The following is a 144,179-nucleotide window of genomic DNA, read 5'->3' as shown; positions in this document are numbered from 1 at the left end:
AGCAACTGATTGAAAGTGATCTGTAAATTGCACGACATGCACCTACCCCCCCCCCCCCCCCCCCCCCCCCCCCCCCCCCCCCCCCCCCCCCCCACAACATACACACACATAATGGAGGCAATTATGTAGACTTGGTAACATTGAAGGAGGGTCTCAGACGTAAGATATTAATTGTTTTCCCAGTTTTTTCAGCATTTTACATGAAAGTTAAAACTTCAGTTGTCCAGAAATCTATTGAAAATATCAAGTATTGTCAGAATTCAAGTGTTGATATTTGCTGCAAGTATATATAAGTAGGTGAGGAAAGGAAATCATTTCAATGTTCTCCAATTGTACTGAGGTTGGTTATTCCCTAACTTTATACAAAATTCAGGGCGACAATTGTTGTCCGAGTCAGCATGGATTTACGGAGGGGAAATCATGCTTGACTAATCTTCTGGAATTATTTGAGGATGTAACTAGGAAAATGGACAAGGGAGAACCAGTGGATGTAGTATACCTGGACTTTCAGAAAGCATTTGATAAGGTCCCACACAGGAGATTAGTGGACAAAGCTTGGCAGACAGGAAACAAAGAGTAGGGATTAACGGGTCCCTTTCAGAATGGCAGGCAGTGACTAGTGGGGTACCGCAAGGATCAGTGCTGGGACTGCAGCTATTCAGCCATGATCATATTGAATGGTGGTGCAGGCTCGAAGGGCCAAATGGCCTACTCCTGCACCTATTTTCTATGTTTCTATGTTTCTATTTACAATATACATCAATTATTTAGATGAAGATATTCAAAGTAACATTAGCAAATTTGCAAATGACACAAAGCTGGGTGGCAGTGTGAACTGTGGGGAGGATGCTATGAGGATGCAGGGTGACTTGGACAAGTTGGGTGAGTGGGCGGATGCATGGCAGATGCGATTTAATGTGAACAAATGTGATGTTATCCACTTTGGTGACAAAAACAGAAAGGTAGATTATTATCTGAATGGTGTCAAGTTGGGAAAAGGGGAAGTACAAAGAGATCGGGGGTTCCTTGTTTATCACTCACTGAAAGTAAGCATGCAGGTACAGGGTCTCAGTGAGGCCACACCTGGAGTATTGTGTGCAGTTTTGGTCTCCAAATTTGAGGAAGGACATTCTTGCTATTGAGGGAGTGCAGCGTAGGTTTACAAGGTTAATTTCTGGGACGGCGAGACTGTCATATGTTGATAGAATGGAGCGGCTGGGCTTGTATACTCTGGAATTTAGAATTATGAGAGGGGATTTAAGATTATTAAGGGATTAGACACGCTAGAGGCAGGAAACATGTCCCCGATGTTGAGGGAGTCCAGGACCAGGGGCCACAGTTTAAGAATAAGGGATAGGCCATTTAGAACAGGGATGGGGAAAAACTTTTTCACAAAATATTTTACAGCTTTTTCAGTTGTGAATCTGTGGAATTCTCTGCCTCAGAAGGCAGTGGAGGCCAAGTCACTGGATGCTTTCAAGAGAGAGCTAGATAGAGCTCTTAAAGATAGCAGAGTCAGGGGATATGGTGAGAAGGCAGGAACGGGGTACTGAATGTGGATGATCAGCCACGACCACAGTGAATGGCGGTGCTGGCTCGAAGGGCCGAATGGCCTACTCCTGCAACTAATATCTATTGTCTATTGTCTATAGTTAGCGCACCATTGATGCCTTTGGTGACAGTCGTTTGCTGATCAATTATTTACACCGGTATAATGCAGGCATAGTGAGCCTTGCTTCCCCGATTACGAAAAGGTTCATTATTAGCTCATATCAAGATTTGATATGAGTTGGATTCTCTTGGGGAGCCAGGGCCAATAGCACAGTGCTTTGAAGTCAATCCTGGGTACACACGGGAAATTTCCTAATTTCCCACATAGTCAGTCAGCACCAGCTAATCAGCTCAAAAAGTTTCACATTCTGATGATTGTAAAGTGACTAACATAACCGTGGTGCTTTAAGCAGCTTAATATAAGCATACTTAAATATATATATACTATATACTATATATTATACTATACTATAGTTTAATATCACTTGTTATATATCCCTTTGAAACCATTTTGTTAGATACAGTGGATGACCATTCGGAAATGATAATTTAATAAAAGAAATTGAGGTTAAAGAAAGTAAAGCTACTTTTAACCAATCTGATAGAATTTTCCAAACACATTACTGTTGGCAGAGACAGGGAGAATACAATTGAAAATATATCCTTCAGGCAATGTTTGAGAATGTTCTGCATCCATGGATAGAAGGTTAACTCTGGAAATTCAGTGGGTGTAGGAGTCTGATGGAGATGAGTGAGTGGGCATCTGGATGTCAGGATGTCTATGCTCATTTTTAATTGATGACCTCCTTGTCATTGACTCCCTATATGTAGCCTATCGACTAAATCCAAACTCTTCATAATTAAAAATGTTTTTTGAGTTTTTGCTCAGGTAGAAGGAGTTTCAAGATCCAAGGTTTTTGCTCATAAAACCTTGGATCTTGAAACAGGTTTCTCATCCTTGACATTGTCCTGATGGTGTTTACGATGTTTCATTTTCACTGTCCTTGTTTTATTAGGTTACGTGTAAAGTAAAGTAACTTTGACAAATATTTTGTATCATGGTAATTCTATGTGAATTCAACATTACTAATTTGTTCCAGTATTCTCTCTCCATTGTTATAAAACCTGGTATTCTGTTCATCTTTCTGCAGCTTTATCAATGTGCATCTGGATTTTCAGAAAATTATAGCCCCAATTTTAATTGAACTCAATGGAGCGTTAAATTGCGCTGGTGTAAAACGTGCACCCTACCCAGACCTGCCCTGGGGCTGGTGAGATTAAAATTATGACTTAACTCTCTTAATTCATCTACATCCCCTGGTATCTTTCCATTAAGTGTACAGTGCCATCCTCTTTGTTTCATTCCAAAAATATATTCCTTAACATTTCTCCATTTAAAATTCCATATGTGCCTGCTTGTTCCTGTGTCGTCCTGAAGTTCTTTACCAATCTCTTTACGGTATGTCAGAGGTCATACATTAATAGCACCAGCAGATTTTAACTTTAAGTCCTGTACACAACAGCCCCTTGACAATTACAGTACATATACCAAAACCAAAAATGGTAGCAACATTGACTGTTAAAGTGCATCACTTCTGACTTTTCTCCAACCTAAGTATGCATTAGCCGTGGTTCAGTCGGAACATGCTCACATCTGATTCAGAATAATGTTGCCTGATGTTCGACTTCAAAGCTGATATTCAGTGCAGGACTACTGGTGGTAAGTTTAGTTTAGTTTATTGTCACGTGTACCAAGGTACTGTGAAAAGCTTTTGTTGCGTGCTATCCAGTCAGCGGAAAGACAATAAATGACTACAATCGAGCCATTTACAGTGCATGATAAAGGACAATGATGGTCAAAAATGCACAGCGGTTATTTGCATACATTATTGCAACAGTGCTTCTTAAACTTCTGACCTTCACTAGCAAGGACAAGGGCAACTGGTTCAGGATTTCAACTGAAGTTGTATTTTACAAGTTGTACACTTTTCTGACTCGGACAAAATTGCCATGTATTTAATGTCACAGGGTCTAAATAGCAGAACTCCCTCCAAATCGATTGTGGGAATATCTTTACCTGAAGGACAGCAGTAATCTAACAAGGTGGCTCACCATCACCTTCTCAAGGTTGCCAGTGATGTCCCATAGACAATAGACAATAGGTGCAGGAGTAGGCCATTTGGCTCTTCGAGCCAGCACCGCCATTCAATGTAATCATGGCTGATCATCCCAATCTCCAATAAAGTAATATCTATCTATCTATCTATCTATCTATCTATCTATCTATCTATCTATCTATCTATCTATCTATCTATCTATCTATCTATCTATCCCACGTTCCTGCCTTCTCCACATACCCCCTAACTCCGCTATCTTTAAGAGCCCTATCTAGCTCTCTCTTGAAAGTATCCAGAGAACCAGCCTCCACCGCCCTCTGAGGCAGAGAATTCCACAGACTCACCACTCTCTGTGAGAAAAAGTGTTTCCACGTCTCTGTTCTAAAGGGCTTACCCCTTATGCTTAAACTGTGGCCCCTGGTTCTGGACCCCCCCAACATCGGAAACATGTTTCCTGCCTCTATCGTGTCCAAACCCTTAATAATCTTATATGTTTCAATAAGATCCCCTCTCATCCTAACTCCAGAGTATACAAGCCCAGCCACTCCATTCTCTCAGCAGATGACAGTCCTGCCATCCTGGGAATTAACCTTGTAAATTTATGCTGCACTCCCTCAATAGCAAGAATGTCCTTTCTCAAATTAGGGTTCCAAAACTGCACACAATACTCCACGTGTGGTCTCACTGACATGGATAGAAAATTGGTTGGCAGACAGGAAACAATGAGTAGGGATTAACGGGTCCCTTTCAGAATGGCAGGCAGTGACTATTGGGGTACCGTAAGGCTCGGTGCTGGGACCGCACTCGACCCCCAATACCATGCGCCCTAATTTTGCCCACTAATCTCCTATGTGGGACATTATCAAATGCTTTCTGAAAGTCCAGGTACACTACATCCACGGCTTTCCTTTGTCCATTTTCCCAGTTACACCCTCAAACAATTGCAGAAGATTAGTCAAGCATGATTTCCCCTTCGTCAATCCATGCTGACTCGGACCAATCCTGTTACTGCTATCCAAATGCGCTGCTATTTCATATTTTATAACTGACTCCAGCATTCACGAAAAGTGAATAAAATTTAGTTTCAGTTTAGTTCAGTTTCGTTCAGTTGTATTTATTGTCACGTGGCAAGGTACAGGGAAAGTGTTTTTGTTGCATGCTATCCAGACAGCAGAAAGACAATACATGATTACAATCAAGTCATCCACAGTGTATGCATACATGATAAAGGAATAATGTTTAGTGCAAGGTAAAGCCAGAAAAATCCGATCAAGGATAGTCCGATGGTCACCAATGAGGTAATAATAGTTCAGGTTGTGATAAGATCATTCCGTTGCCTGATAACAGCTGGGAAGAAACTAACCCTGCATCTGGAGATATGTGTTTTCACAACGATACCTTTTTTGCTTGATGGGAGAGGCGAGAAGAGGGAGTGGCCAGGATGTGGTATTGGTATTGGTTTATTATTATTGCACATGCACTGAGATACAGTGAAAAACGTTTTGCCATGTCCTCCGGGCAAACCGTACTATATCCAGGTGCATCAATTTGGAGTGGGGACGCCGTTGAGTATGGCTGTCTTGCCTGCAGCTGTTTGTCCTTTCACCCTTTTTTTAATTTTTAGTGTGTAAAAGTTTTTGGTTTGGAGGTCTACTCTTTTTATGTGGGGGATAGGAAAACTGTATTTCTCAGTCCCTACCTGGTCGGAGAGGCGCTTTCCTCCGAGCCGCATCTTCGCCCCTTCACCGCGGCCTACCAATGGGACTGGAGCGGCGTTTCCTGCGTGGACCGGCCAGAACCTCAGCTTCGGCGGCGGCACAGCGCTGAAGCACCATCACGGAACGGGCGATGCCTTACCCGGGTCGCTGTGTGATAGGCTCTGGAGTGCTGAGACCGCCGACTCCTACATCGTGGAGCTGTGGTCACAGAGATCCAGCTGCGGGCGGCGCTGGGTTTAAACACCGCAGAGCCTGGGATCTCTCGCCGAGATCACCAGTGTTGGAGCTACGATCAGCACAGCCTGTGGACTTTGGGAGCCGCGGTCTCCGGGGAGGAAGCGGCCTTTCCAGACACTCCAAGCCGCTGAGAGTGTTCTCCCGACGCTGGAGCTCCATTATCCAGGGAGAGGGCCTGTAACATCACGTCGCCATCGCGGCGACTGCAGAGGCCACAATAGGCCTGACCATGGGTGAACAAGAGGAAGAGGACTGGACTTTGTTGCCTTCCATCACAGTGGGAACCATTGTGGGGTGATGTTCTTATGTTCAATGTTAAATTCTTTAATGTTGTGTTTTATTTTTATTGGTGTGCTGCAAATGGCAACTCAAATTTCACTGCACCAATTGGTGTATGCGACAATAAATGTCCTTTGTCGTTTGTCCAGATATTTCAAAAGGGAAAATAAATAGAGTGTAGAATAAAATGTTACAGCTTTCTGACAGCTACATGGAAGATGCAGAGTTTTAAAAAAGTGCAAGGGCCATACAAGGTAGATTGAAAAATTGGAACTTCATCCCTAGCAAATGTAAGGATCATCCAAGGGTCTGATTAGAGTGGGGACGAGGCTGTTCTTAAGTCTGGTGGTATGATCTTTCAAGCCTTTGTATCGTCTGCCTGGCAGGAAAGTGTAGACAAGAGAATGACTGGGGTGTGAGTGGTCCTTCATTATATTGGCTGCTTTCATGAGCATGAGGTATAGATGGAGAAAATGGGGTGAGGGAGGGGGGGGGGGGGTTGCTAGTTTGCATAATGGACTGGACTTGCGTTCATGATGTTCTGCAATTCCTTGTGGTCATGGGCAGAGCTATTGCCATAGCAAGCTGCGATGCATCCAGGCGGTATATTTTCCATGGTATATTTGTTCCCTAACCAACCTCATCAAGGATTATTCGATCTTTATCTCTATTTGACCTGACTACTTTTATCAAATCGTTATCATGTCCTTATTTGCAGAAGCTCACATTGTGAGAGACTGGCTGCCACGTTTCTTACACTACAGCGGGGACTACACTTTGAAAGCATTGCTTGAAAAGCACCTAATTCTTGTGTTGGATGAGAAGGCAGTCAGAGAAGATGCATTCAAATTTTCCACAATAAAAACACGAAAACAACCAATGAACAATTAAGACTAATTAGCAAAAGTCTCCATAATAGGATAATTCGATTATTTGTCATAACTTTGCCTATCATGCTGCCTCATCTAAACTTGAAGGTTTAACATAACAAGGACCTAAAAAAATATTAAAAGTATATGACTAAACTCCCATTCGTCCATCTTGCTTTAAGGGTTTGTTTGGTTTGGATTTTGTCCCTAATCCCCTTTCCCTATACTTCACAATCAAGAGAGGCAACTGAACCAAGTCCATTCAAAACTGGACTACCCCAGGGATCTATTGACCTTCTCTCAAACTCCTGAAACTGCTGCCACATCTTCCCATCCACAACCAGCCACCATGGTTGTTGCTTCCTCCAGGTTGACACAACAGTCAATCAAACTGGCTTTGAGCTGGGAGTCCACTTTTTAAAAAATGCGAATAATTGGAGAGACAAGCCTATAATAATGTATATTAATGATGTGAACAAGGGGATTGAAGGCTTTGTGGCAAAGGTTGCGGATTATATGAAAATAGGTGGAGAGGCAGGTGGTGTAGAGAAAGCAGGGACTCTGCAGAATGACTTGGACAGGTTGGGAGAGTGGCAATGATATGGCAGATGGAATATAGTGTAGCAAAGTGTGGAGTCATGCATTTTAGAAGTAGGAATAAAGGTGTAGACTATTTTCTAAATGGGGTGAGAATCTAGAAATTGGAGTTGCAAAGGGACTTGGGAGTGCTGCTGCAACTTTCCAAAAGTTTAATCTGCAAGTCGAATCAGTAGTAAAGAAAGCAAACTCAATACTGGCATTTATTTCGAGGGGGCTTGTACACAAAAACAGGGATATAATGTTGAGGCTATTTTTAACGCAGAGATAGATAGATTCTTGATTAGAAACATAGAAACATAGAAAATAGGTGCAGGAGTAGGCCATTCGGCCCTTCGAGCCTGCACCGCCATTCAATATGATCGTGGCTGATCATCCAACTCAGTATCCTTTACCTGCCTTCTCTCCATACCCCCTGATCCCTTTAGCCACAAGGGCCACATCTAACTCCCTCTTAAATATAGCCAATGAACTGGCCTCAACTACCTTCTGTGGCAGGGAATTCCAGAGATTCATCACTCTCTGTGTGAAAAATGTTTTCCTCATCTCGGTCCTAAAAGATTTCCCCCTTATCCTTAAACTGTGACCCCTTGTTCTGGACTTCCCCCACATCGGGAACAATCTTCCTGCATCTAGCCTGTCCAACCCCTTAAGAATTTTGTAAGTTTCTATAAGGACCCCCCTTAATCTTCTAAATTCTAGTGAGTACAAGCCGTGTCTATCCAGTCTTTCTTCATATGAAACACCTGCCATCCCAGGAATCAGTCTGGTGAACCTTCTCTGTACTCCCTCTATGGCAAGAATGGCTTTCCTCAGATTAGGAGACCAAAACTGTATGCAATACTCCAGGTGTGGTTTCACCAAGACCCTGTACAACTGCAGTAGAACCTCCCTGCTCCTATACTCAAATCCTTTTGCTATGAATGCTAACATACCATTTGCTTTCTTCACTGCCTGCTGCACCTGCATGCCTACCTTCAATGACTGGTGTACCATGACACCCAGGTCTCATTGCATCTCCCCCTTTCCTAATCGGCCACCATTCAGATAATAGTCTACTTTCCTATTTTTGCCACCAAAGTGGATAACCTCACATTTATCCACATTATACTGCATCTGCCATGCATTTGCCCACTCATCCAGCCTATCCAAGTCACCTTGCAGCCTCCTAGCATCCTCCTCACAGCTAACACTGCCCCCCAGCTTCGTGTCATCCGCAAACTTGGAGATATTGCATTCAATTCCCTCGTCCAAATCATTAATATATATTCTAAATAGCTGGGGTCCCAGCACTGAGCCTTACGGTACCCCACTAGTCACTGCCTGCCATTGTGACAAGGACCCATTTACTCCTACTCTTTGCTTCCTATCTGCCAGCCAGTTCTCTGTCCACATCAATACTGAACCCCCAATACCATGTGCTTTAAGTTTGTATACTAATCTCTTATGTGGGACCTTGTCGAAAGCCTTCTGAAAGTCCAGATATAACACATCCACTGGTTCTCCCTTATCCACTCTACTAGTTACATCCTCGAAAAATTCTATAAGATTCGTCAGACATGATTTACCTTTTGTAAATCCATGCTGACTTTGTCCAATGATTTCACCACTTTCCAAATGTGCTGCTATCCCATCTTTAATAGCTGATTCTAGCAGTTTCCCCACTACCGGTGTTAGACTAACTGGTCTGTAATTCCCCGTTTTCTTTCTCCCTCCCTTTTTAAAAAGTGGGGTTACATTAGCTACCCTCCAATCCTCAGGAACTACTCCAGAATCTAAAGAGTTTTGAAAAATTATCACTAATGCATCCACTATTTCTGGGGCTACTTCCTTAAGTACTCTGGGATGCAGCCTATCTGGCCCTGGGGATTTATCGGCCTTTAATCCATTCAATTTACCTAACACCACTTCCCGGCTAACCTGGATTTCACTCAGTTCCTCCATCTCATTTGACCCCCGGTCCCCTGCTATTTCTGGCAGATTATTTATGTCTTCCTTAGTGAAGACAGAACCAAAGTAATTATTCAATTGGTCTGCCATGTCCTTGTTCCCCATGATCAATTTGCCTGTTTCTGACTGCAAGGGACCTACATTTGTTTTAACTAATCTTTTTCTCTTCACATATCTATAAAAACTTTTGCAGTCAGTTTTTATTTTCCCTGCCAGTTTTCTTTCATAATCTATTTTCCCTTTCCTAATTAAGCCCTTTGTCCTCCTCTGCTGGACTCTGAATTTCTCCCAGTCCTCTGGTGGGGTGCTTTTTCTGGCTAATTTGTATGCTTCATCTTTTGTTTTGATACTATCCCTGATTTCCCTTGTTATCCATGGATGCACAACCTTCCCTGATTTATTCTTTTGCCAAACTGGGATGAACAATTGTTGTAGCTCATCCATGCAGTCTTTAAATGCATATCCACCGTCAACCCCTTAAGAATCAACTGCCAGTACAGGTGTCAGAGGTTATGGGGAGAAGGTAGAAGAATGTGGTTAGGAGAGAGAGATATTTCAGCTATGATAAAATGGCAGAGTAGACTTGATGGGCAGAATGGCCTAATTCTACTATTTCATATGACCCTATGACCTTATATGTCTGTTGGTATAATATTAACACTCTTTGAGTAGTAATGCATCTTATCTTGCATACCGTTTGAATATTTGATTAAAGATCTCTTATAGTAAATAATCATCGATGGAAAATAGATATTTTAATTCAAAATAAATATATTGTATCGGCACAAAAAAAGAGTGGCAGAAAGACGAAACAATATTCAGGCCAAATAATTTTGAAGTATTTAACTCACAATTACAACAATATTTAATATTGCTGATGAATTATTTTGAATTTATGCCGAGCTTCATCACTTTGAAGAGGCACTAAGGCACCACAAGTAAACTCTCCAATGTTTCAGCAAACTATATTTGTATAATATTTATTTCACGTGTATTGAAGAAAATGACTCCCACAATCTCTGTAAATCTTGGTTCTTGAGACAATGCCATTTGTTTTTTAAGTACAATCACAATTGCGGTCATCTTGCAGAGGCAAAAATCCCTCGAGGTACAATGAGGGACATTCCCAGAGCCGCAAGAAACTGCAGGTGCTGGAATCTTGAGCAACACACAAAGTGCTGGAGGAACTCAGTTTGAAGAAGCATACCGACCCGAATCGTTGCCTGTCCATTCTCTCCACAGATGCTGCCTGACCCACTGAATTCCTCCACTACTTTGTGTATTTCCCAGATAGTCTACTGTAATTGCCTTCATTAGTGGGTAAAATTCATCAGAATATACTGTATCTGGAAAAGTCAAGAGAGTTTAATTATCATATGTCCCAGATAGAACAATGACATTTTTACTTGCTGCAGCCCAACAGAATATGTAATCATAATAAATAATATAACAAAAACTCCGAAAAAATGAACAAATAATAAATGCAATAATAATAATAATAATAATTAGCCATAGATAAGTCCCCAAACCATAGCACTAGGGGCAGCATGGTGGCGCTGCGGTGGAGTTGCTGCCTTACAGTGCTAGAGACCCAGGTTTGATCCTGACTACGGGTGCTTGTCTATATGGAGTTTGTACGTTCTCCCCTTGACCTGCGTGGGTTTCCTCCCAGATCTCCGTTTCCTCCCACACTAAAGACGTACAGGTTTGTACGTTAATTGGCGGGGTATAAATGTAAATTTTCCCTGGTGTGTAGGGTGATGTTAATGTGTGGGAATTGTTGGTTGGTGTGGACACGGTGGGCCAAAGGGCTTGTTTCCGCACTGTATCTCTAAACTAAGCTAAAGATAACACCAGAGGATTCAAAATATTAGATCAAAACAAAAGTCTTACAACTCTTCCAAAAAGTACAGTAAATCCAAGGATTGGGTAAAAAAAATCAGAATTCAGCAATGGAGAGCAAAGAAATTAATTAGGAAAAGAAATGTAGAATATAAAGTAATCTGGAGAGAAATATATAAACAGCATTTTAAAGCTTCTAAAGATGTACAAAAAGGACAGTCACTGGCAAAAGATGATTTAGATTGCTTAAAGACTATACAGGATAAATGATATTGAGAAATAAAAAAGAAATGGCAGTGATTAAAATATTTCTGTGTCTGTCTTCAGGGAAGAAGACACAGAAAACATCCCAGAGATAACCAAATATGAGTATGAACAAAGAGCTGAAAGAAATTGTCCTTAGTGAGAAAATTAGTATTGTTGAAATTAATGGGTCTGAAAGATAAGCCCCAGGATCTAGTGATCTGCTTCCTAAGATTTTGAAAGTGTTGGTTATGGAGTTAATAGATGCGATGTTTATAATCTTCCAAAATTTAATGTATTCTTGAAAAGTTCCCACTGTGTTATCAAGCAAATATAGCCCTGCTACTTGAGAATGGAGTGAGAGGGAAAACAGGTAACTACAGATCACGTCGCGGACATCAGTAGTAGGGTTTTTTTTAGAATCTGCCAGTAAAGACACTTAACAATGGGAATAATAATGGGATTGGGGAGAGTCAATGTAGATTGATGAATGAAAAATAATTTGTGACAAATCTGTTAGAGATTCTTGAGGATGTGAATAACAAAACAGATAAGGTGAAATGATGAATGTTGTTCATTTATTCTATCAGAAAGGCTTAAACCAGGTGCCACAAAAGAGATGATGAAACAAAATTAGAGCACATGAGATGGGAGATAATTTACCAGTATGATCTGGAATTGATTATCATGCAAAAAATAAAGAGTAACAATAAATGGGGTTTTATTTAGTCATAGTCATACAGCATGGAAACAGGCCCTTCAGTCCAACTTACCCACGCCGGCCAAGATGCCCCATCTACACTAGTCCCACCTGCCTGCGTTTGGCCCATATCTTTCTAAACCTTTCCTATCATACACCTGTCCAAATGTCTTTTAAATGTTGTGATAGTACCTGAGTCGGAAGTTGGTTCGCTGCAAGAATCAGAGTTGGGGTCCTATCTGTTCACAATCACAATCTACAATCAATTGGATGTGAAGATCTGATGGCAGAATATAAAACATGGAACAGGACAGCACAAGAACAGGCCCTTTGGCCCACAATGTTTGTGCTGAACATGATGCCTAGCTGAACTGATGATACTGAACTTGATGGTAATGTGAACAGTGAGAAGGTTTGGTTGAAACATAGGGAGATTAAATGAATCGACAATGATACAACAAATGGAATAACAAAACAAATAAATTATGAGGGCATCATTTTTGTAAAAAAATATAGTAAAGCTGTTTGTTTTTTAATGGTAAGAGATTGAAAGGTGTTGATGCTCAAAGAATTTGGTCATCCTTCTACACACATAACTGAATAAGTAGGAAGGCAAATGTTATGTTAGCTTTAGAAAAAAGGGGATTTGAGTGTATAGTAAAGAAATCATTAAAATTATATCGGGCCTCATTGGGACTATACCTGGAATGTTGTGTCTAGATCTCATCTTCCTTACTAAGGGAATAAATAATTCCAAAGAAGGTTCAACAGAATGATTCCTGAGATGCGTTTTGTTCTTGCGAGGAGTGATTAAGAAGATAGGGCCTCTACACCATGAAGTTTAGAAGAATGGGAGGTGACCTCAATCACATAAACATCTTTCATTCAACTGGATAGAATAGATGCTGAGACATTTTCCAAGATGGGGTATCCAAAACAAAGGTCATCATTTCAAAGTAAGGATTCAGCCATTTATGATTGAAATTCAAAGATTTGTTTTGCTCAGAAGTTAGTCTTTAGAATTTACTATCCAAGATCAACATCAAGGCTCAAGTGGTGAGTATATATTCAAGAAAGGGACTGAATTATTTTCAAAGTAAGAGAAACTAGGAAGTTGTAATTAGTGCAGAAAAGTACAAGAACATAAAAAAAACCACAAGATGGCCACTCTGCCCCTCTAGCCTGTTCCACCATTCCATATGATCGTAGCAGATCTATCACTGTCCTCATCATCGCTTCTGGGCCATTTCCCAATGCCCCACAATTTATTTCAATAAATGATCTACTTCCTCTTTATTCCATGACAGCGCAGAGGCACGGTGGTAGAGTTATTACCTCACAGCGCCAGACCTGGGTTTGAACCTGCCTACAGGAACTGCCTGTACGGAGTTTGCATATTCTCCTTGTAACCGTATGGGTTGTCTCTGAGTGCTTCAGGTTTTTTCCTTCATTCCAAAGACATGCAGGTTTGTAGGTTAATTGGCTGCTGTATTTTGTCCCTAGTGTGCAGGATATAACTAGTGTATGGGTGATTGTTGGTCGGCGTGGACATGTTGGGCCAAAGGGCCTGTTTCCATGCTGTATCTCTAAAGCAAACTAAACTAAACTAAACTAAACTAAAGTAAAGTAAACCTGCAATGATCCAGCCTCCTCCAACCTTCAAGGATAGAGAATTCCAGAGATTCACCACCCTCTGTGAGAATACGTTCCAACACGCAGTTATAAATAAGTACCTTTTAATCTTGCAATAAATCTCCTTGTTCAAGATTTTCCCAATATTGAAAACATTTTGACATCTACTTTGTCGTGTCATACAGGGGATTATACGTTTCAATAAGATTATCCCTCATTCTTCTCAACTTTGAAAAATATTGATCTTATCTCTTTACCATCACGTGATAGGCGACAGATAGCACAATTCTGGCGACCGGAAGGTAGCCGGTTCAAATCGTCCCAGAACCTAGTTAGTGACTGCCTCCAATGCCTGTAATGGAATGTAATTACGGCGGCAGGCGCGGGCACACCGCGACGCCCTGTGTCTCCCTTTCAAGGGAGATGCTAAAAATGCATTTCGTTGTCTCTGTACTGTACACTGACAATGACAATAAATTGAATCATTTCATTTCATCATTTCATTTCATTTCATAGGACAATCTTCTCGTCCCAGGACCTAGTTAGTGACTGCCTCCAATGCTGGTCACTTACTAGTCACTCCTTTCTCAAATGTGGACCAAATGTAGGTTGAAGGGCTGTGGCCTAATTTTGCTTCCATTTTTTTATGTGCTTGGTCATAAGATCATAAGATCATAGGTGATAGGAGCAGAATTAGACCATTCGGCCCATTAAGTCTACTCTGCCAGTCGGTCATGGCTGATCTAATTCTCCCTCCTAACCTTATTCACCTGCCTTCTCCCCATAACCCCTGACACCCATATTAGATATGGCTGTATTAGATAAAAAATACCCTTAAATAAAAATGAGATAAAAATACCCAGCAAAATATATGTCAACATCAGTGCTTATTCTGCAATATCCATACTGGGTCAGATTTTAGGCAATATTGCTTTAACCATTCATAAAAAAGAGGTGTAGTCGTGCAATAAAGACATTTCAAGGGATCTTATGGTATGAATAGACTGGTTTTATGAATGGACTAGGCAGAAATAAAAATAAATTTGTTAACTAAAACGCAACATTTTTCATCCATGAGCAGACATATGTCATTGGACAGAGTAATTTAAAGGAGATTAACCAGATCTAATTAAAACACTTTGACATAATGGTTTACATTAGGAGGTTGTAATTAAGCACATAGGGATAAAGTTTCTACTTTGAGTGCCGTTTCTACAAAGAGTGCTTTAAATTGTGCTGGTTTTCTGAAGTGAAGTTATGATTTAATTTTCTGAATGTATTGATTTACAAAATCGCAATTAAGCAGTATCTTATAATGCAAAAAAAAAAGCATTTAAATATTCATTTATATATTTTGGAATTGCAACCATTTTTGTGGATGTAGAGAAAATTTGGTTTAACACAATAACTAAAGATTTTAACGAAATGACTGGTCCACCATCTGAACAATTTGACTTTAAATGAAACTGAATTATTAATACACCTATTATTTTTTTCTCATTTAAAAGCATAAACATAAGGGCTATTCCAATTGTCTGCTAATGACTAATTCCACTGGCAGAAAGTTGCCACACTCATTACTTCTATATCGGAAACTGTGGAAACTGAGCTACATTCAGCAAAGCGTATGCTTCATTTTTTATACTGCTGTGGCTAAATGCTAGCAAAACATGCACAGACTACCTATTAGCAACTGGAGGCCACAAGATCTGCAGATAATGGATTTCTTCAGGTGACCTGATTTTGTCGTTTGATTCGTACTGCATGGAAATAGGCCCTTCAGCCAAAACATGTTGGCATTCTGGGCTACTCCCATTTGCCTGAATTCGATGAATATCCCACATGTAGAAGTTAGTATATATTCTTGATCAGTTGGAGAACTCCATATATTTAATTTGGAATATTAAAATTACTTCATATAAATTGTTGTTTACCATCTCGTCGACTTGATTTAATGTCAACCAGATTTTCCAATGTCACTTAAGCTTGTACAAGATAAAATATATATGAAGACTCATGAAACAGCAGATTCTGGAATCTTGAGCAAAACACAAAGAGCTGGAGGAACTCAGCAGTTTGGGCAGCATCTTTAAGGGAATGGACAGATTAATCAAGACTCTTCTTCAATCTGAATTTGTCAGTCGTCCGATTCCCTCCACAGAAACTATATATGAAATTGTTCTATCATAATCTCACGTAAGGGACATATCAAATGGAAATATTGTATTCAAACCCAATAGGTGAGCCTAAGCTAAATAAAACATTCACACAATGGGATCCTCCCAGGAATGAACTGGATTTTAGTTTAGTTTTAGTTTAGAGATACAGTGCAGAAACAGGCCCTTTGGTCCACTGAGTACGCACTGACCAGCGGTACCCCCGGCACATTAACACCACCCTACACACACTAGGGACAATTTTTACATTTTATACCAAGCCAATTAACCTACAAACCTGTATGCCTTTGGAGTGTGGAAGGAAACCAAAGATCTCAGAGAAAACCCACGCATGTCACGGGGAGAACGTACAAACTCCATACAGACGAGCACCTGTAGTCAGCATCAAACCTTGGTCTGTGCTGTTGTAAGGCAATATTTCTACGCCACCATGCCGCCCGTTTCTCAACAACATTTTCTAGTTATTTAGTGTCTTTAATATAGCAAAATGTCTCAATGTACCTTATGAACCTTATCAAACAAACATAATAGAGCCTCAAAAGGAACAGGGCAGATGAGCAAAATCTTGGTCTTACAGAAGAATTTTAAGAGAATCTTAAGTAGGGAAAGAGATGTAGGGAGGAAGAGGAGTTTAGGGAGGGAATTTCAGAGCTTAGGGCCTTGGTAAGAGCCAATTATATTAGACAGAATTAGAAGAGCTTAAATTATGTGCTTAAGTCTCAAGAGTCAGCCTTGAACATGCAATTTTCTGATTCAAAGGTTAGGCTGCCAATAGGCCAAGGTTAATGCCATATTTAGATGAAGAGGGGATAGGGATATTTGGCACCACTCTCTATTCCCCTTGCATGTAATATGCAATTCTGCTGTGAATTCGACACAGCAGAGGCACTGGAGTCGATTTTACCAAATACATTGAACAGGGAACAACAGGCTTTTTTAATCAGCTGAAATGCAGTAGCCGCTCAGTGGGACAGGCAGCATCTCCGGACAGTAGGAACGAGTGATGTTTTGGGTGAGACCCTTCTTCAGGCTGGTCAGCTATCTGTTTTATAATGCATCATACTTTACACATCATTGATTTCACTAGAGATCAAAACAAGTAGGTATAAAATAGGAAACTTGTCGGGAATATTGAGAATTATAAGGAAGATGAGTAGGTTATAATTTGGTTAATCCTAGAGCTCATATATTGGGGAACATGATGGGAAGAATGACCAAGAATGTAGTAAGAATAGCTAAAGCTGAACCATTCTGCTGAAAAGCAGACATTCTTATCAGTAGGGAGGAGGATAGTACTTTGCAGTTCTGTCTTGGTTCTCATCTGTTGCAATCTTGAGATTACAGTGTTCTTTATCACTGTGTTTAGCAGGCAAGTCTTCCAAAGGTTAAGACAATAGACAATAGACAATAGGTGCAGGAGTAGGCCATTCGGCCCTTCGAGGCGGCACCGTTAACAAACGATCTCTTTAATGACGGGACCTCATTTAGCGAGTGCATCACAGGGACATTGACATTTATGGTATCTATGTGATAGACATGCGGGAGAGAGATTTTTAAAGCAAAGAGAAATGTAAGGTTAAAGTTAACTCTGGGGAAAAACAAAGATGGAAGGTTACAGAGACATTAACTAATGATTTAATTCAACTCCACAAGTAACAATTGCGTCATCATGATATAAAAATCTTGTAGTTACTGTGGCTTGTTAAGCAGTTTGGGCTTGCTCACACTGTTTCCCAATGTACATCGCTAAGGCCTTTAATAAACCCTCATGTTCGATAGACTCACCACTGATCTATGAGTTGTTTTATTTTGTGTCTATGCTTACCTGAGTAAAGTCAGATATAGGTTACGGGTATAGTACAAAATTCCCTCCTCCAGAAACGGATTGAGTTCAGGATAATAAGAACCTTTAAATTAAACTTATCAGCGCAAAAATGTCTTACTTTTACTCTTAGGAAATAATTTTACCTGTGATTATTTTCAAAACTAATTCAAATATATAGCTTGAAGTACATATTCCAAGTATGATCTCTAGACCATTCAATTCTGAAGAATCTGAATAAATGCTTTCTCCTGAAGAACTCAGAATTAAAAAAAAATCAATAATTTAATCTTCTGTTTTGTTTAATTACCCAAACAGTGGACAATGTAATGGATTACTGTTTGAAATGATTGTTATAGAGCCAGCAAAAATAGGGAAATGAAAACTAAGTGAATAATTTAAGTGATAGATGGAAAGTTGAGCTATACTTTTCTGTTCTCCACCTGTCCCAGTTTCAAAGTGCTCAGATATATTAAAGTGGAATATTAGGCTACCCTACTTCCACCCTTGTCGTTGGCCCCACGGAAGCATTGAAGTGGGGAAGGGGATGGCGGGTACTCCATTTTTCTGGATGCCCCGGGTGATCTTGGGGACATCAAGTATGAAAATCTATTTTTGAAAGATTGATTGAAAGCTATATCATGGCTAACAGACCCTTTGACAGATATCCTTATGTGGGAAAACAAACCAGTCCAGATCTTAACTTAAATGTTACTATCACAATGTGTAAGAAGCAATAAGACATGTACATGGATAGGGCAAGTTTAGAGGGATATGGGCCGAATGCAGGCAAGTGGGACTAGTGTAGATGGAACATGTTGGTCGGTGTGGGTAAGCTGTGCCGAAGGGCCTGTTTCTACACTGTACCACTCTATGGCTCAAGAACAGTTGTTCATGTCTGGGACAATGCTGTCCATGTTCTCCTCAATGCTCCAGAAGAAGTAATGTAATCCCATGTGTTCTGCCAAAGAAACCACGCTAGAGGCAGAACAATGTCTCACTCCCAAGAGTAGCTGACCTGACTGAAATGAAACAACCTGCATATGATGATCTCCATCTTCCATTCCAGAAAATAAAAGTGTAAAGCAATTGAATTTGGAGCCATGTGTGGTTATTTGCAATTTTGAGGAGTGCCGTGATTGTTTTTCACCTAACAAGCACTCAATTATCTACTAGCTCTGTATGAAAATTACAAACATTGCATAAATAAGAGAAAATAGCTGTTGTCTCCATTTAAAAAAAATAGCATGGAAGATTATTGAAGACATACACTGTAGAAATGAGTTAAAACACCATCATGGCTATTGGGGAATTTAAGTTTAGATATTTAAAGTTACCTGAAATTTGAAACGAATGCTAGTATCAGTAAAGGTGACGATGAAAGGACTGGATTTCCATCAGAATCCATTTAGTTTTCTGGTAACCAGGGAAGGATCCCTGCTGTTACTATCCAGTTGAAACTATATGTGACAATATTTCATACAAGGGTGGTGGGTGTATGGAATAAGCTGCCAGAGGAAATAATTGAAATCGGGTATAACCTCACGTTTAAGAAACAGTTAGACAGGTACATAGATAGTACAGGTTTGGAGGGATATGGGCCAAATGCAGGCAGGTGGGACTAGTGTGGCTTGGACATATAGGCAGGTGTGGGCAAGATGGACCAAAAGGCCTGGCTCCTCGTTGTATGACTGTGACTCTCCATGATGTCTCTGGGATTATACCAATGTAGGGCAATATATGTGACTAGGGCTATGCAAAACTTTCTGTAATGGGGCGATCAGAATTGCACAATATAGTCCAAATGCGACAACCAAAGTTTCATAAAGTTGTAGTATGACTTCCTGATTATGGACTAGAACCCTATGGTCCATCTGTGTATCAATGCTGCTGAAGGATACATCAATGCTGTAGTAGGTACTATAGCAACATTTAAAAGAGATTTGGATAGGTACATGGGTAGGAAAGGTTTAGAGGGAGATAACTAAACGTGGACAGGTGGGACTAGTGTAGATAAGGCATCTTGGTCGGCATGGACAAGCTGGGCCAAAATGCCTGTTTCCATGCTGCATGACTATGGCTCTATGTAGTTTATTCTTATCTGTTATCTGAGATGGGCGTGGAAGCCATTCAGTTCAGGGACTATAAAGAATAAACAATAAATGTTACTTATTCTAACAATAAATAAATGCCAATAATGCCCATTTTCTGTGAAGAAATAAATTAACAAGGGAAACTATGTTCACTTTCCAGTGAGAGCATAATAACCAAAATGAAAACAAAAGACACAATTGACTTGTTAAAAATGACCCAGTAAGCAGAAAATATATTTAATTTACCAACTGGTTAATTAAGAAAATTCATGAGAGGAGGGATTCAATCTGATCCTTTCATGATAATCCTCTGACCACTGACCTTGCAAATAGTGTAAGGTTCCATATTGGCCAAATAATAACCCACTGGGACCAATTTGCAAGTTAAGTAATTTCACTGAAGTGTGTGAGGTTTTGAATTAATAACAGGCTGCAAACAGTAAGATGGTTGTGCAGAATGTCTGATTCATTAAATTGTTGTTAGAATCATACAATCCCAAATTTGAAGATGGGCTTCTTCAGTATTATTTTAATTTTAATGCATGATTTGGGGTATTTAAAATTAACAGAAAATCTATTCTACCTACAGATACATTTTTTTGTAAAAAGGCACTACAGATGCTTGTTTATACCGAAGATAGACACAAAGTGCTGGAATCAGCAGCATCTCTGGAGCTAAAGGATGGGTGATGTTTTGGGTCAGGACCCTTCTTCAGACACATTTTTATTAGCCTAAATATTATTTCACAGTCAATGACAGGATCCTCACCAGCATTGTTCTACACAGGTATTTCAGATTACAATAATTAGGAAGTCATGTTGCAGCTTTACAACACTTTGTTTAGGCCACATTTGGAGTATACAGTGCAGTACTGGTAGTTTGGAAGTTGGTAGGCTTTGGAAGTTGGTTTATCAAGATGCTGCCTGGATTATAGGGTATTAGTTATAAGGAGAGGTTGGATAAACCTGGATTGTTTCCAGTGCTGGAGGCTGAAGGTTGATCTGATAGAAGTTAATAAAATGTTGAGAGGCATTGGTAGACCAGCCAATCAGAACCTATTTCCCAGGAAATGTTAAATATTAAGGGCATAATTTTGAAGTGGCACGGGAAAAGTTTAACAGAGATGTGTGGGGGCAAGCTTATTTTACACAGAGAGTGGTAGGTGCCTGCAATGCTCTGCCAGTGATAGTAGTGGAATTAGAATCAATAGTGGCATTTAAGATACTTTTATCTAGGCATATGGATATGCAGGGAATGGAGGCAGCTAAGGTTAGTTTAATTTGGCATTTTGTTTGACACAAATACCATGCTTTACTGTTCTATGTTCCATTTAAAGGACATAAGATTATTATTATAATTAAAACAATTCAATCAGGGTTTTGTTTACGAAAAAGAAGATTCAAATTAATAGTAATTTGAACTTTCTATAGCAATCTATTCTGTTATTTATAAATGAATGTTGTATACATTCCTTCAAAATGTCATACCTTTCTCAGAATAACATTTTCCCACAAAGATTATGAAAAGAGCTGCTGGCAAAAGCAAGGGTAAGGAATGCAGTGACCAGGGCAGTGTAGGAGGAAGTTAGGTAGGAAAGTGGAAGTGCTAAATGTTCATTGTGAAATCCAGAGGATGATGGGTTTTATTCACTTGCTTTTTGCTCAGTTCAGTTTTCCCACAGATCTTTATGCATTTCTGAGACACTGCTTCTTTTAATAGTCATGACAGACCACGTGTTGAAAGGTTAAAGGGGAGTTCAACCTTCATTGTAATCATGGGAGAGTCAATGGGGCGTTTACTGTGAAGGTCAATGACTGCTTGTATTTAACTTGCACAAAGACCACCTGTTTGCTTTTTAATTTAATGTTCATCAGTAGTGCCTTATCATAAATCAAGCTGTTATAATTATTTTCAAGTTTATTTTTTCTGAAATATATTACACGGCAAGGATTTCCAATAGGTAAGATTTGTTGTTATTGTGGTAGTACATGAGTACATGTTATCAATAGGATTGTAAACCTTTAATATTGTTGATTAAAAAAATCTTTAAGTTTCTGCACAATTAATTTTAAGGTAATTATCTCAATAAGGTAAAAGTCTTTGCTTGCAATCTTTATATATGCAAGCAAACAGTATTCTGTATACAGAATTATTCTATAAACAAATAATAAATATAAATAATGGAAATATTCAGCAGGTCAGGCAGTAAATATGAAGAGAGGGGGAGAGGTAACATTAACCTTTCAAGCTGATGATCTTTCAACAGTGGTAGGGAAAATTGGAAATTAGAAACTTTTTCAACTGCAGGGAAGGCGAGGGATATAATTTTAAAAAAGAATGTCTGATAGGATAAAAATGAAAAAGATTGGATGACGCATATTTCTAATCCTTCAATATTCAATTTTCTACTATTCATCAACCATTTTGCTGTGTTGAGAAATTAGTTTATGTCTTAACAATCTTGAAAATGTCTGTAAACAATGATCATCTCACATAAACCGGTTGAACAAGAGTAAAGACGTTGTTATTGAGGATTATGTGCCAAGTTCTGACTTTAGTGCTTACTTGCTGCTGCAGATTGAGCACACTTTATTTGAAGAGTGGTGGGGGGGGGCTTTCTGGAGCGCTAGTATGGTTGTTATGGGCTGAAGGGACTGGTTTCCAGATGCTAGTGTGGACATTGTGGGCCAAATGGATTCTTGGGCTCAGTCACTCAACCCTGTTGTGCTGGCAGCTCACTCACTCACGGTTGGTGGGCTGGCAGTTGACTCACGGCTATTCCTTGAATTTCAATTTCAAGCAGGGTGCAAGGCCACCAAATTCAAGTGTGGTTTCTTACCACTTCAAGCAGGGTGCAAGGTCACTAAAGACAGCGAGTCGTGACCTCTCCCTCCTCCATCTTGCGAGACTGAGCCACGCCCACACTTCTGGGTTTTATAGTCCCTACCCCCTCCCACCAGAAGGGGCGTGGCCTTCATGGCGTGATTGACAGGAGAGAGAATTTCAACATTTTTTAAATACTAAAAACTCTTTTATTTTTCTTCGATGGGAAAAATCCTCTTGTCCTGCACAGCGGAGGGGGACTCTCAGTAAGATGGCCAAACATCACAACCGTAGGTAGCAGCTTTTTTTTCTAAAAATCAATATATAGAACAACAGGAAGTGGTCAAGATTAGACTTTTAGTAATATAGATATGAAATTTATCTTCAGGTATCCCGGCATCCCCTCTCTCTCTATCCCTCCCCCACCCAAGTCGCACTAGCTTCTCGTATTCACCCAACAAACAGCTAACAAAGGCCTGTTTCCTTTATGTTTAAGAAGGAACTGCAGATGCTGGAAAATCGAAGGTAGACAAAAATGCTGGAGAAACTCAGCGGGTGAGGCAGCATCATCCATAGTTAGGTAAGGAATTGTTCATGGGGACATGTTGAAGGGGGATAGAGACATAGGGTGCAATTTGATGGTGGGGAGGGTTGGTCAGAAGGTTGAGGCAAGGAGGATAATTGGACAAATCTTCAAAGCTTGGGCCAAGATTGGAGGTATTTGTTCCTGGTGGGGTTAGGTGGGGAGGTGTGTTGTGTCGGCCAGAGGCATTAACAAAGCACATTAAGGGAACTTAAAAGAAGTGGGGCTCCATTGCTTGGCTGGCACATGTTCGTGCAGGTTCCCTTTACATCACTCACTAGCACTGTGAAGATCTGCAGGAACAAGGAACAGCAGGTGCTGGTTTACAAAAGAAGACCAAAAACTGCTGGAGTAACTCAGAGAGTCTGAGGTACTGTCGCAATATTTAAGAAACATTTAGACAGATACATGGATAGGGTAGGTTTAGTGAGATATGGCCCAAATGTAGGCAAGTGGGACTAATGTAGATGGTGCATGTTGGTTGGCGTGGGCAAATTTGGCCTAAGGGCCTGTTTCCATTCCGTGTGACTCTATGACTCAATGAGAAGAAAGAAGTCTGAAGAATGTTCCCAATACGAAGCATCAGCTATCCTTGTTCTCCAAAGATGCTGCTTGATCCGTTGACTTTGTGTCCTCGTTTCTGTGACTGGTCTGAAGAAGTTGTGGGCGAAGCAAGCATGAATGAACATTATGGAAATGTGTTCCATGAATGCATTGTACACCACCAGTTGCCACACAGTGTGTCCAGGCACCTCAGGGCCTATCCTGTCAATAACAGGAACTGGAAATAAAATCACAGACACCACATAATGTAGTAAGTCCCCAGTTTTGATTTGTTTTAGGTTTCACTGAAATTGATTTATATAACCCACATAAAATGGCACCACACAGTTCAATTTCAATGCCAGACTGGTTTAGTTTAGTTTAGAGATACAGAGCGGAAACAGGCCCTTTGGCCAACCGAGTCTGCACCTACCAGCGATCTCTGCACATTAACATTATTCTACACACTAGGGAGAATTTACATTTAGACAAGCCAATTAACCTCCAAACCTGTATGTTTCATGGAAAACCAGCACAGGTCATGGGGAGAACATACAAACTCCGTACAAACTCTGTACTACAAGCATTCGTAGTCAGGGTCGATCCCAGTTTGCTGGGCCACCGTGCCGCCACCGTTTACTCGTACTTAATAACATTTCCTCTACGTTTAATAAGGCAATGTTTCCACTTCATCTGAATTTTGTAAGCAAAATTCTCATTAATCAAGTCATTTCCTAATGGGATTGAATTTTTTGGCATATCCATTAATTCTGACCAAATTCTTTAAAACAGAGAATCAGATGCTGCCGATATTTGTCTTCAGATAGCTGATTTCTGTCTTGTTATAATTTGGACCCATCATTAAGATCAGCTAGACTCAGTGGTATCATGGTTGGTAGTAACCGGAGGCTTCAATCAAGGTCTGAATAAGATAACTGGCTGCAAAGCAAGTTCAGGCAACATAATTGGTGATAATGCAACCCTTCCTGAATGCTTTCTGTGCTCGCTTCGAACAGAAGGCAGGGCGGTGACACTTGAGACACCAGTGGGCCTCTCCCCAGAGTGACTGTAGCAGAGATTAGATCGGCCTTCCTCTGGGTAAACTCACGAAAAGCAATTGGACCATATGGAGTTCCTGGGCGTGTTCTTAGTAGCTGTGTGGACCAACTAGCATGAGTATCCGCGGACATCTTTAATCTCACATCACAGATGATCAGACATGGTCCACCAATACCATCTCCCTAGTCAAGAAAGCTCAGCAACGCCTCCACTTCCTTCGACGGATGAGGAGAGCCGACCTCCCCCCTTCTGCCCTCACCACTTTTTACAGGGGTGCCATTGAGAGCATTCTTACCAGCAATCTCTCAGTCTGGTATGGCAGTTGCTCTGCTGCTGACCAGAAGGCCCTACAGAGAGTGGTGAGGACAGCGGAGAAGATCACCAGATCACCCCAACCTGCAATCCAGGACGTATACCCATCTCGCTGTCGCTAAAGAGCAAGCAATATCATCAAAGACACCACCCACCCAGCACACAAACTGTTCACCCTCCTACCATCTGGCAAGCGCTACCGCAGCATGCGGAGCAAAACCACCAGATTCAAAAACAGCTTTTACCCTCAGGCCATCAGATTACTCAACACACTCAAGAAAATTCCATGAACATTTAACTTTAACTCAATGTCTGCAGTATGCTATTTGCACTTTTCTATATTGCACCTTTATTATTGCACTTTAATAACATACCTCAAAATTTTACTACAGTCTGGCACACTGTGAATATTTTAAATAATGTATATTGTCTATCTTATTGGTATATTGTCTGTCTGTGTTATAAATATTACTTGCACATTTGGAGTATGGGGAAACGCAATTTCAATCCAATTTATTTGAATTGACAATAAAGTTTACTTTGAACTTTGAACATCTTTAATCTCTTCCTACTGAAGTACCCACCATAATTCCAGTGCCAAGGAAAAGCAAGACCTCATGCCTACACGACTAAAGTCAAGTGGCCTTTACATCCACCATCATGACATATTCTGAGAGGCGAGTTATGGAATGCATTAAATCCAGTCTACACAGCGGCCTTGACCCACTGCAGTTCGCCTGCCACCACAATAGGTCCACGGACAATGCCATTGCCCTAGCCCTACACTCATCCTAGAACACCCGGAGAAGAGAGGTTCACGTCAGATTCCTATTCATAGACTACAGCTCTGCCTTTAATACCATTATCCCATCCAAGCTTATCACCAAATTGCGGGACTAGGGGTGAGCATCACCTCTGCAACTGGATCCTCGACTTCCTGACCCACAGACCCCAATCAGTGGGATTTGGGGACAAATAATCATCTGCGATAATCCTCAACACAGATGCAAGGATGCGTTCTCAGCCCCCTTCTTTACTATTTGTGCAGCCATGTACATATCTAATTCAATGTTCAAATTTGCAGACAAAATGTTGCTAATTGCTGCAGAGGCCAGCATTAATTGCCCATTGCTTTGGAGTAGGTAGGGAACAACGGCAATCTTTCTGGTAATCGTACTTCCATAGTGCTATTGGTCAGGAAGTTCCAGGATTTAAACCTGCCAATGATAAAGGACTGATGATGAGTTTCCAAGTCAGGAGAGAGTGAGACCTGTGAGGAGAACCTACTGTTTGTAGTGTTTGCCCTTTCTGCCTTTGGCCTCTTGGTGGCAGAGGACACCTATTCGGGAGGTTCTGTTGGAGTGAGGTGGTAAATAACCACAGTGTATTCTTCAATAGACCTCTGCTGCTAAACTTGCCATCACCTGGCCACCCCTTAAATCTGTCTGATCTCCTGGTGGGAAGCAGAATGAGAAGTTGTTAACATGCCTGTGCCATTTGTACTTCCAGGACGATCATGGTTCTGTCCTCTCTAGGTTTCAAATATATTATCATGGAGTCATATAGTCAGAGTCATAGAGTGATACAGCATGGAAACAGTCATAAATCATAGTCATACATCTGTACAGCATGAAACAGGCCCCATAGCAGAAGTGGGGCTGGAGACTGGAAGTATCCTGAGCTAATTCTGCAACCACCATCATCTATTGCGACAAGTGATGGCGTCCACTGATTGTCGCCGGAAGCTTGCGTCCTTTTCAGGATGGACGATGACATTTGTAAAAGGATTGACACGAAAAGAAGAAGAAGCATGAAATAGACCTTCCGGCTCAACTCGTCCACGCCAACAAGGTTTAGTTTATTTTATTTTATTGTCACACATACCAAGGTGCCGTGAAATGCTTTTTGTTCTGTGTTGCCCAGTCAGCGGAAAAACTATACGTAATTACCATCGAGCTGTTCACGGTGTACAGATTGAGGATAAAGGAAATAATGTGTAGTGCAAGATAAAGTTCAGTAAAGTCCAATTAAAGATAGTCCAAGGGTCTCCAAATGAGTTAGAAAGTAACTCAGGACCCCATTCAAGCATGTTTTAATGCCGCCCCATGCTCTCTATAAATATTAGGAAAACATGGGAATTACTTAGTAATTTAGAAAAGTCAGCAACTTTTATTATTTTAATAAAGAAAGAAAGTGAAGAATGGCACATTATCATCTTAACTATTTAATATATTTTTCCTTTAAATTGTTATAACATTCTTATTTTTAAAAACAGTCTGAAAAAGGGTTAATTCCAAGTGTTTTCTAGGGTAATTTGGCACAGAGGCCAAAAATATGATACTTTCCTTTGTGTAAACAATTAATTTCCAATTGAAATGAGATGGCACTTTATTAACAAAGTAATAAATACACATATCACTCTTTGTCTCTGTGATTATTGTAACTGAGCCTCTCAGAGACAACAAAATGTTCCTGCAGAACCCTACAGGTTATTACATTTACAGAATAATTTTGTTAAAATGTTTATGAATTAAGTGTTTGTTTTAAATTAATACATTGGATGCACATTGCAATTACTGCTGCTGTTATTTAATGCCAAAGTGTGCTGAATATTTCTTGTTGCTAATTATGAATTGTAATTTTCAGTTTTGCAATGAAGAAACACTCCAAAATATTTAGGCATAAGCAGTACTTGCAATTCGAATGCTTTCTTTAATTACACGGTTCTATTTCCAAATGAGACTAATGTTTGTCAATCAAATTTGTTTCAAGTATCTGATGATGTGACCTTCAGTCTTTCATAACATATTCCCTGGTGGCATGCCTTCTCCTGTGCTCAGAATGCTAGCAAGGGGCACCAATAATATTTGCCAACATGAAAATAACTGCTAGTCGTGACTCTTGCCTGCGTAATGAGGACAGCAAGAAATGAATTTGACCATTCTCGACGTATTTGCATAGACAAATTGTTTGTCCAGCCATTTTTGTTTCTCTCTAGTGAGTTGGGCCTTTTAGTCGAAACAAAGGGAATTCAGTCTCTCTGGAATCCACAGCAGACAAGAGCTTGTTAAAAAGCATCCTTTGCCAGGAATTTCAGATTATTACTCTTGAATTACTAAATTGCCATAGAAAACATTTTATTTGATATTCCAACACACCAGGATTCCGAAACGCTAATGTTCAAAAGTAAGAAACCATTATTGTTAGGAGACATTTGTTGTGCTGTAACAGGGTTGGCATTGTATTTCATGAACTGTCTATGAGCATAGAGAGTTTTTGGTCAGCCATTACAACTTTAGGAGTCAATTTGCTGCTGGGCCTGGCCTGGCTGGCCATTTGTGGGTCATGACTGTGGGCAGTCGAGGGCTCTACCTAGGGAGACTGCATGCACCTCTTTCAGGTTTATGCCTTACCCGGGTGTCTCTGGAGAGGAGTTTTACAGTGTCCACGAGCAACATGGCTGCTTTCTCGGCGTGCTGGGCAAAACAGGGGGCTTCCGTGCATCTTAGATTAAAGTTACAACATTTTGGTTTGTATATTCTTTAATTTAGATTGACTAGAGAATAAATCTAGTAATTAGATGTCATTTTTTAAACCTGTAAATTAACTTATTTTTGTAAAAAAACAATGTTAGGAGCATCTTAAGAAATTAAAAGCCAGACACATTAGGCTGCGTTAGGGTGCAATTATTTTAATAATGTTTAATTTCAAATAAGTTAATGTTCTGTTCTTTTTTTATATTTGCTAAAAAAATATATAGAGCACCCCATTGAGGAATGAACAGTTACATTTTGACCAATTTCCGTTCATAATTTTGTAGATTTTCCTCAAACATCTTTAGTAAATAATTAGTTTGGTGCAATTTTAACAATTCTGCAAATAGTGTAATACATTGTACAAGTATTATTATTGTAGATTGGTCATTAAACGGAGTAAATATAAGCAGGTAACAGGTATGGGCCAAATGTAGGCAGGTGGGATTAGTGTGGATGGGACATTTTGGTTGGTATGGACGAGTAGAGCCAAGAGTCTGTTTTCATGCTCTACGACTATGACTAACAGATGAACCTGCTCTCAACTAAGCTGAGAAAAAATGTTAGATCCCAAATGCTTCCCCTGGTGGGAAACGTGCAAAATTCATAATTAATTTTTTGACATAATTCAATAAATATATGGAAATTAGCTAATTCTGTGCTTAGTTCTAAATAATATGTCCATTAAAAGGAGACTTAAAACCACATACATAATGAAACAAATAGTGGTTTCTGCAATGATAATGAAATTGACACATTGGAAGTAATGAACTTGATCTCATCAAATTTATTAAGCTTTAAGACATACAATTAGTTGCCGAAGAAATTTGATGACATGAATCATCCTTTAAATCAGTGTAGTTATTGGTCGCCAGAGACCTGGGTTCTATCCTGACTACGAGTGCTGTCTGAACAGCATATATACGTTCTCGCGGTGACCACGTAGGCCTTCTCTGGGTGCTCCAGTTTCCTCCCACATTCCAAAGATGTAAAGGTTTATAGGTTAACTGGCTTGTTATAATTGTAAATTGTTCCTAATGTTTGTAGGATGGTGTAAGTGTACGGGGATTGCTGGTTGGCACAGATTCAGTGGGCTGAAGGGCCTGTTTCCATGATGTATCTCTAAACTAAACCAAACTATAATGTTTTGTGTATTTTATTCATACAATTGTATTATAAACTTAAGGAAAACTTGCTTAAAAGACTACCGACAATTTTAATCTTGTGGATGCGAAGTAAGTGACTTATAAGGTGCATTTTGCTGCCTTCAAAGTGTCCCAAATCATTTCTTGACTAAATTATAATTTTAGAAGTGCATAATCCCCATATGTCCAAGCATCGTTGTGAACAATGTTTCTCAATGGGTCGACTGGGCTTGATTTCGCTGGAATTTAGAAGGATGAGAGGGTATCTTATAGAAACATATAAAATTCTTAGATTGGACAGGGTAGATGCAGAAAAATGTTCCCTATGTTGGGGTCATCCAGAACCAGGGGACACAGTTTAAGAATAAGGGGTAGGCCATTTAGGACTGAGATGAGGGAAAACCTTTTCACCCAGAGAGTTGTTAACCTGTAGAATTCTTTGCCGCAGAATGCAGTGGAGGCCAATTCACTGGATGTTTTCAAGAGAGAGTTAATTTAGCTCTTAGGGCTAAGGGAATCGAGGGATATGGAGAGAAAGCAGGAACGGGGTATTGATTTTGGATGATCAGCCATGATCATATTGAATAGCGGTGCTGGCTCGAAGGACCAAATGGCCTACTCCTGTACCTATTTTCTATATTTCTATGTTAATATTCAAACTGGAAATCCTTGACTGAAGTTTAATTATATTCAATGACAAGTGTGCAACCATCCAAAAAAAGCTCACACTTAGAAATTCAGATTACATGATTTGGTTATGATTTTAAAAAGCCAGGGCTGTAATCACAACAATTATGTTGGTTGACAGGATTAAAACTAATGATAAGATTGGTGCCTTTTCTGACACTCAAACCTCATTGGAATACAATCACTCTACTACTAAAAAGCAATCGAACATTAGTAATATTAATTATTATTTTATCATTGAGCATAGAAGTGGAACAAATAGAAAGAAATATCTGGAAATTTTGAAATGCTAACATTTCTCATTAAAAAAAAATGCATGTTGTTTTCAGTTTCAAAACATATTCAAAACTTAGTTGCTTTAGGATAAGGTGATTTAAACATAGATTTTGAATTGACATTTAAGTTTATAAACATTTTAAGGTAAAGTTTAAAATTTCAAAACAGAGAAGTAAGTCAAATGCTGTAATTTTTTTTAAAGTTCCATATATTTATCACTGGTAGACAAAAATGCTGGAGAAAGTCAGCGGGTGAGGCAGCATCTATGGAGCGAAGGAATAGATGACATTTCAGGCCCGAGACATTTCTTCAGACTGAAGAAGGGTCTCGACCCGAAACGTCACTTATTCCTTCACTCCATAGATGCTGCCTCACCCGCTAAGGAAGGAAGTTGCGTATATCATATAGGAGAGCTAAAATTAGGCAAGGATTAAAAAGTATTATTATTGCCATCAGTTTATTATTGGCACGTACTTCTTCTTATCAAGTCCACACACAAGATCAGAAGTTGTTCAGCCAGAGCTGAACACACTTCTCGGCATCTGCATACAATGGTGTCTGTCTTGCGCTTCTTGTGCTTCTTGTGTGTGGTGGTGGAAAGATTGGTGAAAAGTGGGCCGCGATTCCTTTTCTGCGCAAATTACTCCAGTTTTTTTGTGTGTCCTTGACCCCGTTGTCATGTACTGAGATACAGTGAAAAGCTTTGTTCATGTGCTATCCAGTCAAATCATCCTATGTGTCAAGCTATAATCTAGTATAACAGGTACTGTAAAGAGAATACCAGAGTGCAGAATATAATATTACAGCAGTATAACGTTACAACTTTAAACTGAGCCACACTGATCTCATTGGCCTCCAGGTTGCCAGGACGCGAGACTCTGAACTACAGGGAGAGGTTGAGCAGGCTGGAACTCTATTCTTTGGAGTGCAGGAGGATGAGGGGCGATCTTATAGAGGTGTTTAAAATCATGAGAGCAATAGATTGAGTAGATGCACAGTCTCTTGCCCAGAATAGGTGAATCAAGGGCCAGGGCCAGGTTTAACATGAAGGGGAAAATATTTAAAAGGAATCTGAAGGGTAACTTTTTCACACAAAGGGTAGTGGGTATACGGAACGAGCTGCCGGAGGAGGCAATTGAGACAGCGACAATCATAACATTTGAAGGTTAAGAAACAGTTAGACAGGTACTGGTTGTCATGGATAGAATAGGTTTGGAGTATCTCTAAAGATATGGTTCACTAAACCAAATGCAGGTAGGTAGTACTAGAGTAGCTGGGTATTACATGTTGGCCGGTTCGGGCGAGTTGAGCTGAACACACTACTCGAACCTGTTTGTCTTGCGCTTCTTCTGTAGGGTGACTCTTTCCTTGACCCCGTTGTCATTCTGATGTCTTTGTTTGTGCTATCTTCTCCTGGTGAATACAGGTACTGCAAAGTACTTGTTAATATTAGTACCAACTCACCTACATGCTCTGACTCCAAGCATTAATTAATTAATGAGATCTTATAGGTGTGCTCCGGTTTCCTCCCAAAAAGATCAGAAGTTTGTCATGGAACGTGGAGGGCCAAAGGGCCTGTTTCTGCGCTGTATCTCTAAAGTCTCTCAACGAGTTCACTATAAAATTATGAGAAGGCATAAATAGGTGGTAGAAGACAGTCAGCGACCATTTTTCCCAGGATGGGTTTGGAATATCAAATACTAGAGGGGGACATGTGCTTTGAAGAACCTGTTTTCACTCTGAGCCATTATTCTATGGGTGAATACAAAGTTTTAACGGAGATGTGCGGGGCAAGTTTTTATTTTACACAGAGGGCGGTGAATGCCTGTAACGAGCTGCCTGGGATGGTGGTTGAGGCAGATATGATTAGTGCCACTTAAGAGACTTTTGGAGAGGCATATGGATATTCCGGGAATGGAGGGATATGAATATTGTGCAGACAGATGAGAGTCAGTCTTGGCACCATGTTCAGCACAGACATTGTGGGCCGAGGGGCCTGTTCTTAAACTGCACTGTTCTATAGTCTATGTTCTATAAAAAGCCTTGGGATTTTCTTGAATCCAACTCGCCAATGCCATTTTATAGCCCTTTTCGGCTCTTCTAATTGCCTGCTTGAGTTCTTTCCTGCTTGCTTTATATACCTCAGAGGCCCATTTATATTTCTAAACCTTATATATGCTTTCTTTTCCTTTTTGACCATCCTATATTTTTCACAAATCCATATTTTCGTGCGACTTCACATGTGACATCTATTTGTATCCCTGTTCTTCCTTACCCTTCAACGTTAAAAACTGCCAGATTTCCCTTTTTTGAGCCAAATGATTGATCTCATGGACTACTGAATTCTAGCTGCAACAGTGTTGTCTTCTCATGTAATCCACGAGGGACCTTCTGCAATTTAATGCTCCCCACCTCATGTCTAATTATCCAATGTATAATCTTATCATCAACAAGTTTCACTGCATGGCTCTCCATTATGCAATCATTAACAAAGTAGTCAATAAGGATGACCCAAACACAAAGTAATTATTCCATTCCAATTCAAGTACAAAAAATTGATGGGCTGAAACATATTTACCTTTAACTGAAGGTTCTGAGAGTATTACTGATAAGATGTTCCTTACAGTTCAGTGTGTTCCTGATTTGCAGCATAAAAGTACAGAGCATGCCAGATATCAGAGCACCTGATCCCTCTCCACTGCATTGGACTTTGAGGGGGTTGGTGAGTTGGTGAGTGATTGGCGCGGTACAAAACCCTGAGCTGAGGGGTGAGATACCCTTTTTACCTCGCCATACACCTCTAGCACTGCCCTATTTATTTAGGATCAGCAATAAATACAAGTTTTGCCTGCAAAGCTGCATTCATTTGTACAGGGCTACCAGTTTAATGGAAAGGGGTGGGAGATTGCAACCTTCACGTGGTCCGCCCTGTTTCGACGAATGCAATCAACCTGGCATGCACAATCAATTAAGATCAAATAGAACAAGTTGTCCTACAACTGTAGGCTGTGCACGCCATACGCAAGAAGAAGAAGTTTAATGGAAAAGGCCAGTAACGATATCAAATGGTAGAATTAGATACAATCACTTATGTTTAAGAGACATTTAAACAGTGCTTAATTAAGCAAGGCATAAAAGGATGTGGATCTAATGCAGGTAAATGAGTTTAGTTCAGATGGGCAAAAAAGTTGGCATGGATGTGGTGGGCCGAAGGTCCTGTTTCTGTGTTGCATTACTCTATGACACTATGTGCGGCTTAAAATGTTTATTTTAATTGATGCTAACAATTTGATTATATTAATATTGATATTAATAATAACATTTTAGGTTAATTTTCATCAGTTAAGTGTGATAAAATATAATTATTTTAACTTTTATTTTTGTTCATGGTTGTGGGTTGCAGGCTATCCAATCTATCTGCTCAACTCTATCTTTTATAATCAAACACCATAGAAGGTGAACTGTGTATTTCATTCTATGAACTTTAATTTCAGTTGGCAATATCCATTGCTGGATAATTCATTGACTCTCAAGCCTCTCAAGCAGAGGTTGCAGGGTCTAGCTAGGTACTAGTTCAGATGCAAATTCAAACACACAACCAATGGGAATCTGTTTGGAGGGTGGCAGATTAAGAGACTCAAGAGTTTGTTAAGTGTTTAAGATTAAGAGTTTGTTCGAAACTGCTTGGAGCCGTTGTAGATGCAATTACTGTTAAAACACAAAGTACTTGTGCTAAAACACCAGGCTAAGCGCTCAACCAAGAAAACCAAACCCAATGCCAAAGTAGTATCTAAACTGCTACACACACATATGCTATAGGACAATAACTTAACTCTATATTCAGTTACAAGGTATCTACATGTTTACAAACATACAAGCTAAATGTTTAACCAAGAAACCCAATCCCAGTGCTGCATGAGAATCTAAGATGCCTTTATACAGTTAAACTATGGGACAACAGAAACATAAATCACTGGAGACTGCATGAAAATCTAGTGAATTGCTAGGTGTTGAGTTTAGTTTAGTTTATTGTCGTTTGTACCAAGGTACAATTAAAAGCTTTTTTGTTGCGTGCTAACCAGTCAGCAGAAAGACAGTACATGATTAGGCATAATTGCACACTAGCACACAAAGAGAGTCGCCTGGGTTGGGCGTCACCTTACATTGCACAGGATTTTGCAGTCTCTTCTGAGTAAACCTAAAGGGGTCTCTGGAAGTCCATCTCACAGAAGATTTAAGAATATTACAAAGGCTGGAAAATTTTAGCCTGAAAGAAAGATTTACTGGGCTGGGTTTGTTTGCTTTGTAAGGAAGTAGAAATGTATTCATACTATACAAAGTGGTGAACCCAATATGGTATGATAGGAAGGAGCCACTGAGTAGTGTGGTCAAGGTTAGAAATGCCAATTTGAAGTAACTGGAGAATTAAGGAAGTGTTTGGTAAAATAAAGGGCTTGTCCCACTGGGGCGTCATTTGCACGTCACGCAGGTGGGGCGCAAAGATTTTGTGAATCCCACAATCATGGAATGCCGTGCGCGACCGCGCGTCACTGCCTTCGTCACCACACGTAATGCACGGCATGAGCGCGTAATGCACGCCATCATGACACGTAAATTATGTTGCGTAAATGACACGCAAATGACGCCCAAGAGGGACAGGCCCTTAAGTCACCAAGTTCTTGTTGAAGATTTGAAACACTGTAACTGTGGTACAGGTCTGATTGAGCATATAAAGCACCAGGCTGGACTTAATAGCCTGGCACTATAGCACATTTAGTTTATGTGTTATAATCTAAAAGGCTACAAATCAAGAACTGAGAAGTGGGAGTAATATTACTAACTTGACTTTGGCGGCATGGGCCAGCCTTCTGCTATGAATTTCCACAATACATTCTTACATGTTTCTCTCCGTCTGCTATTTTAGCTACTTTTTCAAAGTAATCTCTGCAAATGAAAACTAGAGTAGTGGATGGAGAGAAACATTTGTGCAAGCATTGTGGCAATATTAGTTAATATTGACGACACTATTCAATGAAGTGACTCCTTCACATTCACATCTTATAGATCTCATCACTTTGTCACCTGTCTTCCTCTGACCCCAACCCCCACCTTTGTCGTGTGTTCGCCATCCCCTCTGACCTCCCCCTTTCTGATCTGGAACGGTCTGTCCTCAGCAGAGGCCTCACCTTTGTTCCCCTCCGTCCACACCTCAACGAGTTCCGGGTCCGCCATGATGCCTCCATCTCCGTGTCTTTTTCTATGGGAAGAAGTCCTCACCACCCAGTGATGACATCTTCTCCCGTCTCCACCGGACCCCCTCCTCCTGGACTCCCCCGGATGGCCCTCTACCTTCTTTAGACCTTTTCATTTCCAACTGCTGGCGGGACATCAACCGCCTCCACTTTACCACTCCCCTGACTTATTCTAACCTCTCCCCCCCCCCCCCGAACGCACTGCTCTCCGCTCACTCTGCAGCAACCTCAATTTGACAATCAAACCCGCTGAGGCCAGGCGACAACTCTCAGACACCTCCTCCTACTTATCATTGGACCATGACCCCACAGACGAGCACCTGACCTTAATATCACACACCATTTCTGATTTTATTACTTCCGACTCTCTGCCCCCTAAAGGGCCTGTCCCACTGTACGAAGTAATTCAAGAGATCTCCCGAGTTTCACCTGATTCGAACTCGGAGAATTACGGTAATAGCCGATCGTAGGTATTCGGGGCTCTCGTGGACATTTTTCAACATGTTGAAAAAACTTCATGTTCTTACCGCGTTTCCCGAGTACCTGCCGTTAGCGTTACGAGCCGCTAAGAGACGTCCCGAGCCCCGATGTACCCGCTACGTACATTCTACATACTTACCACGAGTTTGATTTTTTTTTAAACTCCGGAGAGCTCTTGGGTAAACTTGTATAGTGGGACAGCCCCTTAAAGCCTCCAACCTTATCATTCCCCAACTCCGCTGGTCCGATTTTATCTTCCCCCAATCCAAGGCGTAGCTATGTGCACTCACATGGGTCCCAGCTATGCCTGCCTCTTTGTAGGGTATGTCGAACAATCAATGTTCCAGGCGCACACTGGTCCAATCCCCAAACTCTACCTCCGCTACATTGACAACTGCATTGGTGCTACCTCCTGCACCCATACAGAACTCACTGACTTCAACTTCACAACTAATTTTCATCCTGCACACAAATTCACTTGGACCATCTCCGACATCTCCCTACCGTTACGGGATCTCACCGTCTCCATCACAGGAGACAGACTATTGGCCGACGTGTTCTACAAACCTACTGACTCCCATAGCTATCTAGGCTACACTTCTTCCCACCCTGCTTCCTGTAAAGACTCTATCCCCTACTCCCAATTCCTCTGTCCACGCCGCATCTGCTCCCAGGATGAGGTTTTCCATACATTGGAGTCCTGATTCTTTATGAAACAGGGGTTCCCCTCTTCCATTATACATGAGGCTCTCACCAGGGTCTCCTCGATATCCCGCAGCTCCGCTCTTGCTCCCCCTTCCACCCCATCAGCCATCGCATACAGCATATAATCCTCCAACACTTTTGCCACCTCCAACGGGATCCCACTACTGGCCACATCTTCCCATCTCCACCCCTTTCTGCTTTCCGCAGAGACTGTTCCCTCCACAACTCCCTGGTCAACTCGTCATTCCCACCCAAACCATCCTCTCCCCAGGTACATTCCCCTGCAACCGCAGGAGATGTAATACCTGTCCCTTTACCTCCCCTCTCGACTACATCCAAGGACCCTGACAATCTTTTCAGGTGAGGCAGAGGTTCACTTGCACCTCCTCCAACCTCATGTACTGTATCCGCTGTTCCTGGTCAACTTCTGTACATCGGCGAGACCAAGCGCAGGCTCGGCGATCGTTTCGCTGAACACCTCCGCTCAGTCCGCCTTAACCTACCTGATCTCCCTGTTGCTCAGCACTTTAACTCCCCCTCCCATTCTCAATCTGACCTTTCTGTCCTGGGCCTCCTCCATTGTCATAGTGAGGCCCAGTGCAAATTGGAGGATCAACACCTCATATTTTGCTTGAGTAGCTTACACCCTAGCGGTATGAACATTGACATCTCTAACTTCAAATAGCCCTTGCTTTTACTCTCTCTCCATTTCCTTCCCTTTTCCAGTTCTCCCACCAGTCTCTGTCTCTGACTACATTCTATCTCTGTCCCACGCACTCCCCTGACATCAGTCTGAAGAAGGGACTCGACCCGAAACTTCACCCATTCCTTCTCTCCAGAGATGCTGCCTGTCCCGCTGAGTTACTCCAGTTTTTTGTGCCTACCAGCCCAACAAATCTTTCCTTCAGGCTAAAATGCTCTAGCCTTGGTAATATTTTAAAATTTTCTCTGTACAACTTCAGTGGGGTGGGACTAGGGTTGCCAACTTTCTCATTCCCAAATAAGGGACAAAAGGTCAAAATACCAGACAAATTCCCGATGGCAAAAGTACAGACGGCCTTTGTCGAGTCACCGCTGACGGGCTTAAACCATTTATTTTTTGTTTCCCATTGCTTGTTACAGCTGCACAGTCTTTTCTTTTTTGCAGGTTTATCCATATTTGCATATGCCAAATCGACCGAACAACACCAGGCGATACTGAAACTTTTTATTTTGGCAGGATTGGCAAAATATAGCGCACAACTGATGCGCATAAGTGGGCATGAGTGGATGACAGGTAAATCACTCATACGTGGCATCGACAGCACATGCAACACACGCGCAAGCTGTTGTATCAGATCTAGGATCTGTCTGTAAGTGTGCTCTCTGGTGATTACAGAGTACAGATGCTCAACTTACGATGCATCGACTTACGACATTTTGACTTTACGATGTTGCAAAAGCGATACACATTCAGTAGAAACATTACTTCAAATTTTGAATTTTTATCTTTTCGACCAGGCGTGCAACTGATGCACGTAAAGTGCCAGGACGTCAATCAAGTCATCAAGTCCGGGGCAATTCGTTGACTGACGTGGCCGTGGCTGGGTGAATGATGAGTTGGCCAGGGTGCTGAACTGCACACAAAGCCCAGTCGGCGGGCCAGCTGAGGAGTTTTGGTCCGGGCCGCGTGACGTCGCTCACAAAGTCCGGCGCCCAGGCCAAAACCTCTCAGCTGGCCCGTGGGCTGGGCTTTGTGTTCTGCTGCACGGAAAGTCCAGCACCCCATCCAACTCATAAACTGATGATTGGCCATGAGAAGGAGGGGTGGAGGTGTTGGCGGTAAGCGAAGGTCGGACAGCTGGCCGATGGGACCACGGGCGAGGCGCTGCTGCTGCACTCCATGGGCTGCACTATGTCGGGACGTGTGAGGCGGGCCCGAACGCGGAGCTCCGACCCGATAGTCCCCTCGACCCTAGTAGTAGCAGTCAAATACGGGACAAGGGCTGTCCCGTATGGGACAAACCAATTGAGCCCAATATACGGGATGTCCTGGCTAATACGGGACCATTGGCAACCCTAGGTGGGACGTGTTGATGGGACACGTTGGCCGGTGTGGGCCAAAGGACCTGTTTCCACACTGTAAGACTCTATCATGCTATTCAATTTTTTTTGTAATGTGATATCAAGTATTATATATTTGTATAATATTGTTTTCACTTCCCCAGTTCAGACAAAGCATTAACTTTCGTTTTAGTCTTTCACGTTGACAGTTTCGAGGTTTCGAGTGTGCATTTTCTGGTTAATCGTCTTCTTTTGTCTACATGTAGAAAACAGGATTTGAATTATCTCTTTTAAAAAAATAAGATTGTCCAAAAAAATCGCAAAATGACTTTCTTACAATATGTATTTGAGGAACGATTAGGCTGCATGGTAACTTCCACTTTCAGACCTCTCGGTGCGGTACAAGACTTCAACTCCCAGCACCCTCCGCACATGTTGCGCCGAAGCCCCGGATGCCGGTGACATGTTTACATCTGGAAGGGAGTAGCGGAGAACTGTAAGTGGTTGAACGAAACATGGATACAGTTTTCTCAGTACACATATCATTCGCTTTGCGAGTAGGGGCATAGCATGCCAACAGGTACTAACATTTATTTGGAATGAGAAGGTGGGAATGGTTGTTATTGGAAGATGCCTCATGCATTCAGCTCACCAACCCTCCCCCTCCTTCCTCCCCGGGTGATCAGAGAGGTGGCCCATATCATTTGGCCCATAGGGTGCTGGCGGCAGGCGGAGTGGGAGATGTTTGTGACCCGCGTTTGTAACGCCGCTTTCCATTTCTAGAACGTTTTCAGATGTCGCCGGGTTCCAATTCTGGATTGTTTGCAACGCCGTGTTCGATTTGGTGATTGTGGGAACAGTCGACGCGTTCCATTCTGGAGCGTTGCAAACAATCGCGTCGCTCCAATTCTAGAATGCTGCAACAATTCGCCGCCTCCCTGTTCTAAATTGTTTGCAGCAGTCGCCGCCTGTCCAGAGGGCAGGCCGGGAGTCCCAGCGCCGTTTGATCTACCAACCTTCACCTTCAGAAACGTCAGGCCGTACACCGGCCGTGCGTGGTCAGCATAATCTTTGGTCACGGCCGTGCAATTACATTCCATCGTCTTAACTAGAGATCTTTATTCTTAACTAGAAGTCGATTAGGAAGAAACCTCCCCATTAACTTTGGAAAAGACCCATCAATTTCAAGGACCAATCCACCACTAACCCGGCCTCAAAGTGAAAGTCACGCGTGATTACAATTTATAAACATCTTCAAGGATGCATTTGTACTTGCCACTTTAACGTTAGAAACAGTTTTACTTCTCATTTGCACGCAGTTGAGAGCAAAGATTGGTTGAGAGTGTCTGAGGACGTTCCTGATCCCTGGGTTTGATTTGTTACTGGAGAATAACTTAATGCATAATTTCAACATAGTGATGACAAACGGTAGTAATTTAAAAATTAGTCTTTATTGTTATTTTCCCATTCCTTATTAACTTTTATTGTTTTAAACTTTCTTGTAAATTAATGTATTTAATTGACATCAGTCTAAAGGCATTTGGTATTTTATTACAATGTAAATTTGCAGAGTTACACCCCCCACGAGTTCAGAATTGATACGGTTGCTGGCAACTGCATGCTTCCAGCGTTAGAACACATGTTCAATGTCTCCTGGTTTATATTAAGCTCACCGTGTTTTGTTTTGGGTCATTTATAAAATTTAATGGTCCACGATTTTCCCATTGGAATATTACTCCAGTAAATTAACGTTAGCCCTTTCTTTGTTGTAGATGTGTGACTTAATTAATTGTTGACACATCTCTTGCTTTATTGGTGGTGGATATTACTTTGTTTTTGTGCCTGGTGAAATGTAATATATTAGTGGGATTTGAATGTTTTACAATTATGTTCCTGTCATCCATCTGTTTAACTTGTTCAAGTCCCCTTGAATACAATCTAATTTCAGATCATGATGGGCTTCAAACTGAATTCATTTGTCAAAATAGAAATGACACACTGAAACATGAGAACGATTATGGAAACAATCTAGAAATTGTTAAATTACGATAAATAGTACCAGAGAAGTCTAGAAAATGATACTAGTAGACTTACTACTAAAATGTTCTTCTAGTACGATATGTTTTTAAGTTCAGTTTGGGAAGAAGTAAGAATTCTCAATGGCAACTTTATAGGACCTTTGTGAGGTTGCATTAGGAGTATTGTGTGCAGCTCTGGTTGCCCCATTAGGAAGGATGTGATGCTTTGGAAAGGGTGCAGAGAAGGTTTACCAGTATGGTTACTGGATCAGGGGGTATTACCTGCGGGGAGAGGTTGGACAGGATGTGGATTGTTTTCTCTAGGATGTCGGAGGTTGTAGGGACATCTGATAGAAGAATATACAATTACGAGGCATAAATAGGGTTGACAATTGGTATCTTTTCCCCATGATGGAAAGATCAAATACCAGCGGGCTTAGCTTTAAGTTGAGAGGGGCAGAGTTTAAGGAGATGTGCAGGACAAGTGTTTTTAATCCGCAGTAATTCCTCAAGTAGGCATGCAGTGCATCAGGGATGTACGTTAGCGGACAAATCTGAACAGTGTTTCTTATGTGTTTCTTGAAACTCCTCCAGGTATACATTTCATACAATTGTCAAAGTATATAGCAAAGAAAACAACCAGCTTTCATTATGAAATTATCATTATCAGCTTTCTATTATGTCACGCTTCACAGAAAAATGCTGTTTGGGTTCATCCTACTTCTCAGCTCCTGATCCATAACCACATTAGGTTTGGACATTTTTTTTCCTTCTGCCCCATTTCGAAGAATGATACTAACCCCTGTTAATTTAGACTTTTTTCGATGCAGCATGGAAACAGGCCCCTCGGCCCACTGAGTTCATGCCAACCAGCGATCACCCAGTACACTAGTTCTATCCTACACACACTATGGACAATTTACAACTAAGAGAAGCCAATTAGCCTACAAATGTGTACGTCTGGAATGTGGGAGGGAACCGGAGCATTCGGGGAAAAAAACCACATGGTCACAGGGAGAACCCACAAACTCCGTCCAGCCAGCACTCGTAGTCAGGATCAAACCTGGGTCTCTGATGTTGTAAAGCAGCAACTCTCCCACTGCGTCACTGTGCTGCCTCAACTCTGTTAGCATAAAAATACATTATTTTCTATTCACTTGCCTGGGCCTCATTATTGTAAATCATTGAATACAATCTTGATGGCCTTTGTTGCAAAATAAACAACCTAAGTAAAACCGGAGATCCCAGACAATAAACCTTTCCCAGCTTTGGCAACATTCTGAAAGTCTGCATTCTCTCTAGTATCATGACCTTCCTACAGAATGCTAACCAATATTGTACATGGTGCATGTGCAGGAAGGAACTGCAGATGCTGGTTTAGACCGAAGTTAGATTCAAAATGCTGGAGTAACTTAGTGGGACAGGCAGCATTTCTGGAGAGAAGGAGTGGGTGATGTTTCGGGTTGAGACCCTTCTTCAGACTGGTCTGGGGAAAGGGAAACGAGAGATATGGACAGTGATGTAGAGAGAGATATAGAACAAATGAATATGTAAAAAAGGATAATGATGACAACTAGTCATTGCTAGTTGTTTGCTTGGTGAGAATGGGAACCTGATGTGACTTGGGTGGGGGAGGGATGGAGAGAGAGGGAGTGCAGTGGTTACTCTCTAACTTCAAGTAATCCCTGCACTTTCTCTCTCTCCACCCCTCCCCCACCCAAGTCACGCCAGGTTCCCATTCTCGCCGAGCAAATGGCTAACAATGGCCTGTTTCCTTTATCATTGTTACTTTTTTGCATATCTTTCATTCATTTGTTCTATATCACTGTCCATATCTCTCGTTTCCCTTTCCCCTGACTAGTCTGAATAAGGGTAACGACCCAAAATGTCACCCATTCCTTCTCTCCAGAGATGCTGCCTGGCCCACTGAGTAACTCCAGTATTTTGTGTCTCCTTGTACACGGTGCCATTCTGTGCAATTTTAGGAGGGTCTCTGGTTATATGTTCTATGTATTTGCCTATATGACAAATATCTCATATGCCAACTTAGCTACCATTTCTATTGTCCTGTCTGAACAAGGGTCCCGACCCGAAACGTCACCCATTCAGTTCCTCCAGAAATGCTGCTGAGTGACTCCAATACTTTGTGTCCCTGTTTCTATGGTCCTGCTATCTTTTGGAATCTTTGGAGTTGCAAATCAAGAACCTTCTGCTTCTTAATATCTTGTTTATTGTTGGATACTTCACATTTTGCCCTCTGAAAATGCTTCACTTCACCTTACCACTGAACCGATTCTTTGATTATATTAGTGCAACTTCCATTTTCGATCCTCTTGTATCCTACGACATGCTGAAAATATTGTGAAAATTGATTTATTTATAAGTTAGACAAGGGTAAAATCTAAGTTTAAAATTGCTTGATGCTGCTATGTGTCATACTTCAACATTTAGAAACAAATCTAATTTTGGTGTCATTTCAGAATATTTTTTAATTTCAGAATATCTTTTCACTTTTCTAACTATATAGCTCTACAACATTGAAAGATCATTCCATTCAGCCCTGTTCATTAGCCCCATTTCTCCATTTGCTTTATATATTTACCTTTTGTTTTCCACCTAATTGGTGTGCAGGTTTTAAGCCCTCCCTCTTGGTGGGCATGTTTTACTTCAGCAAATTTGTTTATAGTTATATTTCTATCTCTCTCACTTTGCAATAATTTAAATGCTGAACATTTCCTTTAAGTGACCAAGTCTTTCCGCTCCCATCAAAACAAACTGTATTAAATGTTGTCCTAACCTTCAGTGCTCCATTATAAATAGCAGCTGTATCTCATGTGTCTCCTCATGACTGTTGTTTCCCATTCTTGGCATCATCTTGGTGCATCTATGCTGAATGCGCTTGAATCTGCTATGTATAAAGTATCATGCAGAACTGCTCACTGGTTTAATGTGGCCTAACCAATGTTTTGTAGAAGTTTCATTACATTTTCACTCCAATATTCTACGACCAATTTATTAGACTCAAAATGCCCATGGCATTTTTATGGCTTTCTTTATAGTCATCCAGACTTTTGGGCTTATGTGTTTGAACTTAGATTTTTCTGTTCATTCATTAACTTCAGTTACTGAAAAGATTAACAGTTTACGTCAACTCATAATTTAATATCTGGATTCAAATGGTTTATTTTAAACATAAGCTCTGCTCTTGTGACTTATTTCATCAGCTGCTTATGACTAAATTACAGCCTTTATTGGCCATAATTCTATGTGCGGTAAAAATTCTGTTATTTCCACAAGAAACATAAGGAGGTTCAGATTTGAAAGGAGATGATCATTAAAAAACAGAATATATGTAAATTTGAGAGCAATATTCATTTTTTTTTAAGATCGTGAACTAATGTGACCTGCAGGGCTGTACTAATCGCAACCTATCGTATCGTTTTACATGTGTAAAGGGTGGTAAGACTTTTTTGGGTACTTTGGGATGTGTGTAACACTAATCAGGTTTTATTGGGTATCCCAATTGTCTTTGCACATCACGAGTCGCATAAGACTGGATTGTCCAAGTTAAGGCCTTGTCTTCTACTTGTGGTTGCAGTGTGTACCACCTAGTGATGAACAGTGCAAGGAGGTGTCGTGACTGACCATCGCTTAAGCTGAACCCGTTGGACTAAATATCGAATTATCCAACTTTAGGTAACTCACTCGTTCTTCCTGTTCTGTATACAACTGGCCATTTCTACCTATCTGCGTATGCGCTCTGTTTTTCCCTGTTTGTGTAGTTGGGCATGCTGGCCATAGTCCACAGTTGTACTATACAACACATTACACAGATCAAGTACCATGATCTGATTTTAACTGCTTCATTTACTCCTTTGGACTCGCCCTGTTAGAAGTATTCTATTTGTTCTATGTTATTCCATTTGTTCTGTGTAGCCCTCTCCCACCTTTCCTGCTACTGGAAACTACTTTGTTTTCTCTCTTAGTTTGGATGAAGGGTCCTGAACTCGAAATGTTAGCTGTTTCTCTTTCCCTGCTAAATGTTTCCAAATATAGTTTGTGTTTATTTCAGATTTCCAGTGTTGTTAACTTTTTTATTAATAGAAGCCCATGTTTACACTTGAATGCCAAACCCCCATGAAATGTGGCATGATTACTATCAGAGAAGTGAGGTCCCAAGCAGTGCAGAAGATACCTCAGAGAGACAGACACATCCCTGAGTATTGATTAGCGGGAAAATCACATTAGTATGATCCTAGTTGAAAATCTCAACCAAGATATAGTGGGTGGGTTGTGTAGAGTGGAGAATAATTTTGTGGAAAATATTACCTCAACCAAATTTTGCTGCTTAACATGACTGATGTTCTGGCGACAAATGGTATTCTAGTTACTGACATATACTTGTCAGCTGTTATTTCCTCCCCTTCCCCAACAATTCTTCAGAGTTGAACTGCACACAGGCCAACGTCTTCAGTCTGAAGAAGGGTCTCGACCCGAAACGTCACGCATTCCTTATCCAGAGATGCTGCCTATCCCGCTGAGTTACTCCAACATTTTGTGTCTATCTTCGGTTTAAACCAGCATCTACAGTTCCTTCCTACACAGGCCAACAAGACAGTTTAAGATACAAGCTTGATGTCAACGATTTTAAATATGCATAGATTTCAATCACAGCATTTTCAGTAGAATTTTGATTTATTTAACTTTATTATCTACAAGATTAAATAACGCAGTTCAGAAATAAACACGTAAATGGGATTTCTCCTTGGAAAACATTGAACTACCTTCTTTACTGTGCAGATTTCTATTGCAAGTTTTGTATATGTTAAAAAAACATTTAATGTTATCTCAGCATTAATGTTATCTCACACACAAGGAAACATTAGCTCACCAGATATGGCATTACAACATACTTTGCTGACCATTTGTCTCCAACCCTTTTTCCTGATCATGAATAGAGACTTCCCAATACAAAGTAGGAGAGAGTTTTCAAATGCTGACGTAGGTTAATGATTCAGATTCAGATTCAATTTTAATTGTCATTGTCAGTGTACAGTACAGAGACAACGAAATGCAACAGAGACAACGAAATGCAACAGAGACGACAAAATGCTCAATTTTCTCAATTTTACTCAAAGTTACTCAATTTTCGTAATATTTAGTGAAAGAGCATTAAGCCCCTGTCCCACTTAGGAGACCTAAACAGCAACCTCTGGTGACCTTGCACGGCACCCAAAAAAAAAATCAAGGTCGAGGTACCCTGCAACCTCCTACCACCTCCCACACATACGTTGAAAACCTTCCTCGACTATGAAGAAAACCGGCTTTGACTAAATAATTATCGATTTTTAAAATGGCATCCTATTTTTAGCCGAGGCCAGTTTTAAACATGATGAAAAAATAGCAGCAACCTAGATGAAGCCTCGACCACGCGGAAACCACTTTCGACCATTAGGGAGAGTGACCAAAACCTCCGGTGCCCTCATGGGAACCTTGGGTGGCGGGCAAGGTCACCAGAGGTTGCTGTTTAGGTCTACTAAAGGGCTTTACTAACTTATCATGATGTGGAATCTTTGGTTTTTCATCCATATTGGTCTTTACAATTTAGAGATACAGAGCGAAAACAGGCCATTCAGCCCACGAAGTCTGCGCCGACCAGCGGCCACCCACACTTTAGCACTATCCGACACACTAGGGACAATTTACAATTTTACCAAACCCAATTAATCTACAAAAATGTCGCTTTGGTGTGTGGGAGGAAAGCGGAGCACCCGGAGAAAGTCCATGCAGTTACAGGGAGAACAAACCGTACAAACTCCATTTGGACAGCACGGTAGTCAGTATCGAACCCGGGTCTCTGACTTTGTTAGGCTGTGCCACTGTGCCGCTCCACTGGGGGGCTGTTTTGGGTCCCATGGGAAGGATGCGCTCGTGTTGGAAGAGGTTTACGAGAATGATTCCAGAAATTATTGGGTTAATAAATGATGAGCTTTTGATGGCACTGGGCCTGTACTCGCTGGAGTTTAGAAAAATGAGGGGGGACCTCATTGAAACCAAATAGTGAATGGCCTGGATAGAGTGGATGTGGAGAGGATGTTTCCATTAGTGGGTCTAAGACCAGAGGTCATAGCCTCAGAATAAAAGGATGTAGCTTTAAAATGGAGATAGAGAGGAATTTATTTAGTCAGAAGATGGCAAATCTGTGGAATTCATTGCCACAATATTCTGTGGAGGCCAATGGGTACATTTAAGTTGGAGATGAACAGATTCTTGATTAGTACGGGTGTCAGCCAGTTATGGGAGAAGACAGGAGAATGGGGTTCAGAGGGAAAGATAGAACAGCTATGATTGAATGGTGTAGTAGACTTGATGGTCCGAATGGCCTAATTCTGCTCCTATAACTTATGAACTTTTGAATCTATGCACCAGGGTAATGTACAGTACTAATTAACCCAGCAGCATTTGGGATTTGTGAGGAAACCGGAGCACCCAAAGGAAACCAACAGTATCTTGTCAACTGTCAAAACCCGTTGAATATATTTTTTAAGTTAATTTGTTTCACTTTCTGCTTTCTTAAAAATCCAGTGAATTTACAATTTTTCCTTATTGTCATTTGTACAGTGAAAAACTTTGTTTTACATGTTTTTTGTTTAGGTTGGATAATACTATACATAAATACAGCCATCAAAATCGTATAATTGATGGAGCAAACGGGAACTTACAGAGTGCGGAATGTAGTTCTCAGCATTGTGCATTATTCCACAGACAAAGTACAATGTCTGCAATAGGGGAGGTCTGAATTGGACAGCACTCCAGCTGAGGACTGTTCAGAAACCAAATAACAGAGAGGAAGAATATATTTTTTAATGCATATTATTAGCGGGATTTGAACGTAAATAGTTGCTTGAAAAATGCTTATTATGTTAGTTTATAGTCCTACAGTGTGGAAACAGGCCCTTCGGCCTAACTTGCCCACACCGACCAACATGTCCTAACTTAACGAGTCCCACCTGCCTGCACTTGGCCATATCCCTCTAAATCTGTCTAATCCATGTACCTGTCTGAATGTTTTTTAAATGCTGCCATAGTACTTGCCTCAACTACCTCCTCTGGCAGCTCATCACATACACCAACCACCCTTTGTATGGAAAATTTACCCCTCAGGTTCCCATTAAATCTTTCCCCCCTCACCTTATACCTATGTGGTCTGGTTCTTGATTCCTTTACTCTGGGCAAGAGAATCTGTACATCAACCCGATCTATTCCTCTCATGTACGTCTCTGCAAGACCACCCTTCATCTTCCTGCACTCCAAGGAATAGAATCCTAGCCTGTTTAACCTCCTCCTATAGCTCAGGCCCTTATGCCCTGGCACCATCCTCATAAATCTTCTTTGCACCCTTTCCAACCTAACATCTTACCCATAACATGATGCCCAGAACTGAACACGATACTCTAAATGAGGCCTCACCAACGTCTTATATAAATGCAACATGACCTCCCAACTTGTATACTCAATAATCTGACTGATGAAGGCCAACGTGCCAAAAGCCTTTTTGAGCACCCTGTCTATCTGTGGTGCCACTTTCAACTAACTATGTACCTGCACTCCTAGATCCCTCTGCTCTACAACACTACCCAGAGCCCTGCCATTCACTATGGTCCTGTCCATGTTAGTCTTCCCAAAATGCAACACCTCGCATTTCTCAGTAGTAAACTCCATTCCTTTGCCATCTGCCTATCCGATCAAGTTCCTGCTGCTATCTTTGACAACCGTTTGATTGGTTTCCATTTGATTACAATCTATTTGCATCTTCTTAAAATATTTTGAAAGATTAAATCAAAGGTTTTTAATCGTACTTCATATTGTTTTAATTTTAGAAGCTTAAATTATTAGGCCCCAACATCCTTGATTCAGCTTTAACCGTTTTCAAATGACAAAATATTACATTGACAAGAACTTATTGTGGCTGTTAAATATTGAGTTTCACATAAAACGATTAAAAATGCAAACACTTTCAGGCATGTTTTACAAAGGAGAAATTTTAACGATCATCCTTGAAAACTGTATTGGAATACTGATTTTGTATTTTTTTAATGAAAAGGTTATAATGCCAGTGAAACAAGAAGCAATATCTCATAACCAAGAAGTTCCTATGTTCAGCTGTGTCCCCTAAAATATGATCCATGTTAAATGTGATCATATTGATCATTATGTTTTATATCTTATAATACATTCTAGCACTAATTAATTATGTTTGTGTAGATTATTTGTAGCTACCTCATATTTTGAGCAGTTTGGTAAATAAAATATTAAAGTGTTAATTTAATATGATCCTGCGTTTTTATTTTTTCTCTTTGTCAACAATTTGAATTTTTATGATGTGAATGGAATAGAAAACAGGTTAAATGGTTATTTTGATTGGCTGAGCATTGTTCCAGATTTGTTTTTATTCTGCATGCCTTTTGAAGCTTACATTATTCATAATTGTGTTTTTAACATCTTCAACTTTCATAATTGCGTTTTTAACATCTTCGTTATTTAGAAGAACAATTCTTAATTTAACCCTTGAAAACCTTTGAATTTAGCTTTACCAATTTTTTTGTTTTATTTCTGGGCAGTCAATATTAAAAATATGAACTTCTGGTTGGAAGAAATGGATCGGCAACCAGACTGGTTAAAGATGGAAAAGGAAGACTGCTTACCTTTTGAAATTGGTTCGATTCTGTTTGCTCCCACAAAATTGAACAAAAAAACCTATAGTGAAAACCCTATAATATATAGTGGTATACAAATTTGGAAACAATTAAAAAAGACTTTAAAATTGGATAATTTATCACTTTTGTAAACAACCCTTTATTTAAACCTTCTGTGTTGGATAAAGGTTTTACACAATGGAAAAATTATGGAATTAAAAAGATGGGACATCTCTATAGGAAAGGCACCTTTCTTTCATTTCAGGAGTTACAACAGACTTATGGACTCCACTCAAATGACTTTTTCAGATATTTACAGCTTGGAGATTATGTTAAAACAAATACACAAGATTATAGAACTAGAGATCCAGAAACTCTTGATGAATGTTTGAATAAACATCCTAATACAGAAAATTAATATCTCATATTTATAATACCCTCTTAGATAGAGAGGTTCCACCGACGGAATTATATAGACAAACATGGGAAAATGAATTAGGCCAACCTATAATGAAAGATATTTGGGACGAAAGTTTACAACATATACATCAATGCTCGTTAAATGCCAGACATTCTTTAATACAATTTAAAGTATTACATAGACTACATTACTCTAAAACAAAATTAAATAGAATCTTCCCACATATCTCTCCTATTTGTGATAAATGTCAGGACTTAGAGGCTAATTTAGTCATACATTTGTAAACTGTATAAAAAAAATAATAAAAAAAAATTCTGGACGGATATTTTTAGAATAATTTCTGAAGTTGCCACCACCCAATTAGATCCCGATTCAAAACTAATAATACTAGGAATATCAGCACAAAGTCTAAGACTTACAACAAGCCAAAGAAACTTTCTTGACTATACTATAATAACTGGGGAAAAAATTAATACTATAATTTTGGAAAGGTCCTATAACCCCCACAATTAAAATGTGGATTATGGAAATGTCGGAGACCTTACATTTGGAAAGAACTAGACTTGCCTTAATTGACATACAAGAATTATTTGTTAGAATATGGTCCCCATTTATTGACTTTTTGAAGGGGTAAATTGGTCCAGCACGGGAATCTGACTGAAGCTGGAACTCGGGATTAGATGAATAGTTATGCTTTATAACCTATGGACCGATCTCCAATGTTGTATTATTGGTAAATTACTCCACTCTTTGTCATGCTTTTATTTTTCTTTCTTACTTTCTATCTATTAAAAAACAAAACAAATAGAAGCAGAGTCAAGATATAACTGATAAAGGAGGACCACTACTATTTTGATAGCTGTATCTCCATCTATTAGCAACGTATGCCTGATATACATGAAATGTTTTTATTATGATATGTACTTGCTTCTAATAAAAATATTATTTAAAAAAAAAACTTATAATAAAAGAAAACATTTGAATTAGTGCAATCTTTGCATTTCACACAGTTCCTTGGAACCTGCAATGTAATTCTGTCTTCTGTGTACTCTAAATATAACATGCTTATTTATGTACTGACAAGTCTTGAGCTTTTAAATTAGGGAATCGTTGCAGTTATTATTGATGGTAATCCATGTGACCTTTGTACAGCATGACAAGGATTAAGTAATTACTAAAACAGATGTTCAGAATATTCTGGATTTGGGGAGAAGGAAAAGCAACCATTGCCTACATACTATATCCTTTCTGAACTTATTTAGTTTGTGATTATTAATGAAGAACTACTTGTGGAATTAACACAACCTAAGGTGACTTTGCATAACATAGACACCAATTCCAGATGAAAGTCCCCACATAGAACAGAAAACTCTGGGCATATCTCTCACTTTTCCCATTCTGTTCATTGTTTACCTGAGATATCTCCTACTTTGATATCTTGTGCGCCTAATTTATTTACTACTTTTAACTCGCTGTTATTGATAATTTGCTGACTTTCACATGATTGTCTTAATTTTGGATTAGAGTTAATATTAAATTATTTGCTTTGGATAGAGTGAATGTGGAGAGGATGTTTCCACTAGTAGGAGAATCAAGGACCAGAGGCCAGAATAAAAGGACGTACCTTTAGAAAGAGGGGTGTGAATCTGTGGAATTCATTGCCACTGATGACTGATGAAGGCTATGGATATTTTAAAGGTGGAGATTGACAGATTTTTGATTAGTAGCCTTGCAGGGATTATGGGGAGAATTGGGTTGATAGGGAGTGATAGATCAGCTATAATGAATGGTGGAATAGACTTGATGGGCCGAGTGGTGTAATTCTGCCCCTAGAACATATGAACTTTTGTGTCGGAAGGAACTGCAAATGCTGGTTTAAACCGAAGATAGACACAAAAAGCTGAAGTAGCTCAGCGGGACAGGCAGCATCTCTAGAGAGAAGGAATGAGTGACGTTTCAGGTCGAGACCCTTCTTCGGACTATGAACTTTTGTGATAGACTCCCAGTTACATTGGTAAAACAGAACCATTCCTTGGTTCAATGCAGAATAACCCAAAAAAAAGAAACATTATCCAATCGGCTCATGCAATATTGTATGTTTTTTATTATATAAATGAGTGTGAGCAGCAACTGCTCCGATGATCTCACTTTAGAAAGGCAAGACAATTTGTTAATTGCAGACAGAGCTGATACTCTACAACTGGATTTCCACCAAGCAGTTTGTAGAGCAGTAACAAGTCATGCTTCTGAAGTATTTTTCAATTGTGCTATTTAGAAAATGTGCATGAGAATAAACTGGTTAGCAGCACAGTTGAAAATTCAGATATCTTGTAACATTCTGAGTGTTCTAGTTTAGCAAACAATGAAACTTGTTTTTTAATATGTTTTGAAAATAAAGGACAAATTTTACTTTTGTCATAATAGCCATTTTTTTTGTGTGCTTAACTCACACAGGAGTACGCTACATAAATCTGAATGAAGTGAGACACGTACGTGTTGAGCGAAAAGAAGGCATCTGCTGAGCTGGGGATACCCAAGTTAACCTCAATGTATCCCATGTTAACAGCATTGAGTATGTTTTATTACATTTGCCTGCGGCGTAGAGCCCGATCTGGAACAAGAGGAGAAATAATGAATAGCCGCCGAGCTATTGAGTCAAACAATCGCATCCTACCTCTCAGTGTTGAGCTGGTGCAGCATGTCAAAGAGGTGGTGGACTTCAGTTCTCAGTATGGGAGTGAGAACAGCTTGTCCTACACAATGTGGAATTTGTCTGGACTGCCCAATGTCTACCCAAGTTCCGGGGATTTCACTCAGTCGGCTGTGTTTCGGACTTATGGAAGATGGTGGGAAAAGTGTCCAGGTTCCCCTCAGCCATTCAGGAGGATACCTCGTACTTTTCAGAGCCAGGACTATGTCGAGCTAATATTTGAAGAGGCGGTGTATCCAACGGCTATTGATGTGTTGGAGACATATCACCCTGGAGCCATTGTCAGGATCCTGGCTTGCTCAGCAAATCCTTATTCACAGACCCCTCCATCGGAAGTTAGGTAAAGATAGATTCAAGAATTTTGACAACTGTTTAAACTTTTGTGTGCTTTAACCATGTGTAACATTACTCCACAATACATTGGTCACAGATTCAGTTGTGGAAAGCCAAAAGTAGAATCCCTCTATACATTCCTTTTGAACTTTCCTGCGAATGACCAGCATTAATTGTTTCAAGTGACAAACTGAATGCTAGTTCACACCAAGAGTCGTAAATTATCATATTTTATAAGAAATTGGACATTAGTTTTTAAATTTCACTGCTCTTCATTGTGTATGTGACGAATAAATCTGACTATTGACTATTGAAATTATAATCCTTCCATTACGTTCAAAATCCTCTCTTCCATTGATTCTATACAAACAGGCATTCTATACCCACATGTTTAAAATACCCATTTCTGTTTGCCCAACCCATTCATTTTCAGTGAATGTAATAGAACTAATTGTGCCCATGATTGGATTGTTTAATTAGATTAAATTGACTGAGAGCATAATCAAAGCGAAAATATATAAATTTACAACTATGCAGTTAAGGGAGGATAATTAGCTTTCCATTGAAGCTGCTGCCTAACTGTCAGAAGAAACAATGTTGAGTTTGTTTTGTTTGTCTGAGATATTAATATTGTTGCTTTTTTACTATTATCAAATACAAGTTCTGATAACGTTATGATAAAGTTCTTGTTGCTGCTATATAAGACTGAGTATTGTACTGAATAGAATTCTTAGAATTCACATGTTAAAGTAAGTAGAACTTGCATTCCATTTAACTTTATTATGATAACAAGTAAATATGTTTATGGTGGAGAAATGTTTCTACCTTGCCTTTCATTTTAGCATAATGTTTATGAAACACATTTTGTTTTCTGCAGCTTTGATTTTAAACATTCCTACTGAGTGCAGATGAAGAGTGACTCTGAATATGATGTTTTGTAAACATAAAAACTCTTAATTTTTCTGATCTGGAACTTTTAGGAGCTTTTACTGCAGGTTTTATCGTGCTTTGACCAAATCCAAAACAACTGCAGGGTTAATCTTGGGAGGTATTTGCTGAGATTGATAGCATATGATCTTGAATCAACATTTCTGAATGCTGCTAGAAAATTATACCAAAGATAGACACAAAACGCTGGAGTAACTCAGCGGGACAGGCAGCAATTTGGAGAGAAGAAATGGATGATGTTTCGGGGTGAGACCCTTCTTCAGACTACCCTTCTCCCCAGAGAAGCTGTCTGTCCTGCTGAGTTACTCCAGCATTTTGTGTCTACGGGTTAAACCAGCATCTGCAGTTCCTTCCTATACAAAATTATACCAGTTCGCCATCATAGTATGTAGAAGAGTACAGCATAAGAACAGGTCCTTCAGCCCACAATATTGGTGATGAACATGATGCCAAAACTATTACTTATTCACCTGCACAGAGTCATTAGTTTATTGTTGCATGTACTGAGGTACAGTTGTTGTGCGCTAACCAATCAATGGAAAGACAATACATGATTACAAACAAGCCATCCACATGATAAAGGGAATAAGGGAATATCGTGTGGCATAGGAGTGCATTATAGACCGCCTAATGGGGAGCGAGAATTGGAAGAGCAAATATGTAAGGAGATAGCAGATATTAGTAGTAAGCACAAGGTAGTGATTGTGGGAGATTTCAATTTTCCACACATTCTGTAAAAGGGCTGGATGGTTTAGAGTTTGTAAAATGTGTGCAGGATAGTTTTTTGCAGCAATACATAGAGGTACCTACTAGAGAAGGGGCAGTGCGCGAGCTCCTGTTAGGAAATGAGACAGGTCAGGTGGCAGAGGTATGTGTTGGGGAGCACTTCGAGTCCAGTGATCACAATACCATTAGTTTCAATATAATTATGGAGAAGGTCAGAACTGGACCAAGGGTTGAGATTTTTGATTGGAGAAAGGCTAACTTTGAGGAGATGCGAAAGGATTTAAAAGGAGTGAATTGGGACATTTTGTTTTATGGGAAGGATGTAGTAGAGAAATGGAGGACATTTAAAGGTGAAATTTTAAGAGTACAGAATCTTTATGTCCCTGTTCGGTGGAAAGGAAAGAGTAATAATTGGAAAGAGCCATGGTTTTCAAGGGAAATTGGACTCGGTTCGGAAAAAGAGAGAGATCTACAATAATTATAGGCAGCATGACGTAAATGAGGTGCTTGAGGAGTATAAAGAATGTAAAAAGAATCTTAAGAAAGAAATTAGAAAAGCTAAAAGAAGATATGAGGTTGCTTTGGCAAGTAAGGTGAAAGTAAATCAAAAGCTATATTAATAGCAAAAGGATAACGAGGGATAAAATTGGTCCATTAGAGAGTCAGTGGACAGCTATCTGCAGAGCCAAAAGAGATGGGGGAGATATTGAACAATTTATTTATTCGGTATTCACCAAGGAGAAGGATATTGAATTATGTGAGGTAAGGGAAACAAGTAGGGTAGCTATGGAAACTATGAGGATCAAAGAAGAGGTAGTACTGACACCTTTGAAAAATATAAAAGTGGATAAGTCTCCAGGTTCTGACAGGATATTCCCTAGGACATTGAGGGAAGTTAGTGTAGAAATAGCAGGGGCTATGACAGAAATATTTCAAATGTCGTTAGAAACGGGAATGGTGCCGGAGGATTGGCATACTGCACATGTTATTCCATTGTTTAAAAAGTTCCAAGAGTTTAAAGCAAGGATTCTTTGACGTCAGTGGTGGGCAAATTAGTAAATACATGGAGCAATTATAGACCTGGAGTTTTAGGACAGTCAGTGGTGGGAAGGTCAAATCTTCTTGAATGGAAAGGATAGGGAAATTGATGAGATAATATGTTGTCTATATGGACTTCAGTAAGGCCTTTTGACATCCACATGGATTGGTTAAACAATTGTTGGGTCTTATTAGTGGAGTAGCATGATGGATCAACAGTGGCAATGGGAGATACCAGAGAGTTGGATAACTGTTTGTTAGGTTGCCTGGAACTAGGGGGGTGCCAGGGATCTGTTTGGGTAACTGTCTTCGTGAATTTTTTGGATGAGGTTAAATTGGATAGTAAGTATGCAGATGATACTAAGATAACCATATAACAATTACAGCACGGAAACAGGCCATCTCGGCCCTACAAGTCCATGCCGAACAAATGTTGCCTGCACTATATAACCCTCCATTCCCTTCAGCCTAAGGATACCTTCGACAAGGGAGCTCATTCCACACCGCCACCACTGCGAAGAAGTTCCCCCTCATATTAAGAAACTTCTGTTCCTTAATTGTTGAAGTATTAATATTCTCAGAGGGAAAAGTAGTCACATCAACTCTGATGGATCTCATCATTTTAAAGACCTCTATCAGGTCCCCCCTTAATTCTGCGGAGAATACCAACTTATTCAACCTATCTCTGTAACTTAGTTGTTGAAACCCAGGCAACATAAAATCTCCTTGTACTCTCTCAGTTGACATCCTTCCTATAATTTGGCGACCAAAATTGTACGACTAGATTTGGTCTCACCAATGCCTTGTACAATTTTAACATCATCCCAGCTTCTATACTCAATGCTCTGGGCTAGCATCTGAGATGTATGGGTCCACTGTTGTTTGTCATATACATCAATAATCTGGATGATGGTGTGGTAATTGAGATCCAGCTTCCAGTGCACGTTATACCCAGTCCCTCTGTTCAACTGTATTCTTCATTCCTAGTAAGTATGCATCTGCCATCTTTCAGCCCATAAATGGCCTAAATCACTCTGTAGACTTTGGAAATCCTCAACCCTGGAAGTGGTGTTGGGGATAAGGAAGTAGATTGTCAAAGTCTACAGAGAGATTTAGGCCATTTGGAAGAGTGGGCTGAAAGATGGCAGATGGAGTTTAATGCTGATAAGTGTGAGGTGATACATCTTGGTAGGACAAATCAAAATAGGACATACATGGTAAATGGTAGCGAGTTGAGTGCAGTAGAACAGAGGGATCGAGGAATAACTGTGCATAGTTCCCTGAAGGTGGAATCTCATGTAGATAGGTTGGTAAAGAAAGCTTTTGGTGTGCTGGCCTTTATAAAATCAGAGCATTGAGTATAGAAGTTGGCATGTAATGTTAAAATTGTACAAGGCATTGGTGAGGCCAATTCTGGAATATGGTGTACAATTTTGGTCGCCAAATTATAGGAAAGACAAGACTAAGTGTGACCCGTTGGGTCCTAGCATCACACGGGAGGGCTGGTCACCAATGCAATATTCCACCTTTCCACCAATTCTAATATTGCTTTCCAGTAGGGGGGGATGTCTGTTGCGCTAGTATGGGTTTGCGGGCCGAAGGTACTGGTTTCCAGAGGGCTAGAATAGACATTGTGGGCCGAATTAATTCTTGGGCTGGCATTCAACTGTTGCAATGATTTTAAAAGCCAAGCCAAGGCAAACAATTGGGCTGCAGCCACCTGACAACCAAAATTTATTTTGTTAACACAAACTTGTTAAAAAGGCGAGGCAAACAATTGGGCTACAGCCACCTGACAACCAAAATTCATTTTGTGAACACCAACTTTGAAAAAAGGCGAGGCAAACAATTGGGCTGCAGCCACTTTACAGCCGCATCGAGGGGACTCACCGTGTAGTAGAGGTGCATTCAGTGTTATTCGCAGCTCAGAGAGCCGTGACCCTCTTGCTTCCAGGGTCTGGCAGAGACTGAGCGAGGGACTACACTTCCGGCCTTTATAGTCCCTCCCCCCTGCTGCCAGCAGGGGCAGCAGAGAGAATGGCGAATTAAAAAAAAACCCATTAATATCTCTCTGATTTTTTCATCGATGGGAAAAATCCTCTGGTCCCGGAAGGCGGAGGGGGCCTCTGAGTGAGGTGGCCAAAGGTGATGGCCGTAGGTGGCGGCGTTCTCTCAGATATCGCAGCACAGTGGGCCAAAAGCGGTCAAGATCAGACTTTTAGTAATATAGATGTCAATAAATAGAGAGAGTACAGAGGAGATTTACTGAATGTTGCCTGGGTTTCAGCACCTAAGTTACAGAGAAGGGTTGAACAAGATAGGTCTTTATTCTTTGGAGTGCAGAAGGTTAAGGGGGGACGATAGAGGTCTTTAAAATGATGAGAGGGATAGACAGAGTTGATGTGGATAAGCTTTTTCCATTGATAGTAGGGAAGATTAAAACAAGAGGACATGATTTGAGAATTAAGGAACAAAAGTTTAGGGGTAACATGAGGGGGAACTTCTTTACTCAGCGAGTGGTAGCTGTGTGGAATGAGCTTCCAGTGGAAGTGGTGGAGGCAGGTTTGATTTTATCATTTAAAAATAAATTGGATAGGTATATGGACGGGAAAGGAATGGAGGGTTATGGTCTGCGTGCAGGTAGATGGGACTAGGGGATAATACGTGTTTGGCACGGACTAGAAGGGCCGAGATGGCCTGTTTCTGTGCTGTAATTGTTATATGGTTATATCGTGAATAACATTTAGTGCAAGATAAAGCCAGTAAAATCTGATCAAAGATAGTTTTAGAGTCTCTAATGAGGTAGCTAGCAGTTCAGGGCTGCTCTCTGTTTCGTATCCCTCTTTTCCCCAGATATCACATGCCTATCCAAAAGTTTTTTAAATTACATCCATCTTTCACCATCACCCCCGGCAGCTCGTTCCAGGCACTCACCACCCTCTGTGCAAAAAAAATCAAAAACATTTCCTTTAATCTTTGTTCCTCTTATTTTAAAACTAATCCCTCTAGTATTTGAATTTTCCATACTGGATATAGGATTCTGAGCCTCTACTCTATTTATACCTCTCGTAATGTTATATACTTTTATCGGGTTTTCTCGCAACTTCCAGCATTCCAGAGAAAACAATTCAAGTCTGTCCAACCCCTCCCTGTAGCTAATACCTCAAAATCCAGGCATAATTTTGGTAAAGATTGACACAAAATGCTGGAGTAGCTCAGCAGGTCAGGCAGCATCTCTGAAGAAAAGGAATAGGTGAAGTTTTGGGTCAGACCCATTCTTCAGACTGTAAGGTGATTGTTTGGTAAACCTCCTCAGCAACCTTTCTAACGCCTCCACCCTTCCTGCAATGGGGCGACCAAACCTGATCATCATATGCATCTTTTCGATGGAAAACCTGTGGTTCTGTATGTACTTTGTTATACTTTGTTTGTTGTTTAAAAGAAAGGTAAGCTTTGCTTGCCACAGTACAAAAGAGATCATTAGAAGAACTGGTGACCATGTGTCAACCTAATCCAAAAGTTGGAAGATGGACACAAAATGCTGGAGTAACTCAGCGAGACAGGCAGCATCTGTTCCACTGAGTTACTCCAGCATTTTGTGTCTTATCTTTGGTGTAAACCAGCATCTGCAGTTCCTTCCTTCAAAAGCTCATCAGGTTCACTAACATCTTTTAGGGAAGGAAATCTTTCCAGGCCAGAGCTGATGTTCGTGTGAGTCTACAACCATCAATGTTGTTGAATCTTAATTGTCCCTGAACTGAGGGGAAAGACAGTGAAGGTTACACAGAAAAGCTGGAGAAACTCAGCGGGTGCAGCAGCATCTATGGAGCGAAGGAAATAGGCAACGTTTCGGGCCGAAACCCTTCTTCAGACCGGAAAGACAGTGAACATTGATGATGCCAGCAGTCCAAATCCTGTCAATAAATAGAAGGAAACTGCTGGAAACATTTTGCCAAATAATCTATGCACATATAGATTTTGTTTATGAATATATATTTTTGAAATCTTTAAATTATTTTAGTTTTATACTGTCATCAGATGTTATGTTTGAAAAAGATTTGATCATAACATTTTAAAAAATCGACGAAATTGCTGTATTTGCAATGAAAATTCAAAACTAGTTGATTGGAAACCTTTAACTCATCTTGATCAGCCATGATCACATTGAATGGCGGTGCTGGCTTGAAAGGCCGAATGGCCTACTCCTGCACCTATTGTTTATTGAATAAATGCATATATCACAGTTGAATGTACAAATAGAATTTTCCAGTTGCCAGCTGAATTAATGTTAGCCACCAGTGTTAAAGGGCAGGAGTGCAGTTATAATTTAATCTGTATTTTAGAATAACACATACTACCTGTAGTAATTTATTTCCTAACCATATAACAATTACAGCACGGAAACAGGCCATCTCGGCCCTACAAGTCCGTGCCGAACAACTTTTTTCCCTTAGTCCCACCTGCCTGCACTCGTACCATAACCCTCCATTCCCTTGTCATCCATATACCTATCCAATTTATTTTTAAATGATACCAATGAACCTGCCGACACCACTTCCACTGGAAGCTCATTTCACACCGCTACCACTCTCTGAGTAAAGAAGTTCCCCTTCATGTTACCCCTAAACTTCTGTCCCTTAATTCTGAAGTCATGTCCTCTTGTTTGAATCTTCCCTATTCTCAAAGGGAAAAGCTTGTCCACATCAACTCTGTCTATCCCTCTCATCATTTTAAAGACCTCTTTCAAGTCCCCCCTTAACCTTCTGCGCTCCCCGAGAATAAAGACCTAACTTATTCAACCTATCTCTGTAACTTAGTTGTTGAAACCCAGGCAACATTCTAGTAAATCTCCTCTGTACTCTCTCTATTTTGTTGACATCCTTCCTATAATTGGGCGACCAAAATTTGGTCTCCAGATTTGGTCTCCCTTTGTACAATTTTAACATTACATCCCAGCTTCTATACTCAATGCTCTGATTTATAACGGCTAGCATACCAAAAGCTTTCTTTACCAAAAGCTTTCTTTAACTTTCCTAGTTAAGTGTTTGTAACATTAATAAGGGAAGTTTCATTTGTAGCTTGTCACATCTTGCCCACCTGTGGCATGGTGAAGCAAATCATCCAAACAAGGTATGAATTTTGCTTAGAAGATAGACACAAAATGCTGGAGTAACTCAGCGAGACAGGCAGCATCTCTGGAGAGAAGGAATGGGTGACATTTCGGGTCGAGACCCTATTTCAGACTGATTTTTATGAAATTTGCTTCCTTTGGTCAGTGAAAGCAAACTCAGGTTTCATATAATTCCTGATTTCCTGTTTGAAAGAACTGGGAGGATTCAATCAATCCTGTTACCTGGGGGTTTAAAGAGAAAGGATTAAACAGGGGTTTCTCTCCTGATTAATAATACCTACTGTTATTTAGGAGGAGATTCCTCCCGTGATGGATAACAGATACTGGCATTGCCAGTGGGCCTGACACTTGGGGGGAATTGATAGAATGGGGCTTTGACTGTGATTTTTACTCCTACCTTTGTTAAGATCATTACTGCGGACCATCACTAGGCGACACAGTGGTGCAGCTGGTGGAGCTGCTGCCTTGCAATGCCAGAGACCCGGATTCAATCCTGTGCTTGAGTGCTGTTTGTGTGGAGTTTACACATTCTCCTTGTGACCGCTTGGGTTTCCTCTGGGTGCTCTGGTTTCTTCTCGTATCCCATAGACGTGGGCTTGTAGATTAATTGGCCTCTGTAAATTGCCCCCTCGTGTGTTGGGAGTGGGTGACTTGGCTGAATGGATTCAGAGCTGGTTTATTCAAAGAAGAGAGTTGTGGTGGAAGGTAGATGTTCTGGCTGGAGGTCTGTGGCCAGTGGAGTTCTGCAGGGATCTGTGTTGTGATCTCTGCAGATTATAATATATTTTTCCCAGGGTGGAAATGTCCAACATTAGATGCCTTAGCTATGAGAGAAGGGGAAGGTTTAATCGAGATGTGCGGGGCAAGTTTTGTACCGAGTGATAGGAGCCTGGATCACATTGTTGGGGTGGGGGAGGAGGCGGTTGCAATAGTGGCGCATGGGAGTGCCAGGAATAGAGGAATAGGTATCATGTACAGGCTGATGAGATCAAACATTGTGGGCGAAAAAGCTTGTTCTGAGCTGTACTGTTCTATGTGCTATGTACATGCAATTAAATTAACTTGTGGGTGAAGATGAGATATTCTAGGATTACCTCAGTTGACTATCATCACCATTTCTAAGTACATCTCTTTTTGGGAAGAATACAGGAAACTATTAATTGCTTTAAAATATTTTAAAAAGCTACAACCGATTATCTGTAATTATAATACCCATTAGTGTCATGATTTAAAATTCATTATTTCTATTAACACTGCTGAAAACTTATCTGTCAGGGACCAAAAGGCAGCATGATGTAGAAAAAAGAGACATGTTTTGCAGAGATTGCATAAATTAAGAACTAATTTTAGTAATTGGGGCTGACAAACAGGGAATCAGAGCAGATGCTGGGCATCCAAAACGAAAACAGACAACATTGGAAGTGCTCAGCAGGTCAGGCAGCATCCATGGGGATAGAAACTGATGAATGGTCCTTGACCTAGTACATTGATTCTGTTTCTCTCTCCCCAAGGATGCTGCTTGACTTTTCTGTGCATCCATCTAACATCAATCATATACTGTTAATTGCCCACGTTGATGATCTTAGTACCGTTGCTCTTAGTAAAAGGTGATCTCCATGTGTAAGTGGTGCATTGTAAGCATCGTTATTATTCTTTATTAATTGCATAGGTATAAGTGAGTATGGATTCTGAATTCTACCATTCCAATTAGTCATCACTCTGACTTTTGGTCGTGCTGAAAACAACATGAGTTTTGAATCTTTATGCGTAAATTCACATGCTTTAAGTAGGACCATTTTGATTTGCTTACATTTTATGGTTGAAATTTGTGTCCGAAATATTAGAGCAAGTCCCAAATTTGTTTTCAGTAAGCTACGACTTTAAGGTGTGAAATTTGGAAAAAAGCACTGATGTATCATATGATTTAACATAGATAGAGTTCCAAGTGAAATTTGGGTGGTCCATCTGCATACAGATATTGCACAAAGGAAAGTATTTTTCTGTTATGATGGCTTCTACTTTGAGAATTACAGAACCCAGGATTTGTCCTCCCTTGCTGGCACTCTTGATTTGCCCATTTCCTTGCATTTGGCCTATTCAGATCTATTAGGTCAAATTTGCAGGTTGAGGGCATCCAAAACTTGATTGGGAGACCCTGTGAAGATTAAGCACTGTGTAGGAAGGAATTGCAGATGCTGGTTTAAACCGAAGATAGACGCAAAAAGCTGGAGTAGCTCAGCGGGACAGGCAGCATCTTTGGAGAGAAGGAATGGGTAACTTTTCGGTTCAAGACCCTTCTTCAGGTCAAGACCCTTCTTCTGTAAGGCAGCAATTCTACCGCTGTGCCTGTGGGAACCTAAATGATAAAGTTTTCTAATCACTGTTGACGAGAAGTTAGTGTCACCTTTGATAGTCATTGAGAGGGCAAAACAGTACCATTGGGATGGATAAGTAAAACATGCCGATAAGATGCAGTTCACTTTTTGGTGTAAAGTTTTTGTCTTGTACAAGTCATGGGACCATATGAGTAGGGAGCTTTATATGTTAAATAATAGTAAAGGTGAAAAAAGAGTGGCACAGTAGTGCAGCGGTAGAGTTGCTGCCTTACAGTGCCAGAGACCCTGGTTCGATCTTGACTACAGGTGCAGTCGATACGGAGTTTTGTACGTTTTCCATGTGACCACGTGGGTTGTCTCTGGGTACTCTGATTTCCTCTCACACTCCAAAGATGTACTGCTTTGTATGTTAATTGGTCACGGTAACGATTGTAAATTGTCCCTAGTGTGTAGGATGGTGGTAGAGTACAAAGTGATAGCTGGTCGTGCGGACTCAATGGGCCGAAGGGCCTGTTTCTGCACTGTATTTCTAAGCTAAACCAAGTGCTTTTGGGAATAAATTTGACCAACATGTTCTTGGGAATATTAAAAAGAGAACTTTTAGGATAAGGTGCAGTGCTGACAAAACAAATGCACTTTTATTTACTTCAAATTGGTAAACCACCATTCTCCTATCCAGCGGTCCACTACATAAACAACATTTATAGCAGGGATTGTGCTCTTTAGGAATTATTAATTAATTGTTGTAGGATGTTTGTGCGATTCCGGTTATCATACATTTTGAAGTAGGAGAGTGAAAAGAATTTGAATATGTTGTATGAATAAACACTTTCATTATGAGACCGGCTGAGTTCTCCTTAATGTTTTGTGTACCTACAGATGGGAAACTCTATGGGCAGGGGACCCTGGGAAAGTGAATATCTTACAAGCTCGCCAATTTACGCCAAGCATTAAACAAATTAACTTCACCACAAACCTTATTCGCCTGGAATTGAACAGTTCGCTGCTAGAATACTATACTGAATTGGATGCTGTCCTGCTGCATGGTGTCAGGGATAGATTACTTCCCCTACATAAACCATCCATGTTAGATCTGGAAGATGATGACAAGGAAGATCATAGCATAGAGTTCTTCAATGAACAGTTCAGTGGAAAAACCTTGACAGAATCTACCAAGAATGGTTACTTTGAAAAATTGCCTTATGAGGTAAGAATTATGCTAATGGTTTGCTTTACAAATAGTTTTAGATTTAGATTTGGATTTAATTAATTATTATGTTATTTTAGACTTCATAAATAATCCACATTATATTCAGAATTTTGGGGAATTCTAGGTCTTAACTACATAAATTAGTTAAAGGCCTGTCCCACTGCGGTGACCAAATCGGCAAGTTCAGAAGAGTGTCTTCGACCTTCAAGCTCGAGGGCACTCGCCTGGAAATCCTCGAGCTGGATCGACTGTCTGCGATGAAACTGCGAGCTGGATCGACCGACCGCGGACACACACACACAAACACATTGCAAAGGCGGGGGCCAGGGAAAGCGGGGGAGAGCTGTCTGAAATTCACACCCGTGATGAAGAGGAAGGTAAAAGACGGCTGCACAGTTGCTGAAAAATTTTCCGTGATCTAGCTGAGGCCGCGAGTATACGGGAACTTCCATCGAGCGTGAAGGAGAGTTCCAGTAACCTCATAGGACCTCCTAGAACCACGTGTCGACCATGCTGCGAGTTTGAGTCGAGGGCAAACTCTTCTAAACTCGCAGATTAGGTTGCCGCAGGGGGACAGCCCCTTTATTAATTTGATTCCCAGGCCATTATCAATTCTTTTGTCTAACCCCATGAGATATGAGATTTTATTTTGGTGTTGAAACGTTTTTTTTTTACTATCTGTCTTTCAATCTGGTTAATGGCAACTTAGTGGATGATGCAGTAGACACACGTGAGATTTATACTTCAACACTGGACATAGTTTTAGGTCACGGAATTGTCCTTCTAACCTTTTTAATTTTTTTTTAAAGAAAATTGTAGAGACACCATCTTAGTAAGTAAGTATTTTGAACTAGTGTAGCAAAGTGTTTAAAATTGGGTTATCAATTTATTAAAATCAAATTTATAATAATCACACAAATTATTGTTTAGGTACAGGTGCACAACCTTTTATCCGAAAGCTTTGGGACCAGACACTTCTCGGATTTCGGAATTTTTCGGATTTCCGAATGGAAGATTTTTAGCGTAGATTAGGTAGGTAGCGCGGGCGGCTTGAAAAGCCTGGAGCGGCTGCCCCCTCCCCGGAGACCGGGGAATCATTGTAAATCATTGCTTAAATGTTAGCCAGTTAGTTTGGAGGGATTTTATGTGGTTGGGGGTGGGTGAAGGGGGAAACTTTAATTCTTAGTCCCCTACCTGGTTGGAGAGGTGGGGAGCGGGCAATGCCTTACCGTGCAATAAGCTACGGAGCGCTGTGGCCGCCGACGCCCAACATCGCGGAGCTGGGGTTTGCGGGCGGCGCCGGTTGGAGCTCCGACCCTGGCAACTCTACCCCTGGCTGCGCGGCGCTCCAAATCCAGCACCGCCCGCGGCCGGACGCCCGCAGCCCCAGCTCGGCGATGTTGGGAGTCGGCGGCCGCAGCGCTAGGATACCAGTGGGGAGCGGGCAATGCCTTACCGGGTCGCCGTGCAGTAAGCTCCAGAGCGCTGTGGCCGCTGACACACAACATCGCGGAGCTGGGGCTGCGGGCGTCCGGCCGCGGGCCGCGCTGGATTTGGAGCGCCGCGCAGCCAGGGGTAGAGTTGCCGGGGTTGGAGCTACAACCGGCACCGCCCGCGGCCGGACGCCCGCAGCCCCAGCTCCGCGATGTTGGGAGTCGGTGGCCACAGCGCTCCGGAGCTTACTGCACGGCAACCCAGTAAGGCATTGCCCGCTCCCCGCCTCTCCGACCAGGTAGGGGACTAAGAATTAAAGTTTCCCCCTTCACCCCCCCCCCCCCCCCCCCCCTCCACATAAAAGCCCTCCAAACTAACTGACTAACATTTAGGCAATGATTTACAGATGTTTAAGTGTCTCCCCGGTCTCCAGGGAGGAGGCAGCCGCTACAGTAGTACAGACCTGGGTTGACCGTGGGTCGTTTCGGGTCAAGTTTGGCGCCAAACGCGAGCTTTGGTGTGCAGACGACATCCTGGAAAAAATGTCCGGTTTTCGGAGCTTTTTGGTTTCCGGAACTCCGGATAAAAGGTTGTGCACCTGTATAAACTTTGCATTGTTTGAATTATAAAGAGAAGGAAAGTACTCATATTGTTAGGTAAATATCCCTGCATAAATTGGAAACTGCTGCAGAATTAAATGACTGCGTAAGAATTTTTTGTAATTAAAGTCAAAGTCAATTTTATTTGTCACGTGCACCCGAAGGTGCAGTGAAAAGAATTTGCAAGCAGCGATACACTTAAAAAGAACACACAATACACAATAGAATTTAACACAAACATCCACCACCGCATTCTTCTCTGGGTGGAAGGCTACGAAGTTCAGCCAGCCCTCCTTTTCACTCGTGTCCGGAGCCATGAACCTTCCGTAGTCGCCGCTACAGACAGCGCGATGTACTGGCCCTCTCATCGGGATGATCAAAACTCCGACGTCGGGACGATCGAACACACTCCGCGGTTTGGAGGTCCCGACTTGGCACTTTCCTACCAGAGACCGCGGCATCAGGATGTTATAGGCCGCAGGCCGCGGTCAGAGCCCTTCTCTGGTGATCCCTGGCAAGGGATCCCAGACACCGGATGGTAAGTCCACACCATGCCTGCGGCTAGAAGCTCTGCAGACCACAGCCCCACGATGTCAAAGTCACCAGGCCAGCGATCGGAGCACTCCTCTCTGGCGACCCCCGGCAAGGGTTCGCCTGCTCCGCTATGGACTAGTTCACACTGCGCCTGCTGCTGATGCTCCGGGCCCGACTCCGGGAAAGGCCGCTCCAATCCATGGTATTAGGCCGTGAGGGAGGCGTCATGGAAAACGTCGCATCTCCGTGGAGGATGCGACTAAAAATGGTTCCCCCCCTTTCCCTGAGAGACACCTAAACCAACACGAGACGCACCAAAAATCTAGAAATAATGAGCACGCTGCGAGCCGTCTTGCAGCCACGCCTCTCTCTGGCGACCCCCACCAACCCCCCATTCCCATGGATCTCACCAGTTCAATGCGCCTGCTGAGCTGATGCTCCGGGCCCGACTCTGGGAAAGGCCGCTCCAATCCATGGTATTAGGCCGTGAGGGAGGCGTCATGGAAAACGTCGCATCTCCGTGGAGGATGCGACTAAAAATGGTTCCCCCCCTTTCCCTGAGAGACACCTAAACCAACACGAGACGCACCAAAAAAATAAAAGTAGAAATAATGAGCACGCTGCTGGCAGCCGTCTTGCAGCGCCCCCACCAACCAATTTACATTCCTTGGGGATTAAACATTGATATAATATTCAAACATTTTTAACCAAGAACTTTGGTTGTTTGGAGCATGTTCTAATTTCGAACCTTGATCACAGAATCAACCAATAAAGAGTGACTTTTGCCAGTGCCGCTTTTGTGATTTGTTCCTGATCTACAAGTGGTTGGTACTCTTACTGAGGGGTGATATACGCCTCTCCCATAATCTAATCAGGTGAGTTAAGGAAACTGATGTCAACCTCCATGCAACTTCCTGAATACCCAAGGTATTGATTTCCCCCCATCTGAAATAAAAGGGTACTTTTGGTGTCTTTCACAGCTGAACTCGCGTTAAAGTAAGAGTGGCTTCCTTTGTTTTAAATCCATTGGCTAGACACAAGGCAAGTGCAGGCTTGCTGTTTTTATCAGGACCAAACAAATACAAATTAATTTAACTTTATATTCAGTGAGTAACCTGGATTTTGCATCAACAAATTTATTTTTTGATTCTCCAAAGTATAATATATTCCTGCAAGTTCATTGTACTAAGTTCTGATCAGTTTGTTCATTTTATGAATTCACTGGGTACTACAACAGAAACTATTCCTGAGCATTTGTCTATGTGGCCAGTGATCATTTTTATAATATAAACTTGACCAGGATGGATAAGTTGGGTCAAAGGGACGATTTGCTGCTGTTCAACTCTACGACTTTATGATTTTAATTTTACTTTCCTTCCAAAACAAAACCTAGTAGGTGAGCCATCGAGTTCAATGCTATATGAAGCAATTCTGAATGGAATTCAATTGATAAAGCATACTAATTTCTATACTCCAAATCATAATTAAAAAGTGAAGAAAGGAACTTGCATAGGTTTAACTACTATGGTCCTGTGTGCTCTTTAGATGTGGACAGTACTGTTTAGATTGCTTATCCTGAAATCATATTCCTCCCTTATCTGGTTCTACATCGATGATGAGTCTGTTTCTGCCTATCATCAATCAGACTATCTGTCTCAACAATTCATCACCCCCCCTCTTACCACACATTCTCCCTCTGCCGCTGATCTTCCCACCTCACCCTTCATCTGGTTTTACCTATTATCGCCTTCTAGTCTATCTCGGGTCTTGAGGAAGGGCTGGTGCTGGAGAGAGTCCAGGGAAGGTTTACAAGAATGATCCCAGGAATGAGTGGGTTAACATATGATGATCGTTTGTAGGCACTGGGCCTGTACTTGCTGGAGTTTAGAAGAATGAGGGGGGGGGACCTGATTGAAACATACAGAATAGTGAAAGGCTTGGATAGAGTAGATGTGGAGAGAATGTTTCCACTGGTGGGAGAGTAGGACTAGAGGTCATAGCAGAACTAAAGGATATTCTTTTAGGAAGGAGATGAGAAATGTCTGTAGTCAGAGGGTGGTGAATGTGGAATTATTTGCCACAGAAGGCTGTGGAGGCCCTCAGCGAATATTTTTAAGGCAGAGATAGATAGATTTTTGATTAGTACAGGTGTCGGGAAATTATGGGGAAAAGGCAGGAGAATAGGGTTAGGAGGGAGTGATAGATTAGCCATGATTGAATAGCAGAGTAGACGTGATGGGCCGAATGGCCTAATTCTACTCCTATCACTATGACAGATGTAATTCCCTGAGAAGGAAAAATCAATGGAGCAATCTTTGAATCTCTTTAAGAATACAGACAGGAAATTAGAAAGGCTATAAGGGACCAGGAAATATCATTGGCAAGGTACACAAAAATGCTGGAGAAACTCAGCGGGTGCAGCAGCATCTATGGAGAGAAGGAAATAGGCGACGTTTCGGGCCGAAACCCTTCTTCAGACTGATGGGGGGTGGGGGGAGAAGGAAGGAAAAAGGGAGGAGGAGGAGCCTGAGGGCGGGGGGGATGGGAGGAGTCAGCTCGAGGGTTAAGGAAGGGGAGGAGACAGCAAGGGCTAGCAAAATTGGGAGAATTCAATGTTCAGATTCAGATTCAATTTTAATTGTCATTGTCAGTGTACAGTACAGAGACAACGAAATACATTTTCGTTCATGCCATCCGGACGCAAGCTACCCAGGCGGAATATGAGGTGCTGTTCCTCCAATTTCCGGTGTTGCTCACTCTGGCAATGGAGGAGACCCAGGACAGAGAGGTCGGATTGGGAATGGGAGGGGGAGTTGAAGTGCTGCGCCACCGGGAATTCAGGTAGGTTATTGCGGACTGAGCGGAGGTGTTCGGCGAAACGATCGCCCAACCTCCGCTTAGTCTCACCGATGTAAATCAGCTGACATCTAGAGCAGCGGATGCAGTAGATGAGGTTGGAAGAGATACAGGTGAACCTTAGTCGCACCTGGAACGACTGCTTGGGTCCTTGAATGGAGTCGATGGGAGGTGAATGGACAGGTGTTGCATTTCTTGCGGTTGCATCATTGGCAAGTTGGATTAAGGAAATTCCCAAGGCTTTGTATCCATATGGTAAAAATTAGAGAGTGACCAGGGAGAAAGTAGATAGAAAGTAGCTCAAAGAAAAAGGAGGGAATCTATACTTGGAATTAAAGGATGTAGGTGAGGTACTAAATGAGTACATTGCATCTGTATTTGCCAATGAGAAGGACTTGGAGGACAGTGAGCTAGTTGTGGAGAATATGGATATGCAAAGGCAGTTTGAGATTGAGCAGGAGGTGGTGCTAGGGCTCTTGAAGAACATTAAGGTGGATAAGTCCCCATGGCCTGACGGGGTCTATCCCAGGTTATTGAGTGAGGCAAGAGAGGAGATTGCAGTGGCCTTGCATGGTTCTTGGTTTCTTTAGCCAGAGGCAAGGTCGAGGAGGACTGGAGAGTGGCTAATATTGTTCCTTTGTTTAAGAAAGAAAGTAGCGAGAATCCAGTGAACTATCAGTGGTGAGCCTCACATCAGTGGTACGGAAACTATTGGAGAGAATTCTTTAAGAAAGGAATTACTCCCATTTAGATGACAATGGACTAATTAAGTATAGCCAGCATTAGGCTTAGTATGTATTTGTGTCTCACTAACAATTCAGTTTTTGTGAGGCGGGAACAAAGGCGCATGAAAATGGGGATGTTGATTACAGGGAGTTTAGTAAGGCTTTTGATAAGGTCCTTCATGCTAGGCTGATCATAACATTAAGATGTATGGGATTCATGATGACCTGGCCGTATGGATTCGGAACTGGCTTATTCATAGAAGACCATGGACTGGTCGAGGTGGAAGGTAGATATTTGGGCTGGTGGTCTGTGGCCAGTGGAGTTCCATAGAGATTTGTGCTGGGGCTTCTGTTGTTTTTGATATATATCAATGATCTAGGTGTAAATGTAGATTGGTTAGTGAGTAAGTTTGCTGACCACACCAAAATTGGAGGAATTGCAAACAGTGAAGAAGGTTGTCAAATGAAACAGTGGGATATAGATCAGCTGCAGAAATGGGCAGATAAATGGCAGATAGAGTTTAAACTGAGAAAGTGCGAGGTGTTGCACTTTGGGAGGTTGAATGTAAGGAGTGCAGATACAGTTAATGGCAAGACACTTAACACAATTGATGTGCAGAGGGAGTCCAAGTTCATAGCTCATTAAAGGTGAGCTACACAAGTAGATAGGGTGGTAAAGAAGGCATATTGTATGTTTCCCTTCATTGCTAGGGGCATTGAATATAAGAGTCAGGCAGTCATGATGCAGCTCTATAGGACTTTGTTTAGGCTGCATTTGGAGTATTGAGTGCAGTTCTGGTCACCCCATTACAGGAAGGATATGGAAGCTTTGGAGAGGGTGCAGAGGAGGTTTACCAGATTGCTGCCTTAATTTGAGGGATTCGGCTACAGGAAGGGGTTGGATAGACTTGCATTGCTTTCTCTGGAAAGTCAGAGGTTGATGGAAGACTTGATAGAAGTATATAAAATTATGAGAGGCATAAATAGTGTATACAGTCAGAAAATGTTTCCCAAGATGAAAATGTCCAACTCCAGAGAGATTAGCTTGAAGGTAAGAGGGGGAAAGTTTAATGGAGATATGGCTGTGGAGATCGTCAGTGGATATTTTTAAGGTAGAGATAGACAGATTCTTGATTAATACAGGTGTCAGAAGTTATGCGGAGAAGGCAGGAAAATGGGGTTAGGAGGGAAAGATATATCAGCCATGATAGAATGGTGGAGTAGACTTAATGGGCCGAATGGCCTAATTCTGCTCCTATCATTATGATCTTATGTGGGGCAGGTTCTTTACACAGAGGGTGGTGGAGGCCTGGAACACATTGCCAGGGGTGATGGCTTTTAAGAGGCTTTTAAATAGGCACATGGAAGTGCAGGGAAGAGAGGGATATGGATCATGTGCGGGCAGATTGGATCAGTTCAGCTAGGCATAAGTTGATGGAGTTTAATACAGATAAATATGAGGTGTTGCATTTTGGAAAGTCTAGCAGGACCTACACAGTGAATGGTAGGCCTCTGTGGAGTAGAGGGATCTAGGAGTACAAGTGCATGGTTCCTTGAAGGTCGAATCACAGGTAGATAAGGTGGTCCAAAAGGCTTTTGGCACATTGGCCTTCATCAGTCAGAGTATTGAGTAAAAAATTGGGAGATCATGTTGCAATTGAGGCTGGGACAATCCCAATGTTTAAGAAACAGTTAGACAGGTGCATGGATAGGACGGGTTTGGAGGGATATGGACCAAATGCAGGTTGATGGGACTCGTGTAGCTGGGACGTGTTGGCTGTTGTGGGCAAGTTGGGCTGAAGGGTCCATTTTCAAGCTGTATCGTTCTATGACTATGACTCATAGTATTTGGCACAAACATTGTGGGCTGAGGGATCTGTTCCCGTGCTGTACAAGAACAAGTTCTATGTTCTTTTGTGATGATATCTGTAAGACTTGTATGATTAGTTTGTTAGACTAGTATCATTAGTATGAAATCCTGTGTAAAATAACGAATATGGTATGGTATTGCAATAAACTTAAGCCACTTTCATGCCCTTTATCCCTATTTTTGGAGGAGAAATTTCATGAATCAGCCTCATTTTTTCATCCAAAATACAAATGCCTAAAACAATTTTTGTTTTGTTAAATAACACAAAATGAGTGGTTTATGTAGTCATGTGGATGACCTTTTCCTGGTATTGATCTCATTTAATTATTCCAGTAAAATGACTACTATTTCTGTGGTGCATCATATTAATAAAAATAGTCTCCAACGAGCTCTGAGATGGTTACCATAGCTGCCAAAAAGTTCAATTTAAGAATAGCAATGAGAATTTAAAAGAAATGCATTATTGCATTTTGTAAATACAAAGGACAACAATCCCATTGTTGAAGAAAATGTGTGTTTGTAGGTTATTTTTATTGCAAGTCGCCTTTAAACACAAAATATTAAAATTCCAAGAGATCTGTAGTCCAGACATATTCCCAACATCTCCAATATTTTACTTTTTTATTAGCGTCTGACAAGATTGTCTGTGTATCTGCAACATTATATTCTGCATTCTGTTTCTTTTTCTCTCTTGCACAGCCCCCTTAATGAACTTACCAGTATGATTTGTGAGAATAGCAAAGTTTTCACTGTATCTCTGTACACTTGAAAATAATAAACCATACCCTTAGGAGCTAATTGGTAGTCAACTGGACAACAGATGTTGTCAAGCTGGAAAGGGTGTAGAGAAGATTTACAAACATGTTACAAACTGGAGCGCAGAAGGTTAAGGGGGGATTTGATAGAGGTCTTTAAAATGATGAGAGGGATAGACAGAGTTGATGTGGACAAGCTTTTCCCTTTGAGAATAGGGAAGATTCAAACAAGAGGACATGACTTCAGAATTAAGGGACAGAAGTTTAGGGGTAATATGAGGGGGAACTTCTTTACTCAGAGAGTGGTAGCGGTGTGGAATGAGCTTCCAGTGGAAGTGGTGGAGGCAGGTTCATTGATATCATTTAAAAATAAATTGGATAGGCATATGGATGAGAAGGGAATGGAGGGTTATGGTATGAGTGCAGGCAGGTGGGACTAAGGGGAAAAAAAAGTTGTTCGGCACGGACTTGTAGGGCCGAGATGGCCTGTTTCCGTGCTGTAATTGTTATATGGTTATATGTTACAGGACTTGACCAAGCTTCAGGGAGAGGTTGAGCAGGTAAGGGCTTTATTCCTTGGAGCGCAGGAGGATGAGAGGTGATCATATAGAGGTGCATAATTTCACGAGAGGAATAGGTAAGGTGGACTCGGAGTCAGTTGACAAGAGTAGGGTAATTGAGAACCAGAGGACATAGGTTTAAGGTGAGGGTGGGGAAGGATTCAATAGGAATCCGAAGAGTTACTTTTTCACACAAAGGGGTGTATGGAAGGAGCTGCTGGAGGAGGTAGTTGAGGCAGGAACAATCGCAATGTTTAAGAAACATTTAGAGACGCAAATGGATAGGATAGGTTTAGAGGGATATGGGCTGTTAAGGTTCGTTTCACTTCAAACACAAAAACACAATAAAATTAGTAATCAAGAGGTAAAATCTTTATTTCACTCAGGCGGGTGTGGCTGTCACTCTTACTATGTAAAATACCGACTATCCAGGCTCACTCTAGCCCCACGCACAGAGGTAATGTTCAATCAGATATATTTATACCTCAATAATCAGCAATTCAGCAATGCTTTATCTTACAGAGCATTGTATAGCCTCTTGCCTGTTAAGATTGACAGGTTCTTCCGAGAGAGGAACGGTTAGCCCATATATGGTTATGCTAAAGAAGCTACTTTTCTGCAGATCAAGCATTTTTTATTTTTCACCTGGTTGGCGCATATTATAATCTTATAGAGTACGAGCCAAGAGTCTAAACATTCTCCTGATTGTTTTTTCTCTATGATATAAACATTCATGTATTTGTGCTGTTATCTCAGTAGTGTTATGTAAGAATGGCGAAAACATTTCTGTTAGCCTTGCTAATGTAATAGGAGCAAAGTGAAAGCATCCATTTTATTGCTTCTAAATCTACAGCTGAATCCATTTTGTAACTTTTAAATCTTTAAATTTTCTCAGGTCTAGTGTAGATGGACATGTTGATCGGAGTGGGGAAGTTGGGCTGAATGGCATGTTTCCACGTTGCATGACGCTATGACTCTAAATAGTTCTGTATTGGCTTTGTGATTTCTGAAGTTTGTTGTGCTAGCTTTAACTGCAGGTACAGTGTCGACATTTGTCAGTATCATACTGCAGAGGGAGCGAAAAACTGGGCTATTGATATATTTTCACATCGAACCAGGATTATTTTGAGCGAAGTGTAATATTGCTTTATTGCAGCATAATTATAACTTGCAGTAGTCTCAGAGAAAGTTATATACTCACAATTGTGATAAATGAAGATTTAAGAAAAATTAGTCCAGTGTGTTTCCAATGACAAATAAAGGATCTAATTCTAATTCTAATTCTGAGCACTGTGTCTGTGATTAAGTATGAACAGTGGTATGCTGAATCTGAGTTTGTAGGCAGGAACTGCAGATGCTGGTTTACACCAAAGATAGACTGCCATAGTTGGAGCAGGTCGGCGAAAAACCGGCGTCTGGCCCACCCTACGACAATGTCTACAATAACCTACCACCTAGTCAACGTCAAGCTATGGCAAGTTACCGGCAACCGGCGACCCGTTAGGCCGTCCACCTACGATCACACCTCCGACAACCTACGTCCAGCCGCGACAAGCTACGACGAGGTAAGACAATTCAGTCGGCGGTACCTGTCGCTGGTTGATGTAAGTTGACGTAGGTAGTCGCCAACGGAATTCACCGGTCAGAAACGGTGACAACCTACGTCATCCTGGCGACAACCTACGACAGCCACCCACGTCAGGAGACGTCAAGCTACGCTCATTGGCGTCAAGCCAACCACCGCCGAAAACTTTAGAACATTTCAAAATCCAGCGGCGACCAGAGAAACACTACGATTCCTTGGGCGACTGAGGAGACGACTCACGACCATACAGGCTCCACCGAGGCCTGTAGTCGCCTAAAAAATCGCCTAAGTGGGACAGGGGCATAACTCAGCGGGACAGGCAGCATCTCTGGATAGAAGGAATGGGTGATGCTTTGGGTCGAGATCCTTATTCGGACCCGAAACGTCACCCATTCCTTCTCTCCAGAGATGCTGCCTGTCCCGCTGAGTTACTCCACCATTTTGTGTCTATCTTCTTGATGTATGTCAGTATTCAAGAGAGAGGTAAATATAGCTCTTAGGGCCAACAAAATCAAGGGATATGGGGAAAAAGCAGGAACGGGGTTTTGGATGATCAGCCATGATCATATTGAATGGCGGTGCTGACACGAGGGGGCCAAATTACAACTGCACCAATTTTCTATGTTTCCTGTTCTGATGGCATGTTCCTACCAGAGATGGGTGGTTCAGAACCGGTAATCAGAGTGCCAGGGGCTCCTTCCAGATATTTATATTAATTGGGAGCACAATTCCAAATTTGATAAAACGGGAAGGAAAAGTGCACTTTGTATTTTCTGCTTCACGTGGATTTCTTAAAACAAAAGCTGCCGGCGTTAAATTATCTTATAGATAAAAACGAAAAAAGGCAGCCAATGCACAGGTTGGGCAGCATCAATGAGGAAAGCAACAGCATTTCAAGTCTGTGACCCTGATCAGAATATAAATATTGTGCAATGTTGTCCAGTCGATTACATTTTGTTGGATGTGGATGTTTCGTACAAAAGTCAATCTTTTAGATCTCGCCACCACACTCTACAACCAGCCCTTGCTGTCAAACTAACACTAGCACTGCAGATCGTTACTCCTAAAGTACTCCTTTAGAAAGGAGAAGAGGGGGAATTTCTTTAGTCAAGAGGGTGGTGAATCTGTGGAATTCATTGCCACAGGTGGCTGTGGACGTCAAGCCAATGGATATTTTTAAGGTGGAGATTGACAGATTCTTGAATAGTACTGGTGTCAGGGGTTAAGGGAAGAAAGCAGGAGAATTGGATTGAGCGGGAAGGATAGATCAGCCATGATTGAATGACAGAGTAGCCTCGATGGGCCGACTAGTCTAATTCTGCTCCTATAACTTGTAAACTTTACGTATGTACTGTGTTGCTTCAGGTTAGAATTTCATTGTTCTGTTTCAGAACATATGATAATAAAACCCTCTTGACTCTTTAATTTGCTCATATACATTCTAATCTCCCAAACACTACAATGTTGTGAGTAGTACTGGCTAGTATGCTTTGTAAGGAACTTTACTTTTCTGCTGAACATGGAAACATGTACAATTTTTTTTCTGTGTTTTTTCCCCTCCCTGAAACTTTATGATTATTATTTGAATAAACCTGAGTGCAACTATTTGTTATCTTTTGGATTAAAGTAGGAAAAATGTTTATTGTTCTAAACAAAAATGCCCTATTTGTGTAGTAGGGTACAAATGAATATGAATGGTTTGTGTGAGTTATTTGTTGCCATGGCAGAAGAAGAGATTTACCTCTCTCTCTACCGGATACCTACATGTGTATTACTGGCCAACACAGCAAGTGATTTGATTTAATCTACCTGGACGTCTCAGTTGATCTTCTGATATGTCGGGTGTATTTGGTGTGGCTCCCGAAGTTATTTGCGGTTTGCTAAGCATTGATTTGGTGACTTCTGCCAGTTAAACAATCACCCACCAGCATAGGATGCAAAGTACTGCTACAAATAGAGATGGCAAAACATTAAGAAAAGTTTGGTGGACAAAATATACATGAGCGTTGAGACTGGAGAGGACAAGAGCTGAATTTTGCATTGAATCGGGTACTTGTTTATGAAGAGGAAGTACTGTAGACTGCTAATGAGTAGGGGAAGTATTTACCTCTCATTTTGACACCCAAAAATTAAATTGATGGATTTATGTGCTTTTACAAGAGATGGTATTTCTCAAGCTGATGGGGAAATGGTCAAAGAGCTACCTTTGAAAATGTAAAGATCACAGGGCTGTCTAGCTTTTGATGATGCAATGAGCGAAAGTGTTTTGAGCCTAAAAACTGCTTTCAGCGTGTTTCAAAAAACGTTGCGTAGCAGATCAAAGGCAGAGGGCACTGTGTTCCTTCTCAGATCCTGCTGATGAACCTGTAGAATTTCACTGCTGCAGCACAGATAATTCCTCACTCCTGTCTTTACGCATAAGAAATAAAACTGCCCCTTTATGATTAAACGCCACTGTCACTGCACAATCATCATATTTTGTCTTACTGAGCCAAGTATAGGCAGAGACGCAAATAAACCTATGATAAAAATCATCCACACATACCTTGTAATTAAAATTATAAGAAAACCTCAATCCTTTATCTCCCAAATCTTACTGATTTGTTTTCTCTCTCCTGGTTTCAATAATGCTACTGTGGTATTTTTTGGCAGATGCTAGTAGTAGAGCTGGGAGTGATCCTGTACAAATGTCTACATCTAGAATTCAGAACCAGAATGCAGGCTTTGTGAGTGTATGCCAACTATATGCCATTGGTCTCACTCCCTTGCCCTTTCTCTGTAGCTCTGCAATTATTTTCTTCAAGTATTGATCCAATTCCCTTTTGAAAGCTACAATTGAATCTGCGTCCATTGCTTTGCAACTTTTTGGAAACTTCCTTTATGTGTGAGCCAAGTAATGTAATTGAATTAACAAGATCTAGACAGCTTAAATATCCTTCTTGAGTTTGTTCAGGCAGTTGTCTGGCATTCAATATAGTCTTTTATCCCTCATTATTCACTGATGCCTTGGGAGGAATCACCCGTTATAAAGGATATATAAATGGAGGATGTTGACATATTTCGTTCTGTATTGTACACAGATTCACAATGTCTCAACAAATAACCCTGAAAAACACCATTCTAACTGATTCTAACATTGCTTGTGAAATCCACCAACTGTCTAGATATTACTAGTTCCTTGCTGGGAAATGAAAATCTATATAATATAGTGCTACTTATCAGGAATGTTATTAATCATAATATTTAACATATTTTCATTTATTATGACTGGCTTTAAAAAAATCCTTATGACAATTTGAGCCCATGAAAAGCTTCCCATGGTCTGGCAAATCCATAAATGTCTTCTCTTTATAGTAATTTAAATTGTACCCTTATTTCATGGTTGAAATAAAATAACAATTTTTTTTTTTTAATCATCAATTATGGGACAAATTATAAATGTTGTTTAGTTAGTATTGTACTTTATCATTTCTGGTCATTACATTCAATAATTGCTGAGTATTCTATGTGTTAATATTATAATATCTTATGTGCAACTTGCCACACTAGGAGGAAGTTTGGAAATCAAATTAATCTGTCCTATTCAATTAAAAAAATTGTAGTTAATTTAATATAATCCATTATATAAATCACCAACCAGGTTATAAAATATGTGAAGCAAATGCATAACCAATGACCCAGGTGGAAACACCTTGAGCATACAGTATTGCATAAATATAAGTATATGTCACAGGGCAGCAGTGAAACCTGATAAATATCTTCACCGATGAAGCTGACCCGATAACTCATGAATGACAAAGTTGCAAATGAGTTATGATCATTCTGCTGAGTGGAGTTATTTATCAGATTCCACTGCTAATTGCAACTGTATTCAGTCGATATAGAACATCTTAAAATCTATTTTATGGCAAGTCTGGCGATGTGAAAAACGCTCCCATCGCTCTTTACACGTGTGGTGCAGATGCTTATACCACATTCTCATTTCTGCTTAAACTGTAGTGATTAATCATGATAAATAATAAAAGTCAAATGTCACTTACATTGTGAGTTGTGAATTGGTAAATGCACTGGTGAAATTTTGGGCAAAGTGGATTTGTTTGCATGGTTAGATGAGGACAGAGGGACTAATATGTGAAACCTGGATTAAAACAACTGCATATTGCGACAAGTTTCAATGATTAAAGATTTGTAACAAGAATAGAGTTTTTACAATCCGTCATACAGTTTTCTGCCCAGCTTGATGTCGCATGCATTTTCTCACTGTATATTCTTACTGCCGTGCCATACATTTTCAGTCCCATCTTGCATCTGTTGCTGTTATCTACGATCTCTCCACATGCCGTGATCCTCTTTGGACTGAAACAAAACTGCCATTTAATTTGTTGTCTTTAAAAATTGTAATGAAAAGCAAGTTTAATGTAACGCAGATATTTTTAAAATTAATCGCTGCATTGGGCATGTTGAACATAGCACTTTAGTCTCAATATCAGCACAGCATTTGCTTAGAATTGTGCATTTTGAGTAAGAATTCCCACAAATAAAGGCAGAAGATAGACATAAAAAGCTGGAGTAACTCAGCGATTCAGGCAGCATCTCTGGAGAAAAGGTATAGGTGATGTTTCGGGTCGAGACCCTTTTTCAGACTGGGACAGAATAAAGGCTGAATTCAGAATAAAGCTGAATTGTTTTCTTTTAGTTAGGTAATCGTACCGGAATCAAGGGATATGGGGAAACAGCAGGAACGGGGTACTGATTTTGGATGATCAGCCATGATCATCTTTAATGCGGTGTTGGCTCAAAGGGCCGAATGGCCTACTCCTGCACCTATTTTCTCTGTTGCTATGTTTACCAGCTTTTAAATATTTCTTATTCGGTCAGTGTTCACTAAGATTTGAAAACCAGATTTTAAAGAGGTTATTCTAGTGTATTATGTGTGGGACTTCAGCATCGAAAGCAATATTTGTTTCCAGTGAGCTGAGAACAAGAGCTTGACAAGTCAAACTGTCAGGTTGTGTTATAGGCTTCTGCATATTTTTAGTGCCCTCTTGAGGTTTGCCCTTTGCCTGGGTCTAATACAAGCTGTTAGTGCTAACAGATCATCCCAGTGTGAAAAGGCTTAGCCTCTGGGAGCTCTGTTTGACACTTTGGTAACTTGCAGAACCGTCACTTCTTGGTCTCACTGATGTGTGAAACTGCAACGCTGTTAAAGTGATGAAAAGTAGCTAAATTCAGAATGCATTAGAGGAAAGGGAGTCACTGAAATGGAAAGAGAATCTGCCAGAGAGACCAGAGTAGTTTTATCTCCATGAAAGTGGACTTCATGCTCAAGTAATGGGGTTTGGTCCACTGCTTTAAATTAACAGGGTCGCCATTTATGGTGTCCTCGTATCATGAGAACATAACATAAGAACATAGAAATATCAGCAGGAGCTGGTCATTTGGCCCCCACCAGCCTGCTGTGCCACTCAGCAAATCGTGGCCAATCTTCAAACTCACACACTGATTTCCTGTGCTATTCCTCTATCTCTTGATAGCTCTAACATTCAGAAATCAACGATGCAATCCATGACTCTGCCTCTACAGCACTCCAGGGTGGAAAATTCAAACCTTTGCATGTAGAAAACATCTCCAAGTTCTCGTCCAGAATAGCCCATTCCTTATACTGAGGCTGTGCCCCTCAGTTGATGGCTGCTTAGCAAAGGAAAGCATTTTCCCAGTATCCACCTTATTGAGCTCTCTAAGAATTTTGTGCATTTCTGTTAAGTTATCTCTCATTGTTCTGAACTCTTGGAGGATGGGGGACTAGTCTACTTAATCTCTCATCATTTCACAATCTGATGAATCTTTGCTGGACTCCCCTTATAGTAAGGAGATTAGAATATTTGTGAGGCTACTCCATGATACTGCAGATGTATTCTCCCCAAGGTCAGATAAAATTGCAGTGAACCATCTTTTGTGCTCAAATGAACTTACAATGAAGGTCGAAGTACAAGGTCCTCTCTTAGTTGGCTGCTCTACATGCATGTTAACTATAAACCAACTTTTCCCATTTCTGTTTTTATTTCCAATGAAGAGGATAACCTCATATTATTCATCTGGCACTTCTGCGCCCATCATTCTCTTGCCTGCTCGCACACCTTATCTATATCCACGTGAAGCCCCTTTATATCCTCATTATGACCCACATTCCAGCACTTTCATGTCATGTCATGTAAATGGAGAAATATTACAGCCATATCATTAATACACCCTTTGAATGGTTGGGGCATGTACCAAATCCTGCATACCCCATTCATCATTAACTACATTGCTCTTTTTTTTTTAGTTGCTCACCAATTCTCAGTCCATGCCAGTATGTTGCCCCAAATCAACAAGGTTTAATTTTGTTCACCCACCTTCAGTGTGGGACTATATCAAATACCTTTTGAAAATCCAATCGGGCTCATCCTTTGCCTCCCCCTGATATGCCCCCTACAAGACTCCACTAGAACTACAAAGAAACTCCAGTAGATTAGCCATCCGTGATTTCCCATATCGTGATCCATGTTGATTCTGCTCAATTGCATGATTTTTTTCCAAGAGTATTGATGTCACTTCCATTATTATAGCTTCCAGGGTTATACTTACTCTGGATGTTAGGTTTCCTGTTTTCTCTCTTCTGCTTTCCGCTACATTTTGCACAGCACATTTGCTAACCTCTAGATTGCAAAAAAAAACAGAATGGATTGTGTGACACAAAAATTGTCAGATATTAAACCTACACTCATCTTTGGTTTGAATTGCAACATTCAAGTCCTTGGGATATTGTTGGGTGGGGAGCTAAACGCCTAATAGAACAAATTGGCAAGAAGGGTTTCGGCCCGAAACGTTGCCTATTTCCTTCGCCCCATAGATGCTGCCTCACCCGCTGAATTTCTCCAGCATTTTTGTCTACCTTACATATTATGATATTTTTCCCTTCTGCCAATTACGGATGAGAATTAGTGAAACTATGGCACTCAGAACACGTTGAGAGGAAGTTCAAACTTTAAGTAGATTTCAGGTGCTTTATTCCTCCTTGCCTTATCTGTGAAAATAAATGTAAACCACACGCTTCTAAATTTCAACAAATGATTGCCAGTGGATTAGAAGCCAAATATCTAGATATTTGATTACCACACTTCTGAGTGGAAATACACTAGTTTGTTGCTGCATATGCATTTAATTGCAACTCTGGAATTTAGAAGGATGAGAGGGAATCTTAATGGTTTGGACACGTTAGAGGCAGGAAACATGTTCCTGATGTTTGGGGGAGTCAAGAACCAGGGACCACAGTTTAAGAGTAAGGGGTAAGCTGTTTAGAACGGAGATGAGGAAAAACCTTTTCACACAGAGAGTTGTGAGTCTGTGGAAATCTCTGCCCCAGAGGGCAGTGGAGGCCGGTTCTCTGGATACTTTCAAGAGAGAGCTTGATAGGGCTCTTAAAGATAGCATAGTCAGGGGATATGGGGAGAAGGCAGGGACGGGGTACTGATTGTGGATGATCAGCCATGATCACAGGGAATGGCGGTGCTGGCTCGAAGGGCCAAATGGCCTACACCTGCACCTATTGTCTATATTGTCCTTTACTGAGCCTAGTTAAAGGGACAAATATGACCATGCAGGACACCAACAATATGAGAGGATGTATTGTTAAAGATTTAAGAGAATTTAGGAAGTAACAGTTTGTTAATGAAAAGAGGTTAAAAAATCCACATTTTCTGGATTAGAATAGGATGTTCTATAATGACTCTTGGGACAGAAGATCGTATCTTGCCTCTAGGCAATGGAGTGCTAATAGGCAACCTCAGTCTTTGGGTCTTTTATTCTCATGACAGTTTTTTTTATCATACTACAAATTCGAATGCCACAAGGGCACAGGCAGGAGTATCTTCTTAACACGTTTGTTTTTCTAAAAGAAAAGCTCTGCAACCTGTCCCAAAGTGGCCAATCAGCTTACAGATTGCAAAAAGTGCCTGTCCCACGAGCATGCGACCTGCATGCGGCAAGCGCGACCAAACCAGAAGCGGGGGCCGCGCGGAGGTCGAGTGAGTGACGTGAAGTTCGAGAGAAGTCCGCGGGAAGTTTGCGCGTGACGTACGGCATCAAGACGCTGCGTACGGCGTTGATGCGGTGCGTATGGCATCAAGGCAGCTGCGGGCCGGCAGGCCATTGCCGCGTTGAATTTTTGAACACGGTCAATTTTTCGGAGCCCCGCGCGATGTCGGGACCAGCTCCACACAACTCCATACGGCTCCGGCGATCGAAGTGGGACCGGCCCCGCGAGGCCGTACGGCTCAAGCGACCACGTTAGGTCGCGCTTGCCGCATGGAGTCGCATGCTCGTGGAACAGGCCCTTTAGTACTTTTTATGGCCTATGTAATACCTCTGCAGAGTTCTGGTTTATATAGCGTCGTTCACATGCAATAGATCTAGTCTTCAGAAAATAAAACTCTTGGACTGAGTGCAGAAAGGTCCTTCAGGGAACGTTGCTGACCGGCCCGCTCCAGACTGCAGGAGTACGTGCTGAGGGACCTACTGAAGCTTGGTGCCGCCAATGGTAAGGATCTGTGGGGGAGGACCTCAGTCTAGAGTCCTTCCATTGCTGGACATTGGAAGGTAGGGTGTGGTGGAGTTGCCCCTCAAATAGGGGAAGGGATATCACACCAGGGTCTCCTTTTAAACATACTTTTGCTTTATTTAAGAACAAAATTGCCTCGCGGAATTACGTGATAAAATCGGAAATGTCGAGTTGTATGGGAAGTATTATATTTCTGTTCACAAGTAGAAGGAATTTTTAACATGACTTTAATTATGTTTGCAGTTGCATTGTTTGCACTATATTCCACACATTGTCTTAACAAAATTGCACTGTGCCTGTCAGTTTGTGCACCTGTTTTTAATTATTTATTTTTGCTACTTAAACATTTGCATTGAATTGATCAAGGCTCATGGAATGTTGAATAATTTTGGGGGGCAGAATCATTTGAACTCCTTGACACATTTCTTTTAATGTCATCAGAATTCCTTGAAATTGGTAATAATGTAGTTGTTGTCAGGAACAAATATGTTGTAATCTATTTGGAAATTATGTTGGATGAAACTTCTATTGATTTCATCAAATTGTTCACTGTTTTGTCCAACTCCATCATTAATAACAGATTAAAATACCTTGAAATGCATAACAATTACTGTGTTAACTACATGTGAATTTCCCATGACCTGAAGATTTTCTTATGTTCACTATAATGAACATTTTTTTTCATTGCTTTGCTTGAAAGACAGAGTGTACCTTGAACTGACCTGTTTTCACAGCACAAGTGGAATGTATTACACTGGTCAGGAGCGTGTGGACTCCAGTAATTCAGTGTGTAGGAAAGTACTGTAGATTCTGGTTAAATCGAAGGTGGACACAAAATGCTGGAGTAACTCAGTGGGACAGGCAGCATTTCTGGAAAGAAGGGTCTTGACCTGAAACGTCACCCATTCCTTCTCTCCAGAAATGCTGCCTGTCCCAATAATTGAGTGTTTTCCTTAGCAAAGTTATGAGTCGGTTAAAAATCCAGTGTGTTTATATTAGTTTAGTTTAGTTTAGACAAACAGCACGGAAACTGGCCCTTCTGCTCACCGGGTCTGCACTGACCAGCGATCCTCGCACACTAACGCTATCCTACACACAATCATTTTACATTTATACCAAGCCAATTAACCTACAAGCCTGTACGCATTTGGAGTGTGGGAGGAAACTGAATATATTGGAGAAAACCCACGCAGGTAACGGAGAGAACGTATAAACTTTGTACAGACATCACCCATAGACAGGATTGAACCCGGGTCTCTGGCACTGTAAGGCAGCAACTATACTGCTGTGCCCTCAGTGATCGGTACTGTGTAATGGAAATGCTAAAGAAAGGGGTGAACTTAATTCAGAGTGGCAAATTATTGTTTGTGCACTTGTGTTTCAAAGCAATGTGAGGGGCATGAGCAATGTTTAGAACTGAAAGGGAGAATATTTATTTCTTGATGTCCCGCTCTTACCACAGAGAGCTTGGAAATTAAATCACACTGAAAAACCATGCAGCTAATTAGTAATGAGTGAATAAGGACCTGCAAAGATAGATGACAAAATCAATGCAATGTGAAGAGATGTGTCTGCCAATAAGTTTTATTAAGGAACGTGAAATTCACAGGAAATGGGAGCCACTGGTGAGGTCAGTATCTATGTCCATCCTCACCCTCTCTTTCGGAAGCCTTGAGATGTTTTCCAGAAAGACAAAAGGACAAAGGACATTTATTGTCACATACACCAATTGGTGCAGTGAAATTTGAGTTACCATGCAGCACTTATAAGATAAACACAACACTATAGAATATAACATAAAACATAAAACCATCCCTCCACAGCGGAATCAACGTTTTCCAATGACGGAAGGCAACAAAGTTCAGTCATCTTCCTCTTGTTCACTCGTGGTCGGGGTCTATTGAGGCCTCCGCAGTCGCCGCAACGGCCGCCCGTGTTTCAGGCCCTCTCGCCTCTGGCATCGGAACGGAAGAACACTCTCAGCGTCTTGGAGTTTCCAAATCGGCCGCTTCCTACCGGAGACCGCGGCTTCCAAAGTCCACAGAACTGCAGTCTTTCTCCTGTACAGTGGCTAGGCACTTCACCATGTAGACGCATTGATAATTTTATGATGATGATATTTTTTCAAAGTCAGCAGATGGAGGTGACCACGAAAATTGTGCTGTGAAAAATCTGTATCAGTTGTAACTAATTTAAAATGAAGCCTGATTTCTAAGCAGAAAAAAAATCCCTGCTGGAGTTCTAATATATCGATAGTATGATAAGATTCAGGTGTCAGTTATGAGGAGAAGACAGGAGAATGGGGTTAGGAGGGAGAGATAGATCAGCCATGATTGAATGGTGGAGTAGACCTGATGGACCAAATGACCTAATTCTGCTTCTATCACTTATGAACATTAATTCTGTGCACCAGCTATTGATGCCATTGAGAGCAGCAGCATGGCAGTACATTGGGCCAGGGATAATCCTCATAGTTTTCAAATTCTTCTTAGGCAGCCCCTCAGAATCCCAGATGATTACTTTCATTTCAGTACTTGGATGCTGAGCTGGTTCAGTTTAGTTTAGAGATATCAGGCCCTTCGGCCCACCGAATCTATGCTGGCCAGTGATCCCCGTACACGATCACCATCCTACACACACTAGGGACAATTTTACCAAGCCAATTAATCTACAAACATTTACATCTTTGGCGTGTGAGAAGCAAATGGAGCTCCTGGAGAAAACCTACACCGGTCACGGGGAGAATGTTCAAACTCCATACAGACAGCACCTGTAGTCATGATCGAACCTGGGTCTCTGTCGCTGTAAGGCAGCAACTCTACCGCTGGGCCCCAGTGAGTCAATGAATCTAATGTGGAATTGATTGCAACTCAACCACAGTAACTCAACCACAGGAGGTGCTCAGCTGAATGTGCCAGAGTGTTGGGAGGAGCTGGTCTGTGTGCTCCTGGGAAATTATGTTGACATCCTTAGTGCCAACCTGAACTATCCTTCTAGGTTTCCTAATTCTGCATTGATGCCTGCAGACTGCTTGGTTTTACACAACGACCATTGGAGCTGTTGGGTAAAGAAACACTTTTCAAGTGTCTAGCGACTAAACATTTTAATGAACAAATATTGCGATTTTGTACATTTCTGTGAGAGGTTTCACTTCTATTGAAGTTTTGTTCTGCTGATGGTGGGGAACGTCACAGGTACAGACCAGACGCTGTTTAATTTACAGCACAATATTTGCACTGCCAATGAAGCTCCAAAAACCAATTTATCCTTTGAGTCAATCTCACTCAAAATATTTGCCCAGATCGATTTGACCTGGTCTATCTGCCAGTAATTGCCACCCGAGATCCCCCAGAGCCATTCCTTCCACATCCCGATGCATAAGGTAACCTCTTTGACACAAGGCATGGGCCTGGATTCTTGCCGTGCACAGAACCATCAGCAAAAAGCTGCTGAAACCCTTGTCCCATGCCCAGGTTTGCTGGCTGTGGAAGCTGTAGGGGATTTGTAATCATTTTTAGACACTTCTGACATTTAGGTTTTATATAGAAATGAAGTAAATTGAAATATTGTAAAGTAATAAAGAAAAGGTTAACAAAGTTTGAGGAGGCACGGTGGCGCAGAGTTAGAGTTGCTGCCCTCCAGCGCCAGAGACCAGGTTCGATCCTGACTGCGGTTGCTGTCTCTATGGAATTAGTACGTTCTCCCCGTGACCACGTGGGTTTCATCATCTTCATCATGCCATCACGTCATCATGCGTCCGCACAGCTGTCTGGAGCGTGTGAGGTCATTTGAAGATAGACACAAAATGCTGGAGTAACTCAGCGGGACCGGCAGCATCTCTGGAGAGAAGGAATGGATGATGTTTCGGGTCGAGACTCGTCTTCAGTCTAAAGAAGGGTCTCGACCCGAAATGTCACCCATTGCTTCTCTCAAGAGATGCTGCCGGTCCCGCTGAGTTACGCCAGCATTTTGTGTCTATCTACAATCGGCTTGGCCCCGCTCTGGGAGCAGGAGCGGGGGTGAACTCGGATCCGCAATGGCCGGGAGCCCCAGGCAGAGCTCGGCGATCGTTTGCCTGCTTCTGCTGCTGTTGGAGGTGAGATGTTACGCCGCGCCAGGGTCCTGGGCCTGTCCCACTTTGGCCGTCAGTTACACGACAGGCCGGTGGCGCGCGAAGATTTTGTTCAGGACGAAGTCCACACTGCTCCACGCCACTCCATGCGCCCGTTCCGCGCTGTCCACGCACTACCCACACGCTAGCAGGTCTCGTGAATGGCGCGCAAATGACGGCCAAGTGGGACAGGCCCTTAGGAAGCAACTGCAGATGCTGGCTTAAACTGAAGATAGACACAAAAAGTGCTGGAGTAACTCAGCGAGACAGGCAGCATCACTGGAGAGAAGGAATGGGTAACGTTCCGTCTGAAGAAGGGTCTCGACCTAAAACGTTACCCATTCCTTCTCTCCAGAAAAGCTGCCTGTCCCACTGAGTTACTCCAGCTTTTTGTGCCTTTCTCAGGTTTGTGGGTTAATTGGCTTCAGTAAAAATTGGAAATGTTTCCTAGTGTGTGGGATAGTGTTAGTGTACGTTATTGTAAGCCTATCGTTAGTCGGCGCAGACTCGGTGGGCTGAAGGGCCTGTTTCCGCACTATATCTCAAAACTAAACTAAACTACGAAAGACTTACAGAGTCCAATAAATAATCAGGAAATACTAAAGCATAACTTTCCTCAAATAAAAAACCTATCTCTCCATTTGCCTCTCAATCCCCAGCTCAACACTCCCTATGGAAATCAGGGGAAAATTGGATCATGCAACAGATAATGCAACTTGTACTGGCCTCTTTTACACACACACATTGCCGGAGAATCCCAGCTAGACTGACTTCTGTCACTAGATTCCATCTGGGATCCAAGATTGACAGCTCATTTACCGAAGTCCCAGACTTACTGCCATTTAAACAGCTAATCACTTGCAATTTTGTTTCATCTAGCCCATTATTTGCATGCATAGGATACAGGAGAGATTCACTAAAACAAAACCAGAGTCTCTGCTTCATGGTAATGAGGAGAGATTGAATTAGTAAGTAACATATCAGCCTCGTGAATGCGTTCTGATGCGGAGTAGTGCTAAAGCATAAACTGCTAGCCACTGATAGCTTGCCGGACATGGAGATTATTTGCAGCACTAGGTGTTCATGTTTTGTCCCAATGTAAATGATATTAGTTTTCTTTCTAGGTTAACTGTTTGCTATCTCACCTATTATCATTCTGGGGTCGTGGGTTTGAAGGCAGAAGGAATTAAAGTGCTTTCATCCCTGAAGTGCTATTGCATAAGTAAACGAGGGATTTTTATAATGCTATTCTGTAAGTACCTATTCAGTTGTATGGAGTCATGGTCAGGACTTCAAATTGGGCAGTAAATACTGAAGAATACTATCAAGGAATTGATTAAAGGGAGAGAACATTCTAGAAGGGAAGGGGACAGCTGTGAACAAGAAGTGCAGTTCCATCAGCCAGTTTCTTTTTTAGAAAAAAAAGCTCATGAATTGTTTTTCACGCCACTAATTTCTGTTTTGCTTTGGAAGTAATGAGTTTGGATAGTCTTCAAGATCTGCCGTGGTGAATGTTGGAGAGATCACATTTTAAAAGAATCTGAGAAGCACTGTTGACTGTTACAGGTGAAAAAAAAAGTGTTTTTAAGGGTATTGAAAGGAAGGCCATGGATGAATCAAATTAAAGAGCAGATGCTTATTCGGTGCCACAGTGCATGTGTGATAGCAGGATTATACAGAGAGGGTACGCACATCTTCAGTAACTAAGCAGTTGTAACATACTTCCAGCACCAGTGTGCACACACAACCACAACCACAATTAGGGGGGACCTCATTGGAACCTACCGAATAGTGAAAAGCTTTAATAGAGTGGATATGGAGAGGATGTTTCCACTAGTGGGAGAGTCTAGGACTAGAGGTCATAGCCTCAGAATTAAAGGACATTCTTTTTGGAAGGAGATGAAGAGGAATTTCTTTAGTCAGAGGATGGCGAATATGTGGAATTCTTTGCCACAGAAGGCTGTGGAGGCCATCAGTGGATATTTTTTAATGTAGAGATAGACAGATTCTTGATTAGTACGGGTGTCAGAAGTTATGGGGAGAAGGCAAGAGAATGGGGTTAGGAGGGAAAGATAGATCAGCCATGATTGAATGGCGGAGTAGACTTGATGGGCCGAATGGCCTAATTCTGCTCCCATTATTATGATCTTATGAACACACACTACTTTGAGTCAAAGGTGTAGCCATGAGCTGAGCTGGCGGCCTCCAACTGGGACCGATTCGAGGCTCCGGATACAAAGCCTGGACTTACCAACTGGCCGACTTCAGGGCTGTGGTGGCGTTGCGGCGGCGGTGACACGGCTTTGGAGGCTCGGCCGCGGGCCCAGTGGACGACATCGTCGGGAGCTCGCATGTCCCAGGTTGGTGACCGGTTCTCCGGAGCTCCCGCAACAACAGCTCGTCCGCTGGGCTGGAAGGTGGCAGCTTCATCCGCCCCAGGCCGCTAAGTTTAAACTGGCCCGTTCGTGGAGCTCGGGTTCGGCCGCGGGGCTTACCTTCACCCGGCGGGGTCACAACATCGAAAGCCTGGATCGCCTCAACACAGAGGGAGAACAGGGAGGGAAGAGACAAGGACTTTAAGACTTTTGCCTTCCATCACAGTGAGGAGGGCTTGGTAGACTCACTGTGGTGGATGTTAAACTGCGTTCATTGTGTGTTTTGGTATTTTATTCTATGTTATGACTGCAAGGGACACAATATCGTTCAGACTGAAAAGTCTGAATGACAATAAAGGATACTTTGACTGACTTTGACCTTTAGCCTTTATTACCAAACTCCACTCATCTACCAATCAATCGCACTCCCCCCATACTTCCCCTCATCGATCACTTGGCACTACAACTACTTCACTTTTCCAACTTACTCTCCCCTACTCCATCAGTCTGGAGAAGAGTCCCAACCCAAAATGTAATGTGTCCATTCTCTCTGCAGATACTGCCTGACCCACTGAGTTCCATTTTTTTTTTTGCTACTTAAGGTAGCATAGAAGTTGGGATGTAATGTTAAAATTATACAAGGCATTGGCGAGGCCAATTCTGGAGTATGGTGTACAATTTTGGTCGCCTAATTATAGGAAGGATGTCAACAAAATAGAGAGAGTACAGAGGAGATTTACTAGAATGTTGCCTGGGTTTCAGCAACTAAGTTACAGAGAAAGGTTGAACAAGTTAGGGCTTTATTCTTTGGAGCGCAGAAGATTAAGGGGGGACTTGATAGAGGTTTTTAAAATGATGAGAGGGATAGACAGAGTTGACGTGGAAAAGCTTTTCCCACTGGGAGTAGGGAAGATTCAAACAAGGGACATGACATGAGAATTAAGGGACTGAAGTTTAGGGGTAACATGAGGGGGAACTTCTTTACTCAGAGAGTGGTAGCTGTGTGGAATGAGCTTCCAGTGAAGGTGGTGGAGGCAGGTTCGTTTTTATCATTTAAAAATAAATTGGATAGTTATATGGATGGGAAGGGAATGGAGGGTTATGGTCTAAGCGCAGGTATATGGGACTAGGGGAGATTATGTGTTCGGCACGGACTAGAAGGGTCGAGATGGCCTGTTTCCCGTGCTGTAATTGTTATATGGTTATATAGGTCTTGTCAGACGAGTTCCTGTCGGAACTAGATTTACATGCAAAATAGTTTTTCATTTACTGTGGACATTATCATTGCAAAATGTTCCAAAGTGGAGTGAGTCCCCACCAAAGTTCAAGTATCCAAGGCATTATCCAAATATATTTCATCCGGATGTTCCAGCTGTCGTTTCCCTGCATGTGTGCTTCGAGCCTTATTCTGCAAATGGCACAAAAAGTTTCCTCAACCATAAATAACACATACAATATTTCTCCTCCGTTTAACTTGACCATTGAATACATTTATCTAGTGAGTAGTTACATTGGACAGACTAAAGAGATGTCTCATTTATCCCTGCTCTGTACTGTGTTCAACCTGGAAGATGATAGGAGAAGCAATGAAATTATCCTCCCTCTCAATCCATTGAGGAGTAAAAAATCTGCTTCGTATTCCTTGTATCTCTGCGCTTATTCCCACTGGAAATGTGAAAGTGTGGTTGGCGAGAGGGGGCAAAATTTGACTTGAGCATGATGAGCATTGGGCACTACCTAACGTTTTAGTTTAGTTTATTGTCACATACACCGAGGTACAGTGAATGGCTTTTGTTAACCGGTTGGCGGAAAGACATGATTACAATCGACCCAGACACTGTGTACAGCTGTAGGAGTAGAGATTTAAAAGAATGGAGCGATAATAATGCGTGATTGCAGATCCACCTCTATGACTTGCACACAAAGTGTCACCTGGCCTGGGCATCATCTTGGATGTGCATGTGAAGTTTCATGACAGTAAATAGTCAATTGGATGATTATTACAATGAAGCAAAATGAGGAATAAATGGCATCATATCAGGTTAGTTGACGAGCAAAATAAGTATTAAGATTCCCACATTAACACTTATTTTGAAGGAATGTAATACATTTGTCAAAAGTGTCTTTTCTATATGTGTAGGTACATTAGTGAGTAGAATGCAATGTTCTTCCTGTGTTTCTTATGCTGTTTGTTTCTCTCACAGTTAATCCAGCTGATTCTCAGTCACCTGACAATACCAGACCTTTGCCAGTTGGCACAGACCTGCAAGTTGCTACACCAGCATTGCTATGACCCTCTTCAGTATGTCCAGCTGAGCTTACAACCTTATTGGGCCGGCCTGAATGATGCGTCTCTGGAACACCTTCATGCACGATGTGCTCATGTGCAGTGGTTAAATCTGTCCTGGACAGGGAATAGAGGATATATCACCATGCAAGGATTCAGCAGGTTAGTGTTAATGTCATTCTCGAATAAAATCCACCCAAGGGTGTACCAAGTATGTTAAACATTTCAGTCTGTCAGTGTTGATCAGCCACCACTACATTAATAATATGGTCCTGATGCAGCAAGCAATGGCCACTGAGTTGACTTCTTCCAGTCATGCAAGGAAGTCACAAACAATGATCACAAGGATGTGGGCTTCACAATTTGAGCCAGTATTTCATTGCCCGTTCAAATGACAGGTGACTGTTTTTGGAGCATCTTCCGTAATAGAAAATCAAATGAGAAGACAAAGCTCCTTGAACCATTGGAAGTAGAAGATATCAAATTGAGTCAAGTATGTAATGTTATATACATAGGTGAGGTACAAGTACAATTAACAGAACTATGTTCAAAGGTTGTAGGAGCAGAATTGGACCTTTCGGTCCATCAAGTCTACTCCACCATTCAATCATGGCTGATTTATCTTTTTCTCAACCCCATTCTCCTGCCTTCACTCTGTAACCCCTGACACCCATACTAATCAGTATCTATCAATCCACACCTTAAAAGTATCCATTAACTGGGCTACACAATCTTCAATGGCAATGAATTCCACAGATTCAGATTCTGACTAAAGAAATTCCTCCTCATCTCCTTTCTAAAGGCACGTCCTTTTAATCTGAGGCCATGGCCTCTGGTCCTAGACTCTCCCACTAGTGGAAACATCATCTCCACATCCAAATTAGAAAAATGGATTATCGTGGTGCAAGAGATGGTCAGTAGTGTTCTGTTCCTGCGGTACGATTAGGATGTAAAAGTTGGTTCAAGATCCTGATGGGTATAGGAAAGTAGGTGTTCTTCAACGCAGTGGTGTGGGACCAGACTTCTGTACTTCCTGCCAGATGGTAGCTGCAAGAAAAGGGCACGGCCCAGATGGTGAGGGTCTTTGATGATGGATGTATTCAAGAGAGAGTTACATATAGCTCTCTGGGCTAACGGAATCAAGGGATATGGGGAGAAAGCAGGAATGGCGAACTGATTTTGGAGGATCAACCATGATCATATTGATTAGCAGTACAGGCTCGAAAGGCCCAATAGCCTACCCCTGCACCTATATTCTATGTTTCTATGCCGCCATGTTGAGCCTGTGCCTCTTGTAGATGCCTTTGAAGGTGGGGAGGGCAGTGCCCTTGATGGATCAGGTTGAGTCCACCGTTCTCTGTAGTCTCATGCGTTCCTGTGCATTGGAATTGCCATTCCAGGCCAGTCAGGATACTTTCTACAATACATCTTAGAAGTTTGTTGGAATATCTACTTATCTAGACTTATCTACTTTCTTGAAATTTAAAGAAAGTAGGGTCATGAGTTCATCTCTGCGCTGTTCCCAGGACAGGTCACTTGAGATATTCATGCCTAGAAATTGAAAGCTGCTAATTCTCTCTATCAACCAAACAATGAAAGCTATCACGTGGTCTCCTGACTGCTCTTCACTGCAGTTAACAATTAGTTCCTTGGTCACACAGAAGACTGCAGATGATGGAATCTTGAGGAAGAAGCAAAGTGCTGAAGGAACGCAAAAGTCAGGCAGCATCTGCAGAGGGAAATGGATAGATGGCGTTTCAGGTCCGGATCCTTCTTCAAACTCTGATTAGTTCCTTGGTTTTGTTGAGACTGAGCGAGAAGTTGTTGTTACTGCAATCAGGGCATTCTAAATCTCTCCTGAACTGACTCATCACCACCAGTGATTCGACCAACAGTGGTGCCATGGACAAATTTGTAGATAGCATTGGAGTTGTGTTTCAATCATGGGTTTAACGCGAGTAGAGTGTGGGTCTAAACTTGTAGCCTGAGGTGCTCTTGTATTGATGGTCAGTGAGGGGGGGGATGTCATTACCAATCTGCACTAAGTGAGGTCTACCAATGAGCAAGTCAAGGATCCAGTTGCAAAGGGAGATGCAAAATCGAAGAGATTGAAGGAAATCATTGTGTTGAATGCCAAACTAGTCAATGAACAGCAGTCCAACATACAGTGCCCTCCATAATGTTTGGGCCAAAGACCCATCATTTATTTATTTGCCTCTGTACTCCACAATTTGAGATTTGTAATAGATAAAATCATATGCGGTTAAAATGCACATCAGATTTTATTAGAGTATGTTTATACATTTTGGTTTCACCATGTGGAAATTACAGCTGTGGTTATACATAGTCCCCCCATTTCATGGCACCATAATATTTGGGACACATGGCTTCACAGGTGTTTGTAATTGGTTAGATGTGTTTAAATGCCTCCTTAATGCAGGAATAAGAGAGCTCCCAGTATCTAGTCTTTCCTCCAGTCTTTCCATCACCTTTGGAAACTTTTATTGCTATTTATCAACATGAGGACCAAAGTTATGCCAATGAAAGTCAAATAAGCCATTGTGAGACTGAGAGACAAGAATAAAACTGTTAGAGACATCAGACAAACCTTAGGCTTACCAAAATAAATTGTTTGGAACATCGTTAAGAAGAAAGAGAGCACTGGTGAACTTGTTAATCAGAAAGGGACTAGGAAGACATCCACAGCTGATGACAGAAGAATAAAGAAAAATCCCCAAACACCTGTCTGACGGATCAGAAACACTCTTCAGGAGTCAGGTGTGGATTTGTCAATGATCATTGTCCGCAGAAGACTTCATGAACAGAAATACAGAGGCTACACTGCACGATGCAAACCACTGGTTAGCTGCAAAAATAGGATGGCCAGGTTACAGTTTGCCATGAAGTACTTAAAAGAGGAACCACAGTTCTGGAAAAAGGTCTTGTGGACAGATGAGACGAAGATTAACTTATATCAGAGTGATGGCAAGAACATAGTTTGGAGGAGAGAAGAAACTGGCCAAGATCCAAAGCATACCACCTCATCTGTGAAACACGGTGGTGGGAGTGTTATAGCCTGGGCTCACTTATCTTCATTGATGATACAACTGTTGATGGTTGTAGTATAATGATTTCTGAAGTGTATATACACATCCTATCTGCTCAAGTTCAAACAAATGCATCAAAACTCATTGGCTGGCGGTTCATTCTACAGCAAGACAATGATCCCAAACAAACCTGGAAAGCAACAAAGCTAATAAATGGTTCATTCTTGAGTGGCCAAGTCAATCACCGAATCTGAACCCAGTTGAGCATGCCTTTTATATGCTGAAGAGAATACTGAAGGGGACAATCCCCCAAAACAAGCATGAGCTAAAGATGGCTGCAATACAGGCCTGGCAGAGCATCACCAGAGAAGACACCCAGCAAATGGTGATGTCCATGAATCACAGACTTCAAACGGTCATTGCATGCAAAGGATTTGCAACAAAATACTAAACATGACTACTTTCATTTACATTACATTGCTGTGTCCCAAATATTATGGTGTCCTGAAATGGGGAGACTATGTATAAACACTGCTGTAATTTCTACATGGTGAAACCAAAATGTATAAAAATGGCCTTTATTAAAATCTGACAATGTGCACTTTAACCACATGTGATGTTTTCTATTACAAATCTCAATTTGTGGAGTACAGAGGCAAATAAATAAATAATGGGTATTTGTCCCAAACATTATGGAGGGCACTGCATGTGCTCCTGTTATTCAGATGGTCCAGAGCAGTGTGGAGAACTAGTGAGATAGCACCTGCTGTTGTAGTGTTGCAGCACATGTTGCGGTGATAGGCAATTGAAGCGGATCCAGTTTATTTCCGAGACTAGAGTTGATTTGAACCATAAACAACCTCTCGTAGCATTTCATTGATGTGAGTGCTCCCAGATGGTAGCTGTTGAGATAGGTCACTGTGCTTCTTTTGGGAACTGGTATGATCGGGCCCTTTTGAAACAGGTGGGAACCTCTTACCACAGAAGAGAGGGGTTGAAAATGTCCTTGAATACTCCGGCCAGATGATCATGACGCTCACTTCTTCAAATGCCAGCTTGGCATCTGCCCTGAGGTGGCACACAGACAGCAGTCAGGATGAAGGCCAAGAACTCTCTTCGTAGGTAGAACAGTCAAACCTTTAACCGCCAGATATTCCAGGTGGGGGAAGCAAGAACGGGACAAAACCACCATGTCAGAGAACCACGATGAGTTTATTATGAAACTGTTGCCACTGTCTCTCCCTTTTCCTGACGTCACCATCCAGTGGATGGAAAACCACATAAGTTGTCGTGACGTGTCTGGAAGTTGCCGCTCAACCATATCTTTGTGAAACAAAATACACAGCTGTCCCTCAGGCCTCTGATACAGCAGTCTTGCTCTTGAGACTTCTAACTTGTTCTCCAACAATTGTTCATTGGCTAGGAGGATGCTAGGGGGAATCGCATGCCCCAAAAGCCTCAGTCATCTGAAGACCCCCCCCGGCATCAATCATGTTTTCTAGCATGGTGGAGGCTTCCCTGATGCCTCATTGTGCTATGCTTGTGTTTCGGGAGTCTGCCGATTCCATTGGGTTTTTCGAGTTATCGTAAAATCACTAACTCATTTAAATGGCTTAAAACCCTGATTCCTACTATTACAGTTCTGATTGCGGCTTTCAGCTCTAAACAATCAAATCTTAGACTTAGACTTAGACTTAGATCCTTTATTTGTCATTCAGACCTTTCGGTCTGAACGAAATGTCGTTGGATACAAGAGGTTTCCTGATCTCACTCCAGCACCATCTTGTTAAAAAAGTGGCTCTACTGAGATAAGAAAACTCTGCACCCACCACATGAAAATAGAGTACTTTCTGAAAAGCTGAGTTCTCTAAAGCACATTCGAAATTGACATTGTTCAGTTGCATTGTGAGAAGTATTTATGATTGTAATTAATCTTGATAAGTAAGCTGGTTACTATTGCATTTTGCAATGTATTACCAAGAAAGCACCGCATGGAATGTCCTCCAGCTTATAATAGGCCTCATGTGACTTCTATGCCTTCTAATGTGAAGCTCATTTTACTTAGGAGTTTAGACAATCCATAGAAGCCATCAACCTTGTACAGAATATGGTTTCTATATAAGCTGAATTGTTTTATTGTTTTAGGGAACCTTTTGCAGTGAAGTAGCTATTTTCTTACAGTGCATTGAGTGTTGACAGTGCATTACCTATTAAAACAGATAATGAATGTTCAGCCTTTATGAATTCCATTTATTTAAAATAGTTATATTTTGTTTGATGATTTTTTAATTCTTTTTTTAATTTTGTACACGCATTCTCTTCTAGTCCTATAAATAAGTTGCATTCCTTCTCGGCAAAGTGGTAAGATTGAAAAGTCTGTCCAGAGACATGGACTGATGTCACTGCCATCCTGGGTTTTAGGAAAGTGAAAATGAGCAATCTGTTTGACTTCAAATTTGCAACCGCAAGAAGAATTATTATAGTTTCTATTCCTTTGTGCCTTGCGTAGATTGATGCTTTTTTATGAGGCGAACCAATCAAAATAACTGTCATTATTTTCAAATTGTCACCCCTTCATTTGTTTTCTTTTAAACAGTTCACAACCATTTTTTTTTTTTACAAAGAATGGAAATAATATCTAAAATGTGTGGAACTCCTCCAACTGAAGGATGAAGCAAAAATTACTCTATCAAAGATTGGTATATATGCAACTTAAGGCAAATTTGGGGGGGGGGGGGGAACAAATATTTTACGAAATATCAGCTTTTTGCAGTAGCAATTTATAGATATTTTACAGATTGATTTTCCTTGATAATCAGCCACACTCTCATCTTTCAAAATTTAACAAAACCGACAAAATGATAGGTCTTTCCATAGTGTTTCCTAGTGTTTAAGTGCTGGTCTTGTAAAATACATCTTTGCATGACTTATTTCATTTAATAATATTTTATCATCTTGCAATGCAGCCTGCGAATAATTTTAACCATTTCAGTCTGTGTGGTAACTAAGTATTGGCAAAATGAAGTGAATTTGTCTTCATTGTCATGCATTTAATTTTATTTACAGTGAAGTGGTGACTTTCTACTTACTTTCATATTATCTTCAAATAAAAGCTGGAGATGTAACAATCCCACAATAGCTCCATTGCTTCCTGAAATTGAACAATAGTTTGACATTGCTGCACGGACCATTTGACAAATCATGGCAACAGTTATGCATGTTAGCTGTATTTCGTATATGAATTCAATTTTCTAATTTACATCTTAGACATTTGTTTTGCAAATGATATCCAGCATCATTTGAGTGCTTTAAGTAAGGTGCCAGTTTACCTATTGGGTGAATAATTCCACACCAGTGACCCATTTTCAGATCTGTTCCATATATTAATTCAGAGCTTTGCACCTTTTCACTTCCACTGTAACATCTGCTGTTTTTCTATAGCTTAGTCCTGACGTTGCCTCTTTATGTGATGCCTGGTGCATACGCTCACAGCTTGACGCCTACTATTTTGACAGGAATTAACCCTATGATTGCTGTGCTTCCTGTGCAGATTCATGCAAGTGTGTGGATTTGAGCTGGTGCGTCTAGAGTTGGCCTGTTGCCACTTCCTGAATGAAACTTGCCTCGAGGTTATTGCTCAGATGTGCCCAAACCTCCAAGAGCTGAACCTTTCATCCTGTGATAAACTAAACACTCAGGCTTTCTGCCATATTGCTAAGATCTCAGGTCTCCGACGTCTGGTCGTTTACCGCACCAAAATTGAGGTAAGAACTCCTGCAGTGATTGGCACTGACAGAGAATTGCTTAATGCTACTTGTGTATTTTTTAATGAAACACAGGCATGTTCGAGAAATGTGCACCAAATGAAGTGCAGTCTATTTTGTATTTGAGTAGTTCTATTGTTTTTTTTTTAAATGTCCTTTTCTGTTTTTTTTAAGGCCCTATGTAATTGTATATATTTTGTGCTGTAGAGTGATGAAAGTTCCCTGGAATCTAATGTGATCATGCCAATTTTTCAAAGTTATTGGAATGTGTCATGAATTATAGACATTATAGAAATAACAGTTTTGCATACTTATCAGATGCATTATTTTTATCAGTAAAGTCAGGAAAAGAGGTTGAGGTTGTGTTCATAGTCTGCCATCGGTCTGATTGGCATTGGTGGTCCTCAGTGTGTAAGTTACATTGCTCTTGTGTCTGTCAGTCTATATTCTCAGCCAGATGATGGAACCAATGGATTATAAAAGCTTGGGTAGACACAAAAAGATGGAGTTACTCAGCAGGACAGGCAGCATCTCTGGAGGGAAGGAATGGATGTTTTGGGTCGAGATCCTTCTTCAGACTTGAAATGCATTGGAGTTGAAAATATAAACATTTTAGAAAAAAACAACTCAACAAAGTCAATAAAGTGTATTCACGTTCCAGCAGTTCCTCACAGCACTGGCATTAGAGATGGCATGTTTGGAGTGACTGAAGTGAGGTATTAGCTCCGAGAAAGTTCCCCCTCGGTTGGGTTGTAGGGAGAAGTTAAGGCTGGAGTTGGTTCTTTGGGAGATTCAGCGGCTATGTTCTTTCAGAGGTTAGGCGACAAGGGGCTCTGTTGCTGTTCATTGGGATAGGAAAATATAATTGGTTTAGAGAAATAGTGAATAGTTGCCTTTCAAGTAGAAATGAATACTATGCTTAGTGTCTTTCAATAGGAGGGAAATCCTTGTTCACTGAAGGGGTTTAAATTACTTTTCACAGAGTCTAGAAGCTGAGGGTTTTGGCTATGGGGCAATGAGTCCTAGCTGACTAGGTCCTAGCAATAAGTCCTAGCTGGATCGAGGAGTTGCTTATTAGTAATAATGTGTTGATATAGATTCTGCACTTCTTAGTGGAATGAGGATTGTGGACCAATTGATGTAACAGCTGACATTTTCTTTTCTGTGCCACACATTTGTTTTGTAATTAGAAAACATCACATGGTGTATGGAAAATCTCTCTATTCAAAGAATAAAAGATACAATAGGTTTCATCAGTTTAGGCAGGTCTTTGATTTATGAAAACCTACTGTAGAACAGCACAGCGGCACAAAAAACATAGAGATGTAGCCAAAATAAAAACCAAAAATGGAGTGATCAACAGTTAATCAAAAAGTGAGATTTAAGAAAGGGTCTAGGAAAGGATTTTGGAGGTGTATACAAGGGCGTTAGGTTTGGGTAGCTGAAAGCATGCCTGTATTTGCCGGGGCAGGGCAAAGGGGTTGAATGTACATAGAAGAATGGAGTTTGTTGGTCTTATAGAAGTTACGGATGCAATCAAATGAAATAACTTGTCTTTCCATCATCTATTTCACAATCTTTGAGTAATGGATATAGTAATCTTCCGTCCACAGTAGATCCTGAAGTTAAATAATGAATTTGACCCAGATTTTTCAGTGACATGAGAAACCACAAGAGCAAAGGTTATGATTTGTGAGACCAGTTATTATCAGTTTTAAATTCAACCACGACATTTTTTAAATTTTATGTACTCCAAACAAATTAAATATGCTATGCTTTATTATTGCATGAGTGATTGTGAAGTGAGTAATTTTGTTTTGACATCTTCATTGTTCATCAGCAATTCATTGTATAAATTTTGGTTGTGGCGGTGAAGCAATGTGACATCAAATAAGAGTTCAAATGTATTATGACAATTGTGAGATTGCCAGAGAAAACTGATTACATGGTGTACTACAATAGCTTACTGAGAAATTTCCATTCAGTACTTATTATAAAGAAATTAATGGCTATCTGGGAGTCATTACAAGGTAGAGAAGGACTAATGGAATTTAAAAATATGAAACTAAGATGGTTTTAAAGTCTATAAGTGACTTTCGGCATTTGGATTTTTATTAAAAGTGAACGTTTTGTTTATTTTTCCCTCAAACATATGTTTTAAGGGCTTTTTATTAATATTATTTTGAACAACAATTATCAGCATGCAAGGTGGTGTCTTCCCAAGTAATCTCAAATGTATAATTCTATTTCTTTAAGAAATAGCCTACAATTAATTACCAGAAGTGCTTATCATAGTGTGCACTGCATGGCGGTTATTCACATGTGGACATGTTTCGGCAGTTAATCATAAAAATAGTGAAATCGTAAACCTGTGCAATTTATTTTATTTAACTCAGTACTACGTCATCCTACTAATAAAGGTAAATACATTAAACACATTTTAGTGATCTAATATATATCTAATATATATAACATATATTTTGTTTTAAAATCCTACATTGCTGTGCTATTTACTATCTTTAATCATAGATTTTTGTTTGGCACAAAGCAAACAATGAGTGGGAGAAAACTGTACTCAGAACATCATTGTATGTATCAAACCTCGTCACTGCCCTACTTAAATGACAACAACTTCTATTAAGGCACATTATTAAAGCTGTGACTGCTACTAAACCTGTGACTCAGTGGCCAGCACTCTTGTTTCCATACCTACACTTGCGGCTTCCACTCCAGAGTCTTGATCTAGTCTGACAGTCCCATACAGTATAGAGTAAGTGCTACATTTCTAGAACTACCATTGTGTGGAAGATAAAGCAAATTAAGCTTTTTGCTGGCGCAAATAAGCTCATAGATCATAAGACACAGAGGCAGAATAAGGCCAGGATCCATTGAGTCTGCTCCACCATTCGATCATGGCTGTTCTATTTTTCTCTCTCAACCCCATTCTCATGCCTTCTCCCCTATACCCAATGACTTGGCCTCCACAGCTGTATGTGACAATTAATTCCACAGCTTCACCACAACCATTAAGTAGTCCCATGGCACACATTTGAAGAGGAGCAGACACTGACCGATAGCTTCCTGCTCAAAAATGGTCTCCAAACATCCATAAATTAAAATAGCCTTCTATGTCTTGATAGTTGTGAGAATTTGTCATTTATAAATTGACTACTGGGCTTGGTTCAGTTTAGATGATTGTCACATGTACAGAGGTACAGTGAAAAGCCATTTTGTTGGGTGCTATCCAGTCAGCAGGAAGACTACACATGATTACAATCAATCTGTCCACAGTGCACCTTTAAGGGAATAATGTTTAGTGCAATATCTAGTAAAGTCTAGCAAAGTCTGATTACGGATAGTCTGAGGGTCTCCAATGAGGTAGATGGTAAGTTAGGACAGCTCTCGTTGGTGCTAGGATGGTTCAGTGGCCTGATAACATCTGGGAAGAAACTGTCCCTGAATCTGGAGGTGTGCATTTTCACACTTCTGCATCTCTTGTCTCATGGGAGAGGGGAGAAGAGGGAGTGTCCGGGATGAGACTTGTCCTTGATTATGCTGGTGGCCTTGCCGAGGCACTGTAAAGTGTAGATGGAGTCAATATTTCTTGCGGTCTTGGATGGAGCTGTTCCCAAACCATGCCGTGATGCATTCCGATAAAATGCTTTCTGCAGCGCATTTGTGGAAGTTGGTGAGTGTTGTTGGGGACATGCGGAACTTCATCAGCCATCTAAGGAAGATTCAGATTCAGATCAGATTCAGATTCAGATTCAATTTTAATTGTCATTGTCAGTGTACAGTACAGAGACAACGAAATGCATTTAGCATCTCCCTTGAAGAGCGACATAACAAACGATTTGAATTTAAAAAAAAAATAAGTGTCCGGGGGGGGGGTGATTGGCAGTCACCGAGGTACGTTGTTTAGTAGAGTGACAGCCGCTGGAAAGAAGCTGTTCCTCGACCTGCTGGTTCGGCAACGGAGAGACCTGTAGCGCCTCCCGGATGGTAGGAGGGTAAACAGTCCATGGTTGGGGTGAGAGCAGTCCTTGGCGATGCTGAGCGCTCTCCGCAGACAGCGCTTGCTTTGGACAGACTCAATGGAGGGGAGCGTGGAACCGGTGATGCGTTGGGCAATTTTCACCACCCTCTGCAGTGCCTTCCGGTCGGAGACAGAGCAGTTGCCATACCATACTGTGATGCAGTTGGTAAGGATGCTCTCGATGGTGCAGCGGTAGAAGTTCACCAGGATCTGAGGAGACAAATGGACCTTCTTCAGTCTCCTCAGGAAGAAGAGACGCTGATGAGCCTTCTTGATCAGAGTAGAGGTATTGTGGGTCCAAGAGAGGTCATCGGAGATGTTGACTCCCAGGAACCTGAAGCTAGAAACACGTTCCACCTCCGTCCCGTTAATGTGGATGGGGGTGTGCGTGCCACCTCTGGACTTCCTGAAGTCTACAATGAGCTCCTTGGTCTTCTTGGAGTTAAGGGCCAGGTTGTTGTCAGCGCACCATGCTGCTAAGTGCTGGACCTCCTCCCTGTAGGCCAGCTCATCGTTGTTGCTGATGAGGCCAATCACCGTTGTATCATCTGCATACTTGATGATGGTGTTAGTACCATGTACAGGTGTGCAGTCATAGGTGAAGAGGGAGTAGAGGGAGGGGGCTCAGCACACAGCCCTGAGGAACGCCGGTATTCAGGGTGAGGGTTGAAGAGGTGTGCTTGTCTAACCTCACAGACTGGGGTCTGTTGGTTAGAAAGTCCAGTATCCAGTTGCAGAGGGAGGGGTCGATGCCCAGGTTACCGAGTTTGGTGATCAGTTTTGATGGAATAATGGTGTTGAATGCTGAGCTGTAATCGATGAACAGCATTCTTACATAAGTGTCTCTGTTGTCAAGGTGGGAGAGGGCGGAGTGAAGTGCCGTTGAGATGGCATCCTCCGTACTCCTGTTCTTGCGGTAGGCAAACTGATAGGGATCCAGTGTGGGGGGTAGGCAGCTTTTGAGGTGTGCCAGGACCAGCCTCTCGAAGCACTTGGTGATGATGGGGGTAAGTGCAACTGGGCGGAAGTCGTTGAGGCTTGCCGCAGTGGAGTGTTTTGGCACTGGCACGATGGAGGTGGCTTTAAGGCAAGTGGGGACAACTGCTTGGGCAAGTGACAGGTTGAAGATGTCAGTCCAGACGTCTGTCAGCTGCGCAGCACAGGCACTGAGCACACGCCCGGGGATGCCGTCAGGGCCAGCAGCCTTACGTGCATTAGTCCTACTCAGTGCCACGTACACGTCGTAGGGGGTGAGTGTGAGGGGTTGGTGATCGGCAGGTAGCACAGCCTTGATGGCTGTCTCTAGATTGTCCCTGTCGAAGCGGCCATAGAAGTGGTTAAGCTCCTCAAGGAAGGAGGCGTCGCTGGATGTGGGGGTGATGTTGGAGGGTCTGTAGTCCGTGATGGCCTGGATGCCTTGCCACATGCGTCGGGGGTCGGAGTTGTTGTTGAAGTGCTCCTCAATCCTGAGCTTATGGCAGTGCTTGGCCTTCCTGATGCCCCTCTTAAGGTTAGCCCTGGATGAACTGTAGGCTCGAGCATCGCCTGACCTGAAAGCGGTGTCCCGTGCTTTCAGCAGTAGCCTGACCTCGCTGTTCATCCATGGCTTCTGATTCGGGTATATGGTCACCTGTTTGAGGGAGGTGACACTATTGATGGTGGAGTTTATAAAGTCCAGAACAGAGGATGTATAGGAATCAATGTCCGTGTGAGAGTCAAGGGTGGCCTGGGCTGCAAACGCCTTCCAGTCAGTGTTTCCAAAACACTGCTGAAGTGTGAAGTCCGCTTCCTCTGACCAGACTTTAACTGTCCTTACAGTTGGTTTAACCCGTCTGATGAGTGGGGAGTACTTAGGGAGCAGGAACAATGAGACGTGATCAGACTGACCAAGGTGGGGGAGGGGGGTGGCTTTGTAAGCTTCAGCCATGTTGGTGTAGACTTTGTCCAGTGTCTTGTCTACTCTAGTGGGGAAGGATACATGTTGGTGGAATTTGGGGAGTACAGTCTTCAGGTTGGAGTGATTGAAGTCACCCGCAACAATGAAGGCTGCCTCGGGGTTGTGAGTCTGTTGTTTGCTAATGGCAGTATGCAGCTCTTTCATTGCAAGCTTGGCATTAGCATCAGGAGGGATGTAGGCTGCAGTCACAACAGTGGAGGTGAACTCTCTGGGCAGATAGAACGGTCTGCATCTAACCAAGAGGTGATGGTGTGCTTTCTTGGCCGTTGCTTCAATATGGGTGGTCCAGGACAAGTCGGTGGTGATATTTACTCCCAGGAAAGTATGAGTATTGACTACTAGGAACTTGAATCTCAACTAACTCTACTTCGGCACTTTCAATGTTTGCTTCCTGAAGTCAATCACAATTCCCTTTGTCTTGCTGACATTGAGGGAAAGGTTGGTGTCTTGACGCCGGGTTACAAAGTTCTCAATCTTTCCTGTACTCTGTATCATCATTGCTTGATATCCAGCAATTCATAATTTAAAACTATTCATACTTATTATTCATACTATGTTCATACTTTAAAATTATTGTTAAAAAAAAAGTTCTTCTTGGAAAAAGAATCAAAGATGATTTTGGTAGGCTTATAGGAGAGAATAAGTTATCTGTATAATTGAGGAAAGACGTGTTTACTTAAATCCTCTTGCAATTAAGTCCAACATACCATTTACTTTTGTCGTTGCTTGCTACACCTGCATGCAATGTTCAGTTATCTATGAATGTGAAGCCAATAAAAAATCTCAAAGTAAACGGCAATATTTTCTGTCTGGCTTATGGTACATTTCATATTGAATATGGTGTTGTGCCATGCAAACAAGGATGGTTCTCGGTTTGATTTCTTGTAACATTTGCCATTCTCAGATGAAGTTACAGTGGACTTTGTCACCAGGTGAGGAAGCAAAGAAAGCCAGGGCAGACACTGGTGATTGCTATTTAATAATCCTCTTCATTGGATTTGGGGAGCGAATGCTCAGCTTTGACGGGCCCACGGTCATGAAAAATTGGCAATTGAAGGATTGCATGCATCATTAATGAAACATGGATTTAAATTTGAAATGAGGCTAACAACTCGCATTTATTTAGTAACTTTCATATTGTGCATTACCATTTTGATACGCGAACAATATTAGGTCAGTTGACCAAATATGTAGGTTTATATGGTAGTGAAGATAAACACAAAAAGCTGGAGTAACTCAGCAGGTCACACAGCATCTCTGGAGAAAAGGAATTGGTGATGTTTTGGGTCGAGACCCTTCTTCAGGAGCAGAGAAGGATATAGGGAACTTCCTGACTTTACCATTTGAAGTTATGGCTGCCAAGAAAAGAAAGAATGAGAAGGATGCAAAATTAGAAAGACAGTAGAAAATAAGACATCTGTGATTTTAATGTACTGAAGCTTTAAAGCGTTTTAATTGATCTGCAAGATGAATACCAAGAGGCTTTGAGTTAAGTTGAATTTAGTTTATTGCCCGAGGTACAATGAAAAGCTTTTGTTGCGTGGTAACATTTTAAACTAAATTCTGAGATGTTCTGAGTTGGGTAGAGGCTGTTTGAGAAGTTTTATGTTACATTTTAAATAGACTTCAGGCCTTACCCAGTTGAGTGAATAAGATGATGTGTATGTCACAATTGAGAGAGTAAAGGGCCTGTCCCACTAATGCGACTTTTCAGCAACAGTCTTTGACCTACAAGCTCGAGGATACTCGCCTGAAAAACCTCGAGCTGGATCGACCGTCCACACACGCACACACACACACGCGGGGTAGGGGAGAAAATGTGAGAGAAGGGGGGGGGGGGGGAGGTGAAGGGGTGGAGAGACTTTTAAGAAGCCAGACAACTTTTAATAAAGTTTAGCGGGCATTTAATATTACTGGTCTGTTTTCCTTGGATTAGAAAACTCCAATGAGCCAATTAAAATGCCTGGTCAGCAAAGGATGTTGCCTATGGCAACCCTCGACTGCCTATAACTACATAGTGACCCCACTCCACTGCTCTACGAGTTCAAAAGAACCATGCTGACCAATTTTTACTCGCGAAAAACTTTTCAGCATGCTGAAAAATGTTCCTCGGCCAAACTGAGGCCATGAGTATGCGGGAACGTCTCTTGAGCATGAAGGAGAGTTACAGTGAACTCCTAGGACCTCCTAGGTCGACCATGGTGTCGACCATGCTGCGAGTTTGAGTCGAGCGCAAACTCTTCTAAACTCGCAAATTAGGTCACCGCAGTGGGACAGCCCCTTTATACTTCCCATTAAATTTTTGCATTAGAATCAGGTGATTGTCACATTTTAAATATTGGGAATCACTTTCAAAGTCAAAGTCAAAAATCAGTTTTATTCGTCACATACACCCGAAGGTGCAGTAAAATTGTAAATCTTTATTGTCATTTCATTGTGATGGGGCAAGATGGCGGCGCGACCGGAGCTCGCAGCGACCTCTCCCAGTGGAAGTTCGGTTTTCTCGTGGATTTCTGGAGCGAATGGAGCGTGTGAAGAGTGCGTGTCGGAGGAGTGCGTTTACGGGCGTAAGTTCGACCGGCAGGCTCTTTTAAAAATCGGCAGCAAGTCTTCTTGCTGCAACCCTACCTTACGGAGCGTCCTGGTGGAGCTGAGGCTTCTGCGTCGCGTAGGCCCACGGAGGTGCGCATGCGCACGGAGGCGCGCAGGCCCACGGAGGCGCGCAGGCCCATGGAGAGCCGCTGCACCCGCACCCGCACCTGGAACAACGCTGGTAGGGAAACATCGCAAGCGGTGTAGCAGGGGGCAGAAGCGGGGGAAACGCGCAGGAGCCTACGCTAGGCTAAACGCGAACCCTTACAAACCGGCAGTGCCTACAGTCATGCTGGCAAATGTCCGCTCCCTCGACAACAAGATGGACTACCTCAGAGCGTGGAGAGCCTCCCAACGAAGTGTGAAGAACTGCTGTGTTTACATCCTAACGGAGACCTGGCTGAATCAGAACATCACAGACGCTGCGATCCAGTTGGAGGGACTTATGCTATACAGAGCTGATAGAGTAGCCTCGCTAGCTGGTAAGGCAAGGGGGGGGGGGGGGGGGGGGGGGGGGGGGGCTGGCTGTGTATGTGAACAGATCATGGTGCCGGGATGCTGTGGTGATTTCCACCTACTGCTCACCCCACGTGGAGCTAATGACTGTGAAATGCCGACCCTTCTACTTACCCAGAGAACTAACAGCTGTCTTCATAACCGCTGTCTATGTACCACCGAGCGCGGACGTGAAGGAGGCTATGACAGTGCTCTATAACAACATCAGTGAGCAGCAGAGGGAACATCCAGATGCTTTCTTCATGGCAGCGGGGGATTTCAACCAGGCAAGTCTTAAATCTGTTCTGCCTAAATTCTACCAGCACGTGAACATTGCAACCAGGGGGAAGAACAAACTAGACCTGGTGTACACCAACATTAAAGATGCATATAAAGCAGCCCCCCTCCCCCATATCGGCAACTCTGACCACTTAGCGGTCATGCTCACACCTGCATATAGACCCAGGGTGAAACAGGACAGGCCAACGGTCAAAGATGTCAGAACATGGCCACAGGGAGCTACGGCAGCACTACAAGACTGTTTTGAAACCACACAGTGGGCCATTTTCAGAGAGGCAGCAACAGACGACAGTGGCATCAACCTCCAAGAATATACAGAATCCGTCATCGCATACATCAACAAATGTATTGAGGATGTAACGGTGGTAAAAACCATCAGGAGGCGTGCCAATCAGAAACCTTGGCTAACTGGGGAAGTGTGTTCCCTACTGAGAATCCGGAATGCGGCATTCAAATCTGGGGACAACGAAGCATACAAACTGGCAAGGGGCAACCTATCCCGGGGGATCAGGGAAGCGAAGAGGCTGTACGGACAAAAACTCAATAGCCACTTCGAAAATGAAAAAGACACACGTCGCTTGTGGCAGGGATTTCAGACCATCACTGACTACAAGCCCCCCCCGATGCGGATATGCCAAAGCAACCCCTCCCTACCAGATGAACTGAACGAGTTCTACGCACGGTTTGAGGTTAAAAACAGCACCCAGACACGTGCACCACTGCCATCTCCCAGTGACCAGTCGCTCAGGCTGTCCGCAGCCAGAGTTAAAAAGGCCTTCGCCAGCGTCAATCCACGCAAAGCTGCAGGGCCGGACAACATTCCTGGATGCGTTCTAAGAGACTGTGCCGAGCAACTGAAGGATGTCTTCACAGACATTTTTAACATCTCACTCAGCCAGGCAGTAGTGCCGAATTGTCTTAAGAGTGCCACCATCGTCCCTGTACCGAAGAAACCAAACCCAGCCTGCCATAACGACTTTCGACCAGTGGCCCTAACACCCATTGTAATGAAGTGTTTTGAGCGACTAGTTATGCAGCACATCAAAAACAGTCTACCTGCCGACCTAGACCCACTGCAGTTCGCCTACAGAGCCAACCGATCCACAGAGGACGCAGTCTCAACAACACTGAACCTCGTGTTGTCACATCTCGATCGGAAAAACACCTATGCCAGGATCCTCTTCATAGACTTCAGCTCCGCTTTCAACACAATCATCCCGCAGCAGCTGGTGGAGAAGTTGGAGCTGTTGGGGGTTGATGCTGGCACATGTAGCTGGGTCCTGAACTTCCTGTCGCAGCGGCAGCAGACAGTCAGGGTGGGCAGTAGGACATCAAAAACCATAGCCGTGAGCACTGGCTCACCCCAAGGCTGTGTCCTAAGCCCCCTTCTGTTTAGTCTGCTGACACACGACTGTACTGCCAGACTCAATAACAACTTCATCAGCAAGTTCGCTGATGACACAACAGTAGTGGGTCTCATCAGTGACAACGATGAATCGGCGTACAGGATGGAGGTGGAGCTGCTCACAGGTTGGTGCAAATCCCACAACCTCATTCTTAACGTGGGAAAAACTAAGGAGATGGTGGTTGACTTCAGGAGGGCGGGGAAACATCACCATGCACCTCTGCACATCGACGGAGCTGATGTGGAAAGGGTCAGCAGCATGAAGTTCTTAGGACTACACCTGTCTGATGACCTGACGTCCACGGCCAACACCACAGCTCTGGTCAAGAGAGCCCAGCAGCGACTTCACCCCCTCCGAAGACTACGGAAAGCAGGCCTCCCCACCACACATCTACGGACTTTTTACAGGGGGACTGTCGAGAGCACACTGATATACGGCATCACTTCCTGGTTCGGGAGCTGCAAGGCGTACGAACGGCACCAACTGGACAGGATAGTGAAGACCGCAAGCAGGATTATTGGTGCTCCACTCCCCTTCCTGCTGGACATATACAAGAAGAGATGCATCAACAGAGCCATCTCCATCATCAAAGACCCTTACCACCCATCGCATGACTTTTTCACCATCCTCCCATCTGGGAAGAGGTACAGGAGCATCAGCTGCAAAACCAGCAGGATGCTCCTCAGCTTCTTCCCACAGGCTATAAGACTGTTAAATGAACTTTCCCCCCTGCCAAGTATCGCGCACAAACCCCCCACACTGCAGCAGAGCCACTGTTGTGCCGCTGCCGGTCGGAACGGCTGTTGAATGTTATTGAATGTTATTAGAGGGTTAAATTGTTCATGACATGTATTTTAATTTTAATTGCTATTTATTTTGTAACGAAAACTGAATGGACACTGGTTGAGAAACGTTTTTTTTCAAAATGAATTTGCCAGCAGCGATACAATTAAAAAGGACACACAATACACAATAAGATTTAACACAAACATCCATCACAGCATTCTTCACTGTGATAGAAGGCACAAAGTTCAGCCAGTTGTCATTCAGCCGATCCTCCTTTGTTTACCCGTGGTCGGGGCCATAAACCCTCCGCAGACGTCGCAACGGACAGTTGGATGTACAGGCCTTCTCGTCGGGATGATTTGAAACTCCGACGTCGGGACGGTCAAACGCACTCCGCGGCTTGGCGGCCCTGAATCAGCGCTTTCTTACCGGTGACCGCGGCTTCAGGATGTTATAGGCCGGTGGTCGGAGCTCTTCTCTGGCGATTCGCTGCGAGTGATCCCAGGCTCTGGGTGGTAAGTCCACGCCACGCCCTTGGCTAGAAGCTCCGCAGACCACAGCCCCATGATGACAAAGTCATCAGGCCAACGATCGGAGCACTCGTCTCTGGCGACTCCCAGCAAGAGTTCGTCCCGCTCCGCAATGGAAAGTCCACGCTACGCCCATTGCTGAAGCTTCGCAGACCGCGTCGTCAGGATGTAACAGTCCTGTCATCCACTTAAATTGTCAGATGGCACACCTTTTATAATTTTCAGTGTAGGAAACTGATAAATAACTTTTCTACATCTTGCATTTGATCTTAGTGAACAAACGGAATGGATTCAATTCAGAATTTTAACTTAGAAATTACGATGCATGAAATATATTTTGGAACATTTTAAATTAAGCTTTTTTTTTGGTTTGAGGTCCACTAAATGGAGATTATATCCATGCACACCTTAGCTGCTGTTGATGTCTTCAAACAAATCTCTCACAGGTTATGTGGATGATTTTGTTTTGTGGGAGAAGGGAAAGAGGATAAATTTGAGATGAAATGTCAACGTGGTGTGACATTATATGTGAAATAAAACAGTTTTTTTCAGTTGTGTCATAGTGATATACACATTATAATTTCAAAAACAGCCTGGTGAGATAAGATTTTAAACTTGAGAGTGCAGCTTCTCATCCTGCATTATCTCTTGCAATTGCTTACTCCAACATAAAACATTTGTCCCTTTTTTTCATGGCAGCCAGATTTGATTTATGTACTCATTTGTTTTATTTTGCCCAGTAATTTTACACTGTGGCATATCTTCCCAAATTCTGGTAGCTTGATTTTTCATATGAGAATACCTTATAAAGTGGCAGGAGTTTTACATCAGATTAACTGAATATGGGCCGTGAAAGGAACCTGAATTGTATTTAGTATTTGGAATGTTGTTGTTTATCTACTCGGTGATGTGCTTATCCAACCCAGCCTCTGACACCAAATGAAAGAGATGAACAACCAAATTAAATCCTAATGATTTTGGCTTATTCTCCTGCCAGAAAAAAGAAAATTATCAAAACGATCCTCTTTCTTCCCTCCCTGCCTAGCATTAAGCAGATGCAAGAAGATAAATGAGTTCACTGTTAACCCAAGAGAGTTTGAAGAGTGAAATGAAATTTTAAGTGAATGCTAAGATATATCCACCTATGTATGCTGGATGTTAACATTGTCCATTGGATATAAATTTCAGTCAGTCTTTTAGGTGACATTATGCTTAAAAGCATATTTGAATCTACATCTGTTGCAAAAAGTGTAGTATAACTAAGGGGACGTTTGCATGTGGTAAAACAGTGAGGTGTGTGATCACTTTGCAGAATGCTAAAGCAGATGATTTGTTTAATTCAATGACCAGCATACCTTTAGCCTTTTGACTGATAGTTATTTTTGAATGTAGTCGTAAGTAAAATTTGGTGCCTCACTAACTGCAGTTTCTGGTCTACTGCAAATCAGCATCTTCCAAGCATGGGAGTAATGAGTGGTTCAGGGAACTACAGGAAAACATTCAAATTAAGCACAAAGGAAAAAAGAAGCAGTAGGGCATGTTGATGAGGGTTGAAAGCAAGCAACAGAAGACTCGTGCGAAGCATAAATGTGGAACTGCTGTAGCATTTGTAAAAACAAACAATATTGGCAAGTTTATTTATTCATGTGTGTGTATATATTTATATAATGGTATATGGACACACTGATCTGTTTTGTAGTCAATACCTACTATGTTCGGTTGTGCTGAAGCAAAGCAAGAATTTCATTGTCCTATCAGGGACACATGACAATAAACTCACTTGAACTTGAAGTGAATGTTGCACTTAAATACTTCCAAGGTTAAAAATCTTCAATGGAGAAATTCTTCTGTTTGTTAGTGCTAAATATGTGCAGGAGAATTGGCTTTGTTCATCCTTGCCTCCAGACATTTGTTCCCATTAGAGTCGATTTTAATTTATTTTTGAATAAATGCAGCGCTGGGCAGAGGGGGAAATATTGTGATTAACCACACAAGTTCTGTACTTGGTGGTATGAGTATTTGGTTGAATTGGAGTCTTGTAATTCCTTCGCCAGTGTATGTTAGTCTGTGTTTTATGTATGAAAACACCCCAGTTAACTGTGACTAGAATCATTTGGCTGGCGGTGGTCAGCATTGTTCAGTCCTGCTCCTCTGTGTGGTTTGCTGTGACAGTTTCTTTAGAGTTGTCTGATCTACGAATGTCATGGTTGCCACTTTATTTCTGGGACATCACTGATCTAGTCTGGTGCCACAGCAGCCTTGTATTTTAGTGGAAGGTCTCAGCATTTCCAAGATTTCTCCCTCAGGGAGAAGTGTTCAGAGGCACCGAGCCCCTGGTAACTGCGGTCTGTGCAGATTCGCATCTAGAGGGAACTGCATTTTGAGCCAGTAATGATTTGTTTGGCCATGAGCTAATCGATGGTCTGAATACCTTGGGACTCATTAAACTGCATTTGTGGTAGATGTAACCTAAGTTTAGAATGGTATTTCGGGAAAAGCAGTGACAGGCTTTAATGCCTAATTGACCTCTTTTCCCTTTGTTTCTTTTTTCACATTGACTCTGATGTGTCCCATGACGGCAGCAAACAGCACTGCTCAGCATTCTGAACTTCTGCTTGGAACTTCAGCACCTCAGCCTGGGCAGCTGTGTCATGGTAAGAACTTGGAGTTGCATGTGCTAATGGTTTTCTTTAAAGGTCAATAGTGGTCTCATTTCAAAAGTATTGACATCTTAATATCTTTAAAACCCCATCCTATATTTCAAAAGGAAGCACATTTAAAATTCACCGAAAAATAAAATGTAGCTTTGTGTGTAATATTCAATTAATGCAGTTTAATGTTAACTTTGTTTCATGAATTATGTAATTACTTAAAATGTGGATTTAAAATTATTGGTTAAGAATTGTGAAAAAGAAGATAGTAAGTCTCCTTAACTGAACTTTTAGCCTTCAGTGACTTGTTCACATTTGTAATATATCACATTTTGTCAGACTACACAATTGTGAAACCTAGTTACAGAGGAATCTGATGCACAATGGAAAAGGGAAACATTATTGTAACACATTTATAGATGCTCCTCTTGTAAGTTTACAATAAAAACAAACAGGAACGTGGAAAATATTCATAGCTTTTTTAAAACAAAATGTTTTCTCAATTTCTCGCATACATTTTGAAGTAATATATTTCTTCATTTATTTATTGACTGTTTGAATGCAAAAGGAGTGCTTAAACGCTACATGAAAAAGAAATAATAAGATTGCTTCGTTGACAGATTTTAAGTTGTGCATGGTTCTTTTATTTTCTATGTTTTAAAATTTTATTATAAATGTATTTTTAGTTTCAAGTGCAATCTAATTGGCTCCTTTCAACAAAACTTTCATATTTACGCCTCAATATATCACGTTGCTATATCAGTCTTGCGATCCTGTTGTGGTTTTTAAGATGGATCACATCTCATTGCGTGCTCGGTGATCTCAAGTATTTCAAAATTAGCTTCTGAACACAGTAATAAGTTTCACGAGCTCTAGCTGCATGTGGGGAAACAGTTGTAAAAATAATGACCTAAAGTCAGTCCAAATGTACTCACAATTTTAGCAACTGCAAAATGAGCAAAAATTAAGAAATGTTCTCTCTTCATAATTTGTCCCTGTTTAATAGCTATGAAGGAACTCGGCTAAAACAAGGGGAGGTATGTTTTAGTAGGTGTACAATGTACAGTAACATTAATTTACATAGTTATGGATAAACTTCAGAGAATACTCAGAAGCAAAGCAAGAATTTCATTGTCCTATGTGGGACACATGACAATAAACTCTCTTGAATCTTGAACATTTTTTGATTCAAGTCGTATTATGTGAATATTAGACACAAAAAGCTAGAGTAACTCAGGCAACATCTCTGGAGAGAAGGAATGGGTGACATTTTGAGTTGAGACCCTTCTTCAGCCTGTTGTTGAGACTAAAATGGTTTCAGAATGTAGTTGGACATGTATGCCTTTTGGTTGATGAATTTACACTTAATTATATTACTTTTCATTAGAATAAAATATTTTAAAGCTTTTGAAAGCAAAAATTCCCAGGGCTAACTTATCTGGTCTGCAATTTACAAATTATTTAACTTCATAGACTTGTGCCTTTGTAGATTTTTACTTTACAACGAGTTATATTTTTATCACAGTACTGCATAAATTGCATATCTTTCCCACTGTCGATGAATAAATCAATTAAATCTATTTTAATAAAAATAAAGGACATTAACCTTGAAATTGTTCTGCAGAGAGAACTAGATTTAAGTTTGGTTCTTCTTTCAGCTGTTCGGTAGCAATGTTAACCTGTTTAAAATAAATGTGTTATTATGTCTATAAAAGAACAGATAGAGAACGATTTCAGATAATTGTGTCAAGCATTTTTATATTGGTAATAAGCTATTGCCCCCATAAGCATTCATACTGTAGAACCTGTTAATATATATGCATTTTTATGAATATTCAGGCATTGTGAGGTTTTTATGACGTGGCTTGTGTTATCAAGCCATGAAGAGATATTTGAGGGGTGCAGGATAGGTTTGTTCAAAGTATCACAAAGCATTGTAATTATGCTCTTTGTTCATTTTTAGGCAAAAATCTCAAGTACAAGGAAAGTATTTGATTTACAGATGACTAATGATTTTTAAACATATGCATTTAATTCACTCGTTACATTGAATATATCTGAAGTATCTAACAAAAGATTTAATAATATTCTAATCTACTTTATTGACAAAATATGTTAGAGAAATGTCTGTATTTTCAATGGGAAGGAGCATAATTTCTGCATAAAATTGTCCATGTGCTGCTCTTTGGGGAAAGACCAATGGCTGAAAAGTCTGTTCTACTGTTTAAAATGTTTGTTATTTCCCCCCCTCTGCGTGTGGTGACATTGCAGTTCTCCTTCCTGGCACAACTGCTCAGTTGACTTTATACTGTTTCAACAAGAAACAGTTCCATATATTTTGAAATTGTCAACAACATTGGAAATACAGGGGAATTAACATGAGCCTGATCTCAAGAAAACACTCAACCTGCAGCAGGATCTGAATTAGCACACATTAGCGAGCATAAGTAAAATTAGTTTTTATAGCTGCAAATAATGAAAATTCTTGTTTATTTTTCAGCATGTTTGGTGACAGGGAATGAGAGAATTGAGAATTATTAGTCTTGTTGTTCTAGATTTTGGTCAAAACAATAAAAGGTTTAATTATTTCTTGGCCAGAGTGGAGGAGCAGCACCTCATATTTTGCTTGGGTAGTTTACACCCCAGTGGTATGAACATTGACTTCTCCAATTTCAGGTAGTCCTTGCTTCCTCCCTCCTTCCCCTCCCCTTTCCAGCTCTACCACAGCCCTCTAGCTCCGCCTCTTCCTTTCTTCTTCCCGCCCCCACATCAGTCTGAAGAAGGGTCTCGACCCGAAGCTTCACCTATTCTTTTGCTCCATAGATGCTGCCTCATCCACTGAGTTTCTCCAGCATCTTTGTCTACCCTTAATTATTTCTTGTAGTCTCTGTGGTTGTTTGAGTTTCACTGTATCTTAATTGGTATACATGACAATAAAGACCTTTGAACCTTTGTTTCTCTATCACGATCTGAAGGCCAGGTTTTGGGCATTATGTTGCGTTGTGAAGTAAAACAATTAAATCACACTTTGAGTCGCATGTAATGTATTGTAACTAAGAAAACGATATCTTTCTGAGGGAGATGGAATTTGTTTGTTTCTGTTGGAATAAACCCTCAAATGGAAGCAAATATTCCCCTTTCCTGGAAAGAATAACGACAGTTGTCTTATTAATCATCAAAGTCACCTTTCTTTTACATTTCTGACTGATTTCTGTTATGTCATTAAAGCAACAGATTGGCAGAATAGAGGGAGGGGCTGTGGAGGGCTTTAATACTAATATTGGTTCTGCAATTTGTTTATGAAGAATAGTCTTAATAAAATCTAAACTACACATAATTATTTTTGAAAAGTGGAGTATATTATTTGCCCATTGTACTTCACAATTCCTAAGAGTTTAAAAAAATTTAAAATACCTTTATTTTTCAAGTGAATGTTCCTAAATTGTGCAAACACTAATGAGTATCAAGGATAGACACAGAATGCTAGAGTAATTCAGTGGGACAGGCAGCAACTCTGGATAGGAAACGTTTTGTTTCGAAATTCTTCTTCAGACTAAGTGACTCGACCCAAAACGTCACACATTCCTCCTATCCAGAGATGCTGCCTGTCCTGTTGAGTTACTCCAGTGTTTTATTTCTATCTTTGGAGTAAACCAACATCTGCAGTTCCTTCCTAAGCAATGAATATCAAGATATTTATTACCATTAATTGTTAATCTTTCTCACTCAGGTTGAAGACTATGACCTTGTGGCTGGTGTAATTGGAGCCAAATGTAAAAAGCTGCGATCCCTGGATCTATGGAGATGTAAAAATATTACGGAAACTGGTCTAGCTGCTATTGTAGCAGGTTGTCAACTCTTGGAAGATGTGGATCTTGGATGGTGCCCAACTTTACAGAGCAGTTCAGGATGCTTTGCAAAACTTGCTCGCAAACTTCCCAACTTACGCAAGATTTTCCTGACAGCCAATAGATCTGTGTGTGACTCGGACATCGAGGAGCTGGCTAGAAATTGCCCTCGTCTATTTCATGTGGATATATTGGGTAAGATAATATATTAGCGAACTTAAATTTGTGAAGATAGACACAAAATGCTGAGTAACTCAGCAAGTCCGGGAGCATCTCTGGAGAAAAAGAATAAAGTCACGTTTTGGGTCTGAACCTTTCAGACCTGAAATGAATTTGTGAATGCGTGTTGAGACACTGGTTTTCATGGGAAGAAAAAAAAAGAGATTCAAAAGGGAGATTTTCCCCATTGATTCATATTTCCTAGTTTCTTAATAACACCTGTTGTGTTTTTCAGAAAATATTTGTCCATTCACTCAGCTCAATAACAATCGGAAATTAGGTTAACTTTGATGCTATGTTAAAGCTTCCAGAAAAAGCAAAGACATTTTTTAAAGTTTTATTTTAAACGTGTTTCTCATTTTGTTCTTTTTTGCATTTTCTGCATTAGGAACCCAAGATTTCATTATGTCTGATCTTAGACCTAATCTCCTTACAATAAAATTAAGCTGGTTTGTTTTCTTTGAAGTTTGTGACATTTTGAATACTTAGTGCTTGGAGAATACAGTGTTATTTTAAAGCCTCGCAATGCTTGCTTATAATCCTTTTCCCCTCCAATTCTAATATGCTGTGTGTAGGACTCTTATTAATTAAAATAATATTATCAATAAAACTGATAATCTCCTGCCACCAAGCACCTTAGGCAGCAGCTGCAAGCCAGTGTTGGTGGATGGGTACTAGTGAAGGTTTTACTGGCATCTCTTCTTTTGGCGAAGTATTGGCGTGTGTAGTGTAGTGTACCCAGCAAAACTTCCATCAGTTTCAAGATGGCTGTCTCTGTCGAAAGGAATACTAGCAGATGGCAAACATGTTAAATATTAAGCTACCTTGTTGGTCTATACTTTGTTGAAATTCATTGGTCAATAATCCAGCATCTTCATTCTATGTAAGTAGTTTAAACAACAATTTATCAGAATATACATCAGTCCCTTTGAAGATGATTTCCTTTTAATTGAGTTCAAATTAAAATCAAAAACGGGCCAATCTGGATCTGCAATCGAGGCAGCTGATATTAATAAAAAATGAATTACTTCGAGGTCCAGTAAACCTAGATAATGTTGTGGTATTGGCAATTCCATTGGGGTTGAGGATGAATTGCCTTCCATCCAGTTGGAAAATAAGAAAATGTTATTCATCCCTTCAAGGCTGGTCTTGCATTCGGTATGATCATGCCTGGCCATCCAAATTTGGTACTCTGGCTCGATTATAATCATGTAATGCCTTTCTGCTGACTGGTTAGTACATGACAAAAGCTTTTCACTGTACCTTGGTGCACATGCCAATAAACTAAACTAAACTGCTCCTGTTTTCTTCCCATGCCCATTAATCCCTTCAGCACTAATAATATTCAACCTTGAAATTATTTAATATTTTGGCTTAAACTACTTTATGTGGCACAGAATTCTAGAGGTCAGCTACTCCTTGGAGAAAAACGCTTTTCTTCATCTCAGTGTTGTAGAACTTTCATTGTATCTTGAACTATGACCCATGGTCCTGGATTCCTCTGCCATTGTGAACAGTCTTTCTGCTTCTAATCTGCCCAATCCTGTTGGAATTTTGCAGGTTTCTATGAGATATCTATTCATTTTTATGAACTGTCAAATATTAGCTTAATTTACCCTATTTCTCTTTTTACATCAGTCCTGGCACTACTTCACTGCACTCTCCCCACAACATAAACTTCCTTCATCTATATAATCAATAAAACTGATAATCTTCCAATGGTAGTTTCACCGGCATCTCTTTTTTGTTGAAGCATCACTATGTGTGGTATACTCAGTAAACCTTTCACCAGTGTTCACGAAAGCTATCTCTACTAAAAAGGGACCAAAAACTGCGCACAGAATTCAAGGTGTGGTCTCACCAAAGCTTTGTACAATTACAGCAAGACATCCCTTCTCCATTACACAAACCTTTTGCTGGTTCACCAACATGCCATTTGCCTTCATAATTGCCAGCTGCATCTGCATGTTTACTTTGATATACAGGTGCAAAAGGACATCAGATCTCATTGCACCCCTCCCTTTTGGAGTCTGTCACTGTACTAATAATAATTTGTCTCCTTCTTTTGCAAAAAAGTGGATAGCTTCACATTAATCCACTATCATACAGAGGCAAGGCCATGCAGCAGTAGAGCTACTGTCATTGTGGAATGGATTCAACCATAATTACAGTTGTACCTGTATTCAATGAGCCTCTAACTACCAGTTTAATGCCATTCCCCACATCATCATCACAGTTTGGGAATCTACGTACAACCCCCACATCTACTTCCTACCCCATGATATTTATTAACTCAATCCATTTACATTGCACATCAGATTCCTAGCTAACACTGTGGCCCTATCTGTTTCTCACCCTTGATTTCCATGTATGCACTTTTCTGAACCTCTTGCCTGATGGGAGAGGGGAGAAGAGGCAGTGACGGGTCCTTGATTATGCATTTCCAAGGCAGCGTTGAGTGTAAATCGAGTCAATGGAAGGGAGGTTGGTTTGTGTGATGGTCTGGGCTGTGTCCAGAATAGATATTATAGAAACAGAGAATCCATATGTTTCAAAAGAGAGGAATAGATGCAGAGGAGTGAGAATAAGACAATGCACATGGATGAATTCTTGGATGTAAGTTTGCAAAAGATTTAATTGCATAAAGATTTTTAAGTACTTTGATTTTTCAAAATGAAATGCTTAATTATTTGATTGATTTTTTAAGTCTTTAAATATTCCTGAAGGCCGTGATCTTTCAGCAGCATTCAAAATCTTTCATGCGCTTGGCAGCTTGTTAAGACAGGCATGGCTTAGCAAAGGGCAAAGTGTTTCAACCATTTTGTGAGGTTCTCTAGTCTATTCATGGGACGGGATTACATGATGCAGGCCTGGGCTTTTAGAATCAGGATTGCATATATCACCAAATTAACACCGGCAACAAAGTCTGGCCCATTGCTCCCAAAAATATAAGGTTGGTGCCATTGAGTTAATCTGATCTTCCCAGTCTTTGAACATTTTCATTTTGTTAACAATATAGATTTTGCAATGTGATTTCCCGATTTCCATACTTGTACATCCAGAAAAGCAAAGAGTGAGGTCTTTACTGTTATGAAGATGTTCAGATCGTTCAATGAGGTGATAGAAACCCTGTTTGCCAGGAGCATAGCAATTAGAAAAGAACCAGAAGTGAAGTGAGAACAAATATTTTTAAGTTAACCAGTGATTTGTAATTGGAATGCAATACCGGATGGGAAGATAGACCTGTTTCAGTGTTGATCTTCAACATGAACTCCTCTCTCTTCACTGAAGCTCTCTAGCAGCTGAGTATTTTCAGCAATTTATTTGCTTGTCATTTCATCTGAATGAAGAGACGAGACTCCCAAGTGTTAAGTTATGAAGGGAAATTAAAAGCAATTTTAAATAGGACTAGACCAAGTGCAGACCCGCTGGGTCTGTTCCTCCCAACGCGCGGTGGGGGCAGGGGGGGGGGGAGATGAGGGGGGGGGAAAAGGGAGGGAGGGGGGGAGGAGGGGGAGGGGAGAGGGGGTTGGTGGGGGTAGAGGAGGGGAGAAGGAAGGTGGAGGAGGGGATATGGGTGAGGGTGGGGAGGCGCGAGGGAGGAGGAGAAAGAGTGGGAGATGGAGAGGGGAGGAGAGGGGAGGAAGGAGAAAGGGGGAGGGAGGGAGAAAGGATGGAGAGGGGGAGATGGAGAGGGGTGAGGGAAAGGGGTGAGGAGAGGGTGAGTGAGGGGGGAGGAAGGGTGGAGATGGGGAGAGATTGGGGAGGGGAGGAGAGGGGGGGAAGGGGGAGAGAGGGGGAGGGGGAGGGGAATAGGGGGGAGGGGGGGATGGGAGAGATGGGTGGGGGAGGGGGGGGAGAGAGGAAGGAAGAGTGGGGAGGGAGGCAGAGAGGGGTAGGGGGAGGGGTGGAAGGGGGAGAGGGGGGGGGAGAGGGAGGAGGAGGAGGAGGAGGGGGTGGAAAATGGGAGAGAGGTGAGGAGAGAGGGTTGAGGAGAATAGGGAATGGTGGAGCGAGGTGAGGAGAGGGGGGAGGAGAGGGGTGAGACTGGGGGAGGGGGCTGGAGGGGGAAGGGAGAGAGGGGGATGAGGATGGGAGGAGGAGAGCGGGGAGGGTGATCGGGAGACGGGTAGGGGGGAGGGGGGGGTATTAGAGGGGGGAAGAGGGGTGAGGGAAGGGAGGGGGAGGGGAAAGGAGAGGGGGAGGAGGGGAGGGTGGAGAGGGCAAGGTGGAGAGTGGGAGGAGAATAAGAGGTGGAGGGTGGAGGGGGAGCGGAGGGGGTGGGGGGTGGAGATGGAAGGGGGGTGGAGAGGGAGGGGGGTGGAGAGGGAGGGGGTAGGACAACTTGCTCTATTTGATTGTGCACGCCAGACCACGTGAAGGTTCCAATCTCCCACACCTGTCCCATTGTGATGTCATATATGTAAATGAAATCCATTGTGATTGGACATCTGTGGGATGGCCTTGTGACTCATGCAGCAGCTTGATTTTAAAATGTGTTGATGTTTTTTACTAAAAAAGCGGGGAAATTAATAACCAAATTTTCTAATTTTCAAAGCAAGAAGGGTGGAGGAGTAAATTCACAAACAGCTTAAACGAATTTTCTCGAAACAGAACCCGTTACAAACCAACAAACCATCGAGTTGTAATAGTTATAAGATGATAATAGTATTAAGTAAGTAGGGAGAGGATTGAAATATTTAGCATAAAAGAATATTGCAGATTTCATCATGAATAGCAAAGTCAGGAGTGTGTTACACATAATGACGACTGGAAGATCATTACCAGGAAAAAGATTTTTTGCAAATGTTTTTAGCAGAAGAGATGACTCTAGGATATTTTGAAAATCGATCAGAGGTGACAGGTGAAGGGAAATAAACACATTAATTCCTCGATATTGCTGCATACAATATTTTAATTATTATTTTTCACATTCTAAAATATATTCAATACAATGTTCACTTGTATGTTCACTGGCACCACAGAAAATAAAAATAATAAGAATATTCCAACATGCTGATGCATGAATACAAATCCAACCCCGAACAGATTATATTATTTTGTTGTAGATTGTAAAATATTTAAGCAAAGTGCAAGGGAATTTATTTTAATAGTATCAAATTGTAATAATTAGAATGGATGATTACTTTAAAATTATTGAAAACTTGATACATTTTGTTACAAAATAAATCATTTGGGAAACATTGCATTTTGTATGTGCTGCCCAACACCTTCATCTTGTGCAGTATCTTGTCAGTAATCTAAATGCAAGATGCTACTCAACAGATATCGATGGTCTAGCCAAAGACGAGTGCATATTTCATTGCGACGAAATTGAAAGGTTATTTGTGATGTGATCATGTAGATTGTCCATTCCCTACTTTGTAATTCCATTGTGCTCGCTTGAGTCATTATATTCATCTAGTTACGGCCATTTTTCCAGCTACGAATGAATTCCAATGCTTCACGAGGCTATGGTATTGGAAATTTGTGATGATAAATATCACAACTAGGAATTATAGAATCATAGAGTAATACACCACTGTAACAGGCCATTCAGTCCAACTTGTCCATGCCGGCCAATAAACCCGTTCTAAGTTGGTCTCATTTGCCTGCATTGGGCCCAAAATTTGTTGCCAACTTGTCCATTGCCTGCCTCTAAACCCTTCCTATACATGTATTTGTCCAAATGTATTTTAAATGTTATTATTGTACCTACCTTAACCACTTTTCACTGGCATTTAGTTCCATATATGACCCTTCCCCTATGTGAAGAATTTGCCTTTGGGTCCCTTCTAAAGTATATCCTCTCACCTTAAACCAAGACCCTGTAGTTTTTGATACCCCTTAACTTGGAAAAAAATTATGTATTTATCCTATCCCCCTCATCATTTCATACACCTTTATAAGATCACCCCTAATTCTCCAATGCTCCAACGAATAAAATCCTAGCCTGGCAACCGTTCTCTGTAACTAAGGTATTTGAGTCCTACAGCATTATTTAAAGCTTCTTTGCTTTCTTTCCAATTTAATAAAGTCTTTCTTATAGCAGGGTAACCAAAATTACATGAGTTCATGCAAGCATAATTCTAAAAGCTTCCCACTTGCCAGAGCCCAGGGGCCTGCAAATAATCACACCTGGCCGAGCAGTGATGGTTCCTGCGTAATGCCTCCAAAATTAACTTTGCCCCAGCTTGGGTGGTACAGTGGCACAGCGGTAGACTTGCTGACTGACGGCTCCAGATACAGCCTTTTTTTTTTTATGTCCCTAGTGTGCAGGATAGTGCTCGTGCAGGGTGATTGTTGGTCGCGTGTACTCAATGGGTCGACGGGCCTGTTTCCATGCTGTGTTTTTGGAATTTGGATTATGGACCAATCTTGTCTTTCTCCATAATTATTTAAAAACTTGTAAAATTATGGACATGGTCCCAAAGTGATCCCCGCATGCCTGCTTCAAAAAATCCATCATTGTACCGGTACCAAAAAATGTCTCCCCAGCCTGTCTGAATGACTACCGTCTGGTGGCCCTTACCTCGGTAGTCATGAAATGCTTTGAGAGGCTGGTGAAGACACACATCTGCGCCTTCCTCCCTCGGAACATGGACCCGTTGCAGTTCGCATACCGTCCGAAGAGATCCACGGACGATGCGGTCTCCCAGGTCTTGCACACCGCTCTCTCCCATCTGGACAGCCAGAAGGGGGGCTACGTGAGGATGCTGTTCATAGACTACAGTTCAGCCTTCAACACGATAGGCCCCACCAGACTGGCCGGGAAGCTAATGGGGCTCAACACCTCCCTGTGTGCCTGGGTCCTGCACTTTCTCACCGCCAGGCCCCAGGTAGTCAAGATAGGAGGGAATACATCGAAGTCCCTCACCCTGAGCACAGGATCGCCCCAGGGTTGCGTCCTCAGCCCCCTATTGTACTCCCTGTACACACATGACTGTGTGGCTAGGTTCAGCTCCAACTCAATAATTAAGTTTGCTGATGACACTGGTGGTGGGCCTGGTCTCAGAAAACGACGAGAAGGCCTACCGGGAGTTGGTGGCTGGTCTAGCACTCTGGTGCCAAGATAACAGCCTCCTCTTGAACATCAAAAAAACGAAGGAGCTGATCATGGACTTTAGGAGGGCACATCATCCGACGACGTACACTCCATTGAGGATAAATGGGGATCCTGTGGATAGGGTGAACTGTTTTAAATATCTGGGAGTCCACATCTCCGAGGATATGACATGGGCATCACACGCCTCAGCACTCGTGAGTAAGGCAAGGCAGCGCCTTTACCACCTCAGGCAATTGAGGAAATACAGAGTGTCTCCGAGGATCCTCCAGTGCTTCTATGCAGCGGCGGTGGAAAGCATCTTGTCTGGGAACATTACCATCTGGTTTGGGAATTGCTCTGCCAAGGACAAGAAGGCTCTGCAGAGAGTAGTGCGTTCGGCCGAAGTTGCATCAGGAGGTGCAACTCCAGAGCCAACAATATCATGAGAGACCCCTTCCACCCCTGTTGCCATACGGTGAGAACGGAGAGGTTGAGAAGGAGTTTCTTCCCAGAGGCCATTCGGACTGTAAACGCCTATCTCACCAGGGACTAACTCTACGTTTTTCCTTCCATTATTTATTATGTAAAATAATATGTGTGTTATGATTGTGTTTATAGTTTGTTTGGTTGTTCGTCTTTTGCACAAAAGTCCGCGATCATTGCCACTTTCATTTCACTGCACATCTCCTATGTGTATGTGCCAAATAAACTTGACTTGACTTGACTTGACTGACACTTGATACACTTGCACTACCTCGTTCCCGAAGAGGACTGGTGTTGTGCCCTCTCTAGTAAGGCCTTCTCTCTATGGATTAAGGAAGTTTTCTTGGGCACATTAAAAAAAATTACAACCCATCCAAGCCTTTGTACTTTAAGTGACACAGTCAATATTTGGAAAGTTAACATCTCCTGATACTGCCCTATTATTCGACAGCTATCTAGGATATTCCTGCACATCCGCTCCTCTAATTACTGCTAACTATTGAGAGGACTATACTATAAGCAGTCATCCCTTTCATTTTTTTAGCTTCTATCCATATAGCGATTGAAGCCACTGCATCTGGGCAATCAAGGCTCCCGCGATCAGGGTGGTCGACGCTCCTGCGGTGGAAGTTCCCGAAGTCGATCCCTAACAAAGAGACCACCAGCTCCACGATGTTAAGGCCACAGTGCGGACGGAGATACGATATGGGAAAAGTCGCATCTCTGTCGAGGGAAGAGTTAACTACCCCCCCCCCACATAAAACAAAAACTAAAAAGATACTCTAAAACATACAAGAAAAAACGGACTAAAAACAACAAAAGAAGAAAGGGACGTTACAGGCTGTTGGCGAGGCTGCCATGAACAGCGCCACACGTTCCTGTGCTATAATATATTGTAAATAACTGGTGTCCCAGCACCGAGCCTTGTGGCACCCCGCTAGTCACTGTCTGCCATTCTGATAAGGACCCATTAATTCCTACTCTTTGCTCCCTGTCTGCCAACCAGTTCTCTATCCATGTCAATACTCTACTCCCAATACCATGTGCTCTAATTTTGCACACTAATCTCTTGTGTGGAACCTTGTCAAAGTTATTTTTGAAATTCCAGATACACCACATCCACTGGCTTTCCCTTATCCATTCTACTTGTTATATCCTCAAAAATTTCCAGAAGATTTGTCACGCATGATTTCCCCCCATCATAAATCCATGATGATTTTGACCAATCCTGTCACTGCTTTCCAAATGGGCCGATATATTTAATAATCGACTCCAGCATCTTCACCACTACCGATGTAAGGCTAACTGGCCATTTTCTCTCACCCTCCTTTCTTAAAAAGTAGTTACATTGACTATCCTCCAGTCCACAGGAACTGGTCCAGAGTCAAAAGAACATTGGAAAATCAAATCAAATCAAATCAGCCTTTATTGTCATCTTGCAAAGCAGCAGTCTGCACAGTGCAAAATGAGAAGACATTTCCTAGGGAATACCAGAGCATCACACATAAAACTTAAACATTTCACATAAATAAAAACAATCCAGTCCCTGATAAAAACAGTAGGAATAGTAAAAAAAAAAGTGCAGATAAATAGCAACAATAAAATACAAGTAAAAACCGTCATAAATTGTCCAGGGCGGCTGATTTAAGTAGCCTGTGCCAGAATTTGTTATTAAAGTGTCAGTGCAAAAGCAGCAGAATCAGGTGGAGTGACTGTTTAGCAGCCTCACAGCCTGTGGAAGGAAGCTGTTTAGCAGTCTGGTTGTCTGGGCTTTGATGCTGCAGTATCTCTTGCCTGATGGCAGGAGGTCCAGGTGTGTGTGGAGGGGGTGCAGTTTGTCCTTTGCAATGCTCATTGTTTTTTTCAGGCAGCGGCTCTGGAACAGTTCTTGTACAGAGGGTAGGGAGACGCCAATGATCCTCTCTGCTCCCCTCACTGCCCTCTGCAGAGCCTTCCTGTCTGAGCAGTTGGATACCACATGTTGATGCAGTACGTGAGTACAGACTCCACCGTGCCCCTGTAGAAAGTCCCGAGGATGCTGGTGGGGAGTGAGGCCTGTTTGAGTTTCCTCAGGTAGTGTAGTCACTGATGGGCCCGTTTGACAATCCCAGTGGTGTTCCTGGACCAGGTGAGACTGTCTGTGATCTGCACTCCGAGGAACTTTATGTTCTCCGCTCTCTCCACTGTAGTGCCACTGATGTTGGGGGTGTGTGTTTGGTCTGCGACCTCCTGAAGTCGACAATCATCTCCTTGGTTTTGTCAACTGATCGCTGTCACTCTCTTCCAAGTTGTTGTTGCCGCACCAGTCTACTAGGTGTTTCACTTCCTCCCTGTACATTGTTTCATCCTTTCCACTGATGAGTCCCACCACTGTGGTGTCATCTGCAAATTTAATAACCCTGTTGTCCCTGAATCTGGCAGCACAGTCATGTGTGAGCAGTGTGAACAATAGCGGGCTGAGCACACAGCTTTGAGTGGAGCCGGTGCTCAGCGTGATCGAGCCTTAGGTGTTCTTACCAACACGGATTAACTGCGGTCTCTCTGTCAGAAAGTCCAGGATCCAGTGACACAGGGTGGTGTTGAGGCCCAGCAGAGTTAGTTTCTCCACAAGTCTCTGTGGGATGATGGTATTAAAAGCTGAACTGAAGCCAATGTACAGGTGTTTTTGTTTTCCAGATGAGTGAGTACTATGTGCAGCGTAGTAGAGATGGCATCTTCTGTATAACGGTTGGGGCGATAGGCGAACTGGAGGGGGTCTAACGATGAGGGGAGGCTGGCAGTAATGTGAGGTTTAACCAGGCGTTCAAAGCACTTCATTACTATGGGGGTCAAGGCGACAGGACGGTAATCATTTAGGCAGGCCACAGCTGATTTCTTTGCTATTGGGATTATTGTGGAAGTTTTGAGGCATGTGGGGCCAATGGCTTGACTAAGGGAGATGTTGAAGATATCTGTTAGCATATCTGTTAACTCATCAGCACATTCCTTGAGCACACGTCCTGGGATGTTGTCGGGTCCAGCAAAGTTGACCTTGGACACGGTCCTCCGTGTGTCCATTGAGTCGATGATCAGGACTGGGTGGTCAGATGGTGAGCAGGGGCTGGCTCTCCCCTTGGGTGTGGTGTTAGCTGCATCAAAACGTGCAAATAAATTGTTCCGTTTGTCTGGAAGAGAAGTGTCCATGTCGGTTACCTGCTGCCTTGCCTTGTACCCCGTCAGTGTTTGGATTCCCTTCCACATCCTCCTTGTGTCTCCTGTGTCACAGAGGTGTCCCTGGATTTTCTCTGCATAGGCACGTTTCGCTGCCTTGATCCCTTTTTCCAGTGCAGTCCTGGTAGATCGAAGAGCAGCTGTGTTTCCGGCTCTGTAGGCTGCATCACGGCCCCTCAGCAGCGAGCGCACCTCTGCTGCCATCCATGGCTTTTCATTTCCACGTGCAGTGAAGGTTTTAATGACAGTGACATCCTCGGTGTGCTTGGCAATGTAGCTGGTTACAGTCTCTGCGTATTCCTCGATGTTGATGAGGTCATCATAGGATGCTGCTGTCCTGAACACATCCCAGTCAGTGTGCAGGAAGCAGTCCTGCAGTGCTGAGGCTGCTCCCTCTGGCCAGACCCTGGTGTGTTTTCTCTCTGCTCTGACTTGTTTTTGCAGTGGTCTGTCGGCTGGTGTTAAAAACACTGAAATGTGGTCCGAGTGGCCCAGGTGAGGGCGGGGGCTGTCTTGTAAGCCTCTGGGGTGTTGGTGTAAACCAAGTCCAAGGTGTTCTCTCCCCTGCTCTCAAAATCCACATGTTGTTTGAATTTTGGGAGCACAGTCTTAAGGCTGGTGTGGTTAAAATCCCCGGCCACCACAATAAAGCTGTCAGGATATTTGGTCTGAAGCTCACTGACAGCGTCATGCAGGGCTCCCAGTGCTTCGTTGGCCTTATCAATGCAATGCTTCGTTGATCATCAATGCATCCGCGGGAGACAAAAATGCTGAGAAACTCAATGGGTGAGGGAGCATGTGTGGAGCGAAGGAAATAGGGAATGTTTTGGATCAGCCTTCGATTTTCCAGCATCTTCTGTTCCCTCTTAATGCATCCACAATTTCTAGAGCCACCTCCTTGAGTACTCTGGAATGCAGACCATCAGGCACTGGGGATTTATCTCCCTTCAGTCCCAACAGTTTACCTAACACCATTTCCTGACTGATGTGGATTCCCTTCAGTTCCTCCCTCCCACGAGATCCTTGGTCCCCTAGTATTTCTGGGAGATTGTTTGTGTCTTCCTTAGTGAAGACAGAACCAAAGTACTTGTTTAACTGTTCTGCCAATTCCTTGTTTCCCATTATAAATTCATCTGTCTCTAATTGTAAGGGACCTACATTTGTGTTCACTAATCTTTTCCTTTTTACATATCTGAAGAAACTTTTACAATCAGTTTTTATATTCCCCGCAAGTTTTCTTTCATGCTCTTTTTTTCCCCCGATCTTAATTAACCTCTTTGTCCTCCTCTGTTGAGTTCTAAATTTCACCCAATCCTCCAGTTTGCTGCTTCCTCTGGCCAATTTTCTCTGTCTGTGTCTTGGATTTAACACTATCCTAGATTTCCCTCGTTAGCCACGGTTGAGCCTCCTTCCCAGTTTTATTTTTTCGCCAGACAGGGATGAACAATTTTTGGAGTTCATCCATGCGGTCTTTAAATTGTTGCCATTGCATCTCCACCGTCAACCCTTTAAGTATAATTTGCCCGTCCATCCTAGCCAATTCCCATCTCATACCTGCAAAGTCTTCTTTCTTTAAGTTAAGTTGTTTAAATTATGCGCACAAGAGGCATTATCCAGTGGTCATTGAGTTCAGAAACAGTTGAGTATTTATCCCTTAATCTCATATTCTGTTGGAATTTAAGTAAAATTAATATTGAAGACGAAGGGGTTAAAATTATGGGCACTAGTTGCCTAGACTGTTGCATTAGTGCCTGGAGTTTTATAGGTTGGTTTGAACGGATCTATTCTGGCGGGAAGAGTGCAGAGCAAAGACTCAATCTTAAAATTCAAACAGTCACTCAAAGCTCATAAACGATTGTTGAGGCTAAGTCAGTTATTAAAAAAAATGTGACAGAATGTGAAGAGTTAAGGATGGCATTTAGTGTTCAGACACAAATGAGTTATTTAGTTAAATTGTAGAACAATCCTGAGGTCTGTCTCTGTTCCTGAAACCTCTTCTTGGGAGTTAAGTGGTCTATCACTGTTGATACCAGAACACTTAATAATTAATTTGCTCACTGACAATGAGTTTACAACTGAAGTACATTGTAAGTCAGGAGTTCCAGAAATGATCAAATTACTACTCCAAGCCAAAGAACTGCAGTTGCTGAAAAACTGAAATGGAATCAAATAATCTGAAAATACTCTGTGGGGGCCTCCTTGTGATTACGTAACCTATGATTTACTTTCCTTCTCGACTTTTCCCACAGGAACGCGAATGGTAAGCGCTGGGGCCTTACAGAAGTTGCTGCAGTGTTGTAAAGAGCTCCAGCTGCTGGACGTTTCCTTCTGCTCCCAAATCGACAGCCGAGTGGTACAAGAACTCAGCGCCAACTTCCCAAACGTGGCGATTAAGAAGAGTTACACCCAGTGACTGGCCTCCTTGCTTCACATTACCAAAAATGAATAATCGGATCTCTAGTCCTAATTTGTTTACTGGGATTTAACAAAACGCATCTTAACTTGAAGCTTTATTCCTTTACTCCTTGGTACATTCCCACTTAAGTCCTCGTTGTGGGTTATGGGCAATTGCCAAAGGTGTAATTGTTGCGATAATGCAGAGTGGATCTGGCCAACGAAATCAGCACTGACAATATGGAGAGAATGAATGAAAGTGAAGCTTTGAAAGGAACCAAGCACGTGTCTATAATAACTCAGAACCTAAGACGATATATGTGACTTTAATTGTATCCCTCGGCTACAAATTAGCAAGAATCAGTAAAGTTTCAAAACAGGTTTAAGATTTTTTTCCCCCAGAACATACATTTAAATGCTAAAATGGTGGATATGTCTTAGTTTAGTAGAATGGATGATAAGACACTTGATATATGTGAGTTTTAGACATTAAGCAGTGCAGTGTTTTGAACGTTTGCAATGGCAATCTGGTACTTTGTGTGATTGTACTGTTGACAGAGTAACGGTATATCTCAAAAAAAGAGTAGCCAGAGCTGACTACAACTTCAGTGCACATCAGAGTGCATGAAGGGGTTGCTTTGATTTTGATGGACAAATCTTTACATTGTCGAGGAAAATACTGGTTTTCTGGTGTATTTCTACACAGGTGATATTAATATAGTATTTCACCTTGCACAATATTGAATTCTAAGTTATGCTATTCCTCTTCAAAGTTTAAAGGACACAATAGATGCCCATTGAAATATCTTTGCACACAATTATGATTACATTTGACTTCTGAAGGTTCTGAGTTTTAGTTTACGTTTGACCAGGAATAAATTGTTAACTCTCGTACTTTCCTCATAAGACACAATGTGTTGGAGCCTGTTCATTATGCAATTGACGTGTAAGAAGGAACTGCAGATGCTGGGTTAAATGAAGATAGACACAAAATGCCAGAATAATTCAACGGGACTGGCAGCATCTCAGGAGAGAAAGACCCTAAGGGTCTCGACTCGAAACGTCACCCATTCCTTCTCTCCAGTCATTATTCAATTAAGGTTTGCATGGATTTGTTTACTCAGCAATTTGTCAAGCTTCTTCATACGATTGATTCATAGCTATGTTGCATAATCACTAACCACTGCAGACATAGCAAGTAAATTTGAAATCTTATCTCATTGTTGAGAACAATGATTGAGATTGTTATCTCTTCCCATGTTAGACATATTTTACCATTTCAATTCTAATTGGGTGATATGAGAATGTTTCTCGTGAGGAAAAATTATATTTAGGCAATGTTAATTGACAATGTCATCAATATGAATTATTTACACACCATTAGAATTTCCGCCTGTGTTCATTATTAAATGTGGAAACAATCACTCTATAAACCAACTCCTTCGACCAGTTGTTGATCCAGTATGCTCTCTGTTCATCGGTTTACATTTTAAGTACTGTTAAATGTTATGAAATTGAATATTTTGATTAATTTTGTGCATGATATGTTGGTGTTTCATGAGTAAGTTTAATTTTCTTCCTCATAATCCTCACACAAAATCACACTGAATTTGAGTTGACGACTTGATGAAATATGTCTCCAATCAAGTTGAAATGTTCTTGTAGAAAATACATAGTTTCTATTAGCGTCCCCATTTACAATATTAGTGGAAGTATTTGTTCACTACTTTGGAAGAATAACTTTTATCAGGGATTTACAGCGGATTTAAATGTAATAATCGGGTATTTTACTGACTATTTGGCTTATTTGCACAATAAATGAGAAAAATGCAAAAATATTTTAATATATGTTTTGGCTAACCTCTAATCAAATAATGCTCAGGTGTATTTTTTTTCAAATGGCAGTCAATTATTTAATGCAGAATCAAAGGATCAAGACACCTCTGAATGAACACAAGGCAGTAATCTAATTTCACATCACTTCCTCCATTGTAACAGTGATTCTTTTCTCTGTGTATTTGATGACTGAAGCAACTTGCAGAGTAGAAGTAAAAGGCTGCCTGTCATAGTGCCAGGGCAGGTTGTGTTGAAATTAATTTCTGGGAAATTAAGAATCTTGTGTATTTGTACTTGGTTGACCCACAAAAGTCACGTTATAATGACTTAAAATGGGATGATTGAGAATAAATGTCGACAATTATTACAAATCTGTTAATTTTCTGGGGAGAGCAGGTTTACATATGTAGGAAAAACTCAAGGAATCCTATTATCCTATATTTCCTGTTATCATTGTATACCATGCCAATAGGACTGTTTTAAAATAATAGGAAGAGGAAAATTGTTTTGCTGCCAAAATATACACTTTTTATGTGAAAACACGCAAAATAAACTTTCAAATAACCGATGTAGATATTCAAACAATTGTCTACTTAATCTGTTTAAATTAGGTTTCCATATATCGTAATACTTCATATAATGTAATATTGTTCATATATCAGTACATTATAAAGTAGATTGAATATCTCCACAAATTTAATTTTGTTCTCTAAACCAATGCATGATGCCATTTTGTCATTGACAGCAATAGTTTCCTGTTATTATTTACACTAATAAATAATATGTGCAAATAATTAGCATTCATTTTACTTGTTTCATCAACAAAATATATTTCCTTTTTTTTGGCAGATGTGCCAAAGTGTGCAACCTGAAAGAATAAACTATTTAGAATATATAAAGATTTTGCTTTTAATGCTGCAAATATTTAACAATTGGTGGCTTTACTTTGATTAGGATGTGCAGTATTATGAAAGTATTATTTGCTCAATCAAGTTTAATCTGCATTGTATTGCAAAACCTTCTGAAGTGATTTTGTTTTAGTAAAAGATCCCCAAATTAATGAATATGAGACAAAATTCTGCAACTGAGTTTAGTCGCATGAAAAACCTTAAAATGGTCAAACCGTTGAAAGAGTCTGACAAGAGGGTCCCGATCCGAAACGTCGCCTTTTCATTCTTTCACAGATGCTGCCTGACCCGCTGATTTCCACCAGCAATTTGTATTTTGCCCAAGCCTCCCACTTAACTTGCAAAGGACACATGATAAACCAGACCAAACATGTTTGTTCAAGTGTACATTTTCTGTTGTTTATTCATATACTTGCCCAACCAGTGACATGACTCTTTTGAAACATAGAGAAAATGATAGTTTTGGCAAGAACATCTGCAACTTTGCATTTGTTTAGGTCTTGCTTATATACAAGTGCACTGACCAACAAACTCATCAACTTGGAAAGTTTGAAAGCTTTTGGTTGCAAATACACAGATTTACCTTTCCTTGTTTAATGATAGACAATAAAGTGACTGGAAGACAGGTGAGGACAGGTGTCATCCAGGCTGCTGAAGTACAGAGGTTAATCAAGTACTTTGCACTTCATGTTTATACCTAATGGACGATCATAACTTTGTATTGCAGGGAAATCAATAATGAAAGAACAATGTGATTTATTTTGAGGAAATAACAAAAGGCTCGATTGCACCGCAGACTTGGGCGGCACGGTGGCGCAGCGGTAGAGTTGCTGCCTTACAGCCCTAGAAACCAGGGTCCTGGGCTCGATCCCGAGTATGGGTGCTGTCTGTACGGAGTTTATACGTTCTCCCTGTGACCTGCGTGGGTTTTCTCCGAGTTCTTCGGTTTCCTCCCACACTCCAAAGATGGACAAGTTTGTAGGTTAATTCACTTGGTATGAATACAAATTGACCCTAGTGTGTATCGGGTAGTGTTAGTTTGCGTGGATCACTGGTCAGTGTATACTCGGGAGGGTCGAAGCGCCTGTTCCCGCACTATCTCTAAACTAAACTTTGTAGAATTTTATTTGTTTTCAAAATTTCAAACTTTGTACCTGGCGAAGTAAAAGAAGTGAAGCATGAACAAAATAGTAGCAAAGTATGCAATTAATGCACTTCCTCCACAGTGTTAAGACCTGAATCTTTCCAAGTTGTATCACTGCAGGATTCTCAATAAGCAGTGTTTATCAGTACCACAGGTAGACCTGCAGATAATATGCCTCTCCCTACCCCATTCCTGTTGTCCATCCGCTGTTCATGGTTGCTGGAAATTACATAGTAAGTTCTTCTTCTTGCATATGGCGTGCACAGCCTATAGTTGGATGACAACTTGTTCTATTTTGATCTTATTTGATTGTGCACACCAGGTTGATTGCATTCGTCGAAACAGGGCGGACCACATGAAGGTTGCAATCTCCCACCACAACACAGTAAGTTGAAAACCTGCTTTGTTGTGCTGTTGGTTTAAACAATTTAATTTAACTTGAAACAAGTTTGAAACAAGTTTATTCATGGATAACCCCTTGAGATGGACAGTCATCTCGTTTTCGAGGGGGTCCAACATAAAACATACAGCACAAGACATAACATACATAAAGGCTCTCATTGACCCACCTACCCACACACCAATCCCATAACCCCTCCATCCCCACTTGTTATAGTTTATAACAATTGTTAATTGACTTTACATATCCAATAATAATAACAGTTATATGTTACAGCGCAAATGATCACACACAGAGCAAGCTAGATAAAGGAGCTTGAAGACTCTAATACTAGAAACAGGTACATGGTTTTATAAGGAAGGGTAAAGGTGTATTTTTAAATAGACGAAATGAGCTAATAGCTCTTATGGTACTAGGCAAAGTGTTCCAGTCAGAAGGAGCTTTGAATTTAAATGCACGTCTCCCAATTTCTTTGTTAGTTCTTGGAATGAAAAAGAAGGGTTGCTGAATATGTCTTAGTGAGTATGAGGGTGTATATGGTAATAGGTCTTGTTTTAGATAAGAAGGGTAATTGGGATGGATGCATTTAAAGATGAACTGGAACCAGTGGTAGCATCTTCGAGCATGGGGGGATAACCAGTTTAGAGTTTCGTACATAGAACAGTGGTGAGTTATATATGGACACCTTAAAATAAATCTGCAAAGACTATTATAAACTGTGCTGTTGGTTGAAGAAACAATACAGAAATGAAGACAAATAAGAAAATATAAACTTTCCGTTAAAAGTTTGATAAATCTCACAATAATTCAATTTTTAACCATTTTGAACTTAAAATACAACTTTTTATTGAAACATATTTGATTGCATTTTATTGGTGATGAATTTTGTAGAGTAGTCCATTGATTTTTGACATGGTGACAAATACAGCATTTTAATAAAAAATACCACGTTTTGATGAGCTTTATTTTTTTTTAAACTTGTAACATACTTATTGATGTACAAGGAAGTTTATGATTGTTTAAGAAGTAAGTATTTAATAAAATACTTCAATACCCATTGGAAAAGGAAAGACAAGGTTTTCTGCAGTGCCTTGTATGGTCTCAGGACATACCAAACCACTTCATGGTCACTTAGTACAATATAGTCACTGTAAAATATAGGAAGCACAGCAGCCAATTTGTGTATATCAAGCTGCCACTAACAGCAATGTGAAATATATCATATTTTTTAAATGTTGATTTAGTGCTTTATGCATAATTTTCAGAGCAATCCAAAGCATTCCACCACTAATTAAGTACTTTTGAAATGTGAGGAACCACAGAAGCTATTTTCTCCCAGAAACACCAATTTGGTTTCAGCTTGATACCCTATTTTGGAATTATTAATTGCGAGATAAATATTGATCAGAATACCAAAAATGGTTGGTCGTCTTCAAAACTGAGATTCTACTCTTTTCTATCCTTGAGCTAATGAGTCCTCAGTTAAAGGTCTCATCTGAACGACAACACCTCTGCTGTGCAGCACTCATTTATTACTATCAATTTTGATTTTTGTGGTCCACTGGAGATGGATCATTTTATTTTGTGATGCTGGCTAAGGCAGTAAGGAAAACGTGGAACAAGAGTTGAGTATTTAGCTCTCAAATGAGTTTGGTTGTTGAGTAAACTGATATGATTTTTTTTTTTTTTAATTTCCACATACCTATTATTGTTCTTGGTTAACAGAAAATCATGTTTTAAGATTAACAATACACCTGGTATCAATTATCATTTGATGAAAATAATGGGTCAATGGTTCCTTATTGTCACGTATGCACAGTCGCCATATTTTTGCGCCATTTACAAAGAAAAAGTCTAAGGTTCACCTGCTGAAATTATTAGAGCGCTCCCGATCCAGGTAAATCTTTCCATCACCCTGGCCATTTGGAAATTGGTTAACCAATCCTGCAACATGTCACTCTAATATTTAGACGATGACTCCTCAGAACTCGATTCTCCAAACAGCAGAGATAGTTTCCCACAATCTATCATAGAAACATAGAAATTAGGTGCAGGAGTAGGCCATTCGGCCCTTCGAGCCTGCACCGCCATTCAATATGATCATGGCTGATCATCCAACTCAGTATCCCGTACCTGCCTTCTCTCCATACCCCCTGATCCCCTTAGCCACAAGGGCCACATCTAACTCCCTCTTAAATATAGCCAATGAACTGGCCTCAACTACCCTCTGTGGCAGAGAGTTCCAGAGATGTGAAAAAAAAGTTCTTCTCATCTCGGTTTTAAAGGATTTCCCCCTTATCCTTAAGCTGTGACCCCTTGTCCTGGACTTCCCTAACATCGGGAACAATCTTCCTGCATCTAGCCTGTCCAACCCCTTAAGAATTTTGTAAGTTTCTATAAGATCCCCTCTCAATCTCCTAAATTCTAGAGAGTATAAACCAAGTCTATCCAGTCTTTCTTCATAAGACAGTCCTGACATCCCAGGAATCAGTCTGGTGAACCTTCTCTGCACTCCCTCTATGGCAATAATGTCCTTCCTCAGATTTGGAGACCAAAACTGTACGCAATACTCCAGGTGTGGTCTCACCAAGAACCTGTACAACTGCAGTAGAACCTCCCTGCTCCTATACTCAAATCCTTTTGCAATGAAAGCTAACATACCATTTGCTTTCTTTACTGCCTGCTGCACCTGCATGCCTACCTTCAATGACTGGTGTACCATGACACCCAGGTCTTGCTGCATCTCCCCCTTTCCCAATCGGCCACCATTTAGATAATAGTCTGCTTTCCCGTTTTTGCCACCAAAATGGATAACTTCACATTTATCCACATTATACTGCAATTGTGGATAAATGTGAGATGTATACTACATCATGCTTTCAAAAATATGCAATTAAATATTTTGCAGCCATTTTGAGAGTGCCTTGATTTTAGTGTCTCATGTAAAAAAAATGCATTCTGACAACATTCTCTCACAGTTACATCAGTGATGTTCAGCCAGAATTTCTACACTCGAGTGTTGAGAGTTGGACTTGGAATCCACAACTCCCTGGCTCAGAGATTGATGTCTCGTGGCAGTTTCACATTACCCCACCAATTACTTCATAGTTAGAATGATTAATTGTGTTCTTGATTGTAAAACGTTGTACTTCATAACATTAATTACAATAACCATGCATTTAATTATGTTTAGCGACGTTTATGGTAAATTTAGAAAAGAAGAAAGTGAAAAGATACATTGAGAAGATTTACTTTTGAATGGTCGATGTTGGCTGTAGATATCTGACACAACTGAAATAAATTCCAAACACGAGGCTTACAAGCCACAATTATATTTTCATGTAGGTTCAATGGTATAGGAAGGAACTGCAGATGCTGGTTTATACCAAAGATAGACACAAAATACTGGAGTAACTCGGCAGGCCAGGCAGCATCTCTGGAGAGCAGTGGAGCAGACAAAATGTGTAAGAAGGAACTGCCAATGCTAGTTTATACCGATGATAGATACAATATGCTGAATCATCTCAGCGGGATACACATATTTTGTGTATATCTTCAGTATAAACCAGCATCTGCAGTTTGCCAGAGATGCTGCCTGACCCATTGAGTTACTCCAGCGTTTTGTATGTATCCAATGGTAATGACATAAAGTTTCATCATAACTCTGCCAACATGGACTATCCACATAACTCTAAAAAGTAGATGTTGATACTTTTTTTGGGAGAGCAATAGATTCATTTTGTCCTCTGGTCACTTGGCGCCCTTTATGTGGCGACTCTTTGTTTGCCTAGGTATGCAAAACTAAGCATCTCATTGTGACATGTCGCGTGACAATAAAAGTATCTCATCTAATGTGTACAGCCACTTTTCTAAATTTACTGTGGATCTTAGCATTTTTTAACCACGCTGCATTTGTTTTAATGTGTGGTGTGAGTGTCTCAACATTCCTTTATACATTGTACGTTTTTCTATCGTTGTGTTGGAAGGACCAATACAAATAACATGTGCTGGGCTTACATCTATCCAAGTTGCCCGTCACAAGCGAAGCCTTGGCTTTCCCTGCCGCCTTTCCCTCTTGAATACCCAATGCCTAACACCAGACTTGGATGCAGCCATATGCTTTTTGTCAACTATTGAAGCGTAACGGAGGTTATGTTTAGGTCTTTTGTTACAGGTTTAAAATTGACTTAAGGGCTCCTTTTTCGTTTATCTTCCTGTTCAAACTCCAACCTCAGTGTACTTCTGATGCTTGTCCAAAAACCAACTTGATAAGCTCAGGAGAAATAAAGACATAAATGCTTCATATTGTAGTCGTTGGTTACTTTCTGCCTCCCGACATATTCCTGAGAAAATCTGCAACCTCAATACGATGTATTGGCTTTTCTAGTCTTTGTTTTGTTTTTTCCTGATCGTCACGTCAGCTAATAATGCCCATCAGATATTACTGAGAAAACGGACACATTCACTGCCACTATTACTGTATGAATTAATGCATGTACAGTGCGTTTGTTGGGGAAATATGTGAAGTTTGCAGCTTAAACCGCAGCATGGATAGCCTGGCGGCTGTATTGCACTTAAAATAAAAGTGCTGCAGAATGCTTTCAGCCCAATATTTTTTGGCGATGCGATTAGGTGCAACGTTTACCAGAACAGCTGTCTTTGAAGATTGTCCTCAAATAAAAAGTTATAGAAGCCAGTTACTGTTCATTTCTAGTTTTTTTTTATTATTATGACGAACAAAGACTAGAATTTCGGCTCCAAGTTGTTTCAAGAAAGGATTAACACGGGTAGAAGATTTAATGTGCAGATGGAGAATCGTCTCATCTGCTGCCAGTATTTTTCATATCCGTTTGCTAAACTAACATGTTTAGACACAACTCAGCGGGTCAGGCAGCATCTCTGGAGAAAAATGATGGGTGACGTTTCGGATCCGGACCCTTCTTCAGTTGGGCTTATCATTTCAATCGCAAAACGGATTGGTGACTCACCATGACTTCTAACGTGTTGCACCTACCTTAAACTAATCCGAAGTTCTGCACAGCAGAAATGCCTCCGATATTTTGTGTCTAGGGCGATCCACAAAGAAAGCTTCTCGACGCATTGAAAGGCATCTAGTATTCGTTGCTAATGGCTTGTGTGGATGGTTTATCCAACGAAAAGCATCTCGAGCGATGTTTAATACGTTACTGGGCAATTCCAGAATTTAAGCGGCAGTACAAAATATTGCCTGCGTCTCAAAGATACTGAATGGAAACCGTGAGTTAGGTATTGAACAAGCACAGGACCGCCAAGAGAAGAGTGGGTGGCGCCATTTGGTTACAATCCAGCTGAATGTCACTTCAGTGCATAATTGCATTGTTAAACCCAGTTTGGAGACATGAGGAACTGCTGGTACTGAAACCACAAAGTGTTGGAGTAACTCAGTAAATCCGACAGCGTCGGGGCGAAGGAATGAATAGACGTCGGGTCGGGATCTTTCTTGAATCTGAAGAATGGCCAGACCCGCAGCGGTACCTATCCATTCTTGTAGAAAAGAACAGCAGGTGCTGCTTTGCACCACCGAAGATAGACACAAAATTCTTGAGTAACTAAGCGGGACAGGCAGCATCTCTGGAAAGAAGGTATAGGTGACGTTTCGAGTAGAGAATATTTGTCCAGTTACTCCAGCATTTGGTGCCTCTCCATTCCATCCGCAGATGTTGCCTGGCCCGCTGAGTTACTTCAGCAGTTTGTGTTTTAATCAGTTTCCCCGTTTTACCTGAAAATATAATCTAATGCTGGAAATCTGAAATAAAAGCAGAAAATACATAAAACACACAACAGGTCAACACCGTTTATGGAAGGAGAAACAGACTGAACGTTTCGAGTTGCAAACCTTTGTTTAGAGCTGTGTTTCTCCTTCATCGATGCCGCCTGACTTGCTGTGTTTCTACTTTCGGGAATTAGTTACACCCTCGGCAAAGTAAATCCCACCTAAATTTAGATGTTAGATTTAATGCAATCCCATAGTTGGGGATCAGACAGGCGGATTATTAATCTACTTCAATTTTATCCCGGTAAAGCAAGATCATCCAACACTTATAATGCACTTCTGGAACCCGATGAGCAACATCAATCATTTTAAAAGCACGATAGGTGGAAGTCGGTGGGCTTTCAGTTGAGAAATGTGGCTCGTTTTATTGGTCAGATCATTATCGCATATCGCATTACCTCGACATCCTGCAGTGAATGTATGTTGAACACCGTCAATGGGAGTCCTGCAAAACTGCCTCACGCTGCACGGAAAGAATAACAAAACTGCGCCTCTGTCCCGATTTGGGGGGGGGGGGGGGGGGGGGGGGGATGCTGGAAGAACTAAGTGAATCAGGCAGTATTCGTGGATAAAACTGTACAGGCAATGAAAGTAATCTTTAATTGAAACACATAGTATAGCGGTACAGCAGGTTGCTAGCTGTTAATCATCATCACCGCTTCCAAGACTACCTAATGTAGGAAGTGGGTGTTAATATAAAGCATACAGTAAGGTGGGGTTGATGATGCTATTCTACTATGATTGCTTCACGGGGGACAGGCCCGCGTTTATAACATAAGTACGATCAACATGTTACAATGAACAGAGATATATAACTATCGTAAATTTCCTGCTACTTGCAGCAAAGGAAGCGATCGCCACACTCTGCTTACAGGAGAAAATAAGACAAATAAGACCCATCGACAAGAGGCGTCAAGAGTTTTTAGTTGTCTGATGTATCGACTACGGAACAATTAAATTCTTACTTTCAGTAGCTTAACGTATCGTATCATATAAATCATTAATTATCTGTATTTGGGGGGAAATCTGAAGTGGATTTGGCCCAGTTTCTGTTTTTTTCGTAAAATAGACAAAATATAATGGAGTAACTCAACGGGTCAGGCAGAAACTCTGGGCAGCAACAGGTTGTGATATTTGCCAGTTTGGGGCCACAGGTCTCGTTTTATTCAACGCAAGTGCCATCCTCCTGATCCACATAAGAACATGCATTGCATGCATTCCCAAGGTATGCGGCCAATGGATAGTGACTGTCCTTTACAAGAGCATCACAATATTGTATTATTTCTCAAGGTGCGTTTTTATATCGAATGTTATTTTCAAAATTAGCCTTCCAGCAAAACGAATGGCCGAGACATTAGCTTTTGTAATTAAAACTGCTCGTGTCGACAGATTTACAATTGAGTTTCTAATTTAAAGGGCTCCTTTTTTTCCCAGGGTGGACGGAGGTACGAGAGACTTCAGATGCTGGAATCTTGAGCAAAGCACCAAAGGGTTGGAGGAACTCGGCGGGTTAAACAGCATATGTGGAGGGATTGGACAGGCTATGTTTTGAGACTTCAGGATAGTATAATAGACTGTTCTTTAAAAATAACATTAACGGAAATGCATCTCTGGGAAAGAATGAAATTAGTTATCGAATTTGGAACGGCGGGACAAATTGTGATCTGTAATGGGCCATTGAGGCTAAAATTTGAACAGGGTTGCAATTAATAAAGTTGATCTTCAAATTAACCAGGCACCCAAATAAGTGGAGTTATGTCAATTTTAAATAGCATTCCTGTCATTGAATACACATCACAAATTCGAGTAATGGTATTTGAAATAATAATGAATCCATCCTCGAAGTAACGTAAGAAAAAAAAAAACTTGCTTAATAATTATAATGCTGGGAATATTTCTGAACGGAATAATTTGTATGCGGGAGAACATTTTCTGAGCCAAACTTATTGATTATATTATTTTAATGAAAGCAAAATTTGGAAGCAAATTGAACATTCCCCGGTTTTGAAGCGTCCTACTTGTTTAACATTGGTAATGATGTTGGGATAGTACAAGGAGGTAGGAAGCCAGCCAATTCTTACCCCAGCCAATTCTCTAACCCTCACATAAAATTTAGTTGAGAGATACAGCGCGGAAACAGGCCCTTCGGCCAATTATAACAAAGATAATTAACCTACACACACTGTGTGG

General features: G+C 41.4%; 1 protein-coding gene across 6 annotated transcripts; it reads left to right on the top strand.

Annotated features, from left to right (window-relative positions):
* Positions 1 to 39,703: 39,703 nt before the first annotated feature.
* Positions 39,704 to 133,727, top strand: fbxl4 (F-box and leucine-rich repeat protein 4). Of its 6 annotated transcripts, none has more exons than XM_055635864.1 (9): positions 39,704 to 39,765; positions 44,886 to 44,983; positions 52,859 to 53,454; positions 64,506 to 64,833; positions 93,044 to 93,288; positions 99,724 to 99,937; positions 114,622 to 114,693; positions 118,421 to 118,733; positions 131,745 to 133,727. In XM_055635864.1, exons 3-9 carry the CDS (start codon positions 52,952 to 52,954, stop codon positions 131,906 to 131,908), a joined length of 1,839 nt encoding a protein of 612 aa, XP_055491839.1. In that variant the 5' UTR covers positions 39,704 to 39,765; positions 44,886 to 44,983; positions 52,859 to 52,951; the 3' UTR covers positions 131,909 to 133,727. The 6 variants fall into 6 exon arrangements, with proteins under 6 accessions (XP_055491839.1, XP_055491843.1, XP_055491838.1 ...); XM_055635863.1 differs by having other exon boundaries at positions 39,730 to 39,849; XM_055635866.1 differs by lacking the exon at positions 39,704 to 39,765 and adding an exon at positions 40,195 to 40,327.
* The last annotated feature ends 10,452 nt before the right edge of the window (positions 133,728 to 144,179 follow it).

Source organism: Leucoraja erinacea, chromosome 5, assembly GCF_028641065.1.
Source record: "Leucoraja erinacea ecotype New England chromosome 5, Leri_hhj_1, whole genome shotgun sequence".
Lineage (NCBI taxonomy): Eukaryota > Metazoa > Chordata > Chondrichthyes > Rajiformes > Rajidae > Leucoraja > Leucoraja erinaceus.
This window is presented reverse-complemented; position numbering and strand designations above follow the sequence as displayed.

What these genes read in the sequence shown, in the direction of transcription:
- fbxl4 (XM_055635864.1), top strand. Translation starts at nt 52,952, where the DNA reads ATGTATCCCATGTTAACAGCATTGAGTATGTTTTATTACATTTGCCTG. An exon ending in TTGAAAAATTGCCTTATGAG is followed by an intron (nt 64,834 to 93,043) that starts GTAAGAATTATG and finishes TTTCTCTCACAG; the next exon opens with TTAATCCAGCTGATTCTCAG. An exon ending in TTTACCGCACCAAAATTGAG is followed by an intron (nt 99,938 to 114,621) that starts GTAAGAACTCCT and finishes CCATGACGGCAG; the next exon opens with CAAACAGCACTGCTCAGCAT.